General features: G+C 42.7%; 4 protein-coding genes across 11 annotated transcripts; 2 read left to right on the top strand and 2 right to left on the bottom strand.

Annotated features, from left to right (window-relative positions):
• Nucleotides 1-7,048: 7,048 nt before the first annotated feature.
• snx9b (sorting nexin 9b) lies at nt 7,049-34,418 on the top strand. Of its 6 annotated transcripts, none has more exons than XM_029746559.1 (20): nt 7,049-7,417; nt 14,453-14,539; nt 15,103-15,177; nt 16,328-16,444; nt 24,373-24,450; nt 26,074-26,239; nt 26,680-26,715; nt 27,311-27,434; nt 27,722-27,809; nt 27,960-28,085; nt 28,288-28,405; nt 28,587-28,717; nt 28,856-28,959; nt 29,049-29,152; nt 29,236-29,313; nt 29,438-29,514; nt 31,743-31,832; nt 32,092-32,206; nt 32,355-32,446; nt 32,828-34,418. In XM_029746559.1, exons 1-20 carry the CDS (start codon nt 7,406-7,408, stop codon nt 32,873-32,875), a joined length of 1,866 nt encoding a protein of 621 aa, XP_029602419.1. In that variant the 5' UTR covers nt 7,049-7,405; the 3' UTR covers nt 32,876-34,418. The 6 variants fall into 6 exon arrangements, with proteins under 6 accessions (XP_029602419.1, XP_029602490.1, XP_029602561.1 ...); XM_029746630.1 differs by having other exon boundaries at nt 7,050-7,417; nt 27,725-27,809; XM_029746701.1 differs by lacking the exon at nt 26,680-26,715 and having other exon boundaries at nt 7,052-7,417.
• A 6,100-nt stretch (nt 34,419-40,518) lies between these two features.
• Nucleotides 40,519-48,311, bottom strand: LOC115187434 (angiopoietin-related protein 7). The gene is made up of 8 exons (XM_029746505.1): nt 48,214-48,311; nt 47,116-47,580; nt 43,645-43,764; nt 43,436-43,550; nt 43,036-43,173; nt 42,437-42,653; nt 41,240-41,435; nt 40,519-40,967 (listed from the first exon to the last, which is right to left on the bottom strand). Exons 2-8 carry the CDS (start codon nt 47,482-47,484, stop codon nt 40,821-40,823), a joined length of 1,302 nt encoding a protein of 433 aa, XP_029602365.1. The 5' UTR covers nt 47,485-47,580; nt 48,214-48,311; the 3' UTR covers nt 40,519-40,820.
• A 9,936-nt stretch (nt 48,312-58,247) lies between these two features.
• LOC115187348 (pro-opiomelanocortin B) lies at nt 58,248-64,474 on the top strand. Its single transcript, XM_029746449.1, has 3 exons — nt 58,248-58,410; nt 62,633-62,765; nt 62,964-64,474. Exons 2-3 carry the CDS (start codon nt 62,646-62,648, stop codon nt 63,519-63,521), a joined length of 678 nt encoding a protein of 225 aa, XP_029602309.1. The 5' UTR covers nt 58,248-58,410; nt 62,633-62,645; the 3' UTR covers nt 63,522-64,474.
• Nucleotides 64,475-70,839: 6,365 nt separating this feature from the next.
• On the bottom strand, nt 70,840-141,702 carry LOC115187073 (protein EFR3 homolog B). 3 transcript variants are annotated; one of them, XM_029746325.1, is made up of 24 exons: nt 141,542-141,702; nt 140,712-140,861; nt 114,072-114,148; nt 111,545-111,672; nt 111,213-111,363; nt 107,595-107,716; nt 95,740-95,889; nt 91,452-91,586; nt 89,557-89,635; nt 89,097-89,232; nt 88,725-88,886; nt 88,411-88,522; nt 88,269-88,323; nt 87,963-88,135; nt 87,551-87,626; nt 87,139-87,300; nt 86,850-86,981; nt 86,690-86,757; nt 80,347-80,474; nt 79,911-80,002; nt 79,785-79,833; nt 79,510-79,616; nt 79,294-79,343; nt 70,840-76,769 (listed from the first exon to the last, which is right to left on the bottom strand). In XM_029746325.1, the coding sequence occupies exons 2-24, from the start codon at nt 140,716-140,718 to the stop codon at nt 76,664-76,666; spliced, it is 2,457 nt and encodes an 818-aa protein (XP_029602185.1). In that variant the 5' UTR covers nt 140,719-140,861; nt 141,542-141,702; the 3' UTR covers nt 70,840-76,663. The 3 variants fall into 3 exon arrangements, with proteins under 3 accessions (XP_029602185.1, XP_029602170.1, XP_029602219.1); XM_029746310.1 differs by lacking the exons at nt 140,712-140,861; nt 141,542-141,702 and adding an exon at nt 139,270-140,014; XM_029746359.1 differs by lacking the exons at nt 140,712-140,861; nt 141,542-141,702 and adding an exon at nt 135,212-135,312.
• Nucleotides 141,703-144,179: the final 2,477 nt, after the last annotated feature.

The raw sequence follows: 144,179 nt of genomic DNA, 5'->3' as shown, positions 1-144,179 counted from the left end.
CTTGCTGCAGTGTTGAGCTGTGTGGTCAAGGTATATTTCTGTCATTTCACAGGGGAGAGACAGAGTGATGGAAAAGGGAGAGGGAAGGAGGGAGGTGGAGGGTGACAAATTCTGAAAAAAGATAGAGTGGTTGCAGGAGGTAGAAGGTAGCAGGATGGAGGGACATAAAGATAGAAAGATTAATGATGTATAAAGATAGAGGTACTGGTGGTAGAGTGAGTGAGGGAGAGGTAGGTAAAGGGAGAGAGGCAGGTAGAGAGAGAGTGAGGGAGAGAGAGAGAGAGGCAGGTAGAGAGAGAGAGGGAGGGAGGGAGGGAGGGAGAGAGAGAGAGAGAGAGAGAGAGAGAGAGAGAGAGAGAGAGAGAGAGAGAGAGAGAGAGGCAGGTAGAGAGAGAGGCAGGTAGAGAGAGAGGCAGGTAGAGAGAGAGGCAGGTAGAGAGAGAGAGGCCCAACCAAATCATGAGAAAACAAAAAGATAATTACTTGACACATTGGAAAGAATTAACAAAACAACTGAGCAAACTAGAATGCTATTTGGCCCTAAACAGAGAGAACACAGTGGCAGAATACCTGACCACTGGTACTGACTATGTACAGACTCAGTGAGCATAGTCTTGCTATTGAGAAATGTACTGGTGGTAGAGTGTGTGGCTCAGTTGGTAGAGCATGGTGTTTGCAACGCCAGGGTTGTGGGTTCGATTCTCACGGGGGACCATTATGGGAATAAAATTTATGAAATGTATGCATTCACTACTGTAAGTTGCTCTGGATAAGAGCGTCTGCTAAATGACTAAAATGTAAAATGTAAATGTAATAAACAGCTCTAACTTTACAGGCTTCACTGTCATGGTGTACAGTAGAGGTCTGCGCCGGACCAATTTCTTCATCCTGTTCTTGTCTGCACCTACAGCTTTTCATACTGCACCCGCTGGCTTTCTGTCCAACTCCCAACCTCTACCTCAAGAACTGGTCCCAAACCGAACCACAGTCCTGCAATGTTATTTTAGGAGTATGTGACGCAGCTCACTTGCCAACCATGGTCCCAGCAATTTTGCGCCCTATAGGCAATATCAAAGGCGCAGAAATAACAAGAAATAGGTTAAATTAACAGAGATTCTTACATGGCCCTTATATTTGGCTATCTGTATTACTGTATTATTTGATCAGTCAATATGCTGGAGGAACAGTACCAGTCAAAAGTTTGGACACACCTACTCATTCAAGGGTTTTTCTTTATTTGCCAAGAGTGTACAAAGCTGTCATCAAGGCAAAGGGTGGCTACTTTGAAGAATCTCAAATTTAAAATATATTTTGATTTGTTTAACACTTTTTTTGGATGCTACATGATTCTGTATGTGTTATTTCATAGTTTTGATGTCTTCACTATTATTCTACAACATAGAAAATAGTAAAAATTAAGAAAAACAGGAATGAGTAGGTGTGTCCAAACTGTTGACTGGTACTGTATGTAATAGTGATCTATTACCTAGCTTGATGACTGACGGCATTTTTACTTACTTTTTGTTCTAAATAGAGACGGCATATTGGATTGTGTAAAAAGGGCCAACGCTGATTTTGAAGTTGCAGGCGGGGCTACCTCATTAAGTGGCCTTTTGGGCTAATGGCCAACACTGATTTTGAAGTTGCAAGCGTGGCTACCTCATTACGTGATCTTTTGGGCTAAGGGCCAACACTGATTTTGAAGTTGCAGGCGGGGCTACCTCATTGCGTGACCTTTTGGCTAAGGGCCAACACTGATTTTGAAGTTGCAGGCGGGGCTTCCTCATTGCTTGACCATGAGCAACCATGACCGACTCAAATCCACTACATATAAATTAGCTTGATTGCTAACTCCAGAAGTTAGATGTGTCGATTGTATCCCCTGAACTACTAGCTTCAGCCCCTAACTATGTTAGCTAGCTAACAGGCTAAGAAGCTAGCTAGCAAGTTGATTCACACAAATGACTGTGTCATTTAGCTAAATAGCTGCAGTGCAACATAACCAAAGCCAAAACCAACTTTTTCTAAACACATCAATCTATGAATATATGGCCAGCAACAATATCATCAGAGTAGATTACATAACCTTGGCCTTAACATTCTTTGAGTAGTTGAGTTAGTCCTCGGTGAGACAGTTAACAAAGCTGTTTCTTAACTCAATACTGTTAAAGCTGCAAGACATGAGGTGTTATTGCAGGTTTTTCCTTGCTAATGTCAACTGGAAAATCAGAGTCATAAAGCAGATAACAGTGTTCATTGATTTGTCATGTCCATGCCGATTTGTCATGTCCATACCGTAGCAATCAGTCTGCACAATTAACCATCACAAATGATTTGATGAAGGCTGTACCCCTTACTGTACACTTGGAGACCTGTGATAGAGACATTGTCCTACAGGTAACACTGTTGTTATTGTTCTTAAAATAAACACTGGTGTTCAAGAAACAGGTTAGAATTTTAACTAGTTTTCCTTGATAATGATTTACAACATAAGATCGGAAGAACTTCACGAAAGAGCAAAAACATTTTTGTATTGAAAAAGTATGTGAACCCTTTGGAATTACCTGGATTTCTGCATAAATTGGTCATAAAATTTGATCTGATCTTCATTTAAATCACAGCAATAGACAAACACAGTCTGCTTAATCTAATAACACACAAACAATTATATGTTTTTATGTCTTTATTGAACACACCGTGTAAACATTCACAGTGCAGGGTGGGAAAAGTATGTGAACCCTTGGATTTAATAACTGGTTGACCCTCCTTTGACAGCAATAACCTCAACCAAACGTTTTCTGTAGTTGCGGATCAGACCTGCACAACGATCAAGAGGAATTTTGGACCATTCCTCTTTACAAAACTGTTCCAGTTCAGCAATATTCTTTGGATGTCTGGTGTGAACCACTCTCGAGGTCATGCCACAGCATCTCAATCGGGGTGAGGTCAGGCATATTTTCTTCTGTTGAAGCCATTCTGTTGTTGATTTACTTCTGTGTTTTTGGTCATTGTCCTGTTGCATCACCCAATTTCTGTTGAGCTTCAGTTGGCAGATAGAAAGCCTTACATTCTCCTGCAAAATGTCTTGACAAACATGGGAATTAATTTTTCCTTCGATGATAGCAAGTTGTCCAGGCCCTGAGGCAGCAAAGCAGTCCAAACCATGATGCTCCCTCCACCATACTTTACAGTTGGGATGAGGTTTTGATGTTGGTGTGCTGTGCCTTTTTTTATCCACACATAGTGTTGTGTGTTCCTTCCAAACAACTCAACTTTAGTTTCATCTGTCCACAGAATATTTTGCCAGTAACGCTGTGGAACATCCAGGTGCTCTTTTGCGAACTTCAGACTTGCCGCAATGTTTTTTTTGGAGAGGAGTGACTTCTTCCGTGGTGTCCTTGCATGAACATGATTGTTGTTTAGTGTTTTACGTATCGTAGACTCGTCAACAGAGATGTTAGTATGTTCCAGAGATTTCTGTAAGTCTTTAGCTGACACAAGGATTCTTCTTAACCTTATTGAGCATTCTGCACTGTGCTCTTGCAGTCATCTTTGCAGGACGGCCACTCCTAGGGAGAGTAGCAACAGTGCTGAACTTTCTCAATATATAGACAATTTGTCTTAACGTGGACTGATGAACATCAAGGCTTTTAGAGATACTTTTGCAACCCTTTCCAGCTTCATGCAAGTCAACAATTCTTAATCTTAGGTCTGCTGAGATCTCTATTGTTCGAGGCATGGTTCACATCAGGCAATGCTTCATGTGAATAGCAAACTGACATTTTGTGAGTGTTTTTTTACATTGCAGGGCAGCTCTAACCAACATCTCCAATCTCGTCTCATTGATTGGACTAGCTGACTCCTGACTCCAATTAGCTTTTGGAGAAGTCATTAGCCTAGGGGTTCACATACTTTTTCTAACAAAAATACAATAATGTGTGTGTTATTAGTTTAAGCACATTGTGTTTGTCTATTGTTGTGACTTAGAGGAAGATCAGATATTGGCAGAATACCTTATTGAACATGTGACTAGTGGCTAACAAATTGGCACTGTAAACTTGACTGAACACAGTTCAGGAGCAACCCTTACAAAAGTACATTTTAGCTGCAAACTTCCAGCAAGTTTGTGGAAAATTTGCTGCAAACTAAATGGTGCGCCACAAACCGTTGCCAGAAGTTTGCAAATGTTGCCACTAGTGGTGAATCTGCGGCAAACCTTCGGCAACAATAAAATGTATTGGCACTAGTTGCAAACAGTTCGACAGAGTTTTTTTCTGGCAAATAATTCTCTCGAGATTCTGTTTCAATCTGTGGCAAAAATGTGGCAACAATATGTATTGCCACAAGTGGCAAACAGTTTACCAGAAGTACACAGGGCATTTCAAGACCAGTAACCGTTGACAACCAGTCAAGGGGAGAAGAAAAATCTGTTGGAAATGTAAACGAAGTGATCTATGTACCTACGAAAGTTGCCAGGTGAGTGTCTAACTTATTCATTAAACTTCCCAATAAACTTTAAAATGTTATTGTCTGATTGATACATGGTTAGTAATGTCACATTTTATGGGATAGCGTGAAACTAAATCAGTTTCAACTTGTCAGTGCCACTGACTGGCTAGCTAGAGGTAGTTAACATTAATTAACAAGTGCAGACCATTGGAAGAAGGGGGTTTAGGGCACTAAGGCATTTTTCTGCCATTTTGGTGCCACTCCAGTCCTTGCTTCCCATGGGAGAGCATCCACATGGCTGATGGAGGGCAGCTTGGTCAGCAGCATCTGGAAGGCAGGAGGGGGTCGTCTGCTGGAAAAGCTGCTGAGGTTTGCCTGCACACAGCAATGACATTGGCAGAGAGGAAGAGGCGAAGCGAGAGCTTTCACTCGACAAAATCTGTCCAAAATAAGCCCAATGTGTTCCTATGGGCTTATGTTGGACATATGGGCTTGTTCCCTGCCTTCCCGCTTTTGGGACAATGATTCCAATTGTTAGGGCAGAGACATAAACATCTCGTCGTTATATAGGCCTACAGATCTTTGACTTTAGTCAGGTGAACCACTCCCTTCTCATAGTTTCCAAAGGGTAAGATCACAAAATAGATGAGTTGAAAGGCACAATGTAAGGTCAAGACTGGAACAAATAAGTGAATATAGGGTCCCTTGTGAGATATAATAACTCACTACTGTAGTGTTGACAATTGACAATATTTACTACTGTATGCAAACAGAAACTTTACTTGCAAACAAAATGTCACAAGAACTGTGGTGGAGAATGGGACTACAATAACCTGAACACTACCATGCTGTAGAGTAACACTTACATCCAGAATATTTTGCTGTAGGCTTCAGCTACAGGATTAGGCATAGAAGGTGGTTGAGAGAGCACTGTAGACTTCAACTACAAGGGCTCTTCTCCACCCTTCTCCTGAAGTGTGCATTTGCACACTCCTCGTCATGGAATTAAAAGCGTAGGATAGTTTCCAGCATTGCTTTGCTAAATTCGTACAAGAAAGTGTGCTTTGGGAGAAAGGTGGGGAATCGGGATGCAATTCACACAGTAACATTACATTTAGGTCAAACTCATATTAGTACTGCTCAGTGCCAAGTAATGACTTGCAACTATACAATTAGACACTGTAGACATTATCTACCTTTATCCTCCACCTCCTATCTATCCAAATAGTAGTAGCGAAGAAAAGGACTAGGGCACATTGGCACATTGGTCAGAATGCAAATGAGGAGATTGAGCAGGAATCCAGGTTTAGGGGTATTTATTACACAAACACACTTGAACACAGGAACGAACAGAGGCACATTGGGAGAGGGTGTGGAATGGAGGTTTTGTAGGGCTTGTAAGGCCGGTGGGAAGGTTAGGAAGGATGTTTTAGGAGTGGTGGCTTGTAAGGCCTTGGAGAGGCCACATAACATAGAGGTCAACACATAACATAGAGGTCAACACATAACATAGAGGTGCAGATATGACAAAGTAGTGCCAGGTGACTATGGGGAATTGACTTAACATATAACATCCAATGGAGGAGACTGCCAGGATAAACATAACAAAGGAGTAATTAGCATTATCAAACTGATGACATGGGTATCAAAGGGATATAATGTAGGGCAACATATATATATATTATTTAGTGCTTACATTTCTCCAAACAGTATCATAACAAAGGGCACTTATTTCATCATATCACACACAATGGAAGGAGTAAGGATAGGGCCGCCCCGTGGCATCACCAAGCATAAACTGAACTGGGCTCAGTTTCCCAAAAGCATCTTAAGGCTACGTTCATCGTTAGAACCTTTGTTCTAACAGGAATAACTTAAACTATTACATTACTCTCCTCCCAAGATTTGTATTACATTTCCAGAATCTACCTATAACTATTACTCCAAATCATTTTAAACAGTGGGACAAACTCCTGAGCAAATTCATCTAGGAAGGAAGAAAAGCCTGTGTCAAACTTAAAACAATTTGAATGGGTTTCTACTGGACACTGACACTGTAAATGCAATAGGCATATGGACCTTTAACCATGCTTCTGTCCAGCAGATGGCGACACTGGATTTTATTAGTCCTCTTTTGAACAGCGCCCTTCACACCTGTATGTTATGTGCTGTCAAACTGTCAAAACTTTTTCACAAGGATACATTGTAACAATTAAATTATTATATTGAAACATCATGGCACTAACCAATTCTTATTTGAATCTAATTTGACATACAATTAATGCTATTCACTGAGCTTACTGTATGATAAATACAATTTCAAAATAAAAGATAACATACCTAAATGTATTAAAATAAATCATTATTATTAGAAGTAGACGTAGTAGTAGCGCTATTATTAGGTTATTATTAGGCCTTACTATTATTGCTGTTGTTGTTAGTATTATTATTATTATACGTTTGATTATTATTAGTTTTTAGCTAGGCCAAGGCTACTAGTGATAGGAGAGTCCTGACCTGGATCTGCAAACACACACAACTAACTTGTCATGTACATAGCCTATAGGCCTGCTTGTTTTGAGAGAACCATTGGACAGAGCCCTATCTTTCCGGTTTCTTACTACCGGTAGGCTTCAGGAATCTTGCTCCCCGGGCTTTGGAGTCAATTCAGCTATTTACCCGCTATAAAGAAATGTCAAATTTGTGTTGACGGAATATACACAATTGGGATTGACTGTCGCGGATTTTTTCGCACTCAACCATTTTAGCTGTCTCGCTCAGGTTTGAGGTTAAAGGGCATCTTGTATTTAGTGATGTATTAAAATTTGTTCTGCGACGACTCGCCCAAGAAGTGCCTTGTTTTCGCCCAGTTGAGCTGCGAGGAAATGTCTGGCTGAGGATTTGTAACCCACGAAAACCTTGGCCCGTTTTGTAATGATAGATTAATGCACCGACAATGGCAAACACGGTAGGATGACATCTTTACAGAAGTGTTTTTTTCTGAAAGCTGGCGATCTATCCATTTTGAATTATTTTAGCACCAGAGTTAGTCGGAGAATATCAGGGCTGGGAGAGTTCTATTTTCAGTCTGGCGCTCACCTCGAAATGTGTTACATTTGTGAACTATTTCACAGGTATTAAGACAGGGGAGAAGACATTTTATTTTCTCTGTTGTTTGTACTTCAAAATGGCTTAGGAACGCTTTTATATAAACATGGAAAATATGTATCATTAAGAAGTGTCTTGTGACATTTTATTACCCTTCCAGTGCGGGTCATTTCTTTACGCTAAGAACTCTGGGAAGTGTAGTGCTTTGAGCACAGAACTTTGTGGCAGAGGGTGAAAATGTTAAACGCTTTGGTGTTAACTTATTGATACGCGTAAAAGCGCACTAAAGATAACTAAGGTACCAAGCTACTAACGTTGCACTATGCATGGTACTAGGTAATCTATAGCTGTTATAATTATGTGCAAAATGCTACGATGAGGCTAGGCGTGAAATAGACTAGCTTGGAATGAAAGGGAAAGGCCCATTCGTTCTAATGAAGGATTCCTCCTCTAACATTCTATAACGGAGCATCCTAGAATTCAACTGTCTAATGGAGCATCCTAGAATGCTGTCTTTTGAGTTCATCTCTGGTGATTTCTCTTGAGACTGCATGCTTCCTTTTGGGGTAGCGTTTGAAGGACAGAAATGAAATTGATTTCACATTCTAAGGAATCTTGACTCTTTGGTTCCGCCTTTCTATGGAGTATTCAACAGAAACATGTCAGCCATTCCTGTACTTTTATCATCAGCAAGAGGATGTAGGCTACACGAAGGCCACATCAAATAGATCCTGTTATATAGCCTAGGTTCTGCATTCCTTTTTATGGTCTGTCCAGACATTCCAAAGAATGTTGGCTATTTGCTTCCACCCTCTCGTCTCATTGTAATCCATTCTATGAATCATTAGGAATGTTGTATTAGCCAACGCGATTCTCTTCCATCAGCTTCAGTGTGTAGCCTAGCTGTAGATCCAGACACTGAGCTAAAGAGCACCCAAAAGTCTTCTGACAACTTGCATTGATGCCAAAACTGACTGACTCACTCTGTCTACGGTATCATTCTTTCTTCCTCCCCCTCTCTGTCCCCTGTCTTCTCCCGGCCTCGTGGAAGCTCTGTCCCCCGTCTTTTCCCGGCCTCGTGGAAGCTGGCTGGGAGGCTAACATTAAAATAGACCTCTATTCAGAGGCTGACGGTGCTAGACAGACAGACAGACAGACAGACAGACAGACAGACAGACAGACAGACAGACAGACAGACAGACAGACAGACAGACAGACAGACAGACAGACAGACAGACAGACAGACAGACAGACAGAGGCATTTCCATCGAAAAGGACCCATGAGCACCAACATGTGAAATTCATAGGAGCATATCAAATTGGGTGTCAAATGAAAGTATATATTTGAGAAATGAAGGCATAGATATGTTTTTCAACCATTTTCCATCCTAAAAATTAGGAATAAGTAAAGGTTTTGATTTCTGGATAAACAGATTCAAAACTTGTATTAGAAAACATCTACCAGAAAGTTTTAAAAGGTATTAGAAATAGATAAAGACCGCTGCCAACTAATATCAACACTTATATTTCGTTTTGGAGAAATTCCTTACCTTCTGTAAATTCAAGACATATTGCCTTGTGCCTTTAAATTCCATTACCAAAAACCCACATACTGTATCTTTAAAATATTTTCTAATTTCATGCCCTTATGAAGAGGGACGATAATGAAAGTTCATAGAAGTAACAAATACAGTGCCTTCAGAAAGTATTCACACCCCTTGACTTTTTCCACATTTTGTTGTTACACATTCTGAATGTAAAATGGATTACATTTATATTTGTTTTGTCACCGGCCTACACAAGACCAGGGAAGTTTTCCAATGCCTCACAAAGAAGTGCACCTATTGGTAGATAAATCAAACATTGAATATCCCTTTGAGCATGGTGAAGTTATTAATTACACTTTGGATGGTGTATAAATACATCCAGTCACTACAATGATGCAGGCATCATTCCTAATTCAGTTGCTGGAGAGGAAGGAAACCGCTCAGGGATTTCACCATGGTGACTTTAAAACAGTTACAGAGTGTAATGGCTGTGATAGGAGAAAACTGAGGATGGATAAACAACATTGTAGTTATTCCACAATAGTAACCTAATTCACAGTGAAAAGAAGGAAGCCTGTACAGAATAAAAAATATTCCTAAACATGCATCCTGTTTGCAACAGGGCACTAAAGTAAAATTGTAAAAAAGGTGGAAAAAGCTATTCACTTTTTGTCCAGAATACAAAGTAATGTTTTGTGGCAAATCCACGTACCACTCTCCATATTTTCAAGCATAGTGGTGGCTGTGTCATGTTATGGGTATGCTTGTAATTGTTAAGGACTGGGGAGTGTTTCAGGATAAAAAAAAAAGAAACAGAAGGGAGCTCATCACAGGCAAAATCCTATAGGAAAGCCTGGTTCAGGGTGCTTTCCACCAGACACTGGGAGATGTGCGCCAAATCTACACTGGAGTTGCTTACCAAGAAGACAGTGAATGTTCCTGAGTGGCCGAGTTACAGTTTTTCCTTAAATCTACTTGAAAATCTATTGCAAGACATAAATGGTTGTCTAGCAATGACCAGCAACCAATTTGATAGAGCTTGAAGAATTTTGAAAATAATAATGGGAAATGTTTCCCAATCTAGGTATTGAAAGCTATTAGAGACTTACCCAGAAAGACTCACAACTGTAATCGCTACCAAAGTTGCTTCTACAAAGCATTGCCTCGGCTGTGCATGCTTATGTAAATTAGATATTCTGTATTTCATCTTCAATACATTTACAAACATTTTTTAAAACATATTTTCACTTTGTCGTTATGGGCTATTGTGTGTGTATATGGGTGAGAAACTCAAATGTAATCAATTTTGAGTTCAGGCTGTAACACAACCAAATGTGGAATCAAGTCAAGAGGTAGGAACACTTAATTAAGGCATTGTAATGGAAGACCTAGAAATTAGTTATAATTTTACTGATAATTTTATTCATCTTTGTTTGAATTATTAAGTGATTCATTACTAAATTGTTAACGGAATTACCAAAAAATCTGTAACGGAATTACTGCAACTGAATTGGCTAAAATGGGAAATCATCATAGTCAAAAAACCACAGTTGGGTTACCTGCTACTGTCCTCCCTTCCACTGGCATACTGTTATGTTCAGCTCATAGGGTTACCTGCTACTGTCCTCCCTTCCACTGGCATACTGTTATGTTCAGCTCATAGGGTTACCTGCTACTGTCCTCCCTTCCACTGGCATACTGTTATGTTCAGCTCAGAATTATTTTCTTTGAATAATCTAAAATACAGCACCAGTCAAAAGTTTGGACACACCTACTCATTCAAGGGTTTTTATTTAATTTGTACCATTTTCTACATTGTAGAATAATAGTGAAGACATCAACTATGAAATAACACATGGAATCATGTAGTAACCAAAAAACTATTAAACAAATCAAAACATATTATATATTTGAGATTCTTCAAAGTAGCCACCCTTTGCACACTCTTGGTATTCTCTCTACCAGCTTTATGAGGTAGTCACCTGGAATGTATTTCAATGAAGTGTGCCTTGTTAAAAGTTAATTTGTGGAATTTCTTTCCTTAATGCATTTGAGCCAACAGTTGTGTTGTGACAAGTTAGGGGTGGTGTACAGAAGATAGCCAGAAGATATTTGGTAAAAGACCAAGTCCATATTATGGAAAGAACACCTCAAATAAGCAAAGAGAAACGACAGTCCATCATTACTTTAAGACATGAAGGTCAGTCAATCCTGATAATTTCAAGAACTTTGAACGTTTCTTCAAGTGTAGTCGCAAAAAGCTTTCAAGTGCAATGATAAAACTGGCTCTCATGAGGACCACCACAGAAAAGGAAGACCCAGAATTACCTCTGCTGCAGAGGATAAGTTCGTTAGAGTTACCAGCCTCAGAAATTGCAGCCCAAATAAATGCTTCACAGAGTTGAGGTAACAGACACGTCTCAACATCAACTGTTCAGAGGAGACTGTGTGAATCAGGCCTTCATGGTCGAATTGCTGCGAAGAAACCACTACTAAAGGACATCAATAAGAAGAGACTTGCTTGGGCCAAGAAACATTAGCAATGGACATTAGACCGGTAGAAACATGTCCTTTGGTCTGATGACAAAAAAATCTCAAATTTGGGTTCCAACCACTGTGTCTTTGTGAGACGCAGAGTAGGTGAACGGATGATCTCTGCATGTGTGGTTCCCACCGTGAAGCATGGTGGAGGAGGTGTGGGGGTGCTTTGCTGGTGACACTGTCAGTGATTTATTTAGAATTCAAGGCACACTTAACCAGCATGGCTCCAAAGCATTCTGCAGCAATACGACATCCCATCTGGTTTGCACTTAGTGGGACTATCATTTGTTTTTCAACAGGACAATGACCCAACACACATCCAGGCTATGTACGGGCTATTTGACCAAGAAGGAGGGTGATGGAGCGCTGCATCAGATGACCTGGCCTCCACAATCACCCGACCTCAACCCAATTGAGAGAGTTTGGAATGAGTTGTACTGCAGAGTGAAGGAAAAGCAGCCAACAAGTGCTCAGCATATGTGGGAACTCCTTCAAGACTGTTGGAAAAGCATTCCAGGTGAAGCTGGTTGAGAGAATGACAAGAGTGTGCAAAGCTGTCATCAGGGCAAAGGGTGGCTACTTTGAAGAATATAAAATATATTTTAATTTAACACTTTTTTTGTTCACTACATGTGGGCGTCAATACAGACCCTGGTTCAATTCCAGGCTGTATCACAACCGGCCGTGATTGGGTGTCCCATAGGGTGTCTCACACTTGGCCCAGTGTTGTTAGGGTTAGGGTCATTGTAAATAAGAATTTGTTCTTAACTGACTTGCCTTTTTAAATAAATAAATAACATGATTCCATATGTGTCATTTCATAGTTTTGATGTCTTCACTATTATTCTACAATGTAGAAAATAGTAAAAATAAAGAAAACCCTTGAATGAGTATGTGTGTCCAAACTTTTGACTGGTACTATATGTTTGACAAGTTTGGACAGTACAGTACTGAGTACAATACAGTCAGTAGAGCACTGTCGAATACGGTACTGAGTACATTACAGTACTGTACAATAGTGAGTAGGGCACAGCAACACAGTATAGTGAGTAGAGCACAGTAGAGTACAGTCCAATGTGGATTAGTACAGTATATTGGACTGTATTGAACTATGCTCTACTTTACTGTACTGAACTCTACCCTACTCTGCTGTGCTGTATTGTATTGTACTCCACTGTACTCTACTGTGCTCCGCTGTGATGTCCAAAGTTACAGATCAGGGACCCATGATGTAATTCCGTTACCGTAATTCTGTTGCAGGGTGTACATCCAGTTCACTTACTGTAGTTCAATAACCAAAATATATATTTTTTTACTCAAGGTGCCATGTCATTGCTGACACACCATTCTTTCTGCAGACATCTTTGAATCTTAATTTAGAGTACATAAAAAATATGGTCCCATTTAAAACCTGATGGAGATTTTACCGTAATTCCATTTCCAAAGTTTGTGTTGGCACAGTTCTTCCACTAAATTAGTTTTTCTAACATTTTCTGTGGAAGTTATTAAGTTGTTGGACTTTGAAATCAATTGTTTTTTTTTTTTTTTTTTTTTGAGTACATTTGAGTACAAGTGAAAAAACTGAGTCAATGTCTAATTCCGTTACCGTGGAATTACCAGACATTGCTTCAGTCTGTCTAATCGATACGCTAGCTGCCCAAGCACTGATGTAGCTCTGTGAATTCTACATCATAATGACAATAGCATTCCCTCTTCTGTCCGAGACTCTCATCCCCCCTTTTATCTTCTGTACATAGCATAGGCCAGGAGGTTTCCCTGACCATGTGACCTAACCAGGAATAACTCTTGGCCCTAGCTATGGCTTCCTAACTCTCCCAGAGGCCTTTCATACTGAAATGCTACAACGTTCTTTGTAGTTACTGCTGTAGCCTTGGGGTTACCAATAGACCAATCTGTGCAGAGGTCAAGCTGAGCTGTCTAAAAACAGCGTCAGTGAAGAAGTGAAAAGGGTTAATCTTGGAGTGATATGATCACTTGTTTCTCTCTCACTTCCCTCTTAGAGAGGCGTAGAGGAAATTGGGGGTGGGGGGGTTACTGTTTCTCGAAGGAGCCCCTTGTCACGAACACTGTTCCCACTGTCAGATCCCCCCTGCACATGCACTATTTCTATGGGCACAAGCTCTGTTTATCTCACAAACTGTTCACACCCCTCTTGTTGGCGGAGAGAACATTTAGCAGGTTTAAAGCTTATTTCCTTTAATTCTACACATTTTGTCATGGGGTGCATAGAATATGTTTCAATTTTTAAGCTAATTCTGCACATTTTGCCAAGTCTAATGTGTATTCATGTGATATTTGAGTGACTCAAACATTACAACAATCTATGGGCAAAATAACTTTGACATGGGCTAGTTGATCTGGACATTTCTGACAAGTTCTAAATGTCTCTCTAAGATATGTAATGACTGACATGACAAGAGGAACTGATGATGCACTACCCAATTTTGAAATTCCACCTTGTGCATTTTACTATTACAACTTCCAAGAGTAAGTTTATAACCCCCCCCCCTGCAGTTTGAGAACCACTGGTCTAGTGGACTGAGTCACTAGGGTGAGTTGAGGCCGTCGGAATGGGCCTATCAGGGTTCAAGCTCTGTGTTTGAGATGTATATACAGGTGCTGAGGTTGAGTCAGCACAGCAGAAGTCCTTGGCAGCAGAACTAGTTCAGCTTGTTTGAGGTTGAGATTTCCTCACTCCACTCCTCAGCAGATAAATGATGATGTGTGTCTGTGTTTGGCCTGATTGCCCTGGCCCTGATTGTGTTGACTCTTGTTGTTTCTCTCAGGCACAGGTTTTGTATGACTTCACTGCTGAGCCTGGAAACAACGAGCTGACCGTGAGAGAGGGAGAGACAGTCACTATCACCAATCAGGTGAGCACGTGACTGACCCCCCCCTTCATTAGCCCGTTTCTCTCTTTCTATACCTATCGTTACCCATCTCTTTTTCGATCGCTCTCTTTCTCTTCCACATATCTCTCCATCTGTCTCTGTTTTTGTCCTCATACAGTATCCTTTTCTCTCGAACCCCCCTTCTCTCGTGCGCGCTCTTCCCCCCCATCTAACTTTCTCTCATCTTTCCCCCTCACACCACACTACGCACATCATCAGTTCTGTGTGCATTTATGTGAGTATAAAAGTATCATGTTTTGCTGGCTCGCCTATATTCTGTGTCCCGTTTGAATTACATCAGCCCTGTAAAGTCACATGATCAATATCTCACATGATCCCATAGACAATAAAAGCTCCTCTCTGTAGTATGATGAGCCAACGTGATGTCACTGTTATCATGTGGGGACGGCAGTTCAAAGGTCACTGCAGTGACTGTAACTGTTTCATCATCAAATCTGTCATCAGCCAATCACGTCATATCATGAAACCCACTCTCTCCTCACAAGGCCAATCACAGACTCTCTTATTGGTGTGTTTTGTTTCAGGGTGTTGGAGGAGGCTGGATAGAAGCACAGAATTCCAGAGGAGAGGTTGGACTAGTGCCAGAAGACTACATTGAGGTTAGGGAGTGGCTTGGAGTGTTGTCGATGGAACTGGCTTCATTTACACTTTATATCAAAGTCTTATTCCTGCTCATATATTGTTTCACCGTTTTTAAAATCTTCTATGTATAATTCACTTTTTTTTTTACCAGTTGCAATCACCATGTAGCCTGAACCTGTAGTGTAACTACAGTGTTACTACATATGGATAAGCAGCTTGTCTAGTGTTACTGGGATTGTCAATGGGAAAGGGCTCAGGGTTGTGGAAGGGGGTCAAGGAAAAGGCAGCACTCGCCAAGTCTCTCTGTTTTTGGGGAACCCGGACAGGATATACCCCCTTCAGGACTGGGGGTTGTATCACTATGTTGATGTAATGCAGTGGTGTAGGGAGCCTTCTGAGTGGTGTGTTTCTGGGATCCAGTATCACCCAGTATGGGAGGAGTCACTCTGGTCTTCTTAAAGCCAAGACAGACATGTGAGTTCTGTCCAGTCAGTCGATGGCAGAGAGAGGAGAGGTCTGCTAAACAGTTTAGTCTTACTCCAAACAGCACCGAGTAGTCACAGCAGTAACAGATCACGCTGTGTGTGTGTGTGTGTGTGTGTGTGTGTGTGTGTGTGTGTGTGTGTGTGTGTGTGTGTGTGTGTGCTCAGTGCTTACTTTCTTTATTCACAAGATGGAAGTGCGTGTTTGTTACTATTGGGCAGACTCCCACCAGCTATTTGACCCTTAGTTGCCTCCCCAGCTGTCCTAGACAGTTTTGGTTCCACACAGGATCATAATATTCCCATTGACAACTGATATCCACATGCTGTTATTGTTCTCTTCAGTGAAAACAGCAGGACTAAAGTTCACTGTGTCTCCAAAGCAAGTGGTTTCTATCTCCGTACACCAGACTACAATCTGAGGGGGAGGTGGATACAAAACAGGGCTACTACTGAGTCTAAAGAGTTAGTTAGGATTTGTTTTTGTTTATCAGTGTATGGCTACTCAATTAGTTTCACTATACCATTTCAGTGGCCTCCCCGGTGGTTAGCCACTCAACCTTCTATAAATCAACCATAACTTGAGCTTAGAACTTGAGGGTGTAAAATGTGGTTGTTTGTAAATATGTTTCTGTCTCTCTCTCTCTGTCTCTCTCAAATGTAAATGCTTCTCTTCTGTCTTCAGCTCCCAGGAGGAGGGGGAAATGTAGGACATGTAGCTGCCCCAGTAGCCGCCCACGCCCCAGACCTATCGTTCTTTGACGCCTTCGCTGCCCCAGCCAACAACACCACTCAGAACCAGGTAGCACACAGAAGTAATGACATGTTTATCCACAGTGAGAAAATATTTCATTTCAAATAGGAGCTAATGTCTTTTAAATCATCATAATTGTGGTGTAACCTCATGTCTCTGTCTGCCTCTGGGTTTTTGTCCCAATACTTCTTTATATCATTCTTCCCTTGTCTCTTCTCCTCTGCTTTTACATGTGACTCAGCCCTTACTAATTCTTATCACTCTATACTAGTCCCTCCCTGCTACAGTGGCCTCTGTGCCAGCTAGACCACAATGCACTGCTCCCAACGATCCCATGGTGGTGTGATGTTTTGAGGGAAAAAGATAGCAGAATGCAGAATTGAGGGATTACCTCAGTCTTTTATTAATGGAATGAATATTATTCTACCCATCCGAACCTCTGAAATGAAGAAGCAAGAGCAGCTGCCGTAACTATTTCTGCACGGTTGTGGGTTTTAAATGATCCCTATTTTTAGATATTGGTCTAGGACTCAGCAAAAGACAGGGGTTACATTGTGTGATTGTGTATGTATTGAAAAATACAATAGAATGTGAGTATGAGTGAATGGAGACTACAGTGCCCTGCAAAAGTATTCACATCTCTTGGGTTTAATTTTGTTACAAAGTTGGATTAACATTTATTTAATTTCCATTTTGTTGTCAATAATCTACACAAAATACTCATGTCAAAGTGGAAGAAAAATGATATATATTTTTTGTAAATTAATAAAATAACTATACTATAGTCATTGCATAAGTATTCAGCTCCCTCAGCCCATACATGTTAGAATCACCTTTGGCAGCAATTACAGCTGTGAGTCTCCCTGGGTAAGTCTAAGAGCCTTCCACACCTGGATTGTGCAATATTTGCCTATTATTCTTTGAAAATTCTTCAAGCTCTGTCAAGCTGTTGGGGATCATGGCTAGACAGCAATTTTCAGATCTTGCCATAGTATTTCTAGCAGATTTAAGTCAAAACTTGAACATTCACTGACTTCTTGGTAAGTAACTCCAGTGTAGATTTGGCCTTGTGTTTTAGGTTATTGTCCTGCTGAAAGGTGACCTCCTCTCCCAGTGTCTAGTGGAAAGCAGACTGAAGCAGGTTTTGCTTTAGGATTTTGCCTGTGCTTAGCTCCATCCTGTTTATTTTAATCCTGGAAAAACTCTGCAGTATTTGCTGATGTTAAGCATTCTCATACCATGATGCATCCACCACCATGCTTGAAAATAAGGAGGCAGTTACTCAGTGATGTGTGGTGTTGGATTTGCCCAAAGGCCAAAACTTGTATTCTTTTGCCATGTTTTGTTTTCAGTATTACTTTAGTGCCTTGTTGCATACAATATGCATGCTTTGGAATATAATTATTTTCTATGTTTGTGTTCTTCTTTTCACTCTGTCATTTAGGTCATTTATTGTGGAGTCACTACAATGTTGATCCATCCTCAGTTCTCTCCCATCAGTCATTGAACATTGTATCTGTTTTAAAATCACCAATGGCCTCATGGTATCATTCCCTGAGCAGTTTCCTTCCTGTCCTGCAGCTCAGTTCAGAAGGATGACTATCTTTGAGGTGTCTGGGTAGTTTAATACATAATGCACAGCATAATTATTAATTATACAATGGGTGGTTCTAATACTGAATGCTGATTGGTTAAAACCACATTCCAGCCGGTGTCTATTCCACAAGTTACCACCGGCTAAATCAATAACTTTAAAATGCCCGTTTACACTGTAAGTTAGCCGTAATTTGGCTAGCTAGCAAGCAAGGGATAAGAACATTGCCAGCCAGTATGGCAATGGAACATTTAGGACGAACGACTGGGTCGTGTCCATAGATACAGAACAAAAAGACTGAAAGACTGGGTCACGTCTCTGGCAACCAAACCAATAGAACGAACGACCAGCCGGCTTGGGTAGCAACCCTTGCCCTCGACTTTGTCTCGGGCCTAACAACCCCCGTGCCAATATATCCTCCAAACACCATCTTCGAGGGCATTATCACTTAAATAGACCATGCTTAAAGAGATATTCAATGTCTGATTTGTTAAGAGAAAGGGGGATACCTAGTTAGTTGTACAACTGAATGCATGCTGACCCCAATAAGTTGACTGTTTGATTGTTTGGTTGATACGCTGTTGGTCGGCCAAGATTTTTTTTTTGTCGAGCAGTAGCAAATGTATATTATATTATTTTTGTATTTATTTTTTATGGCATACTAGACACTTGTCTTACTAGGCACGCACCCATAGAGGTGAACTAATCGATTGCAGAGGCCATGGGGATGGCACAGTCCAAGAAGAAGGGGAGTGTGGCTAAGATGCACAATGCACGTCTCTGTCCAGAATGCGCTCTCTCCCGCCAATTATGCAGTCAATATATTATTCCAGTCTTTTACTGTTCTCATTGTTGGAGTGGACACGTTGTTTCCAGAGTGCACAACCTATGCTACACTTGTGAGAAACACTTTTTGGTTCATTTCATTCCACTTACAAGTTGTCAATTTAGTCATTGTCTTTTGTTTGGAGCGCTCCTGTCAGTGTTGATTACCCATAGAACTAGGCCTATAGGCTACCTGGCCTGCGCACTAATGTAGGCATATAAATGTGCCAATTTGAGGATCTGATAGTATTTCTGATTGGCTTCACGAACCACCAGTAATGAACTGTGGAGCTTCTCAAAGTAATGTTTTCCTCACCTCAAACAGCAAACAAGCGAAGTCTGTTTTTACATCCATTGAGAATGACAATAGTTCCTCAGTGTATTTAAAAAATCTTTCCATCTCTCTCCCTTAGGATATTTATTTTTATTCAAATATTTTCTACCTGCAGGCTGCAATGGTTTATTTGTTGGCTTTATAGGGTATTTTTACGTAGTTGGCATGGTACTAAATGGTAAGATAAATTGGCATTCCACATGAGACAGCGGGAAGAGGATGGTTGGGTCAGGCTAAGGTTTTTTTTCTTCTGGTTATCTTAATCTCTGACTCCCTCTTTAGTCATTTGTGTCTTATTTCATCAAACAGTGGGCTTAAAGCGTCAGACAAGCTCAATGTGAATTTCTAGTTGATTTTATTAAAACACAAAGGGTGTGTCTAGGGCTGTTGCGGTGACCGTATTACCGCCACACCGGCGGTCACAAGTCATGAAGGCAGTCAAATTCCACATGACCGTTTAGTCACGGTAATTAGGTTTCTCCAAGCGCTGATGCTGCTGATGGTCATTAGTAGCCTACCAAACTTGCTAACTGCCTGGTACTCAGCACTCTATTGTCACTCTAATTAATCTGACATCAATGTAAATGTAATAGAAAATCAAATAAAACATGGGGGGAAAGCGTCCTCTCTTTGCTTTTTAAGTGCATAGATGACATGTATTTTTCCCGCTGCCCCTGTGCGTGATAATGGTCCATTCTAAATCAAAACAAATGTCACACATGTATTATTTAGTATATGTAAAGACAATATTAAATCAAGAATAGTCTGATGGGTGACAATATTAGCCTATCACTGATATGATATATTATCACTTGTATATTATCACTGATGCCCAGCATCAGAAGCAATGACTTTTTTTTGCGACTTTTTCTAATCATAGTCGCAAACCTCATGTAGCCTAGCCCATAGGCCTATATGTTTTAAAGGTTTGTATCACAACTAAAGTGGCCAAATAACTTATTAAAATGATGCACATTAATCTGCTTTAGTAGTCCCTAACGTGTGAGTTTCAAGTTTGGGGAAGATCATTTTCACCATAAAAATGCACCATTTATAATAAAAGCATTACATGCATAATTGCATTTTGCGGTCACTTTTGATAATGGGGTTTTCCCGCTATTGGAAAATTTGCACTTATAGCCTACTACCATGTGCGCATTGCAGCGCTTTTAATGTGAAGAAATAGCCTAATAGTTTATCAACATTTTAAGCTAAACATTCTGATCCGTTGCATCAGCCACATTGCATAAACAAAAAAATGATGCTAGTGGTTGTATTAATTTGGGATCTATCACATCCCACAACTGTCCCAGACTATGTTTGGAATATTTATTTATTGCACAAAACAGAATAGGTCAACTTTTGTACTATGGGGGATAGTAGATTGACATAGGCTAGTGCTTTTGCCGTTCGTTAGGCCTACTCATCTTGTTGGCTGATGAAAAGTAAATGAGGACAGTCTATATTACATGGATTTATTGTGTCAGTGTAGTCTATATTACATGGATTTATTGTGAAGGTGTAGGCTATATTACATGGATTTATTGTGTAGGTGTAGGCTATATTACATGGATTTATTTGGACTTTTTAAAATGGCTTGTAGGCTATGTGTGGAAGCCAGGAGATGCTAAATGTGTTTGTTAATTAACAGTCAATTGCTGTGAGACCGACAGTTATTTGCTTGACAATCACCAGCTGACCAAATTTCGTGACCGCCACAACCCTAGGTGTGTCCAATGTTCCCTCAATTGTTTTCCGGCACTGAGCAAATTTCAGGTATGCCCGAGTGCAAACTTGAACGTTGTGAAAATTCTGTTCAACTTCCAGTGCGCGTTTACTGTGAACACTGAGGCTGTACCTGCTTTAAGTTACAGTTTTAACAGTGGACATGGCTATTTCATCATGATGTAGGCCTGCCTACCAGAGTGGCATAGCATCAAAAACAATGGAGAAAATGCATCCCATAACATTTTAACATGGAAATCATTCAGCCTACAGTAGCAGCCACAGGCCTACATTCTATGAGACTTTTGAAAAAAGAGCATGCAGGGCTTGACATGAACCTGTTTATCCACTTGTCCTTCAGACAAGGTGACTGAAAGTGTTGTGTGATGCAAGAAACCACTTTACCAAATAAAATGCATTATTATTCCCATACCGTTATTACAGAGAATCAGACAAATTATGCTACCCTCTGTCTATTGGCTACTTAGCTTATTCGAGACTTTCTCAAAATACAACACTACTTGTTTATGACAAAAAAAAGCTCTTTACCTGACTCGCTTTTCAAAGATGTCTAGAAATGTACACATTTTGTGCTCTTGTAGGAAGCAATCACTCCCCTATTGCTGAGTACAAATGATCTATAACTGGGCTAATAACTCACTAACTAGCAAAGGATATGAACAAAATGTGCACAAGTGGCTACATGAAGCTCTCACTTTGATCTCAAAACAAGCGCATCAACTCACGACCACTCATGCTGTAAACACAGTCCAGTTCAAAGTAAATGGCACAGATCCATATGCAGTGCATTCAGAAAGTATTCAGACCCCTTCACTTTTTCCACATTTTGTTACATTACAGCCTTATTCTAAAGTGGATTCAATTGGTAAGGAAAAAAAACAATCTACATGCAATACCCCATAATGACAAAGCAAAAACAGTTTTTTTTAAATGTTTGCAAATTAAACTGAAGTATCACTTTTACATAAGTTGAAAGACCTTTGTCATCGATTACAGCCTAGAGTCTTCTTGGGTATGACGCTACAAGCTTGGTACCCCTGTATTTGGGGAGTTTCTCCCATTCATCTCTACGGATCCTCTCAAGCTCTGTCAGGTTGGATGGGGAGCATTGCTACACAGCTATTTGCAGGTCTCCCCAGAGATGTTCGATCGGGTTCAAGTCCGGGCTCTGACTGGCCCACTCAAGGACATTCAGAGACTTGTCCGGAAGCCACTCCTGCGTTGTCTTGGCTGTGTGCTTAGGGTCATTGTCCTGTTGGAAGGTGAACCTTCTCCCCAGTCTGAGGTCCTGAGCGCTCTGGAGCAGGTTTTCATCAAGGATCTCTCTGTACTTTGCTCCGTTCAGCTTTCCATCGATCGTGACTAATCTCACAATCCCTGCCGCTGAAAAACATCCCCACAGCATGATGCTGCCACCACCATGCTTCACCATAGGGATGGTATTGGCCAGGTGACGAGCAGTGCCTGGTTTCCTCCAGACGTGATGCTGCCACCACCGTGCTTCACCATAGGGATGGTATTGGCCAGGTGATGAGCAGTGCCTGGTTTCCTCCAGATGTGATTCAGGCCAAATAGTTCAATCTTGGTTTCATCAGAACAGAGAATCTTGTTTCTCATTGTTCGAGAGTCCTTTTGGTGCCTTTTGACAAACTCCATTTGGCCGAGCGTCTTGGTGGAAAATGCTTTATTCAATCAATTTTAGAATAAGGCTGTAACTAAGAACATTTGAAAAAGTTAATATGATCACACCAGTAATAGATTCGTTGTTGTATTACTTGTGAAGCACAGCTGAGTAAGCATTTAAATAATTCACTTTTTAATTTTACTGGGTTGATGGTGCCTGCATCTGATGGTCAGTCTCAGCAGAGGGAGAGAGCAGCAGACTGAGGGTCCGCCTCTCCACATCCCTCCGCTCTTCCTTTCCTCCACTGACCAAAAAGGCGCACTGTCTTCCAGCTGATGGCGAAACTCGAGTCGCACCGCATTATTTCTGCCTCATCCACAGATTCATGTTGTTACTCCTATGAACAGAGAAAGTTAAATATTCCTCGATATTAAAAAAGACCCAAGCTGTTAATAATAATAATGCAATCCTATAGATACACTTTCCTACTCATTCATTACTGCTGCAGTGCTTGTTGTAGCGCTGAGTGGAAATAGGAAGAACGCACATTTTATGGTTTATAAAAGTGTTGAATACAAAGTGTTGACAGTGCTGAGTAAGAACTTAAACATGAACTCATAAAAACAGCAGCTCTTTGCTGTATTCGGTGACAGTCTCTCTCTAGTCATGGTTTTGAAATCTCACAGTATCAATTTTACTGTAGCTTTCTTTTAATGCCTGCTACCTTACTGTAGACACAGTCATCTGAGCCATGTGATTGGCCCGCGGTAGACCTATAGTGCACATCATTTACTCTCTGGTCGTGCCGGGAAGGCAGAGTTTGTACCTTCAAACGCATGAAATGGTTCAAAATGGCAACAGTTCGCCTACCTGGCGCAGGGAAGCTAAATCGGGTGCACCTACCGCCAACAGCCTGAGACAAATACAATAAAAAGAGGAAAACAAGGCTTTATCCTTGTTTGTTGTTACAGAAATGTTTGGCGATCGACTAGAAATGCCTTGGAGATCGACCAGTCAATCGTGATCGACCTGTTGGTGACCACTGCTCTAGAAAGTGAAGTTTAATCTTGTGCTTCTCTCTGTGGGCTGGTATTTCAGTGCGGCAGTCCCGGAGGAGCTGCGTGGCAGTCTTGGGCTACTGTGCGCACGCACACGTGCAGCTTAGAGGGCACATTGGGTGTGTCTATATATGCAAAAATACATGTTTTAAAATTTTGACCAATCGATTGTTTGAAAGAACAGACTACTTCCAGTCGACAATTTTTTTATTTATTCTTTGTTGTTGTCAGCGACAGCCCTATATTTGTTACCCATCTACCAATCCTATTATTTAATGCAAAGTGAATCCATGTAACTTTTTATGTGATTTGTTAAGCCAAATTTGACTCTTGAACTAATTTAGGCTTGCCTAAACAAAGGGACCGAACACTTATGCAACAACTATATTTTAGTTCTTACATTTTGTATTCAGAATTTTTTTTTTTTACTTATCCACTTTGTTATTACAGAGTGTTTTGTGTATATTATTGACAAAATATGACAATTAAATCCATTTTAATCCCACTATGTAACACAATAAATCCAAGAGGAATCCAAGGGGTCTGAATACTTTTACAAGGCACTGTATGCTAGATGCAAGCTATTTATTTTTCTTGGAAAATGGATAGCTATACAACTGTGAAGACATGGTACCCCTATTATAACTTAGAGGGGAGTCAACAACAAGAACACCAAATTACTGTCTCTCATCAAATATTCTTACTTCACTGTGGCCCCTGCTTGGGGTCCGCGTTGCCCAGGTTACCCTTCACTCGCAGGCGCTTTGTGATGATGTCACCCTCTCTCCCCTCAAGGTGGATGTTGGGGCCTGTAGTCCTCAGCCGGACACCCCCGACACCCCGGCCCCCCCTTCCTCCTCTTCCCCTGACGAGGTAACCAGCACCGAGCGGTGGTCAGGGGCACGAACATGGCCCCGTCCCCCACCTCCCATCTCAAATCTTCCCCCCTGCAACCCCCACCCACAGCTCAGCCTGCAAGAGCATGATCTTACATTGTACCACCCCCACCCTCTCCTACACCCCACTCCCTAAACCAGGGTCCACTTACTTTCTGCCCATCAAACTACAACTGACCTGGAGCCAGTTAACAAGGGTAAATGTTAACTGGAACCTCCAAATCAGAGGCCAAATCAGGCCTACTGACCCCCTACACCTCCAGATACGCATCCCATCACAGATGAATGAACATGATCAGCACATCTCTGATACAACATGCACCGCTATAGATCAATGTTTCTTATTACCAGCACTAAACACCAAACGAATGATCTCAACATTCACGGTTCCCTATAACCAATCAATTATTACAGTGATCAGTGAACAAGCTCTCCCACCAGGCAAGAGCCAGCAATCATTTGTCTCAATTCTACCATTGTTTTTATATGTTGTAAACTAAGTGTTGGACAATTCAGCAGAATAAGTCAAAACTCCTGCAGTTTGTTCTGTGGTAACACACTACAGCTGCTATGAGCCTGTGTCCCCCACCACTCTGGTCCTCTAATGTACTCTCTCTCCCTCTGTTTGTTTTGTGGCTTACTGTAAGTAGCCTATCATGGAGATGTTTGGTCAGCAACTTCCTATCCAAACGCACACACACACACACACACACACACCATCCACACAGGGCTCTCCAACCCCATCTTGGAGAGCTACCGTCCTGTAGGTTTTTCGCTCCAACCTTAATCTAGCGCACCTGATTCTAATAATTAGCTGGTTGATGAGATGAATCGGGTCAGTTACGACTGGGGTTTGAGTGAAAACCTAGAGAAGGGTAGCTCTCCAGGAACAGCCCTGAACTACACACACATGCTTGCGGCATAGCCAACGTCTGCCCCATACGCATGGCATGCCGTCGTCCTGTGGATTGTCTTGATGCAAAATTCTTCTATGGTCTCAGTGAATGAAGTACTGACTGACTGACTGTAGAACGCATGAGATGTGTGTCTGTTCTGCTTGTGTTGTCCTTCACCACATGTAGTCCTCCAGCCATGGAAATTACTGGGAGAAATGCTTACAGTGACATGTTGCATCCTGCCGTGCCTTGGCATGATCCGAATGGTACAGTGCAGTGCGTCACAATGCCGGACTTGAATACGAGGCATGAATTTCTCAATTATTTAGATAAGCGTGACAGTGGCATTGTGCGAGAGAGATGTTTCTGCATCATTTTGTGTGACGTGAGGAAACACGCTGTACCTTCAAGTCCAGGGTTCAACTTCCGTACCATTCAACACACAATCACACGTGAGTGTGTTGCCTGACTCTGTATTTTGAGTGGGATGTGTGGGGAGGGAGTCTGACAGGTAAGGGTTGGAGTGAGAACACCATCTGTCCATTTTTCTCAAGCAGTCTTGTATTCAAATTTCTATCGTGAAGTTATATACCCTGTCATTTCTTTCCCTGACAAGTCATTTAAAACCAGTATTGGTTGATTTGTTAAAAAGGCTGTCCTCTACCCCTACCTATTTTTCTCTCTCCTCTCTCTCGCTCCTCTAGGCGACTAACGGTAAAGACCCGTGGTCGGTATGGAACCAGGACACCACGGGAGGTTCCTCCAACAACTGGGCGGCCCAGCCAGAGGGCACCATTACAGGCAAGAGTGCTGCCGCTGACCCCTGGGGCTCCACAGCACAGAGCCATCCTCAGGCCTACCAGGGCCCAGGTAAGAGTCACTGTTCTAAAGGGAAATGAGGGCCCCTTTATGGACCTTAACACTTTGGTAATAATTTGCTAGTAATACTGTAGTGAACACCTACTTTAGCAAGTTTCTGGCAAAAGACTTGCAGAAAGATGTCTCCAGAAAATATTTTTTCCCCTTGTTATACCTCTTTTTAGGAACTTTATCCATTGTTAATATGTATGTTTTGGGTTAAGAATATAGCCTTTGGCATACATGAAGAGTGGTGTTTTGCAATGTATTTTCTAGGTGTGATCTTAAACAGGGGAGGGTGATGTCATCGATAGTTATGAGATCACTTGCCTTTGCAGAGTTTTTGCTGGCTTTGGTTTTTCACTTCCCGTTTTAAAACTATTTATATCCTGAATAAAGAAGTGACTGATTGAATGAATGAAATAACAACGTGCCTCTTTTTCCTTCCAAAGATATCTATCCATATCCCTACCTTATTGACTGGTCAGGTATCCCACCATGCATTGCCTGCTGGGAGGGTTTCCCTGTTTGTGCGAGTGTTGACTGTTTTTTGTTTTAAGAAAATGTCTGGCATGTGTATAACCAGTACATTTACATTATTTTCTCTATTGCAGGCATGTGTTTGCATTGTGTGTATTTTCTCTCAAGAAAGCTATTCACAGTATTTATAGCTTAACATTTAATTGGTTGGTTTTGAGGATATATCTAACTGATTATCTAGACTGATATAATAGGTTTGTTGTTTCTGTTTGGATACATACTGTACAGTATATTTATAATTTTTCTCTCAAAACATAGCACGGGGTAGTGCAGTGCAGTGGTTTTCAAACCTCTCATCGGGCACCCAAGCTGTTTCGTTGGAGCCCTGAAGTAGCTCACCTAATTCTCTAATCAAGGGCTTAATGATTAGTGATTGGAATCAGGTGTGCTAGCTCTGGAATAAGAACGTCTGGGGGTCCTCGGAGAGGTTTGAAACTCGCTGGTCTATTGCATGTTCTCTGATCTCGGTTTTAGGCTTTTTATGCTGTATGGTCTCTCTTCCATGTATTTGGTTACTAAGGGTGTGTGTGTGTGTGTGGGTAGGAGCGGAGGAAGATGAGTGGGATGATGAGTGGGATGATGTGAAGTCAAACTCTGAGTCTGGAGATGGAGGGGCCATCCAGAGAGGAGGGGCTACTGGCTCCTCCATGAAGATCTCCCTCAACAAGTAAGACAGCTGACTACTACTCCAAACCATCACACTGAACCCACAAACACTAGCCATGACCTAAAGACCACTTTTACCCAGATTTTACCCACGGTCATAAACATTGAGTCAATATACAGTTTGGCCATCTTAGTTTGCGGTTTAGAATCTGAGACGTTTGGTGGAGGATAGTTAGCCCAACTCTGTTAAACCATTACCGTTGGATTTCCAGACTGTCAAGTGTCCCTTTCTACCTAACCCCTGACACTTAACCCCTGACCTTTACCCCCTGTGTGTTCCTCTTTGAGCAGGTTCCCCGGGTTTTCCAAGTCTGGTCCTGAGCTGTTCCTCCTCTGCAAGCAACCACCCAAGGGAAAGGAGAAGATAACCATCTATGTGAGTTGGTGGAGGACTTTCATCAGTACTGGACATTGAATGGAGTGTGGTTGGCTGTGTTGTTTAGCAATTTTTTGTACTGTAGTCTTTTCAAATTGCTGTAGGATTTATCTTGTAGGATTTAGTAGGGTTGTCTCTGCTCCTTCTCAGATGGGGGAGGTTGGTCCAGTGTGGTCCTATCCAGAGGCTCAGCTGGACTGTGTCGTAGCCGACCCCAAGAAGGGCACCAAGATGTACGGCCTGAAGAGCTACATCGAGTACCATGTCATACCCAACGTAAGTGTCTGTGGGACCACTACTAGCATCAATGTGAATGGTCATTAATGTTTCTGGCTCTATCATTTCTAGGGACAGATACATTGTCCAGATGCCTGATATAACAAGCTGTCTCAGAGAAAAGCTGCAGTTGCCAAAAGCCAAGATTATGCCAACCCATTGGCATTATAGTGCATGTTAACTTTGTGTGATTGGTTTGCAGACCACAAACAGACCCGTCAATCACCGATACAAGCACTTTGATTGGCTGTATGAGAGGCTACTGGACAAGTTTGGTTCAGCCATCCCCATCCCCTCTCTACCGGACAAGCAGGTCACAGGTGAGAGACTGACCTGCTAACCTCTCGTCTTCTCTCCTCCACTGAGAAACCTTCTGTCTATCCTATACGAGAGGAGTTCACTTAATGTAGGAAGGTATATGGGGAGCCTGGGGTGCTCCTTTCAATGCACACCGCTTATATCTGCTCCCTCTCCCTCCCTCCCTCCCTCCCTCTCTGCCAGGGCGTTTTGAGGAGGAGTTTATCAAGATGAGGATGGAGAGGTTGCAGGGCTGGATGACCAGGATGTGTCGGCACCCTGTGGTCTCCAACAGCGACGTCTTCCAACTCTTCCTGACCTACAAGGACGAGAAGGTACAGTAGGAGTCTTCCTCATCTTCCTCCCCCAGGAACAGCAGAGGGGTGCCGTATCAGACTGGACATGGAGCTCTGACTGTACAGGACTGGTAGTGACACTGAGGATTGGCTACTGAGCACTGTGTGTTGTTGCAGGACTGGAAAACAGGGAAGAGAAAAGCAGAGAAAGACGAGGACGTGGGAGTGATGATCTTCTCCTCCATAGAGGCTGAAGCCCCCGACCTGGACCCCATCGAAGTGTGAGTGACATCACACCACTCTGCAGCAGACATACACAATATGAAATGTTATGGGGTGTTTTCCTTAATTTGTTTCCATTACGTAACAGGGAGCAGAAGTGTGATCAGTTCAGTCGTTTCACCAAAGCTATGGATGATGGTGTGAAGGACCTACTCACAGTGGGCCAGGAGCACTGGAAGAGATGCACAGGACGTATGTATACACTACATAAACACTACACAGCAGCTATGCAGCCTACATAGTTATAACATGACCGAAACTGTGTGTGTCCTCAGCTTTGCCCAAAGAGTACCAGAGGATTGGCAAGGCCTTCCAGAACCTCTCGTCTGTCTTCACCAGCAGTGGATACCAAGGTAGGCCGGCTTGGACAGACATTTACCCCACTAAATGGGATATATATGGATCTCCGTATGTTTTAGTTTGTTCAATAGAAGTGTTGTTGCGTGTAATGTAAAAAACATGTTCTTGTATCTGCAGGAGAGGCCACCCTCACCGATGCCATGACTTCAGCAGGAAAGACCTATGAGGAGATAGCTCAGATGGTGGCTGAGCAGGTACAGTACCAGTACAGAAGTGTCATAACCTGCAGGTGTCTCTCTTAAACCTGTATCTCCTCTGGGTTAAGGAAAAATCTCAAACCAAGTTTATTCACCCACTGGGTCATACAGCTGCAAAGACAAAGCAGGATTACACAAGCACATATATTTATAACCTCCCACTAGGCAGGGTCAACTCCTTGCACATCTAGACAGCCAATACATCTCTGTCGCTAGGCAGGAACTTAATTGGTTTCTCTCACTGGTGTAGTCATGGCCCTTCCTGATGCTAGAACCTTGGTGGGTGTGAAAGTGTATGTGTGTGAGATAGGACTGTAGTAGGAGGCTTGTTGTGGTGGGCCCCTCTGGCCCCCCTCCCAGAGGTTTCTTCTCAGTTCATCTGTTGACTTAACCTCGAGCCGAATTCCAGAATATGAACTTTCTGCACTTCCCCTTGTCTCACTCAATAACTTTCTATACACCAGATTCCTATCCACCCTTCATTGACCCCAACATATACATTCCTTGTACATGTAAAGTATCAATAAGTTTTAGTATAGTAAAATGAATAAGTGTATTTCAAGCTAGAATCCAACAATACGCATACAAAATGATTCAATTGATTAAGAATCATCGAGGATGAACACAAAAAAGCACAAAGGTCTATGACTTATTTCCATTGTGGTCCTCTTTCATGATAGTGTTTGGCATAATGTGGCAGGATAAAAAATATACATCTAAATTGGCAGGTCAATTTGGTTACTTAGTCATAAGAACACAAAAACATCCAGTTTACACACTATACACAAAGGAACTCTATTTGGTCATCATCTTTGGGCTAGGATCGATTGCTCACACAAGCACACTATCCATTAAGTAGGATTTCACCTTCCTTTTAATGCTACTCAGAGTGGGAATAGTTTTAACACAGACACATTATTCCACTCAGATGCTGCTGAAGAGTCAGTCTCCTGTTGAGAGTGTAGTTGCTCAAGGGCTGTAAATATGTTTTAGTATTTCAAAGGAAATGTGTGCTATACGTCAGACGTAGCCTTGTTTTTTTTTTTTGTCTCAGTTGTTGTTGAGGCCTTGGAATCCAAAATAAGCCTTTGAGGGAATGTATGCTAGTATACTTGAGGAGCAGCTTTGGGTGAGGGGGGGGGGGCAATTTCCTGTTGCTCTGTATACTTCCTGTAGCCCCAGAGGCCTTGTGCTCTATTCCCATTCCTTTGGTCTCTCTTTTCTCTTCATCGCCCCAAGCTGCTCCTGTCTGATGTCACTTCCTGGATGTCTGCGTGCGTTTCCTGTGGCCTCACAGTGTCTGTTTTATAACCTAGTTCTGACCTTCTTTTGACCCTTTCACTAAGCATCCTGTGTGTGAGGTGTGTGTTATCTGAAGGGAAGAGGTCAAGACTTTTATGATTACTCCATGACATTAATTTAAAGCCAGCAGCACTAACCAGAACAAAATATGTTCCCTACATTCCTCTGACAGTTCAGTTGATCATAATGTTTGAATATCAGTTATACTTATATCTATGATATATCTAGACTTATATCTATGATGGTGTAGTGTGGTTTGTACTGAAATCAAAGCCCACCCTGTTTTTGATGTTATCGCAGCAGCGTCCACATGGAGGACTCATTTGGTAAGCATGTGTTGCTCCAGTCCAGAGGTTTCTGTCCTTGGTCCAGACTCAGACTTCTTTTTGACCTTTTGACCTCCACCAATCATTAGCATTAGCTGTGTAGTTCCAGTCCTGGGTAGTTACTAGCACTCAGACACAGTGCTATATATATGTGTGTGTGTGTGTGTGTGTGTGTGTGTGTGTGTGTGTGTGTGTGTGTGTGTGTGTGTGTGTGTGTGTCAGTTCCCTACCTTGGTTATCTGGTAATGTTTGGATGGATGTGTTATGGATCTCTCCCATGACCAAGCACGTCTTTGTGGGTGTTGTTTTCCCTCCATGGTTCTTTATTATCTTTGTTTTTGGTCATTTTTCTATCGTTTTTTTGTGGTTTCCTGTTTTTTGCTATTTGAGACATTGCTATTACATTTCTTTCTGATGATGTCACAGTTGTATTATTGTACTCATCTTGTTCATTGGCTTTTCTGGCTCAGTACCAAAAGTGTAATGTGAATTGGCTTTTGCTCTGTTTGCAGGGGATATTGGGTTGTGCGGGCGGCTGTGTGTGTGTGTGTGTGTGTGATTGATTGATATCTAATTGTCCATGTTCTCTCCCTGTAGCCCAGGAAAGACCTGCACTTCCTCATGGAGAACAACAATGAGTACAAAGGCCTTCTGGGATGTTTCCCTGACACCATTGGAGTACACAAGGTAGGCTCCTACAGGGGAGGGAGGGAGGGAGAGAAATAGATATTCACATTATACTGAGCCTAGGGCAGAGGAGAGAGAGCGAGAGAATAACAACCATATGAAAATAACATTGCTAAAAGAACAAAACCATTTTATTTTGGTTAGGACCTACAGTGTCTTTGCTATTAATGTAGATCCATGTTTAATCCAGTATAGCTGTAAAGTTGAATCCCTAGGATTTTTTGCAAAACTGAAGACTGCTCTGTCTTTTCACTGTTAGGCGGCCATAGAGAAGGTGAAGGAGGGAGACCGGCTGGTGGCAGCTAGCAAGATCACCCCTCAAGACAAAGTGACCATGGCTAAACGTGTTAGCACCATGTCATACGCACTACAAGGTAAGGCTACTGGGCTAATGCTAAATGTGTTAGCGATGGTTAAATGTGCTAACACAAGGTACTATAAGCCTATGGCATATAAAGAGATGGTTCCATCATCTATACCATATCATGTGACAGTGGATTTCCTGTTTTCTCCCACCCACAGCTGAGATGAACCACTTCCATAGCAACCGTATCTATGACTACAACAGGGTGATGCAGCTGTACCTGGAGGAGCAAGTAAAGTTCTACGAGACGGTAAGAACAGTCGTCCAGACCACCCTGTACAAAGAAACATTCTCACATAGCCAGAAAACACAATTTTAGCTAAAATGTCAGTAGCTTCTTCTCAAATAGAAAACCTATGAGTTCTTTGCCTGAATGACAGTGGATCTCAAGCAAATGAGTATTGCTAGCATTGAAATTATATTAATGAATGGATCATTTCCACATGCTCACATGCAATTGTCTCCGACCCTGGTCACAAGGTCTGCTATGAGAGGGACTGCTATGAATAGATGCTTCTGTACATACAAATAGTAGTCCATCAACAATGCACCAATCTGATTAATGTTTTTATTTAGACATTCAGCACATGGCTTTCAATGGGATTTTTCTCTTTATTCCTGGTTTGGGCAGATTGCTGAGAAGCTGAAGCAAGCACACAGTCAATTCACCACAATGTAAACCTGCCTCCTAAGACTGAAAATGCAAGAAACAGCTTTACACCCAAGAGATCTCTCTTTTTCTTTTTCTCACTCTGTTGCTTTTTCCCTTTGCGCTCAGTGCAATTTCATTTCCTGCAGTCGTTAGCTAATGATGCTAATGTAATCTGTTTTAAACAGTCTAGGAACTGTTTAGGAAGAGGTGTAGACAGTCGAAACCCAGATGGGTGGATTGCAACAGTGCCTGATGCACAGTGGGTGCCACATACAGCACCAAACAGCCCAGTCCCACAGGAAACAACACTGACTACTTCCTGTGTCTCAGGTCAGGGTAACATGACAAACATTCAGGCCCTCATTGAACATATTGCACAGTTAAGCATTGCCCTCACTGCCTCAGTGATTCACTCAAAATGCAGAGGTTAAAGCGCAGCTCTCTTCCACTGGCAAAGAGGATACTGTTTGCATTTCCTTGTTTGACTGAATCCATGGGCTAGTCATGACTTCCTCAGTTCCATATTATAGTAAACCTACAGTTCCCTACCTTGGTTATCTGGTAATGTTTGGATGGATGTGTTATGGATCTCTCCCATGACCAAGCACGTCTTTGTGGATGTTGATTTCCCTCCATGGTTCTTTATTATCCCCTGGTCATCTTTTGGACCTTACCCCAGCATCACAGCATTTTTTAATCACAGCATTTCAACAGAAATGGTGTTTATGATTTTTCAAGTGATTGAAACACACACTCACAGTTCAGAGTAGAGATGTTGCATTATGCCTTGTCAGTTAAGTTCCAGCAGATATGAGAGAGAGTGTGTCACCACACCCCTTGCTTGTGAGTGTGTCTGAACACTGCTGGCAGTGCCCCGCCCCTTCCTTCACCCACTTCCTCGATCTCTAACAGGAAGCTCGACCCTTTCCTGCCACTGTGCCTTGTTGACGTTCTGTAGAAAATAGAACTGCATGCTTCACTCATTCCCCCCTGTCTGATTTTTATTTTACTATTCAAAACATAGAGCTCTGCTTTTCTCCCTTCTGGAAGGACAGATTCCGATGGGGAACGTTAGAGGTTATGCAATGGGAGCCTACTCCTCGTCCATGGAAGCCAAACATCAGCGAGCCAATGCTTCTCCCAAAGCCAGTGCCAAACATGGTGGCTGGGTCCCAATACTCATAAATTGCTTCCTTGTTTTCTTTCCTTCAAAAACAGCTGAGCGGTTTCACAATATTGCTTTCACCTATCAAATCCTTACATAGCAGTGGTTAGTAAGGAAATGTGTTAAGACAATAGGGACACAGCCATGCCTTTATCCAGGTGTCTATGACAGCTCTTCTCTGCCTCACTCCACTTAATACCGCAGTGCAATCATCAATCATTATTTAATCTCCCTCTTTCTATTCTCGTCACATAAATACAAATACATTTATATTCTATCTGATGCATGCGCTTTTTGGTTGTTGAGGTATTATTTTATGTATAGAAATATTTGCGATACGTTGTCACCCAGAAAGAGGTCAAATTGAAGTTTGATTTAATAAAAATGATTTGTACTCTCCGTGTACACGTTTGCATTTCTTTGAGTGTGTTTGTGAGTGTGAGTCATGTCTTGTTCTGCCGGACTTGTGTATTTGGGACGACACCCACCCACACACTCATATACACACACAGCAGGTCCCTTATTCCCCTGTCTGAATATTCTGTAGAGATGGATAGGAATGAGAATGAGTTGGTCTATAAGCAGAGCGGAGCGTCAAAGAGTGTGTTTGTGCTGATTATGAGGGGAGGAATGAAAGAGGTCTTTCACCCTGTACTCTGCCTGCACCCAGCTCTGACTGAAATCAGGTGCAGCTGGGTCTCTGTCTCTACACCAAGAAAGAGTTAAATATTTCACTCTATAAAGAGTTAAATACACTATAAATACAGAAGTATGTGGACACCTCGTAAAATGTGTGGATATGGCTGTTTCAGCCACACTCGTTGCTGACGGGTGTACAAAATTGACCACACAGCCATGGAATCTCCATAGACAAACATTGGCAGTAGAATGGCCTTACTGAAGAGCTTAGTGACTTTCAACGTGGCAGTATCATAGGATGCCACCTTTCCAACAAGTCAGTTTGTCAAATTTCTGACCTGCTAGAACTGCCGCAGTCAACTGTAAGTGCTGTTATTGTGAAGTGGAAACATCTAGGAGCAACAACGGCTCAGATGTGAAGTGGTAGGCCACACAAGCTCACAGAATGGGACCACCGAGTGCTGTAGTGCGTACAAATTGTCTGTCCTCGGTTGCAACACTCACTACCGAGTTCCAAACTGCCTCTGAAGCAAGGTCAGCACAAGAACTGTTCATCGGGAGCTTCATGAAATGGGTTTCTATGACCGAGCAGCCGCACACAAGACCAGTAGCGATTTTAGCATGTAAATCTTGGTGGGGGAAAATAAATAAAAGTGGGATGCATCCTAGCAAAGCCACTACACAACACAACACTAAGCAATATATTAATTGCACTATAACAGTGACAAACGGTGCCCACAAACTGTTAGGGCCTACATAAAGCTGTCCCAACAGCAGTCCCAACACCTTACCACTGCTACACCTGGCTTTCAGCAAAGCCTTATCCGGCCGCGAAACAGTTCATTCAGCCTCATTTACTGCCTTTAAAAAAAAATTAGCTGATATGGCTGACTTGCTAAAACAAATGTGGTGAATAAGGTGACGACAAGCAGATGAGGCAATCTGTAATTTCGATTAAGACATTGAGCGAGCTATAGTAGGACGGACGTAGTCAATATAACTATTTGTTTAGCACTATTGAAATGTACAGCGACAGAATTCAGAACATGGGCCGTTCTTATAGTGTTCTCCCTGTACACCAAGTCAGAAGAACCGTAGGATAAATAAAGGGGGCATATAAGCAGAAAATGAAAGCTCTTACAATATTCGATGATTACATTTCTCTAAAACAGGTTAAAGGCTACATGTACACCACCAAGTCAGAACAGTAGGCAAAATTAAGAGGGGTATATGGACCAAATTATTAAGGTGAGGCACATGGGCTATTAACATCTTACTACACAACATACACTTAGTATTACTTTCTTAGCTACAGTATGCATATTACGTAATTTATGCAGGAGCATACAAGACATTTTTGGACTCACCTTGTTGTGCTGTGCTAACTTGAACAGGAAGGTAGCGCGGCGGTCCTTCGTGGGCAAATTTTGTCATCAAAGTCTGTCATTCTCTGGATTTATGGTGCTTTCAAAACAACTGGGAACTCTGGGGGGGGGGAAAACAAGGTTGAATCGTGATGACGTCATTGATCTTCAGGTCGTAGCTGTAGAAAGAGGCCAGATTTACAGTTCCGAGTTGGATGACCGTTCAAAACGTATTTTCAAAAGTAATTTATTCCCGACTTCCCAGTTGTTTTCGCAGTTCCAAGTTAAGTTGTTTAGAACGAGGCACAAATTATGCTTCATTGACAACATGTCCAATGTTGAATGTTTATCATTTTAAACTTGGAAAAGAGCCCCTTAATCCCAGATTTGGGACTATACAGCCATTCCACTGAATAGCAGGCTAGTGATTGCTTTGCAATGCTTGCAGTTAGCCACTGTCACTGATTCCTTCCAAACCACTCATTGTTGAATTTGTGATTTCTAACTTGTTGTGTAATGTTTATGTCCAATGGCCGATGAGCACCAATACGTTTAATCTATCATTTCTCTTAATTATTTATCTTAATATGACAAGGATTAAAAAGGATTTGCCAGTAGATTGTCGACTTGATTCATGATAATGACTGCTAGCTAAGATTTTGAAAGTATGATGTTGACATGTTGACAGCCCAGTCAATTCCTGCCAGTCTGCACAGTGCGATATCAACCCAGAGCATATCGGACTGCTTTTTCTCTACCACATCTCGGGATTCCTACCACAAGCTCTGAACCTTTACACCGGATCATCGCAGCTAGCTAGCTGCTATCCGAGTGGCTACTCCTGTCTCTGTCCAGAAGCAAGCACCAGCTAGCTTGGAGCTAGCCTCGAGCTAGGCCCATCTCCTGGCTAGCTGAAGAGATCCATCAGCCAATATCTTGGATTACAATACCTATTTTGCCAATTGGCCTGGACCCTTTTACTGCCGACAGGGAGCCCCGACGATCCATCACAACTGGTCTGCTGATGTAATCTTCCGAGGTGTCTCAACAGGCTTTTCCTTCGTGACGTCCCCCAAAGCCCCGGCCCGCTAGCTGTCTGAATCGCTGTGTCTCCAGCTCGCCTAGCTACTCACTGGACGCTATGATCACTCAGCTACGAATGCCTCTCCCTAATGTCAATATGTCTTGTCCATTGCTATTTTGGTTAGTGATTATTGTCTTATTTCGATGTAGAGTTTCCAGCCCTGCTCAATATGCCTAAGCTAGCCCTTTTGTTCCACTCCCCACTCATGCGGTGACCTCACCTGGCTTAAATGGTGCCTCGGGAGACAAAACCTCTCTCATCGTCACTCAATGCCTAGGTTTACCTCCACTGTATTCATATCCTACCATACCCTTATCTGTACATTATTCCTTGAATCTATTCTTCCGTGCCCAGAAATCTGCTCCTTTTACTCTCTGTTCCGAACGCACTAGATGACCAGTTCTTATAGCCTTTAGCCGTACCCTTATCCTACTCCTCCCCAGCTCCTCTGGTGATGTAGAGGTTAATCCCTGCAGCCCCAGCATCACTCCCATTCCCCAGGCGCTCTCATTTGTTGACTTCTGTAACCGTAAAAGCCTTGGTTTCATCCACGTTAACATCAGAAGCCTCCTCCCTAAGTTTGTTTTATTCACTGCTTTAGCACACTCCGCCAACCCAGATGTCCTAGCCGTGTCTGAATCCTGGCTTAGGAAGGCCACCAAAAATCCTGAAATTTCCATCCCCAACTACAAAATTTTCCGACAAGATAGAACTGCCAAAGTGGGCCGAGTTGCAATCTACTGCAGAGATAGTCTGCAGAGTTTTGTCATACTATCCTGGTCTGTTCCCAAACAATTCGAGCTTCTACTTTTAAAAATCCACCTTTCCAGAAACAAGTCTCTCAACGTTGCCGCTTGCTATAGACCACCCTCTGCCCCCAGCTGTGCCCTGGACACCATATGTGACTGTACGTTTGTTTATGTGTAACTCTGTGTTGTTGTATGTGTCAAACTGCTTTGCTTTATCTTGGCCAGGTCGCAGTTGTAAATGAGAACTTACCTGGTTAAATAAAGGGGAAATAAAAATAAATAAAACATGATCAATCAAAGCTACTGTACATATAACTTGATTTGACGTCATTTTATCTGTGGCCAATGACCTTGAGCCTTCTTGGATGGGCACTTCTAATGTAACTCTATGGCAGCACCCAAGGGACGAGAATTTTTTAGCTCTAGTTCTAGTTCTTGTGGGGCGGCAGGTAGCCTAGTGTTTAGAGCGTTGGGACAGAAACCGTAAGGTTGCCGGATCGAATCCCCGAGCTGACAAGGTAGTAATCTGTCGTTCTGCCCCTGAACAAGGCTGTTAATCCACTGTTCCCCGGTAGGCCGTCATTGTAAAGAAGAATTTGTTCTTCACTGACTTGCCTAGTTAAAAAGGTTGCATTACCATTAGACTTCGCGGTGACATAGTGTCCCCATGAGTGACAGAACACTGAGCTCCACTTTCCACAGAAAGCACTGAACAAGGCTGAAACACCTGCATTTAGGAGTTGCCTTACTCAAGAAAACAAAAAAGAGACCGTGTTTGTATGCGGCTTTATTAGTAACATGCCCCCCCCCCCAAAAAAACAAATGTATTTGTTTTTGCTAAAAATGTTGGCCTCCAAACAGGTTTCCAGCATTTCCACTGCACAAGACTACGATCACCATGTGCAATGCCAAGCGTCAGCTGGAGTGGTGTAAAGCTCACCGCCATTGGACTCTGGAGCAGTGGAAACGCGTTCTCTGGAGTGATGAAACACGCTTCACCATCTGGCTGTCCGACAAATCTGGGTTTGGCGAATTCCAGGAGAATGCTACCTTCCCAAATGCATAGTGCCAACTGTAAAGTTTGGTGGAGGAGGAATAATGGCCTGGGGCTGTTTTTCATGGTTTGGGTTAGGCCCGTTACTTCCAGTGAAGGGAAATCTTAACGCTACAGCATACAATGACATTCTATATGATTCTGTGCCTCCAACTTTGTGGCAACAGTTTGGGGAAGGCCCTTTCCAGTTTCAGCAAGACAATGCCCTCGTGCTCAAAGCGAGGTCCATACAGAAATGGTTTGTCGCAAATCGGTGTGGAAGATCTTGACTGGCTTGCACAGATCCCTGACCTTAACCCCATCGAACACCTTTGGGATGAATTGGAACGCCGACTGCTAATCACCCAACACCAGTGCCACTCCTCACTAATGCTCTTGATGCTGAATGGAAGCAAGTCCCTGCAGCAATGTTCCAACATCTAGTGGAAAGCCTTCACAGAAGAGTGTAGACTGTTATAGCAGCAAAAGGGGGACCAACTCCCATGTTAATGCCCATGATTTTGGAATGAGATGTTCGACAAGTAGGTGTCCACATACCTTTGGTCATGTAGTGTATCTCACTCTACACACACAAATAGTTAAATATCTCATTGTGCACACAAGGCCATAAACACCCACACTTCCTTGTGTCTGAACGCTAACTGCCGTTTAAGAACTGCGGCAGTTAGCCTAGTGGTTAATAGTGTTGGGCATATCACCGAAAGTTCGCTGGTTTGAATCCCCAAGCCGACTAGGTGAAAAATCTGTCTGTGCCCGTGAGCAAGGTACTTAACCCTAATTGCTCCTTTAACATTTTACATTTGTACATTTTAGTAGACGCTCTTATCCAGAGCAACTTACAGTAGTGAATGCATACATTTCATTTCATGCATTTTTTTTTTTTTTTTTTCGTACTGGCCCCCCGTGGGAATTGAACCCACAACCCTGGCGTTGCACACACCATGCTGGCGTTGCAAACACCATGCTCTACCAACTGAGCCACAGGGAAGACTTTAAGTCAGTCTGGTTAAGAGCATCTGCTAAAATGTAAGAACGTTATATTTACATTAATCTGAGTTTTGTGTTTTTCTAGTTGGGATTCAGCCCTTAGTCTTCACACTAACACACATTGCCGTTTAAACGGGGTCTTTTCTCTTCTATATATTATGTATGGTATAATATATAGCATGTTATGTATTGTATAGTATATTGTCCACCTGACTGTGGATCTATAGGAGGGAAGTTCCCCTTCCTCCCTCCAGCAATAGGCTGTTAGTTTGGCACAGTCATGTTATTATAGTACAGGACTGTGGAATCTATGTAACTCCAGCCATCTTCTAGACAGGTCAACACACACAAAGGACTACTTGACGTGTGCCACCCCTTCCATTCAATACTTGTTTCTCAGAGTTTACTGGACAATATCTGTTGTTGTGTCTGTATTGGTCAGAAGACTTTAGTATGACATCCCACAGTATCCAGGACTGAGCTTCTCACTAAGCACAGGTGGCTGGTGGCACCTTAATTTGGGAGGATGGACTCAGTAATGGTTGGAACGGAATAAATTGAATGATATCAAACATGTGGTTTCCATGTGTTTGATACTATTCCATTCACTCCATTCCAGACATTATTATGAGCCGTCATCGCCTCACCAGCCTCCTGTGCCTGTCAGTCTGTTGCTGTTTCACTGAACTTCAGGCTTATTGGTGGCATGGCCACATATGCAAATTTAAACATTATGCAAAAATATGTCCACACACATTCAAAAATATGTGCACACATTGAAAATCCATCTCACTCCTTGTCCAGACCAGTGAGTAAGGTTACAGCACATTTCACTGTAAAAGTGTGGAGCATGTACGTCCGTGGTGATGTCATCAAATCAGACGAGCCTGACCGTCATCGGGGTGGTTGTCATGGCCATGCGGTGGTTCCTCAGGGCGACATGCGTGGGCGGAAGCTACGTGGGCGGATCATCATACTGACTTTCCTTAGAGAGTAGTAGTCTGAGTCCTTCCAGGAATACCACACGATTCCGTCTGGTCCTAGAGGGTTCTTCCCCTTGGGGGAATACCGGCCTCCCTGTGGGGTCACAAACACAGAGTCAGCGGTCAGGGTGGTAACAGGGAGGAATACCGGTGACCAGATACCTATAGGTCTGTAAATATCTGTAAAGCACTTTGTGATAACTGCTGATGTAAAAAGGGGATTAGAAAAAACATTTGATTGGTTATGAATATACTTTTGATTTTCATTACACACATACCTCTATCAAACATTCCCTTACCATTCACATTCTATCTGACAAGGTCATTTATTGTGCAGTGTGTGTGTCTGTATGGTGAGGTTGTTACTCTGTAGTAGACTCCGTTGAGGTTGGCATAGAAGCACTGGTTGTACCACCAGCCTCCGTGGGATATCTCAGCACAGATGTTGCCCGTGTCGGGGGTGCTGAAGCCCTGCTTGTCATGGTACCAGCTGAATGAGTCCTCCGTCGTCCCACTGAACCCAGACACATGGAGACAGTACTGGCTGTCCTCCCCATCCACACTGTATGGAGACACACACGCACACGGACAAGCGGAAGTTAAAATGCCACCCTAAAGAGAATGTCTAGGTCATTCCAAATTCCACTAACAGTGTGTGTTTTCATTCAAATAAAAATTACAAATTTGCAGAAAATTACCATTTTGGAATGTCCAACTTCTGCAAAAAATGTTAACCCACTCAACCCCAAGATTTTCACCATTGTTGTAAAGCCCTGGTTATTTTGTTGCTTTGGACAAGTAATTTCTGAGGTTTTTACTTATTTAATGTGATTAGTGATTAATTCACATTTGTCCCTCAGGTTTAAGGTCTACCCTGAAACGTGAACTGGACTCTCGTTTTTATATGGTAAAACTATTTCTTTTGAAAAAGGAACATTGAACATTAATAGTCAAATCATAGTGAAGAAGCAGGTGAGATGGTTCTACTGTGTTTTGTGTTGGAAAACTGAGTACATCGAGTATAACATGTCAACCCTGTTACCCATTATAGGCTAGAAATGTTTTAACAAGTTAAAATATTGTTGTTAAGCTTGCATTCAATTCCCCCTCCCTGTTCCATACAACAAGCTTCCATTCCCCCTGTCGGCTGATAAAGATTCAATTGTCAACCCTTTTACTGTCAACCCAGTCACTTTTACAGTCCGATTTCTAGTCATTTTTCTTAATTTACCTCTTCAAGTTGGAAATGTTTTCTTAATGACAATGTTCAAATCACACTACCCAAAAGGCACTCTATTGGTAGAATGTTTGTGTGTGATGTGGCTGCATGCCTAGGCGTGTTTGTCTCTAACCCCCACCTGAAGCTCTGGTAGAGAGCGTGTTTGTCTCTAACCCCCACCTGAAGCTCTGGTAGAGGGCGTGTTTGTCTCTAACCCCCACCTGAAGCTCTGGTAGAGGGCGTGTTTGTCTCTAACCCCCACCTGAAGCTCTGGTAGAGGGCGTGTTTGTCTCTAACTCCAACCTGAAGCTCTGGTAGAGGGTGTGTTTGTCTCTAACCCGCACCTGAAGCTCTGGTAGAGGGCATGTTTGTGCTTGTTGCTCCAGTCCTCCAGGTCGATCCTGAGGCTATAGTCTCCCTGGCTGGTCAGGTCATGGATGTAGTCATTACCCAGCCAGAACTCAGAATGCAAATCACCAAACCCATCCTTATACTCCCTCCAGCTCCGGTCAAAGGTCACAGAGCCATCCACACGCCGCTGGAGCATCGTCCAGCCACCACCTGGGAGAAGGAGAGGATAGGCATACATTAAATATGACACACTACCGGTCAAAAGTTTTCGAACACCTACTCATTCAAGAGTTTTTCTTTATTTTCTACATTGTCGAATTATAGTGAAGACATCAAAACTATGAAATAACACATATGGAATCATGTAATAACCAAAAAAGTGTTAAACAAATCAAAATATATTTTATATTTGAGATTCTTCAAATAGCCACCCTTTGCGTTGATGACAGCTTTGCACACTTTTGGCATTGGTAGTGTACAAGTTATGCAAACACACATTATGAGGAAGCGTTATTGACTAATCAAATTGGTTCTTCAAACTCAAAACCAACTCTGTTCATGTGTGACACTTGTGAGTGTATATAACCCTCACCCTCTGTCTCCATGTCACAGTAAACTTCGACAGGCATGACCCCCAGTGAAGGCACCACCGTGTACAGACCAGAGCGCCTCACACCGTTATAGTAGATAGACGCACAATCTATAGGACAGTTCCTCACATGCTGCACCTCTGGCGGACAGAGAAAACACAGTGTTTCATCAGTATTTGACACAAACTTAAAAATGCAGTATTTGAGCAGAGATGAACAGTGGGACATTGGGATCAGAGAATACTTTTAAAGAGGCTTGTCTCCCCCTACTGGTAAATTGTAGACCTTGGCTCCAATGAATTGTAGATATGTTAAATAAGTCCAAAATAAGGCAATAATATTAACTTTTATATATATATCTGATAGTGTGTGTGTGTTTATCAAGAATGGGTGTATGTGTACCTGGATGCAGGGCCTCCTCTGAACTCATCTGAGGGCTGGTACCGACAATGTTGATCATACAGCCAGGGTTCCTCCGTACGCTCTCTACCAGCCGAGACAGGTTATGGATCTGGGCCTAGAGAGACAGACAACAAGCTCTCAACGCGTTTGAAAAATGTACTTAGATTATTACATTACTGGTACTATAAGATATATACTGTACCGTGTACCTGAAGGTCGTAGATGAGGGTCCCTTGTAAGTGCACTAGTGTGGTGGCTTCGGCATAGTGCGTCTCCAATTCATGGAAACGATGCTCCAAGGATGAGTTAATACGGGTCTTCTCCTCGCTCTGATATATATATATACACACACACACACACATTAAGACAACAATGCATGGATATGTACACAGCAAAGAATAAACTCCACAGCTGGCCATTTGAAAATCCATGTGATTAATGGAACAAGGCTTGAAAGTGTTGATTGTTTGAAATATCTGGGTTTGAGGATATATTCTGAATGATCTTTGGAAAAGCACATTGATTATATTTGAAAAAGAATTAACTATAAACTTAGATTACTATACAGATCTAAGAATTGTTTTACTGTATCCATTAGAAAGACCTTAGTAACCCAACTCCTGCTTCCAATACCAGACTATGGTGACATCATCTATAAAAACACATCCAATTAGATGTCATTTATAACAATCTTTGCAGATTGATTCCTGGATGCTATTATAAGACACATCATTGCACAATGTGTGAATCACTAAATGGTCTGTCACTCTCTAACAGAAGACAACTGCATTGGTACCAATTTCTTTCTAAATGTATTTAAATCTCTGTGTCAGTGGAGGCTGCTGGGGAGGAGGACAGCTCATAATGTCTGGAACGGAGCAGATGGAATGACATCAAACACATGGAAACCATGATGTGTTTGATGTATTTGATACCGTTCCACGCATTCCGCTCCAACCATTACCACGAGCCCGTCCTCCCCAATTAAGGTGCCGCCAACCTCCTGTGCCCAGTATATACTCACTTTACATGACACACACTACTCAACAACAGTAGCAATCACAAATTCCCAGGGTATATCATAAGGTTGGACTAAGATCTTTCAGATACAAAGGCCCAACTGACTGAAATCATTTGCATACAGAAATCAGGACATTACAATCACACAGTGAATTTAAGAAAGGCCTTTTTCGAATGTTAAGAACAATCTGTTTGTGTTTTTAAGTAATAGAAACATCACCATGTGAAGATGTTTGTAAAGAATTGTATCTATGTATTATAGGTACTTAGTTGTATTACTGTATTAGTAGTGTTAGCAGTAGTTTTTATTAGTTGTAGGCCTATTAACTTTTTTATGCTGTTAATGTACTTTTTTTTGTTATTATTTCATTTTTATTATTTTTAGACCGTAGTTGCCGTATTATTCTTGTTATTAAGTATTGTTAGTATTGTTTGTTTCATTTTTTGGATTTGGACACGAGATGGTGCATCTCAAGAGATTTCATCCTTGAAAATATCTAATAAGTACATTTTCATAAAACACAGATGTTCTGTACATGCTAAGAAAAGTCTGCTATGCCCTTTTCCCCTGTAATAAGGTGAGAAGTGTTGGGATATAATAGTGGGGCAATATACTGTATGACCCCAGAAAAAGAGACTTGCAGAGAGAGTGAGAAAAAGGAGTAAAAAGGATAAGGGAAATGACAGAGACAGACAGACAGAGGGGATTCAACCACCACCTTTAACCACCAGACACTGTCTGCTGTGAATTATAAGTATCTTTCATACAAATCTTAACCTTATGACCCATTCTATACATCTGTTGTTCATCATGTAGGTTGAAAGGGGTGTGTCTTTTATAGCTAAGATCTTTGTACTTTTGTCTCAGGGCTCTCAACGAATCATCTGAGGGTGACTCGACAACCAGCCATCATTATCGTAGAGCACTCAATCGATTCACTTTATATGTGTGCGTTTTATTGACCTGCTCCCTTATTAATAAGTGATTTAAAGATTTAGTTTAAGTATAACTCTGACTTTTGTGATAAGTTTGTCTCTCCTCATTTGATAGTAAAGAAAGGAACCACCACACTCACCCCAACCATCCCACCTAGAGGTGCTATATTCCCAGCCCATACCCCAAAGCACTAACCCCAACCATCCCACCTAGAGGTGCTATATTCCCAGCCCATACCCCAAACCACTAACCCCAACCATCCCACCTAGAGGTGCTATATTCCCAGCCCATACCCCAAACCACTAACCCCAACCATCCCACCTAGAGGTGCTATATTCCCAGCCCATACCCCAAACCACTAACCCCAACCATCCCACCTAGAGGTGCTATATTCCCAGCCCATACCCCAAAATACTAACCCCAACCATCCCACCTAGAGGTGCTATATTCCCAGCCCATACCCCAAACCACTAACCCCAACCATCCCACGTAGAGGTGCTATATTCCCAGCCCATACCCCAAAATACTAACCCCAACCATCCCACCTAGAGGTGCTATATTCCCAGCCCATACCCCAAACCACTAACCCCAACCATCCCACCTAGAGGTGCTATATTCCCAGCCCATACCCCAAAATACTAACCCCAACCATCCCACCTAGAGGTGCTATATTCCCAGCCCATACCCCAAACCACTAACCCCAACCATCCCACCTAGAGGTGCTATATTCCCAGCCCATACTCCAAAATACTAACCCCAACCATCCCACCTAGAGGTGCTATATTCCCAGCCCATACCCCAAACCACTAACCCCAACCATCCCACCTAGAGGTGCTATATTCCCAGCTCATACCCCAAACCACTAACCCCAACCATCCCACCTAGAGGTGCTATATTCCCAGCCCATACCCCAAACCACTCACCCCAACCATCCCACCTAGAGGTGCTATATTCCCAGCTCATACCCCAAACCACTAACCCCAACCATCCCACCTAGAGGTGCTATATTCCCTGCTCATACCCCAAACCACTCACCCCAACCATCCCACCTAGAGGTGCTATATGCCCAGCCCATACCCCAAACCACATCCCAGGGGCACTATCCCCCTTTCGTCCCAGACCAGGCAAAAGCCATGGTTAGCCAAAGGGCTGAGTCCCAGTGCCAAAGACACACGAGGCAGCACGTGGTGGAGGAGGGCCAGGAGAGCCAGGCCAGAGTACCCAGGGCTAATCCCCTTAGCGCCAGGGTCAAGGACTTGCTAGGAGGGAGGGACACCTGGGGTGATACCGTACGCTACCGGCTGCCACAGCATAGGGGGAGTAACAGAGACAGGTGTCAGTGTGTATGTGTGTGTCTACAGTATGTGTGTGTTAGTTGGCTGCAGTCCTCCTTTATGACGTAGGGTTAGAGCGTGTTCCGGAGGCTTTTAGCGTTCAGTTTAATGTAAAGTAACCACAGCAGTATCTCAAGAACAGTTGCTCACCTGCAGTTCTAGACCACTGGCACATGTCCTGCTCTGAATCTGAAGCAGTGGCTCACCTCCAGCCTTACACACTCTTACAGAAACTAGAGCACTGTATCTCAGTCATTGAACTTTTATTTCCATTAAGCTTTATAACCCTGGCCTACTTGTTTTCCCCTGAACTCTAGTTCTAGAATTTGAACGCCATCTATTTCTCTACACCATTAGCCCATTCCTCCAGTTCTATCTCTAGAACCCACCTGCAGCTCCAGAACCTTGACGCGGTGCCTGTGGTTCCTCAGCTCCTCCTGAAGCTCTGAGATGGTCTCCCTCAGTGACAGAATCTGCTGTTTCCTCTCCTCGTTCTCATGCAGCCAATAGGAGACTTCGTCTGTGCAACGGAACATGTCTGGACAGCGCTGGTCCTCGGTCTGGGGCAGGGTGGCCACCAGACGGCACATCCCATCCTCCATCACCTGGTTACTGTAGTCCCCACACTGGGAGCCCCCGCCACCACCGCCAATCTGATGACTAGTAGGGTCTTCTCCATGGACCTCCCGGACCAGGAGGATACACAGAGCCAGCCACAAGCCCAAGAGGGGGGTACAGTGAGGGGGTAGGAAGGCCATTGTTCTCCTCTGGTTGGAACGTCCTAGCTTGGTCAGAGAGAGTGGTCTGTCTGGCTCTGGAGACTGGCAGGTTCAGGTTCAGGTTTAGCTTTCTCTCTGTAGGAATAGCAAAAAAGCATTAGTACTATAAAATCACTGTACACTGGTAGGCCTATATGTACCACCAGATCATCATTACATGACTTAGCAGATGTTCTTATGCAGAGCAACTAGGGTTAAGTGCCTTGCTCAAAGGCACACCAACAGATTGTTATACCTAGGCAGCTCTGGGATTCCAACCAGCGATATTTCAGCTATTGGCCCAACGCTCTTAACCAATAGGGTACCTGCCGCCCCATCGTAGTCCATACACTAATGTCTCACATATTCATAGTTCACACCGATGCCCACCTCCCAACCACAACCTTTGACCTGCTTTAGTAGCGTGATTAATAGGCCGTGAACTCTGAGCACTGAAATGAATACTAGGGGAATCTACCATGTTATAATAATTGAATTGTATCATAACTGATATACATGTTTTCAAACGACTGAGTAGCATTTACTGTACACAAATACATAAGCCAATGTATCTCAAACCCCCCCTCCAAAACAACATACTATTTAGTCACTCTATTTATTCACACAACACAACAGGTCCCAACAACGAACCCAGTATAGAACCCCCCTGTGCATGTACAGAGGTAGCTACAGAGCTGCTTTAAACAAAGAAGTTTGGTATTTCTTTACCTCTCTCCTGGCCAGTCTCTCGCCCCTGTCCTTACACCATCCTGATTGTAAGAGCCTCCCCATTCCTCTCCGTCTCCGTCGTTCCTTCTCTCCTCCAATCTCCACCTCTCTTTCTCTGTCTCTCCGTGTGAAAGAGTGATTTAGAGCAGTGTGGCTGTAACACAGTGGACATCTTATCCCCATAATCCACCTTAGAGGATTCCCCTGAGGGAGAGGGAAAGTGAGGGAGGGAGGGAAGGAAGGAGGGAGGGAGGGAGATGCTGTGAAATTAGGATTAGGGATGAGCTGGGATGTGGACATGAAGCTAGTGTTAGGGGTAAGGTTAGGGATGAGCTGGGATGTGGACATGAAGCTAGGGTCAGGGGTAAGGTTAGGGATGAGCTGGGATGTGGACATGAAGCTAGGGTTAGGGGTAGGGATGAGCTGGGATGTGGACATGAAGCTAGGTTTAGGGGTAGGGATGAGCAGGGATGTGGACATGAAGCTAGTGTTAGGGGTAGGGATGAGCTGGGATGTGGACATGAAGCTAGGGTCAGGGGTAGGGTTAGGGATGAGCTGGGATATGGACATGAAGCTAGTGTTAGGGGTAGGGATGAGCAGGGATGTGGACATGAAGCTAGTGTTAGGGGTAGGGATGAGCTGGGATGTGGACATGAAGCTAGTGTTAGGGGTAGGGATGAGCTGGGATGTGGACATGAAGCTAGTGTTAGGGGTAGGGATGAGCTGGGATGTGGACATGAAGCTAGTGTTAGGGGTAGGGATGAGCTGGGATGTGGACATGAAGCTAGTGTTAGGGGTAGGGATGAGCTGGGATGTGGACATGAAGCTAGGGTTAGGGGTAGGGATGAGCTGGGATGTGGACATGAAGCTAGGGTCAGGGGTAGGGATGAGCTGGGATGTGGACATGAAGCTAGGGTTAGGGGTAGGGATGAGCTGGGATGTGGACATGAAGCTAGGGTTAGGGGTAGGGATGAGCTGGGATGTGGACATGAAGCTAGGGTTAGGGGTAGGGATGAGCTGGGATGTGGACATGAAGCTAGGGTCAGGGGTAGGGTTAGGAATGAGCTGGGATGTGGACATGAAGCTAGGGTTAGGGGTAGGGATGAGCTGGGATGTGGACATGAAGCTAGGGTTAGGGTTAGGGGTAGGGATGAGCTGGGATGTGGACATGAAGCTAGGGTTAGGGTTAGGAAGGAGCTGGGATGTGGACATGAAGCTAGCATTAGGGTTAGGGATGAGCTGGGACGTCATCCTGGTCCCAGAACATTTCATTTTATTCTGTATGTAAATACATAACACTCCACTTAGTATTATGTTACATTTTTGCCTCTATGTAATCATTTGTGGATATCCATCAGCCATTTCTTATATGTTACGAATTACAATTCATATTATAAACTCAACAAAAAAGAAACGTCCTCTCACTGTCAATTGCGTTTATTTTCAGCAAACTTAAGGGTGTAAATATTTGTATGAACATAACAAGATTCAACAACTGAGACATAAACTGAACAAGTTCCACAGACATGTGACTAACAGAAATGAAATAATGTGTCCCTGAACAAAGGGGGGTCAAAATTAAAAGTAGCAGTCAGCAACTGGTGTGGCCACCAGCTGCATTAAGTACGGCAGTGCATCTCCTCCTCATGGACTGCACCAGATTTGCCAGTTCTTGTTGTGAAAATTTACCCCACTCTTCCACCAAGGCACCGGCAAGTTCCCGGACATTTCTAGGGGGAATGGCCATAGCCCTCACCCTCCGATCCAACAGGTCCCAGACGTGCTCAATGTGATTGAGATCCGGGCTCTTCGCTGGCCATGGCAGAACACTGACATTCCTGTCTTGCAGGAAATCACGAACAGAACGAGCAGTATGGCTGGTGGCATTGTCATGTTGGAGGGTCATGTCAGGATGAGCCTGCAGGAAGGGTACCACATGAGGGAGGAGGATGTCTTCCCTGTAACGCACAGCGTTGTGATTGCCTGCAATGACAACAAGTTCAGTCCGATGATGCTGTGACACACCGCCCCAGACCATGACGGACCCTCCACCTCCAAATCGATCCCGCTCCAGAGTACAGGCCTCAGTGTAACGCTCATTCCTTCGACGATTAACGCGAATCCGACCATCACCCCTGGTGAGACAAAACCGCAACTCGTCAGTGAAGAGCACTTTTTGCCAGTCCTGTCTGGTCCAGCGACGGTGGGTTTGTGCCCATAGGCAATGTTGTTGCCGGTGATGTCTGGTGAGGACCTGCCTTACAACAGGCCTACAAGCCCTCAGTCCAGCCTCTCTCAGGCTATTGCGAACAGTCTGAGCACTGATGAAGGGATTGTGCGTTCCTGGTGTAACTCGGGCAGTTGTTGTTGCCATCTTGTACCTGTCCCGCAGCTGTGATGTTCGGATGTACCGATCCTGTACAGGTGTTGTTACACGTGGTCTGCCACTGCGAGGACGATCAGCTGTCCGTTCTGTCTCCCTGTAGGGCTCTCTTAGGCGTCTCACAGTACGGACATTGCAATTTATTGCCCTGGCCACATCTGCAGTTCAGATGCCTCCTTGCAGTGTGCCTAAGGCATGTTCACGCAGATGAGCAGGGACCCTGGGCATCTTTCTTTTGGTGTTTTTCAGAGTCAGTAGAAAGGCCTCTAGTGTCCTAAGTTTTCAAAACTGTGACCTTAATTGCCTTCCGTCTGTAAGCTGTTAGTGTCTTAACGAACGTTCCACATGTGCATGTTCATTAATTGTTTATGGTTCATTGAACAAGCATGGGAAACAGTATTTCAACCCTATACAATGAAGATCTGTGAAGTTACTCGTTTTTTTACTAATTATCTTTGAAAGACAGGGTCCTGAAAAAGGGCTGTTTCTTTTTTTGCTGAGTTTATGTTACGTGTTTGCAAAAATATACTATAAAATACAAAACATTACATCTAGTCTATGAGACCAGGCTGGGGATGTGGACATGAAGCTAAGGTTAGTTTTTTAACCTTCATTTAACTAGGCAAGTCAGTTAAGAACAAATTCTTATTTACAATGACGGCCTATCCCGCCAAACTCAGACGACACTGGGCCAATTGCGCGCCGCACTATAGGACTCCCAATCACGGCCGGATGGGATGCAGCCTGGATTTGAACCAGGTACTGCAGTGACGCCTCTTGTACTGAGATGAATTGTCTTAGAACACTGAGCCACTCAGGAGCCCATAAAAAGGGTTAGGGGAAGGGAGGAGCTGGGATGTGGACATGAAGCTAGGGGTAGGGCAGTGGCGGCCCATCATTCACCTCTTAATTTCACCTGCTGTTCTGACTTGGTGGTGCACATGTAGCCTATAACCTGTTTTTGAGAAATGTAATCATAGAATATTGTAAGAGCTTTCATTGTCTGCTTATATGCTCCCTTTATTTATCCTACGGTTCTGACTTGGTGTACAGGGAGAACAGCCCATATTCTGAAGACAAGGCTCTGCTGATAGCCAGGTGTAGCAGTGGTAAGGATTCAAGCCATGGTGCTGAAAATAAAGCTCTGCTGTTGGGACAGCTTTATGTAGGCCATACTGTAACATTGTGCGCATCATTTGTCACCGTTTTAGTGCAATTAATATATTGTTTAGTGTTGTGGCTTTGCTGGCATGCATCTAAAATAATGTTGGGGGGTTTGTCCCACCAAGATATACATGCTAAAATCGCCACTGTGGTAGGATTTAGGGTTGAGCTGGGATGTGGACATGAAGCTAGGGTGAGGGTTTAAAAAGTTTGGGAACCACTGGGTTAGGTTAACCCTAACTCAAGTTTCATGTCCACACCCCGGTTCAAATCCATTCCTAGCCATAACCCTAACCCTTAAAACTTTACAAGTTGTCATGTAAAGAAAGTTGCCCTTTCCCTAAGTTTATAGGGCTCTTAAATCAACCTGAAATAATTTGTTTTGATGGCTCATAATAAAGCATATACAGGTGTGAGATTTGATTTGATCAGTTTCTTACAGCAGGAAAATAATCATGCAGCAACAGGAAATGTGAATTATTGTGTGAATTATAATTTATGGACATTTTTGTAGGGGTTGATACCTTTTTTGTTAGGGCAAATCAAGTCCAACATTTTTATGTGTAAATTGCAAACTTTAGAAGGCTTTTTAAACCTTGAATACACTACAAATGTGCAGGAAATTTCCAGCAACAACAAGGTGATCAAATTAAGATCCTACGCCTACAGGTTATGTTGAAGCATTTTGACATTTCTATGGCATCAATGTAGATTACACACTTAGTTCATGTTCAGACAAGCTTGCTGTTGAATAACTATTTGACAGAGCACAGAACAACTTTCCTAGAAATGCATTCCAAATATCAAAGTGTGTGTTCATCTGGTTTCATGTATATTTGAGTAACCAAACATTAAAAGCCTCCTAACCCAACCCAACCCAACCAAAACACACACACACACACACACACACACACACACACACACACACACACACACACACACACACACACACACACACACACACACACACACACACACACACACACACACACACACACACACACACACACACACACACACACACACACACACACACACACACACACCTGTTTTAAGACCAAGTTCAGGTCTTTGAGCTAATGGTAGGCTTTTCAATTTTTTTTAAATACATCTTGAAAGTGTCAATCTGCAGTAGCTACATCCATGTTTGGACTTGTAAATGAATTATATGGACCCATTGACTCTTTGAAATGTATCTTATACATGCCTCATACCCCATCAGAACCCCAAATATAAGCTTGTTTTACTCCAATGTTTGTAAACTAGGTCAATGTAAACAAACACTATATAGCCTCAAAACTTGGTTAAAACTCTCATTTGATATCATGGATGGCCATAGCCATGCATCCATAGCTCTGTCAATGAATTTGAGAGTGGGTACATTTATCCAACCTCATCCATCCCTCAGCTTTATACCGAATCAGAGGTGGAGGTAAGCTTTGTTAAAGTTTCAACTGCTGATATCCCCTTTAAAGCAAAAAAATACAATTGTTCAATACTCTTTTCAATATACAACATCAAAGCAACATTTTATTGGAGAGAGAAAAGCTTTATATTTGAAATCCACCATGTCTCCCTCTGCCATTCTGTGGCTAGCCTAAAGTTCCCTTTCTTTTTACAAATCAATTCAAAATGTACTGTAAAGTATGTAAAACCTTAGTTATTGACAGATTTTTCTAGAAACAAAGTGTAATTGCTTTCTTTCTCCAGCCCCTAACAGAGATTTCCTTGGTATTTCTTTGTATCTTGTTTCCTTTAATTATATGGAGCAGTCACAATGTTGTATTCAGATCATCCTCCAAGGCAACGGAAGCCAGTGTTTTTCACAATGTGTGTGTAGCACAAGAGGTTGGTGGCACCTTAATTGGGCAGGACAGGCTTATGGTAATGATGGGGTGGAATACATGGAATGGTTTGAATAAATCAAACATGTGTTCCATATGTTTGATGTCATTCCATTCTCTAATTTCCAGCCATAATTGTGAGCTGTCCTCCCCTCAGCAGCCTCCACTGATGTGTAGGGTTGCAAAGGGAGGGTATACTGTATTACTGGTAACTTTAAAAGTTTATAACATGTAAATTAAATTACTTCGTAAATTAAGACAATTTTAATATTTACTTTTTTTTTTATGACAAAGCTGTACAACATTATCCTAAATATAACCCATCAACTTTGTGAATACCGTTGGTGTTTAAAAGGGAGGGTTTCAGCATGAAATATCCTTTATATTTTGACATTGTCACAAAAGGTGCCGTGTTGAATTGACCAAACTGCAGCGGGTATGTGGATACTCATAGTTTTTTAATAAACAAAAGTAAAGCATCCACAGGGAAAAACAATAAATGATACTCACGACAGCAACAGTTTTGCAGGCTATACAAAACGCACTGCTAAAACAACTACCCACAAATACAAACACACCCTATTATATAGGACTCCCAATCAAAGGCAACACAACACACCTGCCTTCAATTGGGAGTCCCATCCCAATTAACTATACATAGAAAACGAACCTAGAACCTATACCCACAACTAACTAACTAAACATAGAAATACATAAACACAGAGCAGTGCCCAAAACCCCCGGAATACATAAATAAAACGACCTACTACCTACACCACCACCCCAAACCATGTAAAACAAATACCCTCTGCCACATCCTGACCAAACTCCAACAACAAATAACCCTTAACTGGTCAGGACGTGACAGACATGCTTATATTTATTTGCATCTGTCAATATATGTTTGTTGAAAATGTAAATAGGGTTGCAGAGTTCATTGGAATTTATTTAGTTGTTGATTAGATGCTTTTTTAAATGAATTAGTGTCACACCCTGGCCTTAGAGATCTTATTTATTCTCTATGTTTGGTTAGGTCAGGGTGTGACTCGGGTGGGAATATCTATATTTTCTATTTCTTTGTTTTTGAGCCAGTGTGGTTCCAATCGTTGTCTCTGATTGGGAATCATACTTAGGCAGCCTGTTTTCCACCTGAGTTTTGTGGGAGGTTATTTTCTGTTTAGCTTATGTGCCTGATGGAACTGTGCGTTTTCCCTTTTGTTATTTTGTTTGAGTGTTTCTTGTAAAATAAATAATCATGAGCACTTACCACGCTGCGCTTTGGTCCACTTCTTCACCTTCAGACGACCGTTACAATTAGGCTGTTTTGTCGTGATAATAATGGTCTATCCACTCAAAACTCATGGACAATAATATGGACAGAAATATAAAGAAAAATGAATATTTTACATGAATACATTTAAAATATATATTTAAGAATAAATTCCTAGTTACCATAGTTATCTATAATTTTGGCAGTCTATGTTTTACAACCCTACAGCATGTGTGTGTGTGTGTGTGTGTGTGTGCGGGGTGGTCTGCTTCAATCCTGCTTGTGTAAGGTGGAAAGTGTGTTTGCTTGCCCCTCTACAACCCAACTTCTAAGGGTTTATTAAGGTGTAGTGTTAGGAGTGTGTATCGGAGGTGAAGTCAGGTGCAGGAGAGCAGAGTCTAGTGAACAGGCGCACTTTTTATTCTGGTCAAAATGACAGCACAAAATAACAATAAATGTGCCCAAAACACGGAACATAGACAAAAAGTAATGCGCGTAACAATATCCACAATATCAAAATACACGTAACACAAACAATCCTACACAAAGACATGATGGGGAACAGAGGAATAAATACATATGAATTGATTGGGGAATGAAAACCAGGTGTGCAGGGAACAAGACAAAACAAATGGATACATGAAAAATGGAGCGCCGATGGCTAGAAAGCCGGTGACGTTGACCGCCGAACCCCGCCCGAACAAGGAGAGGAGCCGACTTTGGCGGAAGTCGTGACAGTACCCCCCCCCCCCCCGACGCGCGGCTCCAGCGGTGCGTCGACACCAGCCTCGGGGACAACCCGGAGGGCGAGGCGCAGGGTGATCCGGCCGGCGACGGTGGAACTCACGCAGTAGTTCAGGGTCTAATCCATCAGCCACCGGAACCCAGCACCTCTCCTCCGGACCGTACCCCTCCCACTCCACGAGGTACTGAAGGCCCCCTGCCCGACGCCTTGAATCCAGGATGGAACGGACGGAGTACGCCGAGGCCCCCTCGATGTCCAGAGGGGGCGGAGGAACCTCCCGTACCTCAGAATCCTGGAGCGGCCCAGCCACCACCGGCCTGAGGAGAAACACATGGAACGAGGGGTTAATATGGTAATCGGGGGGAAGCTGTAACCTGTAACATACCTCATTCACTCTCTTCAGGACTTTGAATGGCCCCACAAACCGCGGGCCCAGCTTCCGGCAGGGCAGGCGGAGGGGCAGGTTTCGGGTCGAGAGCCAGACCCTGCCAGACCCGGTTCAAACACCGGGGCCTCACTGCGGTGACGGTCCGCGCTGGTCTTTTGGCGCAGCGCGGCCTGCTTGAGGTGACCATGGGCGGCTTCCCAGGTCTCCTCCGCGCGTCTGAACCACTCGTCCACCGCAGGAGCCTCGGTCTGACTCCGATGCCACGGTGCCAGAACTGGCTGGTACCCCAATACACACTGAAAGGGGGAGAGGTTAGTGGAGGAGTGGCGGAGCGAGTTCTGCGCTATCTCTGCCCAGGGCACGAACGCCGCCCACTCCCCCGGCCGGTCCTGCCAATAGGACCGCAGAAACCTGCCCACATCCTGGTTCACTCTCTCCACCTGCCCATTACTCTCGGGGTGGAAACCCGAGGTAAGGCTGATCGAGACCCCAAACGTTCCATGAACGCCCTGCAGACTCTCGAGGTGAACTGGGGACCCCGATCAGACACTATATCCTCAGGCACCCCGTAGTGCCGGAAGACGTGCGTAAACAGGGCCTCCGCAGTCTGTAGGGCCGTAGGGAGACCGGGCATAGGGAGGAGACGACAGGACTTAGTGAAACGATCCACAACGACCAAGATCGTGGTGTTTCCCTGTGAGGGAGGAAGATCCGTTAGAAAATCAACTAACAGGTGCGACCAAGGCCGTTGTGGAACGGGTAAGGGGTGTAGCTTACCTCTGGGCAGGTGCCTAGGAGCCTTACACTGGGCGCACACCGAGCAGGAGGAAACATAAACCCTCACGTCCCGAGCCAAGGTAGGCCACCAGTACTTCCCAGACAGACAGCGCACCGTCCAACCGATCCCCAGATGACCAGAGGAGGGTGACGTGTGGGCCCAATAGATCAACTGGTCACGGACAGCAGACGGAACGTACATACGCCCAGCGAGACACTGGAGGGGAGCGAGCTCTGCACGTAACGCCCGTTCAATGTCCGCGTCCAGCTCCCACACGACCGGCGCTACCAGGCAGGAGGCCGGGAGAATGGGAGTCTGATCCATGGGCCGCTCCGTGTCATACAGCTGGGACAGTGCGTCTGCCTTAACATTCTGGGAACCTGGTCTGTAGGACAGGGTGAAAACAAAACGGGTAAAGAACATGGCCCACCTTGCCTGACGAGGATTCAGTCTCCTAGCTGCCCGGATGTACTCCAGTTTGCGGTGGTCAGTCCAGATGAAGAAAGGGTGTTTAGCCCCCTCAAGCCAATGTCTCCATGCCTTCAAAGCCTTAACCCCAGCCAACAGCTCCCGGTCCCACATCATAGTGGGAGAGCAGAGTCTAGTGAACAGGCACACTTTTTATTCCGGTCAAAATGACAGCACAAAATAACAATAAATGTGCCCAAAACACAGAACATAGACAAAAAGTAATGCGCGTAACAATATCCACAATATCAAAATACACGTAACACAAACAATCCTACACAAAGACATGATGGGGAACAGAGGAATAAATACATATGAATTGATTGGGGAATGAAAACCAGGTGTGCAGGGAACAAGACAAAACAAATGGATACATGAAAAATGGAGCGGCGATGGCTAGAAAGCCGGTGACGTCGACCGCCGAACGAACAAGGAGAGGAGCCGACTTCGGCGGACGTCGTGACATGTAGTAATGATGTGTGATCATCAATGAGTCAGATTTCTGAGAAAAATTTGATTTGGCCTTAAATGTTATCCTTGATGAAAACCAATGGAACCAACTCAATTTGCACGCTGCCCGCTGCTGCCCTTTCTCCTATGAAAACATGTTACTCCACATCACTCCTCCATAGCTGATTAGGTAGCAGTGTTTAGCACCTCTGAGTATCCATCCACTGACAATAGGGGCTGGAGAGAACCTCAGATCCGATGTCAGCGTCACCTTTTAAGCCCAGAAAGAGATGTGTCAATTTTCCCACGTACACATATGATTCAAAAACTGATAAACGCAAAGAAACACAATGTTAGTTGCTATGGCATGACTCAACAAGTGGCAGCTACCTGCTAAGACCTCACCTGTCATCCGGTAACGTGAGCCACCATCGATTAGCGAGAGAGAGGGAAAGTGGGTGAGGGTGGAATTTCCTATGACCTCCCCAACCCCTAGCCCCCCACACGTGTCTTTGGCTACAATATATAAGGAGTTCCCACCTCACAGACATAGACACAGGACAAATTCCTACAAAAGAAATTGATCAGACAACCAAGGGAAGAGAGAGAGAGAGAGAGAGAGAAGGAGTGATTCCATTCTGCGCTGTGAGATCCTGCAGAGAAAGACAGGAGACCTGCGGAAGAACAAAACGAGAGAGTGAAAGAAGGTAAGAAAGATGAACCTGCTAAAGAGCAACAGCAAACTTCTGCATCATTTTCCATTCATGCTCTGAATTAGCTGTCGTCTTATTTTGTTGAGAATTCTAAGTAAGACTTGGCACTAGGCTGTGTGCATAAGTATGATTTTAGATAATTGCACAGGTCTATTGCATGTTAACATTCCTACCCTGAATATTAGCGGAGGTAAACTGACTAATCTGGATATCGGCAATATATATTTCATGATGTTTTAAATAGATTTGTTGGATAAATTTAAGGCTGATAATGTTAATCTCTATTAAACACAGATTGGTATATTGGCATTTAAATAAACATTGAAACTTTGGACATTTACTGTATATCAACTAGGATAACTAATATTCCAATTATTTAGGACACAAATGATTGGACAAATCCAATACTTGTACTATCAAATAATTATGAAATCAATGTTAAGTTACAAGTAAGAATTTACATTTTGTAACGTTTAAAGTTTCCTGACAATTTAAACAAAGTTTAACGAAGATCCTGCAAGGTGCATATCAAAGGTTTAATAAAAACTACTCCTGATAATAATAATGTCAAACAATAATGTAATGCACTACTATACTGCTGTGTATGTGACAGTCTCCTTGTAGAGCAAGGCTTAGTGCTAGAGGGTGGTTCAGAAAAGGTACATACTGTAGAAGGCACAGACTGTTACTGTGACTGCGAGGTCTGCCCACATACCATCTACTCATTACAATAGCGAAGATGTGATTATTCAATTCCAATACAATAAAATCTGCCTAATACAACACCAAATCATTCAGTGAGATTATTGTCCTAAAGTAGAGAGATGAGAAATATTGATTAGGTATCAATTGATCAGGGAGAGGAAATATGAACATGCATGCATGGACTACCAACTCATAACATCACTTTTTGTAGTAATAATAATATAAAAAATATATAAACTACTTTGTTAGTAATTAGAAGAATATTGGGGGAATACTTATTTTACTGTAACTTTCAGACACAAAGGTATACTTGTGTGTCAATGTATTTGTCATTATCAATTGAGTAGAGTTTAAAAGTTACAGTAAAATCAGTGCTAATTTCCCCCCAAGATAACCTTTTTCCGAATGGCATTTCCTCCTCTAGTCTTTCTGACGAAACAAGTGGCTGACCTTTCTGCAATGCGGAGCTCAACTTATTCTCAGCAAACCGGGAACATTGACAGGACATTAGTAAACATTCCCATTAAATTCTTGTTAGGGTTTGAGCCAATCATCTGATAAAAATCCCACGTCCATTCTAACAATGTTTTTGATCACCAAATAGAGTATATCCTTGGAATTTTCTCCTAACACAAAACCTGCAAAAACTACTACAGAACATTCCTCTAAGGTTCTCATTAGGTTGCCAGGGAATGTAATAACACAATGTTCCGGTATATTCTTAGAACATACTGCCACAACAAAATGTGGGAGCAATAGAAATGGTTCTGAGGAAACATTACAGGAACATTCTGCTTATTTTGATGGATATGTAAAAATCTGTTTTTTAAAGAAGCAGGGAACATTTCTACAATGAATGGTCTCATAAAGTTATTGTGTGACGTTATGACGTTATGTACCAAAAACATTCCTTGAACATACTTCATGATGTCTGGATTCAGTTTAATTGGTTATGAAAACATTACAGGAGCGTTCTACTAATGTCCATGGAGACTCTCACATAGGTATAGTGTGATGTGTCCATTAGCGTTCCCTGAACATACTTCAGCAATAAAATGTAGGAGAAACAGAAAATGTTGGAGAACATTCCTGGAATATTCAACTAATGTTGGTGGATATACTGTATTACTACTAACACATACAACAAACAAACAACATTCCTGCGAGACTGTTATAAAGTTATTCTGCAAATTCATGACATGATGTTCCAATACATCACTGAGCCGAGCTTCCTGCCATTCAGGATCTCTATACCAGACGGTGTTAGAGGAAGGCCCTAAACATGGTAAAAGACTCCAGCCACCCATGTCATTGCCTGTTCTCTCTGCTACCGCATGGCGAGCGGTACCAGAGTGCCAAGTCTGGGACTCCTTAACAGCTTCTTCTCCCAAGCCATAAGAACAGTTAATCAAATGGCTAACCCCCCCCCCTGTTCAGTCACAGACACAGCAGGGGTTCAAACTGTGGAACCCAATTCCTACATTTGAATATAAAAATTGATTTTATCAAACAAAGCTATGCTACATTTTATCTCTGGGACCCTCAGGATTACAAATCAGAGCAAGATTACTGAATGTAAGTACATTATTTACCTTCAGTGGTGAATGTGTCAAACCAGTTGCCGTGAAAAGTTTTTTGTTGTTGTGCACTCTCCTCAAACAATAGCATGGTATTTTTTCACTGTAACAGCTGCTGTAAATTGGACAGTGCAATTAGATTAACAAGAATTGAAGCTTTCTTCCCATATAGGTCTATGGGAAATGTCTGGGAAATGTTCTTTTTTACTTACAATGTCATGCTAATCACATTAGCGCACGTTAGCTCAACCATCCCACGGGGGGACACCAAACCCGTAGAGGTTAATCAAATAATTGTGTCTCATATTTGCCTTTGCAATTGAGATAGAAAAAGTATTAATTCACAAGTATCTTCTCTTTCTTTAAAATCCTAATGTTTCCATTGTATTTCCCTTTGCATTGAAATCCTTAAATTAAGATTCAAATTCTGGCTATAAGATTCCAACTATGGCTTACTCTTAGTACATATTCACATCTATTTACACCTCACCACAATCTATCAGGCAATAATAAAAAGGTAATATGATTTCTGAAATCAAGTTTGTAGGGAACTAAAAGTACTGTAAATATAATTGATTGGTAGAGTAAGAAATAATAGAGGGTACTTATATTTCTAGATGTAGTTATCCTATCTCTGCAAAGACAAACATCACAACCTGGAACTCTTAACATAACGCTGTAAACAGCTTTGTACTTGTGTTAGTCCCATCCCAGAGGCGTGGTGGATTCATTCCTGGGATAACACTCCAAAGATCAAAACTAAATGTTTTGAAAACTTTTAAATAACATTCTGATGAAGGTGAGACAAGTTTCCACAGACATAGATCTATTGAGTTTGGCAGAGAACTCCACAGCAGTAAGAATGCCATGACACACACTCACAGTTACATTGTAACTCAATACTTCGTTAATTTTTTCAGTCACTGTTTTAGTATGTTCAGTAAAAGTATGTTGTATGGTCAGTAAAAGGTGTTTCTTTATTATTTAAAGGTAACACATTCCTGCCTTTATACAGTACCTGGTGTTAGTACAGTATGTTTGGAACATTCTTGCAAAATCAGAGGTATGTTTTTACCATTCTAATACAAAGAGTGTATAATCATCAACACAACTGGACAGATTTTGTGTTATTATAATTTTTGAACATAATAATATGTTCTGGGAACATTTACAGAACCAGTTATGGTTTGCTGGGATCTTTTTCTGAATGAAAATACATAACTGGATGCTCTAGATTCTATTATAGAACACCTGGATGGTTAACAGTGATGGGATGACTGAGGTACAGCCACAAAGTTAAGGATATAGGGAGCAGGAGTGGTGGTTTGTCAACTTTAACTTGTGCTAACTGCTAACATAAAGATAACAGGGGGCAGTAGACTAGGGGAGATGCGGCACAAGGCCTGATGAAGGCTGCCTCCCATTCAGAGACTTCCTTTGCATATCTTTCACAATATTTTATAGAAAATGTTCCAGTGTATGTGTGGGACAGGGGCATGAATGAGCTCCATATCTGTATTGTGTGTGTGTGTGTTCACAAGGGCACTGATATATAGGAGCAACAGATAAACAAAGGTCAGTGAAGTCATCTTTGAAAAGAATGTCTGAGCATCACATACGTTGGGTGATAGAATTCCAATGGTATGGGTTCTAATCCATCCTTCTTATAGTTTGCCCTTCACCAGTTTACCTGTGAATACTGCATTCATTCACTTTTGTGTCATACATACCTTTTATTCAATGTTAGGGCTTATTTCAGATTGATGCAGGACAGTAGAACTGCTGGTGAAATGACCACAGACTCAAGCCCTATTCCTCTATGCGCCTCATCATCTGCAGTCTATTTTCATGACGTGTTTCTGATCAGAATTCAATAATTGTACATGTCTTTGTCATTGGCTAATCCTCCCTGTGCCTCTGTGTGTCTTGTGCAGTGATAGGTTGAATATGGTGTGTGCGTTCTGGCTGTTAGCGGTGGTGGTGGTGTGTGTGTGCAACCCCGGGGTGGGGGGGCAGGGCTGGGATAGCTCCCACTGCAAAGACCTCCCTTCAGAGGACAAGATCCTGGTGAGTCAGAGTTAAAATCATCACCTTCATTCATTAATCATCATCAAAATCCATATAAGATTTAATAATCTATAGCAATTTTCATCACTCACTATTCATAGATTGTTCTTTAACCCATCCATCCATATATCACTAAACAATGTTCCTGTCCATCCATTTGTATTGAGCTCCCATCTCCTGTCTTCTTCCGTCTGGCAGGAGTGCATCTACCTGTTCAGGTCTGGGCTCCAGGATGAATCCCCAGAGCCCAGATCGGCTGCCCAGCAGTCCACTGAGGAGAGCCTCTCCCTGGGCATCCTGTTGGCAGCCCTGACCTCTGGAGAGAGAGCCCTGGATGCTGACCCTGAGCCCCACAGCGACAAAAGACACTCCTACTCCATGGAGCACTTCCGCTGGGGCAAACCCATTGGGCGCAAACGCCGCACCATCAAAGTCTATGCCTCCAGTCTGGAAGGGGGGGACTCCTCCGAGGGCACCTTTCCCCTGCAGGCACGCAGGCAGCTGAGCAGCAGGGAGGACAAGATGACGGGAGCTCTGGGGAACCAGGGGGCCAAGGCTCAGACCAAGGTAGTCCCCAGAACCCTCACTGTGACGGGGCTGCAGGATAAGAAGGATGGGTCCTATCGGATGGGTCACTTCCGCTGGGGCAGCCCAACCGCTGTCAAGCGCTACGGTGGCTTCATGAAGCCATATGCCCAGCAATCCCACAAGCCCCTGATCACGCTGCTCAAGCACGTCATCCTTAAGAACGAGTAGTAGAGGAGGGCAGCAGGAACAAGGGATAGAGGGAGGGGAGGGATGAGTGTAGTAAAGAGGAAAAGAGGAAAGATGAACTGAATGTTTTGAAGACCAGTGGCAAATGTTGAAAACTAAGAGTTGTATTTAATCTGTAGCCAAGTTTCCAGAGTAACACAAAAAACGAATTATAGCTCTGCAATATAAAACAATGAAACAACAAATAAGTCAAAATAATCTTTCTTATATACATTTCAGACAAGATATGGTATGTTACCTGTAAAAAAGACAAGGCAATGTCTCAAACAGCCCCTTATTTACAACTTATTTACAGGTATGCCCTTTTATACATATCAGTGGGTAACTGCCCAATTGGGAGGGTAGGGGTCAGGGGGGTGTTGTTAAACAATGGAAGTGTTCATTAATTTACCTGCAAAGAAGCGGAGAACCGTACTGTTAACAGACCTGATAGCTGTATTTTGCAGGGTCTGGGTTACAGGGTCTGTGAAAATACAGGAATCATGACTAGGTCTTTAGGTGGGTTTTAAATTACCATGTTTTTTTGAACCCTTACCTCTTTCAGATTGACAAAAAAAGCTTGTACTGTATAAAAAGCTGGCATGGTAAAATAGGGTGATTTTTATCTGTATATGAAAGGGATATTAGCATTGCCCTAGATATCCCATAACGGTTTTGATTGAATAGGACCATTGATAGCTGTAGAATTAATTTATGGCCTTGGCTTGAACGCTGTATGAGAAAGTATTAATTGAAGGAAGTACTTAGAAAGTCTTCGGTAACAATGACCATACTGAATACTGTGTATAGATGACAGACTGGGGTAGGGAGTGGGTATGAGAGAAGATCATTTCAAATGGAATACTATTTTTACTCATTATTTTTATTGAGATAAATTGTACCATATTGTAAATGTATATATTAAACAGATACTGCTTTGTGGCAAGCAACACAAATGACTTCCTTTTTTGTACTGTACATTACATTTATTTGAGGTCTACCAAACAAGCAACCAAGATAAAATCAATGGTGCTGTCAATATACAGGTATAAGCAGTGGCGATTTTAACATGTAAATCTTGGTGGGGCAAAAATAAACAAGTGGAGTGCATGCCAGCAAAGTCACTACACAACACTAAACAATACAGTTAATTGCACAATAACAGTGAAAAACGGTGCCCACAAACTGTTTGGGCCTACATAAAGCTGTCCCAACAGCAGTCTCAACACCGCTACACCTGGCTATCAGCGGAGCCTTGTCTGGCAGCGAAACAGTTCATTCAGCCTCATTTACTGCATTTTAAAAAAACATAGCTGATATGACTGACTTACTTAAACAAATGTGTTTTCTACGGATAATTGAGATGTACAAACTATGGCATAAGGGGACGACAAGCGGATAAGATGCCATCCGTAATTTCGATTAAGACATTAATAAGCGAGCTAGGACGGACGTAGTCAATATAACTATTTGTTTAGCACTATTGAAATGTACAGCGACAGAATTCAGAACATGGGCCATTCTTACAGTGTTCTCCCTGTACACCAAGTAAGAACCGTAGGATAAATAAAGGGGGATAAGCAGACAATGAAAGCTCTTGCAATATTACATCACTTATGCAGGAGCATACAATACATTTTTGGACTCACCTTGTTGTGCTGTGCTCACTTGAACAGGAAGGTGGCGTGGCGGTCCATCAAAGTCTGGCATTCTCTGGATTTATTGTGGTTTCAAAACAACTGGAAACTCGGGAAAAAAAAGGTTGAATCATGATCTTCAGGTTGTAGCTTTAGAAAGAGGCCGGACTTACAATTCTGAGTTGGATGACCGTTCAAAACATATTTTCCCAGTCAGAGCTTGTTTATTCCCGACTTCCCAGTTGTCTTGAACTCACTGAAGTCAAGTTTTCGCAGTTCCGAGTTAACAGTTGTTTTGAGCGCAGCACAAATCATGCTTCATTGACTTGGAAAAGAGCTCCTTAATCCCAGATTTGGGACCACAAAGCCATTCCACTGAATAACAGGCTTGTGATTACTTTACAATGCTTGCAGTTAGCCACTGTCACTGATTCCTTCCAAACCACTCATTGTTGAATTTGAATGTTTATGTCCAATGGCCGAATACGTTTTATCTATCATTTTTCTTCATTATTTCTGTCACGTCTGCTCCTGCTCTTCCCTCCCCTGGCGCTTGAGGGCACCAGGCTGCCCTGCATCACACACTCCTGCCATCAATTACGCACACCTGCCTTCCCTCGTCACGTGCTTCAGCGATATTGGACTCACTTATCATCTGTTTATTACCTCCCCTATATTTATCAGTTTCCCTGCTCTGTTCCCTGCTGATGCATCGATTGTTTTTTGTCTTTTTCTTGTATGCTGACGCTGTTCCTGTCTCGTTCCATGTCCGTTCCTTATTAAATGTTTGACTCCCCGTACCTGCTTCGTCTCTCCAGCGTCAACTCATGTGACAATTTCTCTTCATATGACAAGGATTAAAAAGGATTTGCCAGTAGATTGTCGACTTGATTCATGATGATGACTGCTAGCTAAGATTTTGAAAGTATGATGTTGACATGATCAGTCCAATCAAAGCTACTGTACATATAACGTGATTTGATGTCATTTTATCTGTGGCCAATGACCTTGAGTCTTCTTGGATGGGCATTTCTAATGTAACTCTATGGCAGCACCTAAAGGGCTAGAATTTTCTAGCTCTACCCTTAGACTTGGCGGTGACATTGTCCCCATGAGTGACAGAACACTGAGCCAATCATGGCATAACGCTCCGTGTTTTCTGCTGGCTTGCCCCACCACAACAGAAAGCACAGAGCTAGGCTGAAACATCTGCTTTTTGGAGCTGCCTTACTCAAGTAAATAAAAAAATAGACGATGTTTGTATGCGGCTTTATTAACTCAATGATATGTACTTTTTTTTTTTACATTGGTTGCAAACTGATATGTGACACAGTCTAACTTTCTCAGGCCTATTCTATATACTGTACAGTTAGTGAAAGTCTAAAACACCCCTTGCACAGTCTTCACATTTTGCTGTCTTGAAACTAAATCCAAAAAGGGAATAAATATATTTTTTTCCTACTGATCTACACAACCTACTCCACATTCTCAAAGTCATAAAATTATAGAAAGTTTTCTACACAAAAAACATCAGAAAAAGTATAATTTAATCCCAGCTACCACATCTTGTTCCTTAAAAGTTATGGGACCGTACATTTTTTATTTCCCATTGGTTCTGGGAACAAAGTCATACAGTGCATTCGTAAAGTACTCAGACCCCTTGACTTTTCCCACATTTTGTTACATTACATTTCTTTCCCCCATCAATCTACACACTATACCCCATAATGACAAAGCAACAAAAAAAAACAGAAATATAACATTTACATAAGTATTCAGACACTTTACTCAGTACTTTGTTGAAGCACCTTTGGCAGAGATTACAGCCTCGAGTCTTCTTGGGTATGACACTACCAGCTTGGCACACCTGTGTTAAGGGAGTTTCTCCCACTCTTCTCTGCAGATCCTCTCAAGCTCTATCAGGTTGGATGGGGAGCGACGCTGCACAGCTATTTTCAGGTCTCTTTCCAGAGATGTTTGATCTGGATCATGTCCGGGCTCTGGCTGGGCCACTCAAGGAGATTCAGAGACTTATCCCGAAGCCACTCCTGCGTTGTCTTGGCTGTGTGCTTAGGGTTGTTGTCCTGTTGGAAGGTGACCCTTCGCCCCAGTCTGAGGTCCAGGTTATCATCAAGGATCTCTCTGTACTTTGCTCCGTTCATCATTGCCTCGATCCTGACTAGTCTCCCAGTCCCTGCCGCTGAAAAACATCCCCATAGGTGCCTTTTGGCAAACTCAAAGTGGGCTGTCATGTGCCTTACTGAGGAGTGGCTTCCGTCTGGCCACTCTACCATAAAGGCCTGATTGGTGAAGTGCTGCAGAGATGGTTGTCCTTCTGGAAGATTCTCCCATCTCCACAGAAGAACTCTAGAGCTCTGTCAGAGTGACCATCAGGTTCTTAATCACCTCCCTGAGCATGCCCCTTTCCCTCGATTGCGGCCAGCTCTAGGAAGTGTCTTGGTGGTTCCAAACTTCTTCCATTTAAGAATGATGGAGGCCACTGTGTTCTTGGGGACCTTAAATGCTGCAGAAATGTTTTGGTACTCTTCCCCAGATCTGTGCTTTGACAAAATCCTGTCTCGGAGCTCTACAGACAATTCCTTTGACCTCAAGGCTTGGTTTTTGTTCTGACATGCACACATCTGAAAACTGTGGGACCTTATATAGACAGGTGTGTGGCTTTCCAAATGATGTCCAATCAATTGAATTTACCCCAGCTGGACTCCAATCAAATTGTAGAAACATCTCAAGAATTATCAATGGAAATAGGGTACAGATGAGCTCAATTTCGAGTCTCATGGCAAATGGTCTGAATACTTATGTAAAAAAGTTACTGTTTTTTAGTTGTAATAAATGTACAAAAATGTCTAAAAGCCTGTGTTCGCTTCATCATTATGGGGTATTGCATGTAGATTGATGAGGAAATGTTTTAATTTAATCAATTTTAGAATAAGGCTGTAATGTAACAAAATGTGGAAAAAGTAAAGGCCTCTGAATACTTATTAACGCTTGTTCGCTTGCCCGGTGCAAGTAAAAAAATATATTTGTACAAGAATAATATACATTTACGTTGTCCGATGGACAAAAGCAACAATATCAAACAATTAGGCTACTCCGATCAGAATTGGATCAGTATCCTTCCGAATGCAAAGTGTTGCACACTGTTGTCCCAATCTCTGCAGAACGCATCGGAGTATAATTATTGGAGGCCTGCATTGACAGGCTAGAGCGGCCTTTCAATCATGGAGTCGCAAGATGCGTTTTTGAGATAAAAGCATGCCTAGTTTAGTTTTGGTCAGCAATGAAAATCCTGGAAGAGTCATGGTGTGTGCGTCACCGGCGTGTGCCAGTGGGCCGTTGCCATAGAGAGAGAGAACGAGAGAGAGAGAGACATTGTGCTGCAGGTAAAATAATTATATACAAAAAATCTAATCACATTTTATTTGCCACATGTGCCAGACCTTAGTGAAATGCTTACTTACAAGTCCTTAACCAACAATGATTTAAAAAATAGATCAGTAAAAAATAGAAAATAAAAGTACCAAATAATTAAACAGCAGCAGTAAAACAACAAGCAAGGCTATATACAGGGTGCACCAGCACAGAGTCAATGTGCAGTCGAGGCAATTGAGGTAATATGTACCGCTTGCCGTGTGGTAGCAGAGAGAACAGTCTATGACTAGGGTGGCTGGAGTCTTTGACAACTTTTATGGCCTTCCTCTGACACCGCCTGGTATAGAGGTCCTGGATGGCAGGAAGCTTGGCCCCAGTGATGTACTGGGCTGCACGCCCTACCCTCTGTAGTGTCTTGCGGTCGGAGACCGAGCAGCTGCCATACCAGGCAGTGATGCAACCAGTCAGGATGCTCTCGATGGTGAAGCTGTAGAACATTCTGAGGATCTGAGGACCCATGCCAAATCTCTTCAGTCTCCTGAGGGGGAATAGGCTTTGTCGTGCCCTCTTCACGACTGTCTTAGTGTGTTTGGACCATGATAGTTTGTTGGTGATGTAGACACCAAGGAACATGAAGCTATCAACCTTTTCCACTACAGCCCCGTCAATGAGAATGGGGGCATGCTCGGTCCTCCTTTTCCTGTAGTCCACAATCATCTCCTTTGTCTTGATCACGTTGAAGAAGAGGTTGTTGTCCTGGGACGACACGGCAAGGTCTCTGACCTCCTCCCTATAGGCTGTCTCATCATTGTCGGTGATCAGGCCTACCACTGTTGTGTCATCGGCAAACTTGATGATGGTGTTGGAGTCATGCCTGGCCATGCAGTCATGAGTGAAGAGGGAGTACAGGAGGGGAATGAGCACACAACCCTGAGAGGCCCCCGTGTTGAGGATCAGCATGGCAGATGTGTTGTTCCCTACCCTTACCACCTGGGGGCGGCCCGTTAGGAAGTCCAGGATCCAGTTGCAGAGGGAGGTGTTTAGTCCCAGGGTCCTTAGCTTAGTGATGAGCTTTGAGGGCACTATGGTGTTGAACGCTGAGCTGTAGTCAATGAATAGCATTCTCACATAGGTGTTGTCCAGGTGGGAAAGGGCAGTGTGGAGTGCAATAGAGATTGCATCATCTGTGGATCTGTTGGGGCGGTATGCAAATTGGAGTGGGTCTAGCTCGGAGTACACGTCCTGGTAATCCGTCTGGCCCTGCGGCCTTGTGAATGTTGACCTGTTTAAAGTTCTTACTCGCATCGGCTACGGAGAGCGTGATCACACAGTCGTCCGGAACAGCTAGCGCTCTCATGCATGTTTCAGTGTTACTTGCCTCGAAGCAAGCATAGAAGTAATTTAGCTCGTTTGGTAGGTGCGTGTCACTGGGCAGCTCACGGCTGTGCTTCCATTTGTAGTCTGTAATAGTTTACAAGCCCTGCCACATCCAACGAGCGTCGAAGCCGGTGTAGTACGGTTCAATCTTAGTCCTATATTGACGCTTTGGCTGTTTGATGGTTTTTCAAAGGGTATAGCAGGATTTCTTATAAGCTTCCGGGTTAGAGTCCCGCTCCTTGAAAGTGGCAGCTCTACCCTTTAGCTCATTGTGGATGTTGCCTGTAATCCATGGCTTCTGGTATGTACGTACAGTCACTGTGGGGACGACGTCATCCATGGCAGGATATACTGTATAATACATGGAATCCGAGACTAGCAGCCTTCCATTGTCAATACAGGTGATAATAATGAATGTTATTTTATGAAGTGTTTCCTTGCATCAATTTTCCATCACCTGTTTGGCCCATGGTGTTACAGACTTTAAATTGGGAACAAGTGACTTGAGCTTTTGGACAAGCCCTGCACAAGTTTCCTGACCGGTAAAACTTAATGTTTTTTTAAACGTTCTGAGAACGGAGGTGAACATGTCGCCAGTTCTGGAAACTTAAATGTTTTGGTTGCAGGGAAGTGTTTTAAAAATGTTTTACTATGGTCCTCTGAAGGTTTTCCTGGGAGGTTTTATTAACGTTAAGAGTCTCTCATTCCTGAGACACACTCGTAATTATATTCTTAAATCCTTAGTCTTAAAAGTCATGCTTCACTCAGCTGTCAGATATACAGCAGGCTACCCAATAGAGCACTGTCGTACCCTCAGTGGGTATGTTAACACCCTTTAATGCCACAATATGTGTTAGAGGTGCTGCCATCAGGATTACCTTTACAGATTCAGAAAGAAACACCATACCAGCATATTTTGGCGACGCCAACATTCGTAAAGTTAATTTATTTGACAACCAATCAAATGACAATCAGGATGAAAAAAAAACAGCTGAGCAGGACAACCATTCAGGATCAGGAGGATACAGTCAGTCAGTCAATCAGTTAATGCTGCACAGTAGTGTTTTAATAACAATACAAACAATAATTATGAATAGATCCACCATTGAGCACAAAAACATATGTAGTCTATCAAACTATGGGAGAGAGAACACCTCACCTATAGTCTGACAATCAGTCACACACAACCGCATGCTGTTGTATTGTGATGGAAAAACCTACGACTGTTTGAAACACTGTAGCCTATTATACATAATTCAATTTCACCTGAAAAAGCTAGGTAAAACAGCATGGACAGTACCATTTTGAAGTAGTTCATTTTCTTCACGATTGGCTGATCCCTCCTGATCACCTGGTTGGACATGACTCCAAGAGTCACCAGGAGGGATCAGCCAATGAATTTGGAAATTCCACCCAGTTGACTACATTAAAATGGTGGAAGCCCTCAATGTCACTGCCAATGCTAAGACGGTCTCTTCTTTTACCTCTGTCTGTTAAAATGTTTCTGTATGTACAGCAACTGTGTGGGCATCCTACTGTATTTGACAATATGTCTACATCTTACGACATTGGTACTGAGAGACATGGTGCTTCTACAACAGCCATACTACATACAGTTCAATTAAAAGTATGTGTTTTTCTTATAATTTCAGCAATAAAGGTTTCTTCGAAACAGAACATCTTCAGTGCAATTGGCAAAGACAAAATTAAATGTTTAATGGAAATTTGATCAGGAAGAAACAGTAACATACATATATTCAGCTAGACGGTCATTGAACTGTACGTAGCTACATCACTAGCATGCAAAGTCAGATCCAGCACTCATCATAAGGCATTTTCTCCATGTAAAAGCTGCCTCTGTCACTAGGGAATCCAGGTTAAAGTGCAAAGTTCACAGTTCACAGATGAGATAGTTTGACCTACAGCACTACAATGTAAAGAGCTACATTTACTATACAAGGAACAGGAGATGAGTGGACAGAAAGGTGTAACAGGTCTAACAACGCATTAGATTTACACCAAGCAGAACTGTTGTTGTTTACTTCCTAAGAAATGTACCCACATGACTATAGAATACTACAGTACTTACTATAATACACAATGTAGTATCCCCCGATCTTGTGTAGTACTTACTAAAGAATATTGTAGTACACTACAGTAAATACTACAGTATTATCTGCCAAAAAACCACTGTAGTGTTCATCTGTTACTGTGACTTGTTATTGGCTTCGTTGGAAGGATAGAGAGCTGCATGATGCTGATTACATTGTTCTTCATGAGAAGGAGGAAGAGCAGTTAATGGACTGGGTTGTAAACTGGGTCTGATCATTAGTTTGGTCTTGGGGTGATGACTGAATACACAAGCACACACAAATGCACACACGAATGCACGGACTAACGCACACAATGACAAAGTTACTCAGTAAACATGAACCTTGTAAAAATTGACAAGTCAAACGGACAATCCGGTAAACACCTGGCATGGGTTGACTTGACAGAGACAATACATAGTAAAAACAAAACCTACAGAACACTGCATATTGGGCAGTTAACACTAATCACAATATGACATTTTGTCAGTGACAGACATCAACTGGTTATGACAGTGACACATATAGAGCACGCCCAGTTTACACTAGCACAGTTAACACTAGCAGTTTACACTAGCACAGTTTGGGAGTCAGTTAACACTAGCACAGGAAGGAAGGATTCTCACAATGTCACGGGTACAGAAGGTGTCACAGCACCGTCCAGGTACAGAAGTCATTTATCAAACACAGAATATGGGCAATCTTCAGATGGGGCTATTTCAGCCTGGAAGGCCAGTCTGTTTCGGAGTTGGCTAAACTGACCTCTAGACTGCCTGATCTGGCTAGTTCCGAAAACCTCAAACCATCATAAGACTTATAATTATTGCCATTGTACTTTGTTTTGCGACAATCTGTAAGAGCATGAGCTGAAAGTACGAGCCCCAGACACACCGGCAGAGACGTATTCTTAGGAAGCTACTTCTGTAACCAGTATCAACTGTCCAGTCCAGGCTCGTCTCTCTCCACTCACATACAAAGGGCTAACAACCACTACGATGACGTCACCAGTAGGGAAAGGATGAGGAGGATCTGATATAATAACGTGGCACTATCGTTGGACTAAACACACTGACTGTAGTTGTAATAAAGGATAATAATGGCAGTATGATTACAGGGAGGGGGTTATGTCGCTAATTTGCGTTCCCTCCTGCAGCATCTCTGGTGTATTACAGACGTTAAGATGTCTGAGGGAACTACACACTAAATCATCTCTAATGTCTCTGGTTTTAAAATCGGCTTGTGTGGCATCGATATGAGTCACAAACATTCATTCTAGTGTCAAAATTGATTACAAAGTGTAAATAGGATAAAACCTAGTTTATGAAGTGAATAGGTCACAACTTCCTGAAGGGTTGGGTATGGATTAGGGTCATGCCCACTAGCAGCCAGAACCTCCAGACAGTGAGACAGACCTGCCAATTACGCAGCACCTCAGACTTGTTTACATCAGACAACCCGTCACCAATGTTATGTTGAAATAACCATTGGCCCTAAGCCCTTTAAGGACTGGCCACATGCGGATGTGTTTGAAAGTGTCAAACCCCCGAGTCTGCCACTTTTTTGGGGCAAAATGAGAATTGAGACGATCTTGTATCCCATCTGCAACTCAATTTTGAGTGACTTGATAAGCTGATTGTGGCCTGGCTGCTCAATATGCCTTCTAGCTACTACTTGCTAGCTTCATTGACAAACAGAGTTGTAATTTAGCTGGAAAGTGATTTTGGGCACTGAAAAACAGTTTTAAGTTGTAGACAAGTTATTGTTCTCAGAAATCAGTCCTGAGCGCGCAGCCAGACTTTCCCGACTCGATAGACTGTATGCAGTGCATGGACTAGTTTTCATGCACATTTATTTACTTGAGATATATTGCACCAAACACCTTAGCTAGATCTAAAATTGCATGACTAAATTAATTACAGATGTTTTTATTGATCTTAAATTAAATCGGACTATTTTGAAGTAGCTGTGTTATTGTACAGTGACTCAGGAGGGACAAACAGTACCTGTCAGGGTACGATTAAGTGAACGTAACACACCCACATCAAACCACACCCCTAAGACAACTCTCATTTGACTTCAGTCGTGGCCACTAGCGTTTCTTAATGAGCAATCTTCAAAATGAGGCTACATCAGGAAGTGCAGTCACTCTTTAATATGTCTGAGGGAACTACTCCCTAGATCTTCATCACTCTCCTCCACTGCGCTCTGTCTGGCAGTAACTCTAAACATAATATTACAGTCTCTTTACAGGCCATCCCTGTTCCAGTCACAGTCCGTCCTGATTTGATGCCATGCTGGTTAGTTCTCAGTGGGCTAGCTCACAGAGGTCTTATATATATATATATATATATATACTCTTAAAAATATTAGTAGATATTTCCCTTAACTACGGCTAGTCAGTGCAATCTAAAATTATATTTATAGATCTATACACAAAAAAATAAACAAATTTACATCATGTTTATAGCTAGATATGTAATGTACTTCTCTGTATACACACAATCTTAATTTGACCCTGCTTCTCACAGCAGGAAAATAATCCAACAGGAATGTGAATTATAATTATTGAACATTTTTGTAGGGGTTGATACATTTTTCGTTAGGTCGAATCAAATCACATTTTTAAGTGGAAATTACAAACTTTAGAAGCCTTTTTAAACCTTGAATACACTACAATTACAATTTCCTGCGACAACCAAGAGATAAAATTAAGATAGCAGATCTGTATATGACAAATAATAATGTGGGTTGGTTAATTAGTCTATATGGGTCGTTCAACAAAATGAGCACCTTTTGAAATTGTGCACCAATATTCAATTTTAAAACCCTGTTATATTCAACGAAGTGCCCTTTATTATAGACCATATGGAGAACTAAATAAACATTTTGGTATATGAATAAAGACTTGCTAAAGTGCCAAAACTCAGCATTTTGACATGTCCTTCCATGCACCCTCTGACTTCCAGGAAGATTTTAACCTACTTAACTCCACAAAAGTTATCACCATCAAAGCCCTTGACAAAGTCATTTCTGAAGATGATCATTTATTTCATGTGATTAATTTGAAGGTAAAAAAAAAAACCATGTCTCTCATTTTATGGTTAACCCTGTTATGTGAACTGAATATGGTGAAACTATTCCTTCAAAGAAAAAAAAACATCTGAAGAAATTATGAACATCTAATAGTCAAATCATAGTGTAAAAGCAGGTGAGCTGGTTCTACTCTTTTTGGCCATTTCCTGGTGTTTTCTGGTGGAAAACTGAGCAGGTCCAGCATAACAAGTCAAGCCTGTGACCCATATAGACAGGCTAGAAATGTTTTAACAAAAAAATGTGAAGCTTCCATGCACAAGCTTGTTGCACACAACAAGCTTCCAATTCCCCTGTAAGGGGATTTATGTCTGATTTAAGATGAAATCGTCAACCCTGTTACTTTATTTGGCACTTAATAGGCTCTTACTATATACAGTGTTATTTTATTTTTTTCTCTTGCTCTTTACAACAATGTTAAAATTAGGTGAAATCATACGTTTTTTTTAACCACATCTCAAAAGGCACCGTATTGATGGAACGACCCATATGCTAGTGTTTGAGCATGTAAACATAACTGTACACTCTTCAGATCCTTACAAAGTGGACAAGCTATGACTGGTTTTATGAATGGTTGGACTGGTTGAATCTAGTTCTGCTGGAGTCACCTGTAGGGCACTCTCACATTTCCGAGGACAGCACACACGTCACACACTTTAACCTTTGCAGTCAAATCATGGATTAAAATATACAACATTTAAAAAGCAAGGGGGTAAAAATACAAAATGAAGATAATTTGGGTCAGCATCAAAAGCACTCCCGGCTAACACACAGCGATACAAAAATAAAAACCTAAAAAGACATGAAAAGCATCAAGCAAACACAATGCACCGTTGATTTAGAACTGAATGGTCTGAGCAGGGAGTGGGGATAGTGTTTCAGAAGTAGTCATCCCACTGAAAACTAAAACACTAGATTACCTACATTTTTCACTACAGCTTCCATTGCCAGGTACTTAACATTGTCCCTTTCCAGTACAGAAAAACAAAATAATGGCAATACAATAAAACTAATGAGAACATTTGATTTTGTTACATTTGGCAATTAGCCATTTTGTTGTTGATGCACTTTGGGTAGTAATGCATCCAGTGAGGGATAAACTAGGACAACGTCTAGACACTAGTAATGGGCTCAAGGGTGGTGTTTAGAGTGGTGGGCATGCAGCAAGTTAATCAGGGGAAAAGGAGAAGGTTAAAACTGGGGATCACTATGTTCTCTCCCTGTTCTATCTATCCTCAGTCCATCCATTGTTCTTCTCCACGGTCTTTCTGGCTACAGTCTAATCCAAGCCGGTGGCAGTCATATGGGAATTTTTAGGATGGGGGAGGGGTCGAGCAAAGGGTGAAGGGTCAATAGCTCACACTGCTGCCTTTTTGTTTTGTCTGCGATCACAGTGCAAAAAACACATTGTCAGTCATGTCAGTAGCTCTTGACAGAATGAGAATGGGGAACAGGAGGAACAGGTCACAGTGTCTGTAGTTGTTTTAACACTGAGGGCTGCTGTAGCTCCACACCCCCTGTTCCCCTCTCCTCCTAGGGTGACCCCTGACCTTTATGGCTAGTAGACACAGAGGTCAGGGAACTTCATTTCGTAGACGGGCACCGAGCGGCTCTGGGTCTGGCCGTAGCCTGATGAGATGGTGCCAGACGGGCTGGGAGGGGGTCTGGGGAGGGCAGAGAGAGAGAATTTCATCATCAAGAACATGGGGAAGGTGTTCTAAAACATTCAAAATTATGTTGCTCAAGTCATAGTGTGCCAGATATTTACCAGGAAAGGTTGGAGGGTACAATTATATCATACTAAGTGCCTACGGGAATCCTCTGTTCTCTTGGCATGTGGACTGGCATACATTACAGTGGTGAGAAGTATGTATGTGTTTATGTGGGTGGGGGCGAAGGTATTAATTCCAATTGATGCTGTTCAAGTCATAGTGTGTCTACTTGTGCCCATACCAAGAGCCAAAAGAACTCCAGTATACACCCAACATTCTGATATAATTGTACCCTCCAACCTGGCCTGTTAAAAATGTGCAGTTTGGCATTTATTCAGATGAGTAATCTACCAGAGGCAGCACTGTAGTGTTCAATAGCTGGCACAGCCACCGTGCCAGCTTTAAACCTAACCCTAATACTTAGCCCTAACCTTCAATTAAGACCAAAAAGCACATTTACGATATAGCCAATTTTTACTCTTGAGGAAATGGCAAAATTCTGCCTGCAGGGCAAGACCCTGCCAATAAACGCTAACCTCTGTTAACTATCTGCCTCCTGAGCAACATCATTTGGAATGTTATTGAACACCATCCCCCCTCCACCCACACAAACACATACACACTCCTCATATCTACAATGTACACTCACCTCCATGTGTATTTGGACAGTAAAGATAAAATAAAAAATGTGTCTCTACACTCCATTTTGGATATGAGGCTACAGTAAAGAATCTCACCATTTATTGGAGGGTATTTTCATAAGTCATAAGTACTGGGACACATTCACTCAGTGTATTAACCTCTCTTGGGTAGGGGGCAGTATTTTTACGGCCGGATGAAAAACGTACCCAAATTAAACGGCCTACTACTCGGGCCCAGGAACTAGAATATGCATATTATTAGTAGATTTGGATAGAAAACACTCTGAAGTTTCTAAAACTGTTTGAATGATGTCTGTGAGTATAACAGAACTCATATGGCAGGCAAAAACCGGAGAAAAATCCAACCAGGAAGTGGGAAATCTGGTTCTTGTAGTCTTTTCAAGTCATTGCCTTTCTAACACACAGTGACTTAGGGTTCATTTTGCACTTCCTAAGGCTTCCACTAGATGTCAACAGTCTTTAGAACCTAGTTTCAGGCTTTTGCAGTGAACAGAGAGCGAACAAGAAGGCCGGGAAGTTGGTGACTCAGAAAATGACATGTGTTTTGTCGTGCGCATTCACGTGATGAGGTATCTGTGTTCCAAAACGTTTTTCAAGACATTGGAATCGTCCGGTTGGAATATTATTGAAGTTTTATGTTAAAAAGGCCCTAAAGATTGATGCTATACAATGTTTGACATGTTTCAACGAACGTAAATAGAACTTTTTTTTAAACTTTTCGTTGTGAAATTTTGGGCGTGCTTCCTACATTTGGAGTAGCTTACTGGACGCGCAAACAACAAGGAGGTATTTGGACATAAATTATGGACTTTATCGAACAAAACAACATTTATTGTGGACCTGGGATTCCTGGAAGTGCCTTCTGATGAAGATCATCAAAGGTAAGTGAATATTTATAATGCTATTTATGATTTTAGATGACTCCAAAATGGCGGGTATCTCTATTGCCTGGTGTATGTTTCTGAGCGCCGTACTCAGATTATTGCAAAGTGTGCTTTCCCCGTGAAGCTTTTTTGAAATCTGTCACAGCGGTTGCAAAGGAGATGGTTATCTATAATTCTTTGAGTAACAGTTTAATATTTTATCAACGTTTATGATGAGTATTTTTGTAAATTGTTGTGCTGATTCACTGGCAGTATTGGGAGGCAAAATATTTTCTGAACATCACGCGCCAATGTAAAATGCTGTTTTTGGATATAAATATGAACTTTATCGAACAAAACATACATGTATTGTCTAACAATGAGTCCTAGGAGTGTCATCTGATGAAGATCGTCAAAGGTTAGTGCTTAATTTTAGCTGAATTTCTGGTATTTGTGACCCCTCTCCTGCTTGGAAAATGGCTGTGTGGTTTTTCTTGTGTTGTACCTGTCCTAACATAATCTAACTTCATGCTTTCGCCGTAAAGCCTTTTTGAAATCGGACAATGTGGTTGGATTAAGGAGAGGTTTATCTTTAAAATGGTGTAAAATAGTCGTATGTTTGAGAACTTTGAATTATGACATTTTGTTGTTTTGAATTTGGCGCTAGCGTCCCACCTGCCCAAGAGAGGTTAAAGAAGTCAAAAGTTAAGTATTTGGCCCCATATTCCTAGCAGGCAATGCCTACATCAAGCTTGTGACACTACAAACTCGATGGATGCATTTTGCAGTTTGTTTTGGGTTACATTTTCACCCTAAGGAACTGAATAGTGAATGATATCTGAAGAAATGTTCTGAGTGAGTGGATAAGATGTTTCTGAACACTTCTAAAGTGACAATTACATCATAGCAGCTTCTGATTGGACTATTCTTTCTTTTCTTCTTGTTTCTTACCGGATTGTGATCTCAAAGATCTGATTGAGTTTGCTCTGCAGCAATGTGGCCTGTAAAGAACAAGCCGAGACCAGCATCAGAGTCAGAAAAAGAATGAAGCCACAAAATAAAAAATACAAAAGATAATGGATTGAAAAACTCAACAGTGATATTCAAATCATGCAACGACATAATTTAGGTTATTTAAACATGGGGTAGAATTATATATTTTTTTACCCTGGCACCGCAGTGGGCAGCTATCTCCTCGAAGGGGGCCTTCTGGAACTTCTCCACCACCTGCCTCCTGCGCTCTCTCTCCTGCTCCTCCATCCCCACACTGTCCACTGAGGAGTCACACACACTTCGGTATTGTTGTACCGCTGATACAATCACTATGTCCTTGGAGGGACAGATTGATAACGGTCCAATAGAACACTTTACTGTCTGCTAACTCAATGTCCTGCTGCCTGACCAAATGACTCATGAGTGACACAGCGCTGATTGGTACTTACCGATGGCGTTTTTCAGAGTTTCAAATGTGATCTCCTCTGCTGGAGTCCTCTGTAGAATGAGAGAGAGTGAGGGACAGAAGATATGGGGGACATTTTTGGTGTGCATGTGTTTGTGTTTCTCCTTACCTCCTCTTTCTCTGGGCTGTTCCTAGACTCCACCTCCACCTGTAGTGAGATGGTCTCTCCAATGCTCTTCCTCTTGGACAGACGGTCCTCGTCTAGAGAGAGCACAACAATTTATCTGAACAATGACCCACGATGAGTACAATGGCTTGGGAATAAAGGGGCAATCTGGGATTCAATCGACAACAAAGTGGTCACCCAGTGACAAAGGTACAGTACACACTATTAACTCAGGTGCATTGTAGAAGAGGTGCAATTCACCTCTTTTCTATTTCCATTCACTCTACAGGCATGGATCAAAACACAGGCTGCGTGCATCGCTGTTCCAAAGGTTAACCATTTCAGTTGGATTACTCCTCATCACCCCTCCTTATTGAAGCTACTGATCTTAGTAAGAGTTGAGCACATGTTCTCGTGCATGTTGAAAGGTGTGTGTTACCTGTGAACTGTGGGATGTAGGGTGTGGCCAGCCTGTCTGTGTTGTAGCCGCTGCCCCCCAGGACTTCTGTGATCTTAGACTGCTGGAACAGAACATCCCCCTCCAACTTCTCCAGAGAGGCAGGGAGCCTGGAGACGGGAAAGAAGAGACGGAGAGCACAGAGACCGAAGACAAACGGTAAGAGAGATGGGGAGAAGAGAGATGAAAGAAGAGGGGGACAGGACGGCGACAGAAGACATGGAAAGACAAAAGGAAGATCAGAGAAGGACTAAACGGGAGGAGACGTCTCCATTTACTCCAGATCTTATTTACTCCACATCTTAAAAGACTGGAGAGATGAAGTATGAAAGCAATATATGAAAGCAATATATGGAGGAAAGTAACCCTGCATCCATAAGCTGCACCGCTTTCATCTGTAGAGTTCACAAAAGCCTTGAGGAAGTTCACAGAGCGACAAACAGCAAAGAGCACACAGATACACACACACACACAGAACTTAGAACAGCTCTCTTTAAATGTGTCACTAAAAGGATTTTCGGGTTGAGACGAAAAGGAAGGAAGGTCTGTTAAAAGCTGTGTTGACTGTGGCTGAATACTTAAAAAATCATAAGTGAAATGTCTTTCTAATGGAAAGAACACAAGAGGGCTGTGGGAAGAGCAAGAACCCAGACTACTACTCCTATTCACTGAGTAGTGCTGAGCGATTAGTGATTTGGGTTGAATGCTGTAACACAGAATAAAACGATGAATAAAAGTCCCATGATGGTAGTGACTGCCCATTACTACTTATCACTAATTAACCATCATTTATTCACATTACTTTACAAAAATATTTCAGTTGTAGTGTATATTACATTTGTTTTAATTGATTACTTTATTATTTCATTCCAAGTCTTTATCTCATATCTGTAGAGCTGTTGCCTATGCTGTCTGACAAAATCACAATTTTGTAGTTCTTCAAAGTAAATAAGGCATACTTTTATGATCATGTACTTTCAGGTAGATACCTCACGGAGCAACAGCTGCTCTCTATCGCCTCAAAATCGTACATTCTTCTGTTTCTTCCGTAGGAGCCATAAAAGAAACACAGATCAGACAAGTAGATGCACAATGGATTATGCTCATTGTAGTTAATTATCACATTTATGCGATAAACTATGTAGAATATTGGCCTGTTGGAAACTCCCATCGCACAGTTCAGGCTGGATCTGATTTATCTCTAGAGAAACTGTGCAATGTGTGAATTAAGCTTGCAGAAAAAAAGAGAACGAAATGGAATTCAAAATAATTTAACCAATGTCGGTCAATTAGTTGTTTAAATTAGATTTTTTTAAAAATAACATTTTGGTTAATTGCTCAGAACTACCACTGAGACCCATAGTAAGAGCTAGAGACCTATAATACACTGCTCCAAAAAATAAAGGGAACACTTAAACAACACAATGTAACTCCAAGTCAATCACACTTCTGTGAAATCAAACTGTCCACTTAGGAAGCAACACTGATTGACAATAAATTTCACATGCTGTTGTGCAAATGGAATAGACAACAGGTGGAAATTATAGGCAATTAGCAAGACACCCCCAATAAAGGAGTGGTTCTGCAGGTGGGGACCACAGACCACTTCTCAATTCCTATGCTTCCTGGCTGATGTTTTGGTCACTTTTGAATGCTGGCGGTGCTTTCACTCTAGTGGTAGCATGAGACGGAGTCTACAACCCACACAAGTGGCTCAGGAAGTGCAGCTCATCCAGGATGGCACATCAATGCGAGCTGTGGCAAGAAGGTTTGCTGTGTCTGTCAGCGTAGTGTCCAGAGCATGGAGGCGCTACCAGGAGACAGGCCAGTACATCAGGAGACGTGGAGGAGGCCGTAGGAGGGCAACAACCCAGCAGCAGGACCGCTACCTCCGCCTTTGTGCAAGGAGGAGCAGGAGGAGCACTGCCAGAGCCCTGCAAAATGACCTCCAGCAGGCCACAAATGTGCATGTGTCTGCTCAAACGGTCAGAAACAGACTCCATGAGGGTGGTATGAGGGCCCGACGTCCACAGGTGGGGGTTCTGCTTACAGCCCAACACCGTGCAGGACGTTTGGCATTTGCCAGAGAACACCAAGATTGGCAAATTCGCCACTGGCGCCCTGTGCTCTTCACAGATGAAAGCAGGTTCATACTGAGTCTGGAGACGCCGTGGAGAACGTTCTGCTGCCTGCAACATCCTCCAGCATGACCGGTTTGGCGGTGGGTCAATCATGGTGTGGGGTGGCATTTCTTTGGGGGGCCGCACAGCTCTTCATGTGCTCGCCAGAGGTAGCCTGACTGCCATTAGGTACCGAGATGAGATCCTCAGACCCCTTGTGAGACCATATGCTGGTGCGGTTGGCCCTGGGTTCCTCCTAATGCAAGACAATGCTAGACCTCATGTGGCTGGAGTGTGTCAGCAGTTCCTGCAAGAGGAAGGCATTGATGCTATGGACTGGCCCGCCCGTTCCCCAGACCTGAATCCAATTGAGCACATCTGGGACATCATGTCTCGCTCCATCCACCAACGCCACGTTGCACCACAGACTGTCCAGGAGTTGGCGGATGCTTTAGTCCAGGTCTGGGAGGAGATCCCTCAGGAGACCATCCGCCACCTCATCAGGAGCATGCCCAGGTGTTGTAGGGAGATCATACAGGCACGTGGAGGCCACACACACTACTGAGCCTCATTTTGACTTGTTTTAAGGACATTACATCAAAGTTGGATCAGCCTGTAGTGTGGTTTTCCACTTTAATTTTGAGTGTGACTCCAAATCCAGACCTCCATGGGTTGATAAATTGGATTTCCATTTATTATTTTTGTGTGATTTTGTTGTCAGCACTTTCAACTATGTAAAGAAAAAAGTATTTAATAAGATTATTTCTTTCATTCAGATCTAGGATGTGTTGTTTAAGTGTTCCCTTTATTTTTTTGAGCAGTATATAATAACATACAGTGCCTTCAGAAAGTATTCATACCCCTTGACTTATTCCACATTTTGTCGATTTAAAAAAAATCATAATAATTCTCACCCAAAACATATTTATTTTTTGGCAAATTTATTGAAAATTAAATGCAGAAATATATAATCTACATAAGTAGTCACACCCATGAGTCAATACTTTGTAGAAGCACCTTTGGCAGTGATTACAGCTATGAGTCTTTCTGGGTAAATCTCTAAGAGCTTTGCACACCTGGATTGTACAATATTTGCACACTATTCTTAAAAAAAAATCCTAAAGCAATTTTCAAGTCTTGCCATAGATTTTCAAGCCAATTTAAGTCAAAACTAACTAGGTCACTCAGGAACATTCAATATTGTCTTGGTAAGCATATCCATTGTATATTTGGCCTTGTGTTTTAGGTTATTGTCCTGCTGAAAGGTGAATTTGTCTCTCAGTGTCTGTTGGAAAGCAGACAACCAGGTTTTCGTCTAGGATGTTGCCTAGATGTCCACCACCATGCTTGACTAGTACTCAGTGTTGTGTTGTTTGCCCCAAACATTACACTTTGTATTCAGGAAATGAAGTCCATTTCTTTGCCACATTTTCTGCAGTTTTACTTTAGTGCCTTTTTGCAAACAGAATGCATGTTCTGGAATATATTTTTTCTTAGCTTCCTTCTTTTCACTCTGTCATTTAGGTTAGTATTGTGGAGTAACTACAATGTTGATGATCCATCCTCAGTTTTCTCCTATCACAACCATTAAACTCTAACTGTTTTAAAGTCACCATTTGCCTAAAGGTGAAATCCCTGAGCGGTTTCCTTCCTATGAGGCAACTGAGTCAGGAAGGACGCCTATATCTTCATAGAGTCTGGGTGTATTGATACACCATCCAAAGTGTAATTACTAACTTGACCATACTCAAAGGGATATTCAATGTCTGCTTTCAGATTTGCCATAACAAAAGGGGTTGAAAACTTGACTAAGAACATTTCAGTTTTACATTTTTATTAATTTGTAAACATTTCTAAAAACATATTCCACTTTGACATTATGGGGTGTTGTGTGTATGCCAGTGATACAAAATCGCAATTTAAACCATTCAAAATTCAGGCTGTAACAAAACAAAATGTGTGAAAAGTCGTAGGGTGTGAATACTTTCTGAAGGCACTGTAGACGTAAAGGAATCACTAATCACACAAAATAAATAATAAACTTCACAAATGACTGTCAACGCAACAAATGTGAGCAAGAAAAAGGAGCTAATCGTAGACTACAGGAAAAGGAGGACCGAACACGCCCCCATTCACATTGACGGGGCTGTAGTGGAGCGGGTCGAGAGCTTCAAGTTCCTTGGTGTCCACATCACCAACAAACTATGATGGTCCAAACACACTAAGACAGTCGTGAAGAGGGCGTGACAATGCCTATTCCCCCTCAGGAGACTGAAAAGATTTGGCATGTGTCCCCAGATCCTCAAAAAGTTCTACAGTTGCACCATCGAGAGTCTCCTAACCAGGTTGCATCACCGCTTGGCATCCGTAAGGTGTTACAGAGGATAGTGCGTATGGTCCAGTACATCACTGGGTCCAAGCTTCCTGCCATCCAGGACCTTTACACTAGGCAGTGTCAGAGGAAGGCCAAAAAAAATTGTCAAAGCCTCCAGCCGCCCAAGTCATAGACTGTTCACTCTGCTACCGCAAGGCAGGTGGTACCGGAGCGCCAAGACTAGGTCCAAAAGGCTCCTTAACAGATTCAACCCCCGAAGCCATAAGACTGCTGAACAGTTAATCAAATGACTACCCAAACTATTTGCATTGATCCCCACACATTTTGTTTTTGTACACTGCAGCTACTCACTGTTTATTATCTATGCATAGTCACTTGTACCCTACCTACATGTACATATTATCGAGTAACCTGTACCACTGCACATTGACTCGGTACCCCCTGTTTATAGCCTCGTTATGGTTATTTTATTGTGTTACTTTTTTTTTTACTTTCGTTTATTTAGTAATTTTCATAACTCTTATTTTCTTAACTGCATTGTTGGTTAAGGGCTTGTAAGTAAGTAATTCAAGGTAAGTTCTACCTGTTGTATTTGGCGCATGTGAAAAATACAATTTGATTTGAAAATAACTAGGGCTTTACAATGATGGTGAAAACTAGGGAGAAATTGTGTGTTTAAGTGGGTTAAAATCTTCCTAGAAGTTACACAGGGTGCAATATTGGGGAAACATTTCTACTTAAAATATCAAAGGGACGCAAAAGGCACTCTTAGTAGAACAAACCATACCTACATGTACAAAAATATAAACACAACATGTGCTGGTCCCATGTTTCATGAGCTGAAATAAAAGATCCCAGAAATGTTCTATATGCAAAGAAAGCTTATTTCTCGTAGATTTTGGGCACAAATTTGTTTATATCCCTGTTAGTGAGCATTTCTCCTTTGCCAAGATAATCCATCCACCTGACAGGTGTGGCATATGAAGAAGCTGATTAAAAGGCAGGATAATTACACAGGTGCACCTTGTACTGTGGACAATAAAAGGCCACTCTAAAAATGTGCAGTTTTGTCACACAACACAATGCCACAGATGTCTCAAGTTTCGAGGGAGCGTGCAATTGGCATGCGAACTGCAGGAATGTCCACCAGAGCTGTTGCCAGAGAATTTCATGTTAATTTCCCTACTATAAGCCGCCTCCAATGTCATTTTAGAGAATTTGGCAGTACGTCCAACCGGCCTCACAACCGCAGACCACGTGTAACCACACAAGCCCAGGACCTCCACATCTGGCTTCTTCACCTGCGGGATCGTCTGAAACCAGCCACCCAGACAGCTGATGAAAAAGAGGACTTTTTATGTCTGTAATAAACCCCTTTTGTGGGGAAAAACTAATTCTGATTGGCTGGGCCTTGCTCCCCAGTGGGTGGTCCTATGCCCTCCCAGGCCCACCCATGGCAGCACCCCTGCCCAGTCATATGAAATACATAGATTAGGGCCTTATGCACACTCTTGGCATTCTCTCGGATTTGTTTTACACTTTTTTGGTTACTACATGATTCCATGTGTTATTTCATAGTGTTGATGTCTTCACTATTATTCTACAATGTAGAAAATAGTCAAAATAAAGAAAAACCTTTGAATGAGTAGGTGTGTCCAAATATATATATTATTACATATTTCTGCCGAGACGCGTTTTAATTGGATTGTCATTGACTCAATGACTGGAAGTCTATGGGAAAAGCTAGCATGTCATGGTGCAAACGCTATTACCAATGACTCCCCCCACTACCCTTGCTGTCAAAAAACCTAGGGGAAACACTGCTTTACCTATACCAATCTTAGCAAATACCAAAGTGATGTAAACCTACTTGGGGTTTTCAATGAAGACGTCCTCAGGGAGAAGGAAGGGTACCTCCTTCTGTCTCATCTCAATCACCTGGGAGGGAGTGAGCAACACACAAGTCATTCATTAGTGGAGATCTACATCTTCACATTGCAGCCAGAGAGTGGTCTGATGCACACAGGTACCTCGTGTATGTGCTGACAGAAGGTGGGGACGGTGGTGAGTTGACAGATGAGGTTGAGGTAGGCAGCAGAGAGGGCATGGACAGCACAGCGGTTATACACTGACAGAGACTCCTCATTGGTTTGAGCCAACTCCTACAGGAGAGAAAGAGATTACACTGATAACCTTGGTCCTGGGAGGCTTAAATGTGAGTGTGTGTGTGTGTGTGTGTGTGTGTGTGTGTGTGTGTGTGTGTGTGTGTGTAGTTACGAGTATATGTGTTTGTGTGTGTGTGTGTGAGTGTGTGTGTACCTGCAGGGCCAGGGCCAGTCTGATGAGGTCCACCACCACCTCTTCGTTGGCCAGTTCCATGCTGATGAGGGCCAGCAAGGTATAGAGCGTCTCAAAGTGCTGCGGACCACTGCTCTGCTCCTTACATGCCAAGTAGATGTGGCGGTACAACTGCTGTGCATGCTGGGAAATAGAGAAAGAGAGGAGAGTGATGCATGAGGGGGTGGCACACAGAGAGGAGAGTGAGGCAGGAGGGGTGGCACACAGATGGAGGGAGAGAGAGAGAGAGAGAGAGAGAGAGAGAGAGAGAGAGAGAGAGAGAGAGAGAGAGAGAGAGAGAGAGAGAGAGAGAGAGAGAGAGAGAGAGAGAGAGAGAGAGAGAGAGAGAGTGTGAGGAAGGTGGAGAGAGCAAGCTGGTGATAGAGAGGTTTACCTTCTTCATGAAAAGGTTGTCCTGTCGAGAGCACTTATCCACTTTCAGCTTGAGAACAGAGATATCTGATATAATGCTGTAGGAGGAGACAGGAGACTAGCATTATTATATGGACAGATACAGAGAGAGTGAAAGCATAGCGCAGTGCTTCTGTAAGGACACGTCAAGAAGACAAGATGCCTCAAAATGACAAGTGCAAGCCTGAGGAAAGAATGATAGTGAGAGAGAGAGAGAAGGGATGACTGAATCAAAGAGAGACAAAAGCCTGACAGTGAGAGTGAAAGATAAGGACAGAGGGATAGAGAGAAGGTCTGTCTGAGGGGCAGAAATAAAGACAGATTGGGGGGAAGCGAATGAGAGAAAAAGTGAAAGAGTCACACAACGAAAAGCTTGGCCTGAGGAGTGTTCTGACCTGATGCTGGAGAACTTGGGTGTGTTGTCGTGTCTGTCTATAACACTGAGGAGGATGGTGAGCACCAGCAGTCTGACCTCCGGGTCCTCCATCAGGGAGAAGGACAGCAGCGGCTCCAGGAACGAGTTGGGCAGCGCCGTCAGCATGTTGGTGGTCTGGAACCCTGTCGTCACCTGGGGGAGAGGGAGGAGAGAGCGTGGGCAGGGGAGGGACGAGGAGGATGTGGTAATGGAGGAAGAAAGATTTAAAGAAAGAGGAAGATTGAGTTTGGTGACTACTGAGAAGTCTCTAATGTTAATGTCTCACCTGAACCAGTGACTTCAGCAGCATGATCTGGATCATCCTGATCCCTTCACAACCCCTTCAAATAAAACAAGTTGTCAGGAAAGTGTGAGTGTGTGTGTGTGTGTGTGTGTGTGTGTGTGAGTGTGTGTGTGTGTGTCCTCACCCTGAGCCTGCGTTGGTGAGTGCGGGGTGTACCCCTGGTACAGGAATCTTGCCCATGATGAAGAGCATGACCTCGGAGCGCTGGTATGTAGGGAGGGTGTTCGCAAACGACCCTGGAGAGATACAAACAGTTCAAATGAAAGTCAATCTTTTGGTAGTTATATATCTTGAAAACTTGACTGCTGACATGCAAAACATTTTGGGACTATATCAGCAATGGACTAATGAAACAAATACCAAAAATTGTTTTTGGGTGGAATTTTAAGCAGACTGGCTGCAAATCTAGTGTGTGTGTGGACAATCGCACACACTGACCAATGGTCCTGATGACGGCTTCCTGTAGCTGTCTCTCCTCATGGGTTTTGATGATCTTGATGCCAATGTTTCCGCTGGCGTCGTAGGAGCCGGTCAGCTCGTAGTCCACACTGAGACGCAGCTGCCTTAGCAGAGTGTTAAACACCTCCAACACAGTGGGGCCTGACACACACACACACACACACACTTCATTAGAGAAAGAACCCCCTACTTCAGTAGATAGACACTTTCAATGATAACACACCTCTCTCTGGTGGACAGATTATAATACTGAATGAAGTGTGAAGAAATGTGATCTGGACACGCAAGCCAGGACAAGGTGTGTGTGTGTGTGTGTGTGTGTGTGTGTGTGGCAGACCTCTTTTTACCCACCTACAGAGCCACTGGAAGCAATGGCTGCAGCCTCCAGGAGGACCTCCACTATCCCAGCACGCACTGTGGCTGAATTCTTACTGTTGGCATCCAGGTGACCTAGCAGCTGCTGGATGACCAGGTGAGAGTGCTGTGACTGAAAGAGAGGGAGAGAGGGAGAGAAAGTTAGAGGGAGCGAGAAGGAGCAAAACAGGGCAAAAGAGGGAGAGAGAGAGAATTAATTTCAAACTACTATTGGGTCAATATAAAAACCACCGTACATCAAAGCAACACAGAGAGTGGGAGTGAGAAGTAATAAGGATTTCTGTTGAATTGGGGTGAAAGTATGAGGTTGTTCTGAGAGATGGGGTAACAGATCCCCAGGTAACAGCTGCCAGAGAGGGAGGGAGGGCGGGGAGAGAGGGGGCGGGAGGAAGAAAGGAACGGAGAGAGTGAGGAAGAGGGAGTAGAGGTGACTCACCTGGATAGAGTACATGATGATCTTAAAGCAGCGGACTGCAAAGGTCTTCCCCTCCCACAGAGAGTGGTTATCTAAGTGCCTGGAGTGAGAGAACGAGCGTGAGAGACAGAGAAGAGACAGAAAGAGTAAACCTGAAAGTTACAAAGTACAGACAAGAGAAAGACAGACAGAGAGAGCGAGAGAACTGGCTGATGACAGAATTCCCCACAGAACCATGCTGCATCTTAGTCACAATGTGACAGCGATACACAGCACTAGTCCACTAATACACAGCACTAGTCCACAGCACTAGTCCACCAATACACAGCACTAGTCCACAGCAGTAGTCTACCAATACACAGCACTAGTCCACTAATACACAGCACTAGTCCACCAATACACAGCACTAGTCCACAGCAGTAGTCTACCAATACACAGCACTAGTCCACTAATACACAGCACTAGTCCACAGCACTAGTCCACTAGTCCACAGCACTAGTCCACTAATACACAGCACTAGTCCACAGCACTAGTCCACTAATACACAGCACTAGTCCACAGCAGTAGTCCACCAATACACAGCACTAGTCCACTAATACACAGCACTAGTCCACAGCACTAGTCCACCAATACACAGCACTAGTCCACTAGTCCACAGCACTAGTCCACAGCAGTAGTCCACCAATACACAGCACTAGTCCACTAGTCCACAGAACTAGTCCACCAATACACAGCACTAGTCCACTAGTCCACCAATACACAGCACTAGTCCACAGCAGTAGTCCACCAATACACAGCACTAGTCCACTAGTCCACAGAACTAGTCCACCAACGGCCAGCGCTAGTCCACCAACGGCCCAGCGCTAGTCCACCAACGGCCCAGCGCTAGTCCACCAACGGCCCAGCGCTAGTCCACCAACGGCCCAGCGCTAGTCCACCAACGGCCCAGCGCTAGTCCACCAACGGCCCAGCGCTAGTCCACCAACGGCCAGCGCTAGTCCACCAACGGCCAGCGCTAGTCCACCAACGCCCAGCGCTAGTCCACCAACGGCCCAGCGCTAGTCCACCAACGGCCCAGCGCTAGTCCACCAACGGCCCAGCGCTAGTCCACCAACGGCCCAGCGCTAGTCCACCAACGGCCCAGCGCTAGTCCACCAACGGCCCAGCGCTAGTCCACCAACGGCCAGCGCTAGTCCACCAACGTGCAGCGCTAGTCCACCAACGCGCAGCCCTAGTCCACTAATACCCTGCACTAGTCCACTAAGTCACACCACTAGTGCACTAATCCGCAGCACTAGTCCACCAACGTGAAGCACTAGTCCACAGCTCTAGTCCACAGCTCTAGTGCACTAATCCGCAGCACTAGTCCACCAACGGCCCAGCACTAGTCCACCAACGGCCCAGCACTAGTCCACCAACGGCGCAGCACTAGTCCACGTACGGCGCAGCACTAGTCCACGTACGGCGCAGCACTAGTCCACGTACGGCGCAGCACTAGTCCACGTACGGCGCAGCACTAGTCCACCAACGGCGCAGCACTAGTCCACCAATGGCCATCACTAGTCCACCAACGGCGCAGCACTAGTCCACCAACGCACAGCACTAGTCCACCAACGGCCATCACTAGTCCACCAACGCGCAGCACTAGTCCACAGCTCTAGTCCACAACTCTAGTCCACAAGTCCACAGCACTAGTCCACAAGTCCACAGCACTAGTCTACAGCACTAGTCTACAGCCCTAGTCCACTAGTCCACAGCCCTAGTCCACAGCCCTAGTCCACTAGTCCACAGCCCTAGTCCACAGCCCTAGTCCACTAGTCCACAGCACTAGTCCACAGCCCTAGTCCACTAGTCCACAGCCCTAGTCCACTAGTCCACAGCACTAGTCCACTAAAACAGAGGGGACCAGGTCTTACATGAGTACTGGTGTGACAGCGTTCTTGATGTTGCCGTAGGCGGCCCGTCCCAGCAGCTCTCTGAAACAGCGCTCCGTCAGCTCTGCCGGACTCTCCTTTTCTTTCTCCGACGCCTGCAGGGGAGAGGGGGAGCGGCTGGAGAGACCGAGAGAGAGGAAGGGAGGGTGAAAAGAAGAAGGTGAGAGAGAGACCGAGAGTGAAGAAGGTAGGACGAATGACGGAGAGAGGTAGAGAGAGGAGGCAGGGAGAGGAATAAGAGAGGAGCAGAAATATATTTGAGTCAACGAAAACACTTTCACACGCTTTCGACACATAAAAATCACTCAAACAAGGGTGTTGTGTCCTTGCTGGCGTATAGCTGCCTGAGGCACTTTTCCATCTCTGTTGCTGTTTGTAAATGAGGACAGAGTGTTTGTGGTGACTGCACTTGAAGTGGTGAGTGTGTACGTGTGCGCGTGTGTGTACACGTGAATGTGAAAGAGCGAGTGTGTGTGTGAGCATAACGTGTTAATGTGCTTGTGTGCATGTGCAACAGTATGTTTGTATAATTTGCATTGAAGCCCTCTTCTCCCTCGGGCCCAGGATTTCCTTTTTCTTATACATAGTTAAAGCGTTCTCCTCAGCTGAGCGGAACTCTTCTCTGTTCTACTCTCTACCACGCCTGGCATCGGGTGGTCCTCCAATAACATAATTTATTAACCACACACGCCTTTCTTCTCGCCCCCCCACCACCAGCGCCACTGAAGAAGAGGTCATGGGACTTCCCGTCTCTGTATGGGTCCCGTCTCTGTAGAACTCCCTCATTAGCAGCCATGCTCTTACTGTAAACGCCCCAGAAAAGATTAAATATCAAACATACACTTGGAAATGATTCAAAACCAAATCTGCCACAACACATGGATAGCAGTATTTTCATCTATTCAATATGTGGGTAATGCTGTATGAAGGTAGAGAAAAGAAAATGATATGTTCCTCACCATTAATGAACCGATGGATACACCAAGAGAAGGTACACAGCAGATTGGTATCAGCGACCTTTCAATAAGCCTAGCATTTCCTTAACAACAAGTTAAAAACAATCAGTGAGTGACGAGATAAATGTCTCTAATTATGTCCTCACGTTTACCTGTATTTATTTATTCATTCTGCAAGTCTGCTGAGAGGAAAATCTCTTTCTTGTGGGAGACCTATTTTCCAGCCTTACAATAAATGAAGATTTCTAGTTTGAATGTTCTTTGAATTACATGATCAAAGGAAGACATAACCACATTGTAGAAGTGAATTAGCTAGTGTGCAAGCCCCTGCAGCCCTACTAGAGCTGGCCGATAAGGACAAAAAAAGATATCACAATAAACTGACAGAATTTTTAAGATACTGAAAAATTGAACGATAAATGTATAACATGAAATGTGCACCGGTAGCTTTTTTATATTACCCTTAAAACTACTACTACTGGCTACTTTGAATGATGTGCTTTCAATTGTCCTGTTAGCAATAGTCCATATGAGCAGACTTCTTTCCTTTCTAACGTCACAGTCCTCTAATAAAGGCTACACAGACGACGCAATCGCTAGTGCGCTCCAAACTGCTCTTTCCCACCGGGACAAAAGGAACACCTACATGCTCAGCGTTCAACACCATAGTGCCCTCCAAGCTCATCACTAAGCTAAGGACCCTGGGATTAAACACCTCCCTCTGCAACTGGTTACTGGACTTCCTGACTGGCCGCCCCCAGGTGGTGAGGGTAGGCAACAACACATCCGCCACGCTGACCCTCAACATGGGAGCCCCTCAGGGGTGCGTGCTTAGCCTGTACTCCCTGTTCACCCACGACTGCGTGGCCGCACACAACTCCAACACCATCATTAAGTTTGCTGATGACGCGACGGTGGTTGGCCTGATCACAGACGAAACAGCCTACAGGGAGGAGGTCAGTGACCTGGCATTGTGGTGCCATGACAACAACCTCTCCCTCAACATCAGCAAGACAAAAGAGCTGATGGTGGACTACAGAAACTGGAGGGCCGAGCACGCCCCCATTCACAGAGCTGTAGTGGAGACGGTCGAGAGCTTCATGTTCCTCGGTGTCCACATCACTAAAGACCTATCATGGTGCAAACACACCAACAAAGTCGTGAAGAGAGCACGACAACGCCTCAGGAGGCGGAGAAGGTTCGGCATGGGTCCTCAGATCCTCATAAAGTTCTACAGCTGCACCATTGAGAGCATCTTGACTGGCTGCATCAACGCTTGGTAAGGCAACTGCTCGGCATTCGACCACAAGGCGCTACAGAGGGTAGTGCGTACGGCCCAGTACATCACTGGGACCGAGCACCCTGCCATCCAGGACCTCTACACCAGGCTGTGCCAGAGAAAGGCCCTAAAATGGTAAAAGACTCCAGCCACCCAAGTCACAGTCTGTTCTCTCTGCTAGCACCAGAAGCCATGAGACTGCTAAATGGCTACAGGGACTTTCTGCTTTTCACCCCCTACCTACATGGACAATCAATCAATCAATCAATCAATCACCTAACCAAACCTACATATTATCTCAATCAATCACCCCAACTACCTCATACCCCAGTACACCCGTTCAGTACCGGTACTCCTTGTATATAGCCTCGTTATTGTGTTACTATTTTCTTTTGATCTATTTGTAAAAAAATATATATTTAACTGCATTGCTGGGAAAGGGCTCGCAAGTAAATATTTCACGGTAAAGTCTACAGTTGTTGTATTCAGTGCATGTGACAAATACAATTCAATTGTATTTATCATGATGATCAATATCAGTAAAATGCCTGCGATAAACAGTCGGTTCTGTCGGTATTGATCATTTTTGGTTTATAGTCCAAGCTCTAAGACCTACTGCTGTTGTCTGTGGCCAGTAATAATAGTTATTAGCCAGTATCATAGTCCCAGTACTGCTGTTGTCTGTGGCCAGTAATAATAGTTATTAGCCAGTATCATAGTCCCAGTACTGCTGTTGTCGTCTGTGGCCAGTAATAATAGTTATTAGCCAGTATCATAGTCCCAGTACTGCTGTTGTCGTCTGTGGCCAGTAATAATAGTTATTAGCCAGTATCATAGTCCCAGTACTGCTGTTGTTGTCTGTGGCCAGTGATAATGTGGAGAGTTCAGCAGGAGAGCTATAGGAGGACACAGCAGGACCAGACAGGGGACTGACTGATCTACTGAGGCCTAAGGAACAGAAGGAGATGGCCTAGGCTCTTTGTAGGTAAACTGTTTGCTCCATCTTTCCTTTGCTGACTATCTTTCATTCTTTTCCCAAAAAATCTGAGGCTCTCTCTCTCTCAATTCAATTTCAATTTAAGGGGCTTTATTGGCATGGGAAACATGTTTACACTGCCAAAGCAAGTGAAATAAATAAACAAAAGTGAAATAAACAATACAATTTAACAGCAAACATTACACTCACAAAAGTTCCAAAAGAATAAAAACATTTCAAATGTTATGTCTATATACAGTGTTGTAATGATGTGAAAAAAGGGAAAATAAATCAACATAAATATAGGTCTCGCTCTCTCTCTCTCTCTCTCTCTCTCTCTCTCTCTCTCTGATTTATTGGCGTCAGTGTGATTCAGTGCATGTGGAGACCTGCCAAAAACTGGATGGAGGCTGTCTGGCTCTACACTACCCTCTCCATCCCCCTCTCCCTCTCCCAGCATCTCTGCCACATTGCCCCCTCTTTCCTCTCCAGGACTCATTTGCTCCGTCAGTATTGAAGATGTATTTAATTATTTGTCTCCATCTTTCTTAATCACTTTGAGTCAATCATTACCTACCTCTGCATTTCTCTCATCTTTTCTTCCGCCATTCCTCTCCCTCCCCATCTCTTCATCCCTCCATCTCTCCCCCCTCCCACGTTCACTCTGTTTGTCCTTGGATGCAGTGCTGAAGACATGGCCTTGAGGTTAACTGGACTGTCAGTGACATCAATCACAGATGAGTGGATAACAGCTGGCTGGCAGTGTCAACACAAACACCACCTGACCTGGACTAGCACGCATGCGCAACCACCCACCCACAGCTACAATGACCCCTCCACAGCAACTCCACCCTCTAGTCCTTGTAGGCCTGGACTTTCAAACCTCTCGTTCCCAACATGGATGGGCTATTTGAACATATACATATGTCTTCCTGTCAGCCTGTCACTTCTCTACAACCTCTCAAGGACCTCTTCGTAGTTTTCTAATATAATTAACTACCAAGGAAACTGTTACTAATGACCCGGCCTCTGACAGCTAGCCTCTTGATAACCCCTTACCTCTCAGTGCCCTCTCCACTCTGCAGGTTGAAGAGCAGTGAGGGGACGATCTTGTCCATGTGCTGGGGGTCCCAGATGTTAGACTGTAGGTCATCATTCACCGTCTTCCTCACAACCCCCTGCAGACCATTTATCCCAGCCATACGGATCCTATAGAGAAGAGAAAGGGGACAAATTAATGAATCAACCAACCAAGTAGTCAGTCTCTTGATATTAATCGAGGATCCTTTAATCTTAAAATCACTCTCCCCATCAGGAAAATTTGTAAGAAAGTAATCAAGTATAAGACAATACAGGTACATAGATCAATATCTACAACAAGGCTGATCCCATTTAGTCGACTGGTCGATTGTTCGGTCGATATGCTGTTGGTCAACCGAGATTCCTTTAGTCAAGCAGTTTTTCATGGCACACGAGACACCGGTCTGATTCACTCCCTTCTCAGTGGACTAATCCATTGAGGCCGCGAGGATGACATGGTCCAAGAAGAAGAGGAGTTGACCGTTCTCATTGTCGGAGTGGACACGTTGTTTGCGGAGCTCAGAACCTATGCTACACTTGTGAGAAACAAGATTAGGATTATTTCATTCCATTTATGAGCTTTGTCAATTTATTCATTGTCCTTTGTTTGGAGCGCTCCTGTCAATGTTGAGTACATTTACATTTTAGTCATTTAGAAGGCGCTCTTATCCAGAGCGACTGACAATAGTGAGTGCGCACTTTTTTTTTTTTGTACTTTTTCATACCGTAACGACAAGCACCTGATTACACATATAGAAGTATGCCTAGGCAACATGGCCTGTGCACAAATGTAAGTATATACATTTGCTCATTTGGGGATGTCTGATAGTATTTCTGATTGTCTTAACTCACCACCACTAAATCAGTTGTGGAGCTTCTCAAAGTAATTTTTTCATCACCTCAATTAGTAAGTAAACAAACTGTTTTTAGAATGGCAATAGTTCCTCTAGGGCTGACCCCATCTGGTTGATTGTTTGGTTGATAGGCTGTTGGTCGGCCGAGATCTCTTTAGTCAGTCGAGCAGTAGCAAAAAATTATAATAATAATCATCACGGTGTACAAGAAACCTGTCTGATTCGTGCATGTCTGAGTGGACTGATCCATTGTTGAGGCTGTGGGGATAGCACAGTCCATCAGTCTAAGAAACCATGGGTGGGCCTGGGAGGGCACAGGCCCACCCACTTGAGAACCAGGTCCACCCACTGGGTAGCAGGCCCAGCCATTCAGAATTCGTTTTTACCCACAAAAGGGCTTCATTACAGAGAAAAATAATACTCAATTTCATCAGCTGTCCAGGTGATTGGTCTCAGATGATCCCGCAGGTGAAGAAGCTGGATGTGGAGGTCCTGGGCTGGTTTGGTTACACGTGGTCTGCGGTTGTGAGGCCGGTTGGACATACTGCCAAATTCTTGGCTTAAGGTAGAGAAATTAACATTAAATTCTCTAGCAACAGCTCTGGTGAACATTCCTGTAGTCAGCATGCCTGTAGTTAGCATGCCAATTGCACGCTCCCTCAAAATGTAGGCATCTGTGGCATTGTGTTGTGACAAAACTGCACATTTAAGAGTGGTCTTTTATTGTCCCCAGCACAAGGGGCACCTGTGTAATAATAATGCTATTCAGCTTCTTGATACCCCACCCTGTTCAGGTGGATGGATTATCTTGGCAAAGGATAAATGCTCACTAACAGGTCTGCACAGCGCAACTCAAACCAGAGCAAATCGGATTTATTTTTCTCCACATCTCCAGATTCATACCGCAAGCTCTGAACATTTTTTTACTTCACCTGGATCACCGCAGCTAGCTAGCTGCTATTCGAGTGGCCCCTCCTGGCTAACGTCACTGTCCCGAAGCAAGAACCAATTGGCCTGGAGCTAGCCTTGCTAGGCCCATCTCCCGGCTAGCCAAAGAGGTCCATCAGCCACTACTTGGGCTACAATACCTCTTTTTGCCAACTGGCTTGGACCCCAGCCGACTCATCACGACTGGACCACCGACATGATTCGCCCAATGGGGTTTTTCTCAACTGGCTCCGCCGTCGCTTCGTCCCCTGAAATCCCATCCACTAGCATGCTAGCCACGGACTGCTAGCTGTCCAGAGCACATCGGACAAATTCTTTGGCCACTATACCTATTCTGCCAATTGGCCTGGTTTACCACACGTCTGCCGACGTAACAGCACGAGGGGGCCACAACAGACTTTCTTCCGTCGCGACGTCCCTCTAAGGCCCTTCTGTTAGCTTGCTAAACCCGGCCCACAAGCTGCCTGAAGCCACTCACTGGACTCCTAGGAGCAGTCGGCTATGCATGCCTCTCACTAACGTCAATATGCCTTGTCCATTGCTGTTTTGGTTAGTATTTATTGCCTTATTTCACTGTAGAACCTCTAGCCCTGCTCAATACGCCTTATTTAACACTTTAGTTCCACCTACCACACATGCAGTGACATCACCTGGTTTAAATGATATTTCTAGGGATAATAGCTATTTTATCGTCACTCTATACAGGTTTACCCTCACTGTATCCACATCCTACCATACCTTTGTCTGTACATTATGGCTTGAATCCTTCCTACCGTGCCCAGAAATCTGCTCCTTTTACTCTCTGTTCTGAACATACTAGACGACCAGTTATTTTAGCCTTTAGCCGTACCCTTATCCTACTCCTCCTCTGTTCCTCTGGTGATGTGGAGGTTAATCCAGGCCATGTCTGAATCCTGGCTCAGGAAGACTACCAAAATGTCCATCCCTAACAATAACATTTTCCGACAAGATAGAACTGCCAAAGTGGGCGGTGTTGCAATCTACTGCAGAGATAGCCTGCAGAGTTCTGTCTTACTATCCAGGTCTGTACCCAAACAATTCAAGCTTCTACTTTTAAAAATCCACCTTTCCAGAAACAAGTCTCTCACCGTTGCTATAGACCACCCTCTGCCGCCAGCTGTGCCCTGGATACCATATGTGAACTGATTGCCCCCCATCTATCTTCAGAGCTCGTGCTGCTAGGTGACCTAAACTGGGACATACTTAACACCCCGGCCATCCTACAATCTAAGCTTGATGCCCTCAATCTCTCACAAATTATCAATGAACCCACCAGGTACAACCCCAAATCCGTAAACACGTGCACCCTCATAGACATCATCCTAACCAACTTGCCCTCCAAATATACCTCTGCTGTTTTCAACCAAGATCACAGCGATCCCTGCCTCATTGCCTGCATCCGTAACGGGTCAGCGGTCAAAAGACCACCCCTCATCACTGTCAAAACGCTCCCTAAAACACTTCAGCGAGCAGGCCTTCCTAATCGACCTGGCCCGGGTATCCTGGAAGGATATTGACCTCATCCCGTCAGTAGAGGATGCCTGGTCATTCCTTAAAAGTGCCTTCCTCACCATCTTAAATAAGCATGCCCCTTTCAAAAAAAATGTATACCAGGAACAGATATAGCCCTTGGTTCTCTCCAGATCTGACCGCCCTTGACCAGCACAAAAACATCCTGTGGCATTCTGCATTAGCATCGAATAGCCCCCATGATATGCAACTTTTCAGGGAAGTTAGGAACAAATATACACAGGCAGTTAGGAAAGCTAAGGCTAGCTTTTTCAAAGCAGAAATGTGCATCCTGTAGCACAAACTCAAAAAAGTTCTGGGACACTGTAAAGTCCATGGAGAATAAGAGCACCTTCTCCCAGCTGCCCACTGCACTGAGGCTAAAAAACACTCACCACCGATAAATCCACTATAATTGAGAATTTCAATAAGCATTTTTCTACGGCTGGCCATGCTTTCCACCTGGCTACCCTACCCCGGTCAACAGCCCTGCACTCCCCACAGCAACTCGCCCAAGCCTCCCCCATTTCTCCTTCACCCAAATCCAGATAGCTGATGTTCTTAAAGAAAACCCGGACCCCTACAAATCAGCCGGGCTAGACAATCTGGACCCTCTCTTTCTAAAATTATCTGCCAAAATTGTTGCAACCCCTATTACTAGCCTGTTCAAACTCTTTCATATCATCTGAGATTCCCAAAGATTGAAAAACTGCCGCGGTCATCCCCCTCTTCAAAGGGGGAGACACTCTAGACCCAAATTGCTACAGACTTATATCCATCCTACCCTGCCTTTCTAAGGTCTTCGAAAGCCAAGTCAACAAACAGATTACCGACCATTTCAAATCCCACCGTACCTTCTCCGCTATGCAATCTGGTTTCAGAGCTGGAAATGGGTGCACCTCAGCCACGCTCAAGGTCCTAAACGATATCATAACCGCCATCGATAAGAGACATTACTGTGCAGCCGTATTCGTTGACCTGGCCAAGGCTTTCGACTCTGTCAATCACCACATTCTTATTGGCAGACTCAACAGCCTTGGTTTCTCAAATGACTGCCTCGCCTGGTTCACCAACTACTTCTCTGATAGAGTTCAGTGTGTCAAATCGGAGGGCCTGTTGTCCGGACCTCTGGCAGTCTCTATGGGGTGCCACAGGGTTCAATTCTCGGGCCGACTCTCTTCTCTGTATACATCAATGATGTCGCTCTTGCTGCTGGTGATTCTTTGATCCACCTCTACGCAGATGACACCATTCTGTATACTTCTGGCCCTTCTTTGGACACTGTGTTAACGAACCTCCAGACAAGCTTCAATGCCATACAACTCTCCTTCCGTGGCCTCCAACTGCTCTTAAATACAAGTAAAACTAAATGCATGCTCTTCAACCGATCACTGCCCGCCCGTCCAGCATCACTACTCTGGACGGTTCTGACTTAGGTATTTGTAGTTGTCCACATATTCTAAGTGTCAGGCTAGACTGTAAACTCTCCTTCCAGACTCACATTAAGCATCTCCAATCCAAAATTAAATCTAGAATTGGCTTCATTTTTCGCAACAAAGCACCCTTCACTCATGTTGCCAAACATACCCTCGTAAAACTGACCATCCTACCGATCCTCGACTTCGGCGATGTCATCTATAAAATAGCCTCCAACACTCTACTCAACAAATTATAAGAGTGTCTACTAAATGACTTAAATGTAAATGTAAATTGGATGCAGTCTATCACAGTGCCATCCGTTTTGTCACCAAAGCCCCATATATCACCCACCACTGCAACCTGTACGCTCTCGTTGGCTGGCCATCGCTTCATACTCGTCGCAAAACCCACTGGCTCCAGGTCATCTACAAGTCTCTGCTAGGTAAAGCCCCGCCTTATCTCAGCTCACTGGTCACCATAGCAGCACCCACCCGTAGCACACGCTCCAGCAGGTATATCTCACTGGTCACCCCCAAAGCCAATTCCTTCTTTGACCGCCTTTCCTTCCAGTTCTCTACTGCCAATGACTGGAACAAACTGCAAAAATCACTGAAGCTGGAGACCCATATCTCCCTCACTAGCTTTAAGCACCAGCTGTCAGAGCAGCTCACAGATCACTGCACCTGTACATAGCTAAACTACCTCATCCCCATAATGTATTTATTTATCTTGCTCCTTTGCGCCCCATTATCTGTACTTGCACATTCATCTACCATTCCAGTGTCTAATTGCTATATTGTAATTACTTCGCCACCATGGCCTATTTATTGCCTTACCTCCCTTATCTTACCTTATTTGCACTCACTGTATATAGATATTTCTAGTGTATGTTTGTTTATTCCATGTGTAACTCTGTGTTGTTGTATGTGTCTAACTGCTGTGCTTTATCTTGGCCAGGTCGCAGTTGTAAATGAGAACTTGTTCTCAACTAGCCTACCTGGTTAAATAAAGGTGAAATTAAAAATACATTTAAAAAAGCTGGTTGAGTGTGCAAAGCTGTTCAAAGCAAAGGGTGGCTACTTTGAAGAACCTAAAATGTATTTGATTTGTATAACACCTTTTTGGTTACTAAATGATTGCATGTGTGTTATTTCATACTTTTGATTTCTTCACTATTATTCTACAATGTAGAAAATAGTAAAAAAATAAAGAAAAATCCTGGAATGAGTAGATGTCCAAACTATTGACTGGTACTGTATATCTACAGAAACTGTTTGAGTGTTTGTTTAATATCCTACTGATTCTGTGAGCTCTAAGCTGTGATTTATTTAACTGTGGGGGGGGGGGTTCTCATCATATGGCATGCTTGCTGCTATTTTGGCTGCGTGGTGATAAAATAATGTTATGTTCCTAGGCTACATGTATGAAGTATTCAACATATTGATTTAATTAAGGGGTATACCTATGCTAAGATCAGTATTTCTAATAAAATAGTTTGAGTGCATCAGATAGCCAGATGCATTTATTTATTTTAGGCTTACGCCGCGTTTTAATTGCACTGTGCAATCAATATTGACCAAATAGTCTACAAGTTCTCTTTCTGTTTGACCTATTCCGATATTTTGAGGAGAAAAACGTAACAAGCAGTGGACATCTGATGCGCTGTTAGGGTTGGTTGAGCCAAACAACACAGAGCATATTGGACTGATCTTGGAGTTATTTATATGTGCCCTTATAAGGCAGACTAATGTCCCATTTGGTAGGTAGGCCTACTGTAAATTCTGGAGGATGTACCCGACCAAGGGTGGCTAGGAGCGTATCGCCTTCCATTCCCATAAAGGTAAAGGTTAAAGCACCCCTGGACCATTATAATAACTTGTATCGTTTTAGAATGAATTGAGGCAGGCTGATGTAGCCCTCTCGGTGAATCTAAACAGGGCGTGCATGATGTTCCCGGGGTGCTCGTGACATTCTTCTATACCCAAAGAGGAAAGGGAATAATGCACCCCTCAGCCTTTATAAATTCTAAAAGAGAATAGGCCTATGTATGTTGCCGTTATTCCGAGCGTGAGGTCCTGTTGGTTATTCCGCTTTATTATAGACTGACTGCACTGTCACCAGAGCAGGCCTATAGTATAGTTTAAACATTTCCTGCACCGCATGAACTATAGGCCAATATTGAGGTTGCCTAACTGGGACAACACAATACTTTTCTGTTCAGCCATGTTTAGATTTTATTGTCCAACAATTTTCTAAAATGTTTCAGAGAAATATCTAGAACAGAATTTTCTACATGGCAATTTGTGGTTGTCTACGGTAAAGCCCTTGTAGAAAACGAGGGTTCACCTGGTTCAGTATTTTTAGAAAGAGTGCCATGCAGCAGCGCCCCCAACCAGAGCGAACTGGGTATCTCAAGTGATTCTCTCCATTTTAACCCATCTTGAATTTTACATATTTTTTTCATCTTTGAATTACCCTAGTTTGCACCTCATTGATATTCTTAAAATACCAATAGGCCAATAAAGTTGTCAGATAAACAATTTCACAAAATTTGCTATAATACAGGCTTTACACTTCTTATCATTAGAACAGCCTCTCTGGATTTATTTATAATTTCTTTAGTGTTGTTTACACTGTTCCAAATTGTCAGACAATGTTTATAATAACAATAATAAATAACCCTCCTTTTCCTTGATCTCCTTATTTTATTTATCATCATATAATAATAAGAAATGTCATTATCATTAGTATGCTTAGTATAGCAGCCTTGTATAACCACCACCGAGCTATAGGCCTAAGAGTGATTCTGTTTAGTATTAATACCGTACCTTACTTAGGCCTATATTTCAATACTTATATACAGTTGAAGTCGGAAGATTACATACATTTAGGTTGGAATCATTAAAACTCGTTTTTCAACCACTCCACAAATTTCTTGTTAACAAACTATAGTTTTGGCAAGTCGGTTAGAACATCTACTTTGTGAATGACAAGACATTTTTCCAACAATTGTTTACAGACAGATTATTTCACTTATAATTCACTGTATCACAATTCCAGTTAGGTCAAACGTTTAAACAACAATTCCACAGTCAACTTAGTGTATGTAAACAGCTTGGAAAATTCCAGAAAATTATGTCATGGCTTTAGAAGCTTCTGATAAATTATGTCAATTAGCCTGAGTCAATTGGCGGTGTACCTGTGGATGTACTTCAAGGCCTACCTTCAACCTTCAAACCCATTGCCTCTTTGCTTGACATCATGGGAAAATCAAAAGAAATCAGCAAAGACTTCAGAAAAATGAACGTACTTTGCTGCGAAAAGTGCAAATCAATCCCAGAACAACAGAAAAGGACCATGTGAAGATGCTGAAGGAAATAGGTACAAAAGTATCTATATCCACAGTAAAATGAGCCCTATATCGACATAACCTGAAAGGCCGCTCAGCAAGGAAGAAGCCACTGCTCCAAACCCGCCATAAAAAAGCCAGACTACGGTTTGCAACTGCACATGGGAACAAAGATCGTACTTTTGGAGAAATGTCCTCTGGTCTGATGAAACAAAAATAGAACTGTTTGGCCATAATGACCATCGTTATGTTTGGAGGAAAAAGGGGGATGCTTGCAAGCTGAAGAACACCATCCCAACTGTGAAGCACGGGGGTGGCAACGTCATATTGTGGGGGTGCTTTGCTGCAGGAAGGACTGGTGCACTTCACAAAATAGATGGCATCATGAGGAAGTAAAATTATGTGGATATATTGAAACAAAATCTCAAGACATCAAATCAGGAAGTTAAAGCTTGGTCGCAAATGGGTCTTCCAAATGGACAATGACCCCAAGCAAAATTCCAAAGTTGTGGCAAAATGGCATAAGGACAACAAAGTCAAGTTATTGGAGTGGCCATAACAAAGCCCTGACCTCAATCCCATAGCAAATTTGTGGGCAGAACTGAAAGTGTGTGCGAGCAAGGAGGCCTACAAACCTGACTCAGTTACACCAGCTCTGTCAGAGGGAATGGGCCAAAATTCACCCAACTTATTGTGGGAAGCTTGTGGAAGGCTCCCCAAAACATTTGACCCAAGTTTAAATTGTTTAAGACAATGCTACAAAATACTAATTGAGTGCATGTAAACTTCTGACCCACTGGGAATGTGACAAAAGAAATAAAAGCTGAAATAAATCATTCTCTCTACTATTATTCTGACATTTCACATTCTTAAAATAAAGTGGTGATCCTAACTGACCGAAGACAGGGAATTTTTACAAGGATTAAATGTCAGGAATTGGAGTTTAAATGTATTTGGCTAAGGTGTATGTAAACTTCCGACTTCAACTGTAGGCTTCTGTATCAATCAATCACTTATTTGTTCTTGTCATCACACAGCATATAAGTCATTCACGATTTGAAACAATAAACATAAATAAATTAGGCCTAAACCGTTCCATTTCAGAAATTGCATTCACAAAGGAATGCGACTGTTTTTAGTCTTTGCTATAATATATTTTATTTTGTGTTGTTTACATTGTTCCAAATGGTCAGGAAAAGTATATTGTAATCTAACAGCACCTGTTTGGGACATCCTTTCGATAATCACGCAGCAATAAAAGGGAAACATGCAATGCTCTGATCCATTAGAAATGTCAAAAGATACCTGATTACTTCTTATCCCTTGCACAAATAACCTACAGCAGTGTCTGTCCTGAGCTCACTGGTGCGGGAAACTGAGGGCCCAGAATATTTTATACAATGTTGCAAGTTTGCTAGCAGGAGCTTCAGGCCGGACACACTTGATAGTTACAATTTTTATGTTCATTGCAGACAGGCCATGCGTAGCTAATGTGATTTATAAGATACTTTCTTCTTGCAGGCTGCAATGTTTTTATTTGTTTGCTTTATGTAGGCTATTTTTACATGGTTGGCAATAGAAGATAGTGAAAACCGTTTCTTAGAAATGTTTGCAAATATTTACACTTATTTACATAAGTATTCAGACCATTTGCTATGACACTCGAAAGTGAGGTCAGGTGCATCCCGTTTCCATTTATCATCCTTGAGATTTTTCTACAACTTGATTGGAGACAATTGATTGGATATGATTTGGAAAGGCACACACCTGTCTATATAAAAGGTCCCACAGTTGACAGTGGATGTCAGAGCAAAAACCATGCCATGAGGTCGATGGAATTGTCCGTAGAGCACCAAGACAGGACTGTGTTGAGGCACAGATCTGGGGAAGGGTACCAAAACATGTCTGCAGCATTGAAGGTCCCCAAGAACACAGTGGCCTCCATCATTTTTAAATGGAAAAAGTTTGGAACCACCAAGACTCATCCTAGAGCTGGCCGCCCGGGCCAAACTGAGCAATCATGTGGAGAAGGGCCTTGGTCAGGGAAGTGACCATGAACCCAGTAGTCACTCTGACACAGATCTAGAGTTCCTCTGTGGAGATGGGAGAACCTTCCAGAAGAACAACCATCTCTGCAGCACTCCACCAATCAGGACTTTATGGTAGCCACTCCTAAAGGCGCATGACAGCCCGCTTGGAGTTTGCCAAAAGGTACCTAAAGGACTCTCCGACCATGAGAAACAAGATTCTCTGGTCTGATGAAACCAAGATTGAATACTTTGGCCTGAATGCAAGCATCACGTCTGGAGGAAACCTGGCACCATCCCTACGGTGAAGCATGGTGGTGGTAGCGTCATGCTGTGGGGATGTTTTTCAGCGGCAGGGACTGGGAGACTAGTCAGGATCGAGGCAAAGATGAATGGAGCAAAGTACTGAGAGATCCTTGATGAAAACCTGCTTCAGAGCGCACAGGACCTCAAACTGTGGTGAAGGTTCACCTTCCAACAGGACAACAACCCTAAGCACACAGCCAAGACAACGCAGGAGTGGCTTTGGGACAAGTCTCAATGTCCTTGAGTGGCCCAGCCAGAGCACGGACTTGAACCCGATCAAACATCTCTGGAGAGACCTGAAAATAGCTGTGCAGCGACGCTCCCCAACCAACCGGACAGAGCTTGAGAGGATCTGCAGAGAAGCATAGGTGAAACTCCCCAAATACAGGTGTGCAAAGCTTGTAGCGTCAAACCCAAGAAGACTCGATCGCTCACAAATGTGCTAAAACCAAGTACTGAGTAAAGGCTCTGAAAAATTTAGTAAATGTGATATCAGTTGTTTTTTTACACATTTGCAAAAATGTCTAAAAACCTGTTTTTGCTTTGTCATTACTGGGTATTGTGTGTAGATTGATGAGGGGAAAAAAACTATTTAATCCATTTTTAGAATAAGGCTGTAACATAACAAAAAGGTGTAAAAAAATCAAGGGGTCTGAATACTTTCCCAATGCACTGTATGGGTCCAGTACAATCTATGCAAGAACCAGAACGCATGATTTTCACCAGAACTTGAAAACATGAAAAAAATGTAAATACATTATGCTCCATACATACATACGGTATGCTACAGTCGAAACGACAACACGATATACAGAAAATAAGACACTTACTTTGATTGGAACGCACACATGTCCAAAGTTATTATTTGTAAAGAAAACAACAGTGAAGGCAATGCGAAGAGAGAAGCTTGTCCAGTTCAGTAAAGCCTCAAACATAAATTGGCCGCAACAATGAAATGGGCTACTTCTATGTGAATGAATACAACTTGTTATGAAATAATTTCAAATGAACATGTTGAAATATAGCCTATAGATAATTAGCAGGCAGCATGTGTCTTGGTTTGAGGGCAGTGTAGGTTAACAGTCCTGTTTCGTAACAATCCCATTTTTGAACAGTGAGTGCATTCTGACATCACGCGCATAAAAAGATCTCAGGCTGGGGGCGACCGTTAGAGATATTTGGAACGCACATGAGAAAAGGTTAAGCATCAAAGAATTCAGTACATATTGTTGATTTTATTAAAACACATAGGGTGTGTCTATATAAGGAAAAATATACGTTTTAAAATTTCTACCAATCAATTGGTGGAAAGAAAAGACGACTCTCAGTCAACTAAGATTGTTTGTCGGGGACAGCCCTAATCTGCAACATCAATTGATCATCCATATAACGTCCACTCACTTGGTGCGGATGTCTGGGTCCTCGTAGCTGGAGTGACACATCTCGCTGAAGCGCGAAACAAAGAAGTCATAGCTGCGATGATAAGATGCAGTGTCCTCCTCAATGTTGGCAAACTTGACAAACTGAGGGAGGGGGAGAGAGGAGGGTAAATTAACATCAATCTCCATCTCAACTGGAGAAGAAGGCAATACATCTGTGTCTCTCTCTAACTGTCATATTCTTCCGCTTTCTTTGTCTAATATAATCCCAAATCGAATTTTGCAATTAATTTCTGGGAAAAGAGTAGCAGAAAACCCACGTATTGAACTGCCTGGCAAAGAACAGATTCTGACTGCCGCTGAAATGTCACCATTTCAACTTTAACACTTTATCATTTCGTTTCACACCACTCCCCAATTAACAACTAAACAACGTGCTCCTCTTGGGAACGGAACAGAGGGAAGCCTTCCTGAAGCCAACCTGTGGTGATGACTTTTTAATTAGATGCCTGATTAAACCCATTCTGATGGACAAACCAGGCTAAACAACTGCAGATGACCGGACCGGACCGGACGCAGAGGCTAAAATAGCACCGGGGTTGTGATGTACCCAGGGCTCTAGGATATCTGGTGCCACTGTTATTTCAAGTATGACAACGCAATGTAGTCTAGACTAATGTGTCGTGTCCATTTAAACACAGATAAACACAAGGAATCTGCATACATAGAAGGGGTATTTGAATTGAACTAATTTAGGCTCAGTGTATTGAGTAGTTTTAGGTGAGTCCTAAAGGGAACAGGAGGAGACCTTCAGTAGCTGTCCTGGACCACTATGACTGTGGTGATAATCTCTTTCTAATCCTCTCCTCCCTTCCTCTCCTCCCTTACTCTCCCAGATAAACACCACAGCATGAGGCAAAGACTGATGTGCTGGCTGGTGTATTTAGTAATCATACATAAGCACATCACTTTGGGGTCTGTGCATGTATAAGTGTGTTAGGCGACGTCCCCTCGTCCTGTCCAAACAACGTTGATATAAAGGACACATTGCTGGGCCTAAACAGTGTTAGGCCTAGTTCTTTTTTTATCTAGTCTAGGCTGCAATGATTTTCAAATTGTTAGGGCTATGTTTCTGCTGTCCATAAAAATACTCAGATATCAGTTATATAAGCCTACCTTTTAAAAAGGGATATTATAGCTGTATCAAGTGTATTCTATTGTTATTTCATCTTGATCATCTGGGTAAGTGCTTATGCATCATTCTTCCATTAGGATACTTTCTGACAGTTTCAGACTGTAAAAAGGATTTCACTATAGTATAGCCTGCCTTAGTAACTACAGTATAGCCTGCCTTAGTAACTACTGCCTTAGTAACTACAGTATAGCCTGCCTTAGTAACTACTGCCTTAGTAACTACAGTATAGCCTGCCTTAGTAACTACTGCCTTAGTAACTACAGTATAGCCTGCCTTAGTAACTACTGCCTTAGTAACTACAGTATAGCCTGCCTTGCGCTAAATAATTTAAAAAATGATGGTTGACTTGGGAAAGAAAAGCAGGTCTTCGGTTTCAGGCCGAATGATAAAGGTGAGCCAGCAGACCTGACTGAAGTCACTTGCAGAATTTGCAAAAAGATGATCAAGGCAAAGGATGTACGGACAACAAACCTCCAACATTTACATGTCCGTCATCCTGCGGAGTTCGCTACTCTGAACATGCTGTTGTTCCTTACCAGAAACCTTTAGGTAGGCCTAAGACAAGGTAAAAATAAAAAAAATAAAAAATGCACTATATTTTATTTTTTAATGTAGCCTATGATTAAAATACAGATGCATCTTATTGGAAAGACATAGCCTATAGGATAGGCTCAAATATTGTGCCAAACCTTGAGACTTATTAACACGGTTTGTGTTTTTGCACTAATTTAGGTCATTTTCATACTTACTTTATTTATTTTGTAACGTCTAGGCATATATTTAGGATTTGTACAGTTCGATAGCAAATGGAATATCCTAATAGGCCTATTCGTTTTAGAATTAGCCATTGTTAATTCGTTCAAGTGTTGTAAAGAATATTATAAATAATCATTAGTTTTATCTGATTGTATAATTAGGATTTGTACAGTTCAACAGGCACATGACATGGCCTATTATCCTTAGTCTCATTCCTTTTCAGTCTAAGCCAATGTTCATTCAAGTGTTAAGCTATAAAGACATATAAGCTGCATAATCATTTGTTTTATTTGATTGTTGACATTTATATGAACGCACAATTTCTAAGCTATTCAAAATAAAGTAGTTTGAGAGACAAGTATGACACCAATTCATCATTTATAGATGTTTGTTTCCACTTACTGAAAGTGCTGCTGCGGGAGCTTGCCACAATTGCCCGTTGTGCAATTCAAGGATATGAGTAAATACTTAGAAAATATTATAAATATAAAATGTATAAGTTTAACTTGTATTGACAGTAACCTATGTGTAGGCCTATATTATTGTCTGTTTGGTTTTCAAGGAGGGATTTTCCGACGGCACAATTTATTTTGCCTACATTTTGGTGAAGTAAAGCAGAAACGTAACAGGTTTAAACAAACTTTCTATTTGATTAGTCTATCTTGCAGATGTTTGTTTTCTCTCTCATTATTACGATAGTTTTATTAATTTTGTCTATTTGCAAAAAACTTTTGAGATGGAACTCTGAGACCTATAGATTCCTTCAATGGTTGATCATGAAATAGTAGGCTATGCCTATAACAACAAGTCACATTCAAATCGAATGGGGATTGGGAGAAAAAGGGAAAATCAAGATCTTAAAACAATAAACCAGACAACGGAGTGTCTGCTCAAAAAGGCCCATGATCATCCAACATTGGAAAGACGGAACAAAACATGACAGGTCCCATCTGAATTTTTGCACTGCTTTGGTGCTCTCCGCTCTTTCTACAATCTACATTGTTCTCTTGCAATATGTTAGTCTAACTACCTCATATGTGTTGAACATTTAGGCTATGGCAAATGTGGAATAGGCCATTTGGCATGGCGCCCTGCTGTGTGCCCACTGCACTGCGCTGTTGTGCGCTACCAGACTCCAAAGGTGCAGTCAAATTCAAATATGTTAAACCATTGTTTGTGGCATCACAATGTTGTCACCATCGACGATGGCAGTCAAACATCGTCGATAGACAATGTAATCGTAAAATCGTCGAACCCTAGTGTGTGTATATCAGTGTGTGTGTAACCCATGGTATCACTAGACAGTGTTGCCAGTGTGGTAAGTCTGTCTCTATGGGTAATGTTATTTCCTTGATAGTTCCGGTTCCCTCCTGACCCTGCTGCTCTGACAGCCCTGTCTGATAACACTGATAGCTGCTACTGGCTGCTATTGCACATCATCAACCAGATAACCATTCTCTCTCTATGCATACCCACCCTCTCCACCTCCTCCCTCCCTGGTAAAAATGTGCATTTATGTTTAGATCACCGTCTGGCATCTTCTATTTACATGGCCGTTGCTACATTACATTTCCTACAGAATAGACCTGCAATTATATTTCTTTGTGATTCATTGCAGCCAGCTGCTAGTGTGTATTGTCAGATAAAACCAGACTGTTTATCAAGGTGGGCGTCTTCTATTCTACTCACAGAGTTGGTTCCCAGGATCTGTAGGTTGGGTTTGTCGGCCTCCAGCAGTTTACGGACCATCTTAAGGAAACTCTCCACAAACAGGTTGATGCTCTGACAGTGGCACGCCATCAGCAACTGATCCAGAGCCTCCATAGCTATACACACATACCTGAACACACACACAGACACGGTAGTTATGCCACACACCATAGGTCTTAAGACCATTACATTCAACTAGAATGCAAATGAGAAAGTAATAGCCATGGTGCATTTTGAGCTGACATGGACGACAGTTGACAGATGTCTGTGCTGTATATTCACGGCTCAGGTGTAACTGTGGTGTTGCTCACCCGTAGCGGTGCCTAGCCACGTCCCTGGAGAGCCTCTCTGACAGGTAGGCCCCGATACGGTCCAGCTTCTCTGGAGCTGACAGGGCATAGAATGTCAACTTCTCCATGTTAGCCTTCACCAACCCGTCCTACAGACAGACCGAGAGATCGAGGGGGAAGACAAGAGAAAGAGAAAGGTGGAGGATTAAGGTGAAAAGGGTTAGGTTTGGGTTCTTGGTTCACTGTCTCCACAGGACAGGAATACACTCAAATCAAAATCAAGCTTTATTTATACAGCACATTTCAGACATGGAATGCAACATGCTTTACAGGAAAATAAAAAAATTTAAATAAAAGATTAAACATTTACTACACAACAAACATAAGATTTAAAAAAAAAAAAAGAATGACAAACTGAATGACTAAAAAGCACCCTAATAAAATGCAAAGCTAAAAATGTGTGTTTTAAGTTCTCTTTTAAATATGTCCACCGTTTCAGCCTCCCTCAGGTTCTCTGGCAGGCTATTCCAGAGGCTGGGGGCATAATAACTAAAGGCTGCCTCTCGGTCCTAGGCATCAGGATAGTTAAAAGGCCAGTGCCAGAGGACCTGAGGGACCTACTTGGTACATAACTTAAAAGCATGTCTGACATGTATTGGGGTGCACAATCGTGGATTGATTATAAACCAATAGAATAATTTTTAAATTAATTCTAAAACTTACAGGCAGCCAGTGCAGAGACCTTAAAAGCGGTGTAATGTGTGCTCTCCGGTCTTGGTCAGTACCCGTGCTGCAGCATTCTGTATGTTTTGCAGTTGACCAATGGCTTTCTTGGGTAGACCAAACAGGAGACCATTACAGTAGTCAAGCCTACTTATAATAAAAGCATGGATGAGTGTCTCTGTATCAACCTGAGAGAGAAACGACCACAACTTGGCAATGTTCCTCAGCTGGTAAAAAGCTATTTCGATTATATTGCTAATGAAATTTTGTTCAGAATCTATAATAACACCTAGGTTTTTTTCCTGGTGTTCTATCTTTATTGCCAGTGAATTAAAATGTGCGGCTCGATTCTCTCTCTGTGCTTTGGCTCCAACAATAAGTACCTAAGGTCATGTCTTGATTTAGCTGGAGGAAGTTGTAAGCCATCCAAGTATTTAAATCACTAATACAGTCTAATAATTTATCAGTGGAGCTAAAATAGTCTGGTGACACAGAAATGTAAAGTTGTGTATCGCCTGCAAATCAGTGAAAATCAATGCTGTGCTTTCTGATAACGCTACCAAGGGGTAACATAGATAAACTGAACAGTACCGGACCCAAAATGGAACCTTGTGGAACGCCACATGTGATATGTATTTTCTCAGAGTTATGTTCACCAAGGGTGACAGAAAAAAGAAAAAGAGGACAACACAACACAAGCATGCGGCCATGCCCACACGCTCGGTCACACCCCCTCCAGGTCAAACAGTCTGGGCTCAAGGACTAAAATCGTCCACTCCACAGAGTCTGGTGAGATAGCCTCTCATTTACATTTAGACTAGTAATGATCCAATAAAATAGAATGAACTTTGATCACAGGAATTGCCTCCATTGTATATTGTATTTTGGTATTTTATTAGGATCCCCATTAGCTGTTGCAAAAGCAGCAGCTACACTTCCTGGGGTCCACAAAACATAATACAGAATATCAATACACAAGAACAGCTCAAGGACAGACCTACATACTTTTTATAAGGCTTGAACTATAAAATGTGTGGTAAAGCATTGAAAATAATACACAGCTAGAATTAAAAGTCATTACCAGACAGAGTTATACATAACTCTATATGATAAACACATTAACCCGACTTTGGTCTATTCTCCCTGACTCTGGATTTAGTGTCTGACTCAACGTTATCTGAACGCTCAGGTTGTACACTTAAGACTTACACAACACACACATACTTTTTATCTCCACCGCAGCCATGTGAATGTTATCGGAGAGCTCTGGTTAGTCTCACACACACATTCCAGACACACTGTTAGTGTGAATGAGTGAATGATAGAGGGTTGTGGGTTAGTCCCTGGGTGAGGGGATTAGATTAGTTACAGTCTCTGTGTCGGGAGCTTAGAACCCAAAATTAGAAACAGGCTGGTTTTTGGGGCATGCAGCACACAATTGACATGCACACACAGCAGAGAAATTAGGTCTCTGCGTTCTGAAATCTCAGATGTGATGCTGGCAACAGATCTGACAGGTAGACTGGGCTATTTTTATAACATTTACAAATAATTGAATTCAATCAAGTCATTCTCCTTCACAGATATGGTGATATATGTAGAATATCTTCAATAGTGACTTTCTTCCTTGTCCTTCATATTCTCTCATTGTGACAGGACCGGTGAAAGTAATTCAGAGGTTGCCTGCCAAGAATTCACTTCTATCTGTCTAGTCTTTTCAGATCAGTGAAGATGAGGAGACCACTAGAAATATTGGAATGACAAAAGGTCACAGGAAGTAGAGAGCATTGCCACAGGAAACAGGAAGTGTCAGTTGAACTCTCACCTCTGGGTCCTCTGGGAAAATGTTGTCCACCAGTCTCTTGTAGCGGGGCCTCAGAGCCCCACAGCAACCACACACCCCTACAGGAGAGATGGAAGGAAACACGGAGAGTGGGTGAGTGAGCGAGTGAGAGTAAGAGGTGGCAGACAGACGTATGAATTAATAAATCATGTTTGCAACTGCAGATACCTGACCATGATAAACCATCAATAAAATAAGTCCTTCACAGAGAGTTAGTGAGACCACGGTAAAAGCTCAGGTTGTTGCAGTGCTACATCAAGTCTGTCACCTAGTACACCTTAGTGTCAGCAGCATCCACCTCATGTTGACTGAAGAACACCGTTATTATTGACAAAGTTAAATAAGCCTTGCACAGCTCAGAGATTAATCAAGTTTAGACATCCATCAACACAGGGCTGGGGGGGGGGGGGAGCTTGGAAAAAAGCTCGGAAAGAACTACACAGCAGCGGAGACTAGAAAGCCTGTCCTTGCAGTTCTTCAAGACCAGTTTATTCACACAGGCTGAGAAATAGATGCCTTTGTTCTAAGCTCCCTTTAAAAGAGGTCAGACATCTGAAGAATGTGGCCACAAAGGCATTGGAGCACAAAGACACACACTGAGACACGAAAGACATTTTAAAAAAAGACATTGTACACACTTTTTTTTCTCTCGAAAAGACAGTCACTCAGTGTGCGCACACACACAATCTATACATCACAGTCTCACAATTGACAACCTTGAGGAAAGTTGTGTAACACTGCGTGACTTGCAGAGAGAGAGAGAGAGAGAGAGAGAGAGAGAGAGAGAGAGAGAGAGAGAGAGAGAGAGAGAGAGAGAGAGAGAGAGAGAGAGAGAGAGAGAGAGAGAGAGAGAGAGAGAGAGAGAGAGAGAGAGAGAGAGAGAGAGAGAGAGAGACTGATTGGCGCAGAGAACTCAGCAGTGATGAGTCATAGGGCAGGCAACTAGATTCAGCTGCAGGGAGATTTCTTTTCGGAGCGGATGGTCGGGGGACCGGAACATAATTAATCCCAAAAATAAATTGTTATTTTCAAATACACTTTCATACCTTTTTATTTATACATTTTTATTTCACCTTTATTTAACCAGGTAGGCAAGTTGAGAACAAGTTCTCATTTACAATTGCGACCTGACCAAGATAAAGCAAAGCAGTTTGACACATACAACAAAATAGTTACACATGGAGTAAAACAAACATACAGTCAATAATACAGTAGAAACATAAGTCTATATACAATGTGTGCAAATGAGGTCAGATAAGGGAGGTAAAGGCAAAAAAAAGGCCATGGTGGCGAAGTACATACAATATAGCAAGTAAAACACTGGAATGGTAGAATTGTAGTGGAAGAAAGTGCAAAGTAGAAATAGAAATAATGGGGTGCAAAGGAGCAAAATAAATAAATAAATGAATAAATAAATACAGTAGGGGAAGAGGTAGTTGTTTGGGCTAAATTATTGATGGGCTATGTACAGGTGCAGTAATCTGTGAGCTGCTCTGACAGCTGGTGATTAAAGCTACTGAGGGAGATAAGTATTTCCAGTTTCAGAGATTTTTGTAGTTCGTTCCAGTCATTGGCAGCAGAGAACTGGAAGGAGAGGCGGCCGAAGTAGGAATTGGCTTTGGGGGTGACCAGAGAGACATATCTGCTGGAGCGCGTGCTACAGGTGGGTGCTGCTATGGTGACCAGTGAGCTGAGATAAGGGGGGACTTTACCTAGCAGAGTCTTCTAGATGACCTGGAGCCAGTGGGTTTGGCGACGAGTATGAAGCAAGGGCCAGCCAACGAGAGCATACAGGTCGCACTGGTGGGTAGTATATGGGGCTGCATCCAATTTATTGAGTAGGGTATTGGAGGCTATTTTGTAAATGACATCGCCGAAGTCGAGGATCGGTAGGATGGTCAGTTTTACGAGGGTATGTTTGGCAGCATGAGTGAAGGATGCTTTGTTGGGAAATAGGAAGCCAATTCTAGATTTAACTTTGGATTGGAGATGTTTGATGTGAGTCTGGAAGGAGAGTTTACAGTCTAACCAGACACCTAGGTATTTGTAGTTGTCCACATATTCTAAGTCAGAACCGTCCAGAGTAGTGATGCTGGACGGGCGGGCAGGTGCGGACAGCGATCGGTTGAAGAGCGTGCATTTAGTTTTACTTGTATTTAAGAGCAGTTATAGGCCATGGAAGGAGAGTTGTATGGCATTGAAGCTTGTCTGGAGGGTTGTTAACACAGTGTCCAAAGAAGGGCCAGAAGTATACAGAATGGTATCGTCTGCGTAGAGGTGGATCAGAGACTCACCAGCAGCAAGAGCGACATCATTGATGTATACAGAGAAAAGAGTTGGCCCGAGAATTGAACCCTGTGGCACCCCCATAGAGACTGCCAGAGTTCCGGACAACAGGCCCTCCGATTTGACACACTGAACTCTATCAGAGAAGTAGTTGGTGAACCAGGCGAGGCAATCATTTGAGAAACCAAGACTATTGAGTCTGCCGATGAGGATGTAGTGATTGACAGAGTCGAAAGCCTTGGCCAGGTCAATCAATACGGCTGCACAGTATTGTTTCTTATCGATGGCGGTTAAGATATCGTTTTGGACCTTGAGCGTGGTTGAGGTGCACCCATGACCAGCTCTGAAACCAGATTGCATAGCGGAGAAGGTGCGGTGAGAGTCGAAATGATCGGTAATCTGTTTGTTGACTTGGCTTTCAAAGACCTTAGAAAGGCAGGGTAGGATAGATATAGGTCTGTAGCAGTTTGGGTCAAGAGTGTCCCCCTCCTTTGAAGAGGGGGATGACCGCAGCTGCTTTCCAATCTTTGGGAATCTCAGATGACACGAAAGAGAGGTTGAACAGGCTAGTAATAGGGGTTGCAACAATTTCGGCAGATAATTTTAGAAAGAAAGGGCCCAGATTATCTAGCCCGGCTGATTTGTAGGGGTCCAGATTTTGCAGCTCTTTAAGAACATCAGCTGACTGGATTTGGGAGAAAGAGAAATGGGGAAGGCTTGGGCGAGTTGCTGTGGGGGATGCTGTTGACCGGGGTAGGGGTAGCCAGGTGGAAAGCATGGCCAGCCGTAGAAAAATGCTTATTGAAATTCTCAATTATAGTGGATTTATCGGTGGTGACAGAGTTTCCTATCCTCAGTGCAGAGAGGAGCTGGGAGGAGGTGCTCTTATTCTCCATGGACTTTACAGTGTCCCAGAACTTTTTTGAGTTTGTGTTGCAGGAAGCAAATTTCTGCTTTGAAAAAGCTAGCCTTGGCTTTTCTAACTGCCTTGGTTCCTAACTTCCCTGAAAAGTTGCATATCACGGGGGCTGTTCGATGCTAATGGAGAACGCCACAGGATGTTTTTGTGTTGGTTAAGGGCAGTCAGTTCTGGAGAGAACCAAGGGAGCGTTTGACAGTAATGAGTGGAGGTCGTTTGACCGCTGACCCATTACGGATGCAGGCAATGAGGCAGTGATCGCTGAGATCTTGGTTGAAAACAGCAGAGGTGTATTTAGAGGGCAAGTTGGTTAGGATGATATCTATGAGGATACCCGTGTTTACGGCTTTGGGGTTGTACCTGGTAGGTTCATTGATCATTTGTGTGAGATTGAGGGCATCACGCTTAGATTGTAGGATGGGGTGATAAGCATGTCCCAGTTTAGGTCACCTAGCAGCACGAGCTCTGAAGATAGATGGGGGGCAATCAGTTCACATATGGTCTCCAGAGCACAGCTGGGGCAGAGGGTGGTCTATAGCAGGCGGCAACGGTGAGAGACTTGTTTTTAGAGAGGTGGATTTTTAAAAGTAGAAGTTAAAATTGTTTGGGTACAGACCTGGATAGTAGGACAGAACTCTGCAGGCTAACACCACCCCCTTTGGCTGTTCTATCTTGTCTGAAAATGTTGATTACATTGAGACAAGATCTCATTTATTTTTTATTTGTGTGAATACTTGTGCACAGATTTCCTAAATTTAACCAATTCCTAGTGAGTGTGCCCCCCCCCCCCCAAAAAAAACTACAGGAAGGAACATTCCAGTCCACCTGGATAAACACAGCTGGCTGACAATCCACTGGAATTCATTCAAAGCATTACCACTGGTTAATATATACGCTCTCAAATAAATAACCTTTCTTATTATTCATTTTTTGGAGAATCTGCAGTGCACTCTACATAGGAAGACTTCCGGAGAAGCAATAGACAACCTTGAAATAAGCTTTTAACAATTTCAAATAGGCTTGCCTAACTGAATGAGAAAAAGATAGCTCCCAACAGTTTGAAGACAGTCAGGCTGTATACAGATCCTTTCTTCCCTTCCCTCATTCTATCCTTCCTAGTTTATTTTCTTCCTTTCATGAAGATCTTCTTGATCTTTCCACCATATTGCTTTCACCTAGGCTACCCAATCATTATCAATTAATAGTTGTCAATCATCATCATCAATCACCACATAGTAGAAAGAAGGAAGGATGCATTTCAAGATGACTCTCACTAGGCAACTGTTCTGCATCTGTCTGTCCCTCTGTCACATCTCTGAGGTGGTATCCTCAGTCATCCTTACCTTGGGAGTTCAGATAAGATTTAGGCTTAGGGCCTCTGTCTGTGCGTCTGTCAGTAAAGTTTCTGTCATCGTGGTGTTAAACGCCCCCGTAGGGCTCTGCTAGCTGCAAGCAGCCGCTATCTCCAGCTCTCTATCTGCCCTCCCTGCTGCTATTCTTAGCTTTCCTCCATCACTTCCAACTCTAAATGACTGTTCTCCTCTCCTTTACACCCTCCATCCCTTCCTCGCCCATCTTGGCTGGGGGCCCTGGAGTAGGAGTCACCACTGAATTAATGACTGCATCAGGGTCCCCGGTGAAGAAAGTGGGGAGAATTGAGGGATGGGTGGAGGTGGGTCCTGTGAATGAGTCACTGAGAAGTGCTACTGTACATACTGCAAGTCTGTCCCGAGGAACAAACTTTGTGTGGAACACACACACACACACACACACACATATTACCAAAATATAATATCCCGGTAATTAAATGCCGTCATAACGTAAATATTTTTTTTTGAATAATAAAAGTTGTACATTTGCTTTATGAGTAGTGAGTGACCCTAGTGCTTTATGAGTAGTGAGTGACCCTAGTGCTTTATGAGTAGTGAGTGACCCTAGTGCTTTATGAGTAGTGAGTGACGCTAGTGCTTTGAGTAGTGAGTGACCCTAGTGCTTTATGAGTAGTGAGTGACCCTAGGGTGGCAACACACACATTCTAAGTGATTTCAATGAGTCTTTCTCCATTCTGATTGTTTTATACTCTTCAATTCAACTTTAACCAAAAGTACATTTCTGCGTTTTCACCACTTTCTGCATTTCCTGCACTTATTTCAGAATTTCCACACTGCCATGTAGGGCTGCACGACATGGGCAAGCAACAATGTTGATGACGACAATGCTTTTTTCACTTTGCTTCTTAATATAAATCCACTAGTGCTCTATAATTACACTATTAGTTTGTGTTTTTCTATATCTGAAAATGGTTAGTTTGTCTTTTCTTAGCAAGTTGGACCTAATTTGTGTTAGCCGCTAATGCTAATCGCTAGTTACACTTTTTTTCCTACCCTGTCACAATAACTCCTCCCTGGCATTTTAATTCGTTGTCATGCCAAACAACTGTATTAGAATTGCCCACTATTCTATAGAATTAGAATAATCATTCTATTTCCATGATTCCAACAATTGCAACATTTGGTAAACAACAAGGCCTAGATTGTAGCTGCATTGACCATGCAGACTGAACACAAGTGTCTCCTGATCGAGGAACAACAAGTGCACTCCTTGAGTGACAGGGGGCGGGGCTAGGTCTGTGTGGAAAGTGGCTTGGAGAGAGAGAGCAGAGAGGGAGAGCAGAGAGAGAGAGCACAGAGAGAGGATTCAAGTAGCAGAGTATACTACAAAAATTGACATTACACACTTTGTATCACATTTAACAAACCAAACACCGTTACAGAAGATAAAGTAAAAACCCAAACCAGTCCGTGCATCAATACTGGTATATAGGAAAATACGGTATACCGCCCAGCCCTAGCTGTGTGTAGGGTGTGTGTGTGTGGAGATGCATAGTTTGGTTGGGGGAAAAGGGTTGCATATTGGGAAAGGGATGGACTTTTGGGACTTCTGTTATGTTGTTGAGGGGGGTGAATAAAAATGTGGTGAATAACAGTTCTCTTGACAGCACAGTGCAGCATATTGGTGGGTGCTGTACTGAACTAGCCTAGCCTACAGGGTGTGGGCTGGTTGGAGGCAGTACGGAAGAGGGAACTAGGAATGGTAGAATCGTCAGGAGAGTACAGGGGGTGGATGCTAGATGGTAGTTGTGACATTGCAGCACAGCGAGGGGTCTCTGGCTGTCCATTCACCCTCACAGTAAACAGCTTTATTACAGCTCTGCGTACGTCATGTTCCTCTGCTCTCCAACACTCACAATAACACACACACACGAAGTGAGAGCGAGACAAAAGAGAAAGCAAGAAAAGGGGAAAAATGCACAGCAAACTCCACAACCGTACAGCAGTCAGTCAGTCTAGGCCCGCGACCCCAGTTTGATATCTGAAAATTCTCGTGACCCCAACCATGTGAATGTTATTTGGTAATTAACAGCCAATGTTTACTTTTTTATTTGAGGCTATGGAAGTCTTTTTGATTGTCTTCTCATCTCACCATCACATACTTTTAATGTGGGGCTATGACAGTCAATTGCCAATTAGTCTGACTTAATATATCTCACCACCACTAATGAGTTGGGTGTGCTTGATGCATGTCGCGTGGTGCTTTTCAAAGTCAGGGGGCGAGGTCGCACGTCATCCCTGCGGTCACATCCAACCTGGATCAATATTTAGTTTTAACGCAGACGAAAGCACCGCTGGTGCTTTCAAGACAACTGGGAACTCTGAAAAATATAAAAAGGTCAAACCATGATGTCAGTGATCTCCAGGTCAGAACGTCGGAGCTCTAGAAGAATGTCCTCAAATACACGTGTCAAGCTTATAGCTTCAAACCCCAGAAGACCCGAGGATGTAGTCACTGCCAAAGGTGCTTCAACAAAAGTACTCAGTAAAAGGGTGTGAATACTTATTTAAAATGTGATATATAAATGTTTTTATAAATTTGCAAAAATGTCTAAAAACTTGTTTTTGCTTTGTTATTATGGGGTATTGTATATTGCTGAGGGGATACAGTGATTTAATACATTTTAGAATAAGGCTGTAACGTAACAAAATTAGGAAAAAAGGCGTGTTAATACTTTCTGAATGAGCTGTATATGAAACAAAAAAGAACACAAATAGTTTCCTGATCGTCCGTGTATATCTCGCAGATATAGGACACACACTTCAGAACAAACGTCCTTCAGATTTTTGGGGGACTATCTGTTGTTCCATGTCGTGAATCTGTTATTCAAGAACATTTCTATGGGCTAATAGCAGTAATGCCAAATTAAATGTTTCATAAATAAAAATATTTTATTCTTTTTTAATACCTTAAAGGGTCTTAAAAATTCTACATCAAATAGCTTATGATACTTGGTATGACCATCTTAAAACAATTCCATATGTTAACCCCCCCAGACGCATACCATCAGTCCAGTAAAAAAAAGCCAATTATTATGCTCACTTAGCTGTGCCTCAAGTAATACAACACATTATCTATTACCAGTGTTACCTTTATTTGTTTTATATACTTTCAAAATGGTCTGAGAAGAACAACATTGGAAGGGCAATTCAAGCAGAGCCAATATGCAGTGATAATGTATTGGGCCTATAGCCTACTGCACAAACGTCATTGCTACAAAACTTTTTTTAATTGGTTAATGTTGCATAGTCTTAATGTTTTTGAAGTCATGTTTTTTTTGTTTTTTTTCATCTGAGCGGTAGATCTCGGCTTGCATTTTGACTCAGAAAGTAATCTAGAATCAGAAAAGGTTGCCGGTTTGAAATCAGTGGAGAAGGAAATGAGACAAAGAAGAGGAGATGAGACTGTAGACTATTGAGATGCAGCCCACTGGGAGCACTAGTGTGCTCTGCCTCAAAGTCTAACCTGACATGCGATACCCTGACCTTATATCCCTGCACACACTGCTGGGAGTGGGCAATTTTTTACATTTTATTTAACCAGGAAAATACCATTGCTACACAGGACAGAGGCTGTGATCTTTGAACTCTGTGGTAGCGGCTATGATATATCAGTTCTTACCCACAGCAGACGGAGATACAGATCTGGGCGAATATATATATATATATATATATATATATACAGTTGAAGTCAGAAGTTTACATACATTTAGGTTAGAGTAATTAAAACTCATTTTTCAACCACTCCACAAATTTCTTGTTAACAAACTATAGTTTTGGCAAATCGGTTAGGACATCTACTTTGTGCATGACACAAGTAATTTTTCCAACAAGTGTTTACAGACAGATTATTTCACTGTATCACAATTCCAGTTGGTCAGAAGTTCACATACACGAAGTTGACTGTGCCTTTATACAGCTTGGAAAATTCCAGAAAATTATGTCATGGTTTTAGAAGCTTCTGATAGGCTAATTGACATAATTTGAGTCAATTGGAGGTACACCTGTGGATGTACTTCAAGGCCTACCTTCAAACTCATTGCCTCTTTGCTTGACATTATGGGAAAATCGAAAGAAATCAGCGAAGACCTCAGAAAAATAATTGTAGACCTCCACAAGTCTGGTTCATCCTTGGGAGCAATTTCCAAACACCTGAAGGTACCACGTTCATCTGTACAAACAACAGTACACAAGTATAAACACCATGGGACAACGCAGCCGTCATACCGCTCAGGAAGGAGACGCGTTCTGTCTCCTAGAGATGAAGGTACTTTGATGTGAAAAGTGCAAATCAATCCCAGAACAACAGAAAAGGACCTTGTGAAGATGCTGGAGGAAACAGGTACAAAAGTATCTATATCCACAGTAAAATGAGTCCTATATCGACATAACCTGAAAGGCCACTCAGCAAGGAAGAAGCCACTGCTCCAAAACCGACATAAAAAAGCCAGAGAACGGTTTGCAACTGCACATGGGGACAAAGATCGTACTTTTTGGAGACGAAACAAAAAGAGAACTGTTTAGCCATAATGACCATCGTTATGTTTGGAGGAAAAAGGGGGAAGCTTGCAAGCCAAAGAACACCATCCCAACCGTGAAGCACGGGGGTGGCAGCATCATGATGTGGGGGTGGTTTGCCGCAGGAGGGACTGGTGCGCTTCACAAAATAGATGGCATCATGAGGTGGGAAAATTAGGTGGATATATTGAAGCAACATTTCAAGACATCAGTCAGGAAGTTAAAGCTTGGTCGCAAATGGGTCTTCCAAACGGACAATGACCCCAAGCATAATTCCAAAGTTGTGGAAAAATGGCTTAAGGACAACAAAGTCAAGGTGTTGGAGTGGCCATCACAAAGCCTTGTAGGCAGAACTGAAAAAGCTTGTGCGAGCAAGGAGGCCTACAAACCTGACTCAGTTACACCAGCTCGGTCAGGAGGAATGGGCCAAAATTCACCCAACTTAATGTGGGAAGCTTGTGAAAGGCTACCCAAAACGTTTGACCCAAGATAAACAATTTAAAGGCAATACTACCAAATACTAATTGAGTTTATGTAAACTTCTGATCCACTGGGAATGTGATGAAATAAATAAAAGCTGAAATAAATCACTCTCTACTATTATTCTGACATTTCACATTTTTAAAATAAAGTGGTGATCCTAACTGACCTAAGACAGGGAATCTTTACTAGGAGTAAATGTCAGGAATTGTGAAAAACGTAGTTTAAATATATTTGGCTAAGGTGTACGTAAACTTCCGACGTCAACTGTATGTATGTATGTATGTATGTATGTATCAGTGCATTCTGATTAGAGGTCGACCTATTAATTGGAATGGACGATTAATTAGGGCCGAAATCAAGTTTTCATAATCAATCGGTAATCGGTATTTTTGGCCACCGATTTGACAATTATTTTGTACATTTTTTTTTTTTTTATATTTTTTAACCAGGCAAGTGAGTTAAGAACACATTCTTATTTTCAATGACGGCCTAGGAACGGTGGGTTAACTGCCTTGTTCAGCTTGGGGATTCAATCTTGCAACTTTACGGTTAACTAGTCCAACGCTCTAACCACCTGCTTTACATTGCACTCCACGAGGAGCCTGCCTGTGACACGAATGCAGTAAGAAGCCAAGGTAAGTTGCTAGCTAGCATTAAACTTATCTTATAAAAAACAAACAATCAACCATAATCACTAGTTAACTACACATGGTTGATGATATTACTAGTTTATCTAGCCTGTCCTGCGTTGCATATAATTGATGCGGCGCGCATTCGCGAAAAAGGACTGTCATTGCTCCAACGTGTACCTAACCATAAACATCAATGTCTTTCTTAAAATCAATACACAAGTATATATTTTTAAAACTGTATATTTAGTTAATATTGCCTGCTAACATGATTTTATTTTAACTAGGGAAAATGTGTCACCTCTGCAATAGAGTCAGGCTATATGCAGCAGTTTGGGCCGCCTGGCTCGTTGCGAACTGTGAAGACTATTTCTTCCTAACAAAGACAGCCAACTTCGCCAAACGGGGGATGATTTAACAAAAGCGCATTTGCGAAAAAAGCACAATCGTTGCACGACTGTACCTAACCATAAACATCAATGCCTTAAAATCAATTCACAGAAGTATATATTTTTAAACCTGCATATTTAGCTAAAAGATATCCAGATTAGCAGGCAATATTAACCAGGTGAAATTGTGTCACTTCTCTTCCGTTCAATGCACGCAGAGTCAGGGCATATGCAACAGTTTGGGCCGCCTGGCTCGTTGCGAACTAATTTGCCAGAATTTACGTAATTATGACATAACATTGAAGGTTGTGCAATGTAACAGGAATATTTACTTATGGATGCCACCCGTTAGATAAAATACGGAACGGTTCCGTATTTCATTGAAAGAATAAACGTGATAGTTTCCGGATTCGACCATATTAATGACCTAAGGCTCGTATTTCTGTGTGTTATTATGTTATAATTAAGTCTATGATTTGATAGAGCAGTCTGACTGAGCGATGGCAGGCACCAGCAGGCTCGTAAGCATTCATTCAAAACAGCACTTTCGTTTTGCCAGCAGCTCTTCGCTGTGCTTCAAGCATTGCGCTGTTTATGACTTCAAGCCTATCAACTCCCAAGATTAGGCAGGTGTAACCCATGTGAAATGGCTAGCTAGTTAGCAGGTGCGCGCTAATAGCGTTTCAAACGTCACTCGCTGAGACTTGGAGTAGTTGTTTCCCTTGCTCTGCATGGGTAACGCTGCTTCGAGGGTGGCTGTTGTCGATATGTTCCTGGTTCGAGCCCAGGTAGGAGCGAGGAGAGGGACGGAAGCTATACTGTTACACTGGCAATACTAAAGTGCCTATAAGGACATCCAATAGTCAAAGGTATATGAAATACAAATCGTATAGAGAAAAATAGTCCAATAATTCCTTTAATAACTACAACCTAAAACTTCTTACCTGGGAATATTGAAGACTCATGTTAAAAGGAACCACCAGCTTTCATATGTTCCCATGTTCTGAGCAAGGAATTTAAACGTTAACTTTCTTACATGGCACATATTGCACTTTTACTTTCTTCTCCAACACTTTGTTTTTGCATTATTTAAACCAAATTGAACATGTCTCATTATTTATTTGAGGCTAAATTGATGTTATTGATGTATTATATTAAGTTAAAATAAGTGTTCATTCAGTATTGTTGTAATTGTCATTATTACACAAAAAAAATAAAAAATAAAAAATAAAATAAAAATCGTCCGATTAATCGGTGTCGGCTTTTTTGGTCCTCCAATAATCAGTATCGGCGTTGAAAAATCATAATCGGTCAACCTCTAATTCTGATACTCCTCATACTTTTGTCATTTGTGTGAGAAAGAGAGAGATTGTGGGGAGGTAGAGAGGAAGAGGGGGATAGAGAGAGCTGGAGAGGGGTTGAAAGAAGGATTGAGAGTGAGCAGGAATGAGGGAGACAAAAATAGACAAATGGAAGAAGAGAAAGAGAGACACAGATACCTAACCTGAAGAGAAATACATGGACTTAGTACAGACAGACAGGGAGGGAATGTCATCAACAGCTCTTCTCGTTGTCTTATCTGCACCTGCTGTCACAAAGCTGCTCTGTGATTTTCCAAAGACACGTGGCCTGCAAATGTGAGCAAGTATACCCTAGTGCCCAGCAGCACTTTATCCTGCTATCAATATCAGGAAATAGAGAGCTTCTAAATCTTTGCGTGGCTGTGCGTGTGCGTGTACATGGTCTCCAAAGCCTTATCCATCTGCTACTTCAACAGAACTCACTCCCCTGCGTGAGATTGATTGCACTCTGCTATGTGTACGTCTTTAAATGTGTGTGTGTGTGTGTGTGTGTGTGTGTGTGTCTGAAGTCGACCATGTGAACTGGCGCTGAGCTGGAGCGTGCCCAATTTGACTGGAGCGTGGAGCGAGATTCCCAAAGGACGGAGCCTCGGCCTTCTCGCCCGCTCCAATTTCACGCCAGTAGCGCTCACTTCACGAGCTCAGGCATGCCCACCCCAGCACGCATTTGTAGTCTACTTGTGTGCTGCTATAGCTACTGTCATGGAGTTTGCTAAATATTTTCATAAAGAAACTGATAAAACACACAGGTGCTAAATCAAGGTGACTTACAAAGATGAGGACCAAGAGCAAGAGAGGGAGTGCAGTGATGTAGTGTCCACAATTAAAGAATCATTATGGAATCTGAAGAGACACTTATCAAATCAAATGTTATTTGTCACAAGCGCCGAATGCAATAGGTGTAGACCTCAGTAAAATGCTTACTTACAAGCCCTTAAGAAAAATAAGTGTTAACTGCATTGTTGGTTAAGTATTTACTAAATAAACTGAAGTAAAAAAAAAATCTATAATTAACAATAAAATAACAGTAACGAGGCTAGATACAGGTGGTACCGTTAAAGTCAATGTGCGGTAATATGTACATGTAGGTAAAGTGACTATGCATAGACAATAAACAGAGTAAATTAACAGCCATTTGATTAGCTGTTCAGGAATCTTAAGGCTTGGGGGTAAAAAAAACAACAACAAAAAACACCTAGACTGCCACCGCCTGGTGTAGAGGTCCTGGATGACAGGAAGCTTGGCCCCAGTGACATACTGGGCCATACACACTACCATCTGTAGTGCCTTGCGGTTGGAAGCCGAGCAATTGCCATACCAGGCAGTGATGCAACCAGTCAGGATGTTCTCGATGGTGCAGCTGTAGAACCCCTTGAGGATCTGATGACACATGCCAAATCTTTTCAGTCTCCTGAGGGGGAATAGGCATTGTCGTGCCCTTTTCACGACTGTCTTGGTGTGTTTGGACTAGTGGTCGACCGATTATGATTTTTCAATGCCGGTGCCGATTATTGGAGGGCCAAAAAAGCCGATGCCGATTAATCGGACATTTTTTTATATTATTTTTATTTATTTATAATAATGACAATTACAACAATACTGAATGAACACTTATTTTAACTTAATATATTACATCAATAAAATCAATTTAGCCTAAAATAAATAATGAAACATGTTCAAACCTGTTGAGGCCACGGGTTAGCAATGAACCCTGAGACGGGATTGCTAGCAAGGCTGGAAATTCAAAACATCAAAAATCTAATAATTTCAATTTCTCAAACAATCAACTATTTTACACCATTTAAAAGATAAACATCTCCTTAATCTAACCACATTGTTCGATTTTCAAAGAGGCTTTACGGCAAAAGCATAAAGTTAGATTATGTTAGGACAGTACATAGCCGCAAAAGTACAAACATCCATTTTCAATTCAAGGTCAGGCGTCACCAAAAGCAGAAACCAGCTAAAATTATGCACCAACCTTTGACAATCTCCATCAGATGACACTCCTAGGACATTATGTTATACAATACATGCATTTTTTGTTCCATCAAGTTCATATTTATATCCAAAAACCGCATTTTACAGTAGCGGTGAAATTCTGATTTTTTTCTTCTCTGAAATGCTTCCGGTGAACAACGTTACAATTTTCAAAATTACTATTCGAAAACATTGGTAAATTATAATATTGTCATTCAAATAATTATAGTTTAACATTTCGTAAATGATACTGTCTTGCCAGATTTCAAAATAACTTTACTGGGAAATCACAAGTTGCAATAAACCGGGTGCTGTGCTAAGAACAATAAGCTAGGCTAATTAGCTTAGCATCATCTTGTAACCATGTAATATCAATAATACTATTGTCAATAATCCATTACCTTTGATTATCTTCATCCATTGGCACTTCCAGGAATCCCAGGTCCACAACAAATGTGGTTTCTTTTGACAAAGTTCATAATTGATGTCCAAATAACTCCAAGTTGTTCCATGTTGTTAGCGCTTCGGTGGCTACTAAAAAGTAGCGCGGGGGGGGGGTGTGTGAAGTCACGGCGAAAAGTTAAAAAAGTTACAAAAATAATCTATTTACGTTTGTTCAAACATGTCAAACGTTGTTTAGCATCAATCTTTAGAGCCATTTTTAACGTGAAACATCAGTAATGTTTCAACCCGACCTCACCTGTGTCTAGAAAAACGTTTTTTTTTAAATGTCTCGTGTCTCATGATTGCGCAGGTGCAGGCCATAATGGAAGTGACGACATCCCAGGGACGTCAACTTCACTGCATTCTAATTTGCTCCCTGATAATCATAGAAGCTTCAAACAACTTTATAAAGATCGCTGACATCTAGTGGAAGCCGTAGGAGTTGCGAAATGAATCCTTTCTCACTGTGGTATCTAATAAACAATGACTCTAAATAGTACAGCCACAAAAAAAAATTCATTTTTTTTAATCTATTTTTCTCAGGTTTTTGCCTGCAATATGAGTTTTGTTATACTTACAGACACCATTCAAACTGTTTTAGAAAATTCAGAGTGTTTTCTATCCAAATGTGTTAATAATATGCATATCCTAGCTTCTGAGTTGGTGTAGGAGGCAGTTAAAAATGGGCACATATTTTTTTCAAAATTCTCAATACTGCCCCCGTGGCCCGTAGAGGTTAAATAATGCAAAAAAAAGTGTTGGAGAAGAAAGTAAAAGTGAATATGTGCCATGTAAAAAAGCTAACGTTTAAGTTCCTTGCTCAGAACATGGGAACATATGAAAGCTGGTGGTTCCTTTTAACATGAGTCTTCAATATTCCCAGGTAAGTTTTAGGTTGTAGTTATTATTGGACTATTTCTCTCTATATGATTTGTATTTCAAATACCTTTGGATGTCCTTATAGGCACTTTAGTATTGCCAGTGTAACAGTATAGCTTCCGTCCCTCTCCTCGCCCCTACCTGGGCTTGAACCAGGAACACATCGACAACAGCCACCCTCGAAGCAGCGTTACCCATGCAGAGGAGGGGAAACAACTACTCCAAGTCTCAGAGTGAGTGACGTTTGAAACACTATTAGCGCGCACCCCGCTAACTAGCTAGCCATTTCACATCGGTTACACCAGCCTAATCTTGGGAGTTGATAGGCTTGAAGGGGTGGGTATAATTTGTGGAACGTTCCAACAGGAATCTGTTCCAGAAAACGTAAAGTAAAAGGTTGCCAACCAACAACGCATACAAACCTAGTTAACTAGCTGCCAAATAGGCATCAACTCACCACGTAACTTATTCTTAATGTTTGTCCATAGGCAACCAGAGTGAGGACAGACATTTTTCGGAATAAACGTGATGAGTGAAAAACGCAATGAAATAGACCACTCACTACCCGGTATCTTATTCTGCCGCTATACAACTTCGTATGTGTTGTTTTTTGGCAACCTTGTTATTTACGAAGTTTTTGGAATAGATTCCTGTTGGAACGTTCCACAAATTATACCCACCCGGTTTGAAGTCATAAACAGCTTGAAACACAGTGAAGAGCTGCTGGTAAAACGCACGAAAGTGCTGTCTGAATGAATGCTTACGAGTTATGTTATGTCAATGTTATGTCAATGTTATGTCATAATTACGTAATATTCTGGCAAATTATTTCGCAACGAGCCAGGCGGCCCAAACTGTTGCATATACCCTGACTCTGCGTGCAATGAACGCTAGAGATGTGACACAATTTCATGTTAGCAGGCAATATTAACTAAATATGCAGGTTTAAAAATATATACTTGTTTATTGATTTTAAAAAGAAAGGCATTGATGTTTATGGTTAGGTACATTGGTGCAACGACAGTGCTTTTTTCGCAAATGCGCTTGTTAAATCAACACCCGTTTAGCGAAATAGGCTATGATTCAATGATAAATTAACAGGCGCCGCATCGATTATATGCAACGCAGGACACGTTAGATAAACTAGTAATATCATCAACCATGTGTAGTTAACTAGTGATTATGTTAAGATTGATCGTTTTTTATAAGATAAGTTTAATGCTAGCTAGCAACTTACCTTGGCTTCTTGCTGCCCTCGCGTAACAGGTAGTCAGCCTGCCATGCAGGCTACTCGTGCGTTGGATTGGATTAGTAACCGGAAGGTTGCAAAAACGAATCCCCGAATCCCCCCTGAACAAGGCAGTTAACCCCCGTTCCTAGGCCGTCATTGAAAATAAGAATGTGTTCTTAATCTGACTTGCCTAGTTAAATAAAAGGTGTAAAAAAAATAAAAATGTCCCCCCAAAAAATAAAAAATAAGAAATCGGTGCCCAAAAATACCGATTACCGATTGTTATGAAAACTTGAAAATCGGCCCTAATTAAATCAGCCATTCCGATTAATCGGTCGACCTCTAGTTTGGACCATGATAGTTTGTTGGTGATGTTGACACCAAGGAACTTGAAACACTCAACCTGCTCCACTACAGCCCCGGCGATAAGAATGGGGGCGGACTCGACCCTCCTTTTCCTGTAGTCCAGGATCATCTCCTTTGCCTTGAGCACGTTGAGGGAGAGGTTTTTATCCTGGCACCACTCTGCCAGGTCTCTGACTTCCTCCGTATAAGGCCGTCTCATCGTTGTCGGTGATCAGGCCTACCACTTGTGTCATCAGCAAACTTAATAATGGTGCTGGAGTCGTGCTTGGCCATGCAGACATGGGTGAACAGGGACTACGGGAAGGGACTGAGCACACACCCCTCAGGGGCCCCCATGTTGAGGATCAGCGTCGCAGCATGGGAGGTATTTAGTCCCAGGCCCTTAGCTTAGTGATGAGCTTTGAGGGCACTATGGTGTTGAACGCTGAGCTGTAGTAAATTAATAGCATTCTCACATAGGTGTTCCTTTTGTCCAGGTGGGAAAGGGCAGCGTGGAGTGCAATAAAGATTGCATCATCTGTGGATCTGTTGGGGCGGTATGTATGCTCACAGTACACGTCCTGGTAATCCAGCCGGCCCTGAATGTTGACCTGTTTACTCACATCGGCTACGGGGAGCGTGATCACACAGTTGTCCGGAACAGCTGGTGCTCTCATACTTGCTTCAGTGTTGCTTGTCTCGAAGCACGCAATCCCGAAAGCATGATGGTTCGCTTACGTGCACATGCTAAAAGAAAGGAACAAGGTGGGTAGATAACTAAGTGTGTGTCATTGTAGCAAAGTATTTATAAACAAAAAAATTGATCTTTGAAACGTTTAGTTAATTTTCCTTCTATTATCTATATAACAGGCCATAATAGATTTTGGTCCAATAGGCCTGGCCTATTCCCACGTTCAAGGAGCTTTCCGTTTTGATTAGGTTATTTTGCCTAAAAACCTTTAGGCCTATGTATTATTATTATCCCCCCCCCCCCCCCCCCCCCCTCTGCCCAGAGTGTCCAAAAGGGTGCTTAGCATCCCCGAGAAGTATCGTGACCAAATGACGTCATCACACACTCCCTACCTACTGTGCTCAGCACGCTTCACTGTAACCTGTGCATACTGCAAAGATAATCCAGCACATTATTGTATGCTACATGCACAGCAATCATATACACACACTGTGCTCTGCTCACCATGATGGTTAAAAGCAGGGAGCCTTCAGGGCCATTACATAAGGGGGGAGGGGGGATAGAGAGAGAGAGAGACACACACACACACCACTTCTTGCTATTTTTATCAGCACAGAGAGCAACCAAACGTCACTAAATTTACAGCCCCACCCACAGGCACAGACCAAGTAGAAGAGAATATAATGGTCTGTAGCTCCAGTCTCTGTTAAAGTCATTAATAGGAAATAGAGACAGAGTACCATTGAGTGCCACTCAGGCCACACAGACAGACACAGAAACACGAGAGCCTCCGTCACTGTTTGACTTAGACTTCAGTGTGGCTTTTGACATTAATCGATCAAAGTCTGCTGCTGGAAAAACTTGTGTTATGGCTTTACACCGTCTGCTATATTGTGGATAAAGAGTTACTTGTCTAACAGAACACAGAGGGTGTTCTTTAATGGAAGTCTCTCAAATATCATCCAGTTAGAATTAGGAATTCCCCAGGGCAGCTGTTTAGGCCCCTTGCTTTTTTCAATTTCTACTAAGGACATGCCACTGACTGAGTAAAGCCAGAGTGTCTATGTATGCGGATGACTCAACACTATACACGTCAGCTACTACAGTGACTGAAATGACTGCAACACTCAAAGAGCTGCAGTTAGTTTCAGAGTGGGTGGCAAGGAATAAGTTAGTCCTAAATATTTCTAAAACTAAAAGCATTGTATTTGGAACAAAACTCACTAAACATCAACTAAATATTGTAATAAATAATGTCTAAATTGAGCAAGTTCAGATGACTAAACTGCTTGGAGTAACCCTAGATTGTAAACTGTCATGGTCAAAATATATTGATGCAGTAGTAGCTAAGATAGGGAGAAGTCTGTATATAATAAAGCGATGCTCTGCCTTCTTAACAACACCATCAACAAGGCAGGTCCTACAGGCCCTAGTTTTGTCGCACCTTGCCTACTGTTCAGTCGTGTGGTCAGGTGCCACAAAAAAAAGGACTTAGCAAAATTGCAATTGGCTCAGAACAGGGCAGCACGGCTGGCCCTTGGATGTTCACAGAGAGCTAATATTAATAATATGCATGTCAATCTCTCCTGGCTGAAAGTTGCAGAGAGAATCTATGAGAGGTATTGACATGTTGAATGCTCCGAGCTGTCTGTCTAAACTACTGGCACACAGCTCGGACACCCATGCATACCCCACAAGAGGTCTCTTCACAGTCCCCAAGTCCAGAACAGACTATGGGACGCACACAGGACTACAAGGAACTCTATTCCACATCAAGTAACTGACGCAAGCAGTAAAATTAGATATTTAAAAAAAAAACACCTTATGGAACAGCGGGGACTGTGAAGCAACACAAACATTGGCGCACACACACACACACGGATTTAGTGCTGTAGATATGTGGTAGTGGTGGAGTAGGGGCCTGAGGGCACACAGTGTGTTGTGAAATCTGTGAATGCATTGTAATGTTTTTAAAATTGTATAAACTGCCTTAATTGTGCTGGACCCCAGGAAGAGTAGCTGCTGCTTTGGTAGCAGCTAATGGGGATCCATAATCAATACAACATACTATCACTAGCAGACATTTCCACAGCCAAACACACACACCCCGATCGTAAAGAAGATCAGAACATACTGCACATCTCCAATTCACTGAACGTGTCAAATGCTGTGTGGGTGAGAGAAAACATGCTGGATGAGCACAGTCCCTACTCTGAGCACAGCTAAACACGACACAATATCATTAGGCTATATGTACGTCACTCATCATACCTATCAGTTAAACTATGTACCTTCGGACTTGCATGAACATGATCCATACAGCTCTATAGTGTACAGTAATGCACTGAACTGAATGTGAGCGCAAAGAGAAGACTGCATGTGGCATTCATACCACAGCTAAATGAATGGCAACATATTGAAGCACTATTGGAAAGAATTAAAAACATCCTGTATTAGCTAAATTAACAGTGGATAGCCGTTCATTTAGCTAATGGACCAACATCAATACAGTAATTTAGCTCAATAAACAACAGCCTCCTGGAACATAACAACCTCCACACACACACACACACACACGTCAATAGCCAGTGTGTGTGGTTGAAAGGCAAAATGCCATATTAGCAGTACAGCTAGTTGGGCATGGAAATTGCCAGGGACCTAAAGATTCCATATTATCATGATACGATATGTATTGTGATTCTCATGATTCTATATGTATCGCAATTTGATACTGCGATTTTATTGCGATTCGATGTTCCAAACACATTGCTCACCATATGTCTGTTGCAGAGGGACAAGAGAGCATGAGAAAACAAGTTGTATTCATCAGTCAGGGAAATACATAAAAGTGCAAACTATTTAAAAAGAAGATGGAGAATAATACCAGAGTTTTGGCTCAGGTTCAGCAGACTAGACTAGCTAGTGCTCATATACATATATTATTTAGTTTTTTATCAATACTTGGAGTCAAAGTACCAATATAATACTGTCCAAAAATAATATTGCGATAGATAACTATGCATTTGTGTTAGGCTATTACACACACACAAACATGTACTAGTCTAGTGCAATAAGAGTGTGTATTACACACAAACATGTACTAGTCTAGTGCAATAAGAGTGTGTATTACACACAAACATGTATTAGTCTAGTGCAATAAGAGTGTGTATTACACACACACACACACACACACACAAATATGTCAATATACTATAGAGGACCAGCAGACGTATACAACTTCAGGGACAGTATAAGATGATAAGCAGCAACTTACATAGTTCACCTAGAACGTACATGATCAGACACAGCTGGACACCTCTTCAGTACCACCACAACACTACAGTTAACGCTATTAGAGTACTATATTTTATACGGTTCCATATGCATACAAGTCACATACTAGTCTACATGCATAAGATATCCTACAGACTGTCCAGAGCAGTGACCATCACTGGGAAGATAAGAAACCATGGAATTTAGAGAATGTAGGAAAACTGGCTCAACAGAGTATGATTGACATTGCGCAGGAGCACACACACACACACAGAGAGAGAAAAGGATACTTGGCATTCTTACCATACATCGATCACGATGCTGACGCGTTTCACTATCTGCCTGCAGCCTCTCTGATGCGGTCACGGTTATTCACACACACACACACACACACAGACACACTGCTGTTCAAACAAGACACCGAAAAATACACACACACACACACACACACAGTGTTCTCTGGGATTAATACATATGTGCACGGTCATATACAAACACAGTCTTGTAGGCTCACAAGCTTGCTCCCTGCAATAAAAATGCACACACACACATACGCACGCATGTACGAGAAGGCTAACAGACAGAATCAGCAAGAAGCGTGTTGCGATGACCTTGGATTTTCCCGTTTGCGCTCCCAATCGCTCAGTCTCAAGAGAATGACGCTGATTTCACACACACACGCACACACACCTCCCATCCAATCACAATTCACACACAAGAGAGAGAAAGAGAGAGAGGGGAAGAGAGAGAGAGAGAGGGAGGGAAGAGAGAGAGAGGGGGGGAACAGCTCTGCACCTACAGGGGTTGTGAGGAAGAAACCCTCCACCCACTCACTCTTCTGCTCCCTCGCTCCCTCTCTTCGCCCGCATCACCCCCCCTCATCCACCATCAGTCTTTCCATTTCCTCACTTACAGAAACCCAGCTTAAAACCCCAAAGAGCAAGCAATGCAAATGTAGAAGCAACGCAGATAGTCTATTATTGAACATGCAATTCCTGTAATGAAGCCGCTAGTAAAACATTTTCAAACATTTACCAAAATGCAATTCTCAGGAAAACACAGTTGTAAACAGAACACCTAACGCGAGCGGTTCTGGGATAGAGATAAACATCTCCATTAGAAACTCCCTTAGGGATCTCATAGCAACAACTAGGATGGGTTGCTAATATGACTAGGATTGTGCCTTTGGCTTCTGGACAACGTAAGAAAATTTATATGAAAACCAATAGAACAGGAGAGAAATCTTGGTTAATGGCATGGGGAAGTATTTTTACAATAAAAAATAAAACGTTTCTATGGTTGGATTTTGACTAGACTACTTTGAAGCAAGGTAAGACACGCCTCATCATTTGAAGTAAAGTAAAACATTCAGGTTTCAAACAATTATACTGCCTCAAGCTGACATTGTAGTGGTGGGTGACACACTGACTGCCTGCCTATCATTGTCTATAACCCATGGCGCTCTTAAATTACGAGTTCAGATAGAGAAATATAAATAGTAGCCCTTTTTAAATTGTGGCCATCAAAACAGTAAACACGGGATTGCATTTAGAATTGTTATTTGTTGCGCATTGACCAGGCTTTTAAAAGCACGTTTCACTCCATTACAAGCTTTTTGAGGAGCTACTCTCGCACTGTCTGACATGTGGTAAGTTATTCCGCTTCTCAAACTAGGCTCTGCATGCTGTGTGTGTGTAATTACCAAGACACATGAAGACTAGGGATGCACGATATATCGGTGAACATATCGGTGAACATATCGGAATCGGACAATATTAGCTAAAAATGCCAACATCGGTATTGGCCGGTGTCTAGTTTAATGCCCCGATGTGCAAAACCAATGTCAAAGCTGACGTGCATACCTATATAACGTAGGTACATGAGGTAATGACGCCACATAAAATGTTGCGCTATATGTGCAACACAGCATTCCTAACCTAGCCCACAATGTCTGCTGTGTGGATCGAGCAGTTAACAAGTCGAGCAGTCATTTCAAAGAGGAACAAAATTTCAGCGAGCCAACTCATAAGGTGAAATCGATTAAAGCCAAGATAATGGAATTAATTTCCCTTGACAATCTACCGTTCTCTGTCGTGGGTGATGTTGGCTTTCGCCGACTGGTTGAGCACCGGTACACACCACCAAGTGCGCTATGTTTCAGATGTTGCCCTACCAGAGTTACACAGTAATGGCGTCACTGCTATTAGCTTCACGACATACATACTACGGAACGCCGTTTGGGTCTTTGCATGTCAAAAAAGATACAGTAGCACTGTCAAAGCTGTACAAAAAAAGTCTGCAAAAAAGCAACACCGGCCACGAACGATGTGTTTACAATACCGCGTTGGTAATAAAGCATAATTTGTTTGACCGCAACTTCTGGGGTAGCTAGCTTTAGCTTGGTACCTAGCTAGCACCAATACAACCAGCCTGAAAACAATGACCAGTAGAACCTGCAGTCATTTTCGTTATTCTTAGCAATGATTTAGGAATCCTTGTAAGTATTAGCTAGGTTGCCACTTGTTGTTCACCTATTGAAATTGAACTTCAATTCATGAAAATAAATAGCAAGTCAGCAACTTAACCCTGTTTCCCAAAGCTAACATTATAAGCAGCCAGCTAGCTTCATCTGGCTAGTAAGGCTCGACCGCACCGGGTTGTGTTGTGAAGCTAGCCACAATAAGGATTAGGCACAATAGTGGAATTTGAGGTTTGCCTTCAAAATAAAAGTATGTCATTGACAGTAATGCAAATGAATACAAATAGCAGAATTATGCTGTACTTTTATTTTGAAGGCAAACCGCAAAGTCCACTATTGTGGCTAAACCTTATTGTGGCTAGCTTCACATAGATGGGTCCGACCACCATTAGTCAAATAAGAACTGTCTTATAAATTAGGGTTATTTTAGATGATGACACCTAGCTATATAGTTAGCTAGCTAACTATAGCTACTGAAACAGATGTGTTATTTGACACGTCAATTAGTGTTATTTTATCTTTTTTGACACGCAAAGACCCAAACAGCGTTCGATAGAAATCTTGGTTGAGAATGAAACGACTGAACAAATGAACAACGAAACAGCACAGCAAGTGAAAGAAATAGGTTTTGATTATGCTTTACTGGTAATGGGGAAATACGTAAATGCCAACAAAATAACTTTTTGGTCAGTGTGGTGTAACCTTAATTTAACTAGGCAAGTCAGTTAAGAACAAATTCATATTTACAATGACGGCCCGGACGAAGCTGGGCCAATTGTGCGCCGCACTATGGGACTCCCAATCACGGCCGGATGTGATACAGCCTGGATTCGAACCAGGGACTGTAGTGACGCCTCTTGCACTGAGATGCAGTGCCTTAGACCGCTGCGTCCGTGTGTATGTTAACTATTTAACTGTACTAGAATGCTTAAAAGGCCGTTAAAATTGTGAATATCGGTATCGTTTTTTTATGGCAAGGAAAATATTGGATATCGGTCAAAAATGTCATATCGGTGCATCACTAATGAGGACTAATGAAAATACACATTCGCCAATTTAATTCCACTAAATTATGACAATTAACCAATAGACCGATAAGCATGACCAGTCAAATGTATTTTGGGCGGTTAACCGATTAACATGCTTTTTACAATTATATCACAAACCATTTTTTACAAAATCATGATGAAAGTGGCCATTTTAAGCCTTTGAAGACCTACAGCATAGTCCTTATAATGTGCTCTCAAATATGGAGTGTCTAGATTCTGAAATACTATTTTTCAAATACATTCGTATGAATGTCTCAAAACAACTCTTTTTGATTTATCTTTTTTGTCTTCTTTTTTTACATTATATTGTTTGAAACAATATACTCTTCAGACACACAACATTTCCAGAGTGGCACTCTGGTTCTTTTAATGATATGACCTATTTTTCTTTTACATATAAATGTATATTATAGGTTATAAACCAATAACAGCCCTCTTTAGGATTGCACATTCAGCAAATCACCAGCACAGGGAGTTCCCTTTGAATCCATTTACCATTCACTGTGTTGGCGGTGCTCATAAAATGGATCAGAACTTCAAAATTAGCAGAGAGCCCACTCTGGAAATGTGATGCACTTGTAGAGTTTACTGTTCCAAACAATACGTCTTAAAATTAACAGATTCAAAAAGGGTAATTTTGAGATATATTAATATTGTACCTAATTTTTTTTTTAACTGCCCAAGTAAACAAGAAGAGAGTGAGTGTGGAAAAAGGCTGAGCCACAGTGAAACAAAAAGACAGTTGTAGGAGGAGAGAAGTGGGAAGAGAATAGAGGAACAGAGAAACAGAGAGACAGACACAGAGAGAGCGAGGTGGAGATGGGACCTCTTACCCCTGCCAACGCGATGATCCAGGAGGAAACGACAGTCCAGTGTCAGCCTCCGAGAGGCCGGGACTTCGGGCACAGGCAGGGGCATGGTGGGTACACACACACACACCGGCTCACACACACTCAAGCACACAGCCAGTCTCTCACACACAGAAGCAAATTCTCGCACAAAAACACACACTGATACGCTGGAACACATACAAACACATAGGCTAGGCTATATAAAATCAAGTTCCAATGACATGACAAAAGAATTACTCACTAGTCTTGCATACAAATCAGTCCTGTCGTAAATCTACACAACCGCTCAGAGCCTCAAACAAGCCTGTAGTGTCACTGACAACACTAACTAAAGACTGTTCCTTTCTTAACACAGAAACACACATATCCATAACCCACCTTGTCAAATCCTTAACACATGGATTGACCACTAACAACACGCCCTTCACACATACGCACCAGCTTAAACCTCAGCAACAAAACACCACACACACACCCTCCATACAGCTCCAACCAATGTGAAGAATTTCACAGAAACACACTCACACAGCCCTTATGGCCTCTGCCGAAGACAACTTGTGTCTCCCTCAGAGTCTCTGTCCTGTGTTTCTTCTTCAGCTAGTGGAGGAGCTAACTGAGAGAACAGCCTGGGTGCCTTGGCTTTCAGTGCACTATGAGATTAGCGATTAGCCCCTTCTATAGCTGCTCTGCCTCCCTCTCTATCCCTCTCTCATTAATAAACATCTCACTAACACAATGGGCTTCACTATCCACCCTCTGTCTCTCTGTGTGAGAAAGAGAGGGAGGGAGAGAGAACAAGCTGCATTGCTTGCTGTTTGGGGTTTTAGGATGGGTTTCTGTATAGCACTGTGACATCTGCTGATAAAAAAATGAAGGCCTTTTTACATTTAACTAGGCAAGTCAGTTAAGAACAAATTCTTATTTACAAAGACGGCCTTCGGTGAACAGTGGGTTAACTGCCTTGTTCAGGGGCAGAACGACATATTTTTACCTTGTCAGCTCAGGGGTTCGATCTAGCAACCTTTTGGTTACTGGCCCAACACTCTAACCACTAGGATACCTGCCGCCCCTCATAAATACATTTGATTGATTGATCAGAGAGGCAGCCTTTCAGCTACTTGGCGATAGGTTTGCCAGCAGTCACCAACGCTGGGGAAACGTCTGGAAAATGATCTTTGCATACACTGAACTTGGACACACACAGACACAAATACATACACACTAGTACACACACAACCTATCACATAAGAGGGACAGGGGAACCTCCTTGAGTGATTCACTGAAGACTTTGATTAAGCAGCTCAGGGACTTTTCAGCCTCTGCAGCAGTTCAGCTTAGAAATGACCTCCACTGCATTCAGGATGCATAACCCTCTTGTGTACTACAGTATTAAAGCTATTGGGTAAATTGCAGATATTGCTTACCTGTCATGTTCAATATTCGTCACCAGGCGTCGTTGTTCTCTACGAGCTTGTTCTGTCTAATCCAGTGTCGAGGTTTAGTTGGGAGAGACCCCCAAAGTAATGCTTTTCCGGGGGCAGACACAAAAGGAAAACCGCAGGATACCCTTAGGCCTGTGAAAAATGTTGTTAGGTTAGCTAGTAGCTAGGTTGGACAGTTGGCACATTAGGCAACTACTGTAAGGAAATTATTGTTAAACATTTGCTAGATGACAATCTGCCTTCTCAGGCTGTTTACACATGCAAATTCTCACTGATGAACTGTCAGCTAAACTAGTTAGCAGTTACTCTAACTGGTAACGTTAACCCATGTGTAGCTAGCTAGCATTTTAACAAGTAGTCTGGCCAGATAGCTAGATTATGATTAACTATAACCAACCACTTTATTAGCTAGCTATCTGACAGCATATTCGCTTGCAAAACAATTAACGTCAGATAGCTAACATATATTGACACATACACTAGCTAGATAACGTTATCTAGCTAGCTAGATGCTGATGCTAGCCATCATTTGTCAGTTAGCTAATAATTTCCCCTCTTGACACCAAGTAATTAGTTAATATCAAAGACAGTACAGTAGGTTTGGAAACTCTGCTAATATTGTTAACGTCAATTTGCAAGCATCACGTTATTTTAGCAGTAGTTTGCTTAGCTTGCCACAACAACAGCATTCACACATTTGGCTAGCTAGGTAACGTTAGCTAGTTAATAACGTCAGCTCGAGCTGGCTCATTGAATCACTCAAAGACAACTACAATTTTGAATGAAGAAGTGGTCGTAAAAAACGTTCTCACCGTGGGTTGACTTGAGATCATGAAATTGATGACTAGCCGAAAAGTATCCCTTGTCTATCTTGCTAGCTAGCTACCGCTTTAAACCCCCCGTGGCCTGAATTTGAAGAAGGGTCCACCCAGTTCATCGTGTCAGACAAAGTGTACAGTCAAATTCTGTACAATCCTTTCCCCAAATCGCCACGCACGCTCGAGCTTAGTTTACAAGAACAACGTGCACTTATTGGAGCAGCATCCTTGACATTCTTGACAGATGTTTTCAAGCCATAAATGGCTTTTTACAACAAAAGTGTAAGCTACATTGATAATAATGTAGATATTTAGCTAGCTGTATTATCCTGCAGCCTAACTAAGCATATTATTAGTTAGTTTTTTTCTTGAACTTCTATAATTGTCTATCATAATATTTAGGACAAGAAAAATGCAATTGCTTTAGTTAATCTAATATTTATTTGGGCTGAACCAATAAAATGTGTATATGTCTGACTATGGACTGAATGCTGAAGTACTGTATCTTCACTGGACCTTGGATGATGCACCACCTCACTGACGGTACCTTGATTGTTATTCCAGCTGGGGGCAGTAGTGGGTTCAGCTGCTGCTGGTCTTGCTGCTCTGCTCTCTGCTTCTTCTTCTTTCGCTTAATGGCGTTTGCAACAATTAGATGTTCATTCCGCTATCTACAGGATAATAAGGATCCAAAAAGGGAAAAAATGCGGGCTAAAAATATCGAATACATTTTAAAAAAGTCCATACAAACTATCAGTAACGAAATGTTAATTCATTTAAATCAGCCTGCTTTTCTGTTTTAATCAGGTCCCTACACAGGCTCAGGATCCTGGGATGGCGGGTGTAATATTTGTGTTGTGGAGAAAATTACTGCGAGTAATTACCGGGAGACGGAAGTAGTTTATTGTCGTTTAGTAAGAACATTTCGTGCCCTACAGTTCCCGGGCCAATAGCGCGCATGTGCACTTCTATTAGGCGTTGTAACATAACACTGCCTTAATGCATTACTGCTTAGTAACAGCATAGTAACTAATATCGACAGATATAGATAACCAATACTACACTCCTCCCCCATAGCATTTAACTCCCAGAGAACAAGGTAAATACATTAGGGAAATACTAATGCAATATCTGAACAATGCATTAATAAGCATTTCTCAACTACTGGGTTGAAGCAGACTTTCCAGAGCCCAGTACAAATCCAGGGGATTATTCTGCCCGAAGATGGAATTTGTACTAATAACTAGCCCAGGTAATGTCCTTTTTCGTTCCTTTTATTAAATGAAGGTTAAATAAAAAATTTAAAAAAGTGTCTGTTTGTTTTACTGTTGGTTACCTCCTGAAACAGCTCAACTCACAGGTCAAGCTTTTGAGGTGCCCTTCGCTGTCGAACAGGATATCTCCGCTCCTCCTGGGCTTCCGGTGGTGGGCCAGGTTCGGGTGGAAGGTCAGGCTCTGTCTCTCCCGTATGTCCACAGTCAGGAAAATAGTCCTGCGGGGGGTCATTATTGTTCTTGTTCTCTTGGCATGTCTCTGCTGGGGCGTTGGACCGTAGCAGATGATCCACATGAACGTTGACATAGCGATGATCAACTTGGACTTGGTAAGTCAAGGGTCCTCTGCGTTGCAAGATCACACCTGAGTTCCACAGGCACTTGGGGTGTCTTAAGTCACGTACCATCACCCTCTCTCCCTCTTTGAATTCTCTGACTGTCTTTGTGTCTGTCATGAGCTTTCTTCTGCTATAGCTGGTGCTTTGCCACAGTGTTTGACAAGTCTGGTTTCAACAATGTCAGGCAGGTACGTGGTTGGAGTTTCAGAAACAGTTCAGCCGGTGTACGTTCCGTTACTTTGTGTGGTGTGTTACGGTAAGTAAACAGGAAATGGGGAAGTCTTTGGTGGGTGGGCACAGACTGATCCTCGAGTCTAGTCCAGGCCTTCTTAAAGGTTTGCACGGCTCTCTCCGCTTCCCCATTTGATGCCAGATGGTAAGGTGGTGACAGGATGTGCCTTATGTAACCGATGTGAAATGGCTAGTTAGTTAGCGGCGGTGCGCGCTAATAGCGTTTCAATCGGTGACGTCACTCTCTCTGAGACTTGAAGTAGGGTTTCCCCTTGCGTTGCAAGGGCCGCGGCTTTTGTGGCGCGATGGGTAACGTTGCTTCGTGGGGTGTCAGTTGTTGATGTGTGCAAGGGTCCCTGGTTCGAGCCCGGGTTGGGGCGAAGAGAGGGACGGAACCTACACTGTTACATTGGTGCCGTGACCCGGATCATTGGTTGCTGCGGAAAAGGAGGAGGTCAAAGGGGGGGTGAGTGTAACCGATGTGAAATGGCTAGTTAGTTAGCGGTGGTGCGCGCTAATAGCGTTTCAATCGGTGACGTCACTCTCTCTGAGACTTGAAGTAGGGTTTCCCCTTGCGTTGCAAGGGCCGCGGCTTTTGTGGCGCGATGGGTAACGTTGCTTCGTGGGGTGTCAGTTGTTGATGTGTGCAAGGGTCCCTGGTTCGAGCCCGGGTTGGGGCGAAGAGAGGGACGGAACCTACACTGTTACACTTACTCTGTTGTTCTTGAGAAACATTTTGAAATATTTTAATGTGAAGGGTGGGCCATCGTCCGAGAAAGGCTCCTTGAC

This window comes from Salmo trutta, chromosome 1, assembly GCF_901001165.1.
Source record: "Salmo trutta chromosome 1, fSalTru1.1, whole genome shotgun sequence".
Lineage (NCBI taxonomy): Eukaryota > Metazoa > Chordata > Actinopteri > Salmoniformes > Salmonidae > Salmo > Salmo trutta.
Note: the sequence above shows the minus strand (reverse complement) of the source record. Positions and strands in the feature narration are given on the sequence as shown.

Excerpts from the sequence above, each read along its gene's own strand:
- snx9b (XM_029746559.1), top strand. Across the intron at positions 14,540-15,102 it reads CAGTCACTATCACCAATCAG|GGTGTTGGAGGAGGCTGGAT; the intron begins GTGAGCACGTGA and ends GTTTTGTTTCAG. Across the intron at positions 29,314-29,437 it reads CACCAGCAGTGGATACCAAG|GAGAGGCCACCCTCACCGAT; the intron begins GTAGGCCGGCTT and ends TTGTATCTGCAG.
- LOC115187434 (XM_029746505.1), bottom strand. The coding sequence starts at position 47,484 with ATGGCCTTCCTACCCCCTCACTGTACCCCCCTCTTGGGCTTGTGGCTG. Across the intron at positions 43,174-43,435 it reads AGAGGAGGCCCTGCATCCAG|AGGTGCAGCATGTGAGGAAC; the intron begins GTACACATACAC and ends TCTGTCCGCCAG. Across the intron at positions 42,654-43,035 it reads CTGTGACATGGAGACAGAGG|GTGGTGGCTGGACGATGCTC; the intron begins GTGAGGGTTATA and ends TCCTTCTCCCAG.
- LOC115187348 (XM_029746449.1), top strand. The coding sequence starts at position 62,646 with ATGGTGTGTGCGTTCTGGCTGTTAGCGGTGGTGGTGGTGTGTGTGTGC. Across the intron at positions 62,766-62,963 it reads CTTCAGAGGACAAGATCCTG|GAGTGCATCTACCTGTTCAG; the intron begins GTGAGTCAGAGT and ends TCCGTCTGGCAG.
- LOC115187073 (XM_029746310.1), bottom strand. The coding sequence starts at position 139,465 with ATGTGTTCCAGCGTATCAGTGTGTGTTTTTGTGCGAGAATTTGCTTCT. Across the intron at positions 89,233-89,556 it reads TCATCATGTACTCTATCCAG|TCACAGCACTCTCACCTGGT; the intron begins GTGAGTCACCTC and ends CCTCTCTTTCAG. Across the intron at positions 86,758-86,849 it reads TCTGTCAGCACATACACGAG|GTGATTGAGATGAGACAGAA; the intron begins GTACCTGTGTGC and ends ACTCCCTCCCAG.